At 60.8% G+C, this 137287-nt stretch overlaps 4 protein-coding genes across 8 annotated transcripts; 1 reads left to right on the top strand and 3 right to left on the bottom strand.

Annotated features, from left to right (window-relative positions):
• Nucleotides 1–18577: 18577 nt before the first annotated feature.
• PICK1 (protein interacting with PRKCA 1) lies at nt 18578–34232 on the top strand. Of its 3 annotated transcripts, none has more exons than XM_062202857.1 (13): nt 18578–18839; nt 19117–19196; nt 20318–20429; nt 25299–25427; nt 27151–27217; nt 28004–28093; nt 30541–30594; nt 30729–30791; nt 31372–31505; nt 31676–31768; nt 32326–32376; nt 33076–33220; nt 33549–34232. In XM_062202857.1, exons 2-13 carry the CDS (start codon nt 19156–19158, stop codon nt 33821–33823), a joined length of 1254 nt encoding a protein of 417 aa, XP_062058841.1. In that variant the 5' UTR covers nt 18578–18839; nt 19117–19155; the 3' UTR covers nt 33824–34232. The 3 variants fall into 3 exon arrangements, with proteins under 3 accessions (XP_062058841.1, XP_062058840.1, XP_062058842.1); XM_062202856.1 differs by having other exon boundaries at nt 18578–18892; XM_062202858.1 differs by lacking the exon at nt 18578–18839 and adding an exon at nt 18887–18969.
• A 1298-nt stretch (nt 34233–35530) lies between these two features.
• Nucleotides 35531–39070, bottom strand: SLC16A8 (solute carrier family 16 member 8). Its single transcript, XM_062201881.1, has 4 exons — nt 38857–39070; nt 38453–38596; nt 37545–38327; nt 35531–35862 (listed from the first exon to the last, which is right to left on the bottom strand). Exons 1-4 carry the CDS (start codon nt 39068–39070, stop codon nt 35531–35533), a joined length of 1473 nt encoding a protein of 490 aa, XP_062057865.1.
• A 2059-nt stretch (nt 39071–41129) lies between these two features.
• On the bottom strand, nt 41130–69540 carry BAIAP2L2 (BAR/IMD domain containing adaptor protein 2 like 2). Its single transcript, XM_062202855.1, has 14 exons — nt 69457–69540; nt 68389–68464; nt 67490–67576; nt 67017–67078; nt 50178–50249; nt 49973–50089; nt 49290–49436; nt 44500–44652; nt 44082–44223; nt 43813–43975; nt 42125–42247; nt 41696–41891; nt 41407–41450; nt 41130–41299 (listed from the first exon to the last, which is right to left on the bottom strand). Exons 1-14 carry the CDS (start codon nt 69505–69507, stop codon nt 41224–41226), a joined length of 1509 nt encoding a protein of 502 aa, XP_062058839.1. The 5' UTR covers nt 69508–69540; the 3' UTR covers nt 41130–41223.
• A 675-nt stretch (nt 69541–70215) lies between these two features.
• On the bottom strand, nt 70216–124477 carry PLA2G6 (phospholipase A2 group VI). Of its 3 annotated transcripts, XM_062202852.1 has the most exons (17): nt 124410–124477; nt 114744–114996; nt 106711–106926; nt 105619–105802; nt 101856–102043; nt 97007–97103; nt 95822–96004; nt 92888–92996; nt 91752–91916; nt 89913–89991; nt 88181–88344; nt 86647–86797; nt 75681–75817; nt 75252–75406; nt 71541–71708; nt 71103–71176; nt 70216–71015 (listed from the first exon to the last, which is right to left on the bottom strand). In XM_062202852.1, the coding sequence occupies exons 2-17, from the start codon at nt 114950–114952 to the stop codon at nt 70871–70873; spliced, it is 2424 nt and encodes an 807-aa protein (XP_062058836.1). In that variant the 5' UTR covers nt 114953–114996; nt 124410–124477; the 3' UTR covers nt 70216–70870. The 3 variants fall into 3 exon arrangements, with proteins under 3 accessions (XP_062058836.1, XP_062058837.1, XP_062058838.1); XM_062202853.1 differs by lacking the exon at nt 91752–91916; XM_062202854.1 differs by lacking the exons at nt 101856–102043; nt 124410–124477 and having other exon boundaries at nt 114744–114830.
• Between the last annotated feature and the right edge of the window lie 12810 nt (nt 124478–137287).

Below are 137287 nucleotides of genomic sequence, written 5' to 3'. Positions count from 1 at the left end.
CCCAGCTGGGGTGAGGGGGTGGTGCTGGGAAGGTCCGGGGAGCCCGGGCTACGGTCCCTTGGGGATAAGAACAGGCCCACCCCAACCCTGCCCTAGCTCATTCGAGTGACACATCTGTCCCGTCATGGGGCTGTCACCAGAGTGGGCAGGCAGGGTCTGTGAAGGGGCTGGGGGCAGAGTGAGCCACAGGCGAGGCCCGGGCGAGAGGCCAGAGCAAGAGGCGGGGTGGGGGGCAGCTACAGGCCAGCTCCTCAAACCCTGTGGCCGACACAAGGGCAGGTCTCTGGCCTCGGCCCCTCGTGGCCTCACACCGCCCCGTCCCCTGCCCCGTCCCCAGCACTCGGAAAACTCCCAGCACCCATCAGGGCTCAGTTCCAGCTCACCTCTTCCAAGAAGCAGGGGCAGGGCCTGAGCGAGGCCTGGGCAGTCGGTGTGACCTTCCCTGACCTCAGCTGCAGGAGGGGACGGGGCTAAGCCAGGCCAGGGACATGGCAGGGCCTGCCTCTGATGGTAGCTACACCACCTCTCCCCGCGGCCCACCTGGACCCTCGGAGTCCCCGCCATGCTTGGGGCACCCCTGAGAGCAGGCGTCGACTTGGCCATGGCTGTCCCCCGTGGCTCCAGCCCAGCACCTGGCACAAGCCTCACCCCGTGAGTCCCTGCCAGGCCCCCTTGCCGCAGGCCCCTGGCCTCAGAGCGGCCAAGAGGCTGCTCGTCCCCTGGCCCCCACCTCCTCATGTGGGATCCGGGTGACCTCCGGGGTCGCTTCCAGTCTGAGACGCTGTGTGAGTCCATGTCCCAGACCCACGTCACCGGCCTGCCCCCAAGCCAGCCTGTCCCATCAACAGCCCCACTGTTCTCCAGTGACCCAGGCGAGAAACTCCAGAGTCATTTTTGACTCATCTGTCCCCCCCCACCCCCGCCCCGGGGGTTTCCCTACAGCACGCGGTCCTTGCCCGTTGGCCCCTCCCCCCCTGGCATTCTGTGTGCCCCCCTCCCCTAGCCCCCATCTCAGCCTCTCTCTCTCAGTTGAAGTCTGGACGCTCCCATCTGCTAAGTGGCCAGGGTCCCTTCGCCTCCCCGGGGCCACCTCCCCAGCAGGGCTCCCGACCCCACATTGGTGGCATGCATGACACCGCAGTGGGCTCGCATTTGCTCCCGGCGGCTCCTGTGGCGGGAGCTGAGCGGGCGCAGGAGAGACGGCGCAGGCAGCAGTGTGCACTTGTCCCTCTCGCTGCTGTCTGTCTGTCGCACGGGGCAGCGGAGCCGGCTTTGCCCACGGAACAGACAGCTGGGGCAGGCCTGGAGGGTGACGAGGCGTCGGGAAGCAGCTGGGCAAGGAGTTGGAGGCGCGGGAGGGGGCGTAGCAGGGCTGAGAGGGGTTGGGGAGGGGCTCTTGGCCAGAAATGAGCAGCCTCAGGGCCCCCCTTTAGTTTGTATACCCCAGATGCTGGGAGGGGGGCAGCTCCTGTCTGTAAGCCTGGCAGTGGCCCTCTGTGGGGCTGCACGCCCCAGTGCTCGGCTCTCCCTGCAGCCGTGGGCCGTGGGCCGTGTGCGGTGGGCTGTGGGCTGTGTGCTGTGGGCCATGTGCGGTGTGCCATGGGCCGTGTGCGGTGGGCCGTGGGCTGTGTGCGGTGGGCTGTGGGCCGTGTGCGGTGGGCCGTGGGCTGTGTGCGGTGGGCTGTGGGCTGTGTGCGGTGGGTCGTGGGCCGTGTGCGGTGGGCCGTGGGCCGTGTGCGGTGTGCCATGGGCTGTGTGCGGTGGGCCGTGTGCAGTGGGCCGTGGGCCGTGTGCGGTGGGCCGTGTGCGGTGGGCTGTGGGCTGTGTGCTGTGGGCCGTGTGCGGTGTGCCGTGGGCCGTGTGCGGTGGGCCGTGGGCTGTGTGCGGTGGGCTGTGGGCTGTGTGCGGTGGGCCGTGGGCTGTGGGCCGTGTGCGGTGGGTCGTGGGCCGTGTGCGGTGGGCCGTGGGCCGTGTGCAGTGTGCCATGGGCTGTGTGCGGTGTGCCGTGTGCAGTGGGCCGTGGGCTGTGTGCGGTGTGCCGTGTGCGGTGTGCCGTGTGCAGTGGGCCGTGTGCGGTGTGCCGTGGGCCGTGTGCGGTGGGCTGTGTGCGGTGTGCCATGGGCCTTGTGCAGTGGGCTGTGGGCTGTGTGCGGTGGGCCGTGTGCGGTGTGCGGTGGGCCGTGTGCGGTGTGCCGTGTGCAGTGGGCTGTGTGCAGTGTGCAGTGGGCTGTGTGCGGTGTGCCGTGTGCGGTGTGCCGTGTGCAGTGGGCTGTGTGCGGTGTGCCGTGTGCAGTGTGCCATGGGCCGTGTGCAGTGGGCCGTGGGCCGTGTGCGGTGGGCCGTGGGCCATGTGCAGTGTGCCATGGGCTGTGTGCGGTGGGCCGTGTGCGGTGGGCCGTGTGCGGTGGGCCGTGTGCGGTGGGACGGGCAGAGCTCAGCGTTCCCACATACAGATGGGGAAGCTGAGAGCCAACAGGGACAGGACTCGCCCAGGGTGGCCCCGTCAGTGTCAGGGAAGCCAGGGAGGGATTTTCCTCGGCCCTGGATACCGGAGACTGGAGGTCACCGGGGTTGAGGGTGGGCAAGGGGCTCAAGCCTGGTGCTCCAGGATCCTCGGGGGAGGGGCTGGTTCTGCCCACTCCCGGGGCCCTTGCCAGGGCGAGCCACGTTCCTCCAGCGGGTCTGTCTCCACTTGATTTCCTTCCTTGTTTTCCAAAGGCTGGGGAGGGATCCCGAGGGGTGGGGCGGAGGCGGGGACGCCACCGGAAGGCGCCACAGCCCCAGCAGCCGGCCCTCATGTGACTCCACCGACTGGCGGACTGGCGGCAGTGCCGCCCGCGTGGACAGCCTCGAGGCTTCCGTCCTGGGCTGCCAGGCGTGCAGGTGACGTGGGCCAGGGCGCCACGCCCGCACAGGCACTGCTCACGTGACGGCGCTGTCTCTAACTGCACCGCCCTCGTGGGGCCCCAGCCCCTTGGCTTCTGTGAGATGAGAGAGGCCGCGGCCCCCGTACTCAGCACCACGTGGGGCAGGTACCTGGGGCCCTGGGCAGGGCAGGGCTGCCCTGAAACCTGGGCTGGTGTTGCCCCGTTCCTGCTGGCTCCCCTTCTTCCCGCGCCCTTTCTGGGGCCGCAGTTCAGGTCTGGCCGTCTTGGCACCGGCCCCATCTCCCCATTTCCCGGGCCCTTCCACGCGGGGCTCCTGCCGTGCCCAGCTGCCGCCCGTTCTGGCCCCTTCCCTCCCTCTCCCCTGCATCCGTAGGCCTCAGAGGAGTGGGCTCAGCCGCCTCCTGGCTGGGGGGCAGCAGGCGAGGCCCAGCCCTCTGTGGGCTTCGGCTTCCTCCTCTGAGAAGTGGGAGGTGGCGATGGAAGCAGCCACCTTCCAGCGCACACCCAAGGGGACAGAGGTGCCTGGCGTGAGGAGGCAGGGACGAACTGCGAGGAGCCAGGCCTCTGTGGGGGCCAGGGTCTCCGACTGCGTCTCTCTGGGCCCCGGTCACCCCCCCATAACCTGGGGGTAATCATCATCCCCTCCCTTAGGATGGGGTGAACCGTCCCCAGGGCAGACTCTCCGTGGCGGTTCCCAAGGGGGTCGGGCCTGCCCTTGAGCCAGCAGCCGCCAGCAAAGACACACGAGGCTCCGGGTGGGGCAGCTGGAGCAGAGGGGAGAGACCGGGGGGGGGGGGCTAGGAGGGGTGTGGGGCGCTAGGTGAGGACGTCCCACGCACACCCTGCTCCTCACCCCTCTCCTTCCTCCGTCCTGTGCGGCCAGGCTGGGGGCAAAGGAGCCGTTAGCCACTGGGCGCTCCTGCGGCTGGCGTGGGGGAACGTGTAGGGGCCCGTTTCCTTGTTTGGCTGGGAATCGTGTGTTCTTGTCCCCCAGGCCACGCAGCCTCGCTCTCCTGCCCACGGGCCTTGCTGCTGTCCCTGGGTCCCCGGCACTCACTACTTCCCACGGGTGCTGCCTGGTGCCCAGTGGGTACTTGGTGGTCTCTGCGGCTGACGTCCAGGGCTGAGCCGGCCTCAGGGCTCACAGGGAGGCAGTGCTGCCTTGCCCAGCCTGGGACGTGAGCCGTGAGCTGTAACCTCACCTCTCCGACCTCCCCTTCTGCCCCTGAAGGGCAAGCTGTTTCCTTGGAGGCACCCACAAATCTGCCAGCTGCCTGTGGCTTTCCGGAAGGGGTTCTCGAGGCTCTGGGAAGCGGGCTCTGGCCCTGCCTTTCGGGCCATTGCTGGCATCCCAGCACGGCGGGGCTCGGGAGTGGGGTGGGGGCCTCAGGGCCTTTGTGAAGCTCTCAAAACCGTGACAAGGACCCTCGGGCTCCCACGGGGGCCTGGCACCCCCTTTACCAGTGACGCCCCATGGACAGCTCTGCCTGTAGGCAGGAACCTGTCCTAAGGGAACAGGGCCGGTTTCCAGCCATGGTGGGTGCTCAGATCCGGGAGGGCAAACTGCGCAGCCCTGGGCTGCAGCCTGGAGGGAGGGGACGTCGGTAGACACCTGTTCTCTAGCTTTCACCCTTGACCTCTGCAGAGCTGGGAGAGCTCAGACCACACTGGCCCCTGCTCCAAGCCCACAAGTGCCCCTCACACCTAGCTTCCCCCGGCCTTTCTCCCATCTCCCCTCTCTCACGCAGCTCCAGTCACGCTGGCCTCTGGCTGTTGCTAGGCCCTCCCAGCACCTGTGCACCTGCTGCTCCTACTTTCTAACACTCTTTCCCCTGATTCTCTTTCTCCAAATTAAAAAATATATATATTTATTTGAAAGGTAGAGTGACAGGCAGACTGGTGGGGAGAGCAGAAACAGACAGAGATCTTCCATCTGCTGGTTCACTCCCCAAATGGCTGCAATGGTCAGGGCTGGGTCAGACCAAAGCCAGGAGCTTCATCCAGGCCTCCCACATGGGTGGCAGGGACCTACGCACTCGGGCCGTCTGCTGCTGCTTTCCCAAGCACATCAGCAGGAAGCTGGATTGGAAGCAGAGCAGCCAGGGTTTAAACTGGTGCCCAGCGTCACAAGCAGCAGCTTAACCCACCACGCCACGACGCTGGCCCTCATCCAATGTCACAGCCTTGCGGGGCCTTCCCTGGCCACCACGCATGGCCACGCACACCTGTCCACCCTGCTGTGACTCACGGTGGAGCCTGTGCCGCCTGGCATCAGCTTGCAGGCTGGCTCGCTGCTCCTCTGTCCCCTGGAGGAGGAGACACCTCCACGCGGGCAGGGCCTGCTACAGCCCCAGGGCTGGAACAGGGCTTGATCAGTGTGGGAGGGAGGAAGGAAGAAGGGAGGGAGGTGGTGGTGGCGGGGACAGAGGGAGGGGGCATGCATTCTAGCGAGAAGAAGAACCGCACCACCTTTTGCTCACAGCCTGTGCGTGCTTTTCGACCAAGCAGCGTCAGGCACGCACCTGGCCCTCAGTGGCACTGGTCATTAGGACGGCTTAGGTGCCCTGGCCACCCTGGAGCCCCGGCTGGTGGGCAGACAGGGAGGGAGCGGCGGAAGCCAGGCCAAGGGTGGAAGCACTTTCATTAACTATTAAGAGAATGTAACAGGCAGAACTGAAGGAATGTGTGCGGGAGAGAAGCGGCCCCTCGGCTTCAGGGGGAACCCGCGGCCGGCCACCGGGGCGCCCCGTGCCCGGGGTGCTGGGATCAGAGGTCCCCTCCTTGCGGGGGGCGGCCAGGCCCTTTCGTCCCAAGGGGGTCTTAGGGCTGCCCAGGCTCCGGCAGGTGCAGGGAGCCCATGGCTCCAGGCCCCCAGCCAGAGCCGGCCAGGCCTCGGCCAGGCGGCCATGTCGGGGCTCCATGGTGGGCGCCACAGACTGGGCCCGGAGACGGGAAATGGCGCCGCAGCCCCCCGAGCGTGCCCGCGCCCGCGCCCATGGGGTTAACTCTCTCCCCGTCTCGCTCTGCTCCAAGTTGTTTTCCGAGCGAGGCAGAGAATGGTTCTCTTGTTACCAACATGGCTTCTGGGCATTGGGTAATGCTCCCTCTTCTCCCCCACTCCACAAAGGGACCCTTTGTTCCCCTCCCGGCCCCCCACCCACCCCAGCTCCCGCCTGCCCACGCCTCCCGCCCCACTCGGCACCCCTGGGCTGCGAGGAGTGACCGCGGCCGGGCCGTGGCGCCTTCCCTCCCCCGGGCCCCGGGGCGGCCATCTCGAGGGCCCTTGGTGCCGGCGGCCCGGCCTGTGTGAGGCTCCAGGCTTGGAAGGGCCTCGCTGCGGGTGTCCGAGGCCACCTGACCCGCCGTACCCCACCCTGTCCTCCGGGAGGGTCCCTCTCTGCCAGCAGCCCCGTCCCCAGGCCCCGAGATGAGCGGCCTCCCCGGCCACCGGGAACCTGGGGGAGCTGGGCGGAGGCCCGAGTGTGTCCGTCCCCACCTGGGCCAGGGGCTTCTCCCTCGCGAAGCTGCACAGGGTGGGTGGGAAACACCCTGGCTGGGGCCGGGCCTCCAGCGGGAGCTGGAATTCTTTGCAAAAAATGAAGCATTAGTTGTCTGGCGATGCGACCGAGAGTCTACGATCTGAGAACGGCTTCTGCCACCCCCACCCCCACTCCCTCAGGCAGCCCAGCAGGTGCAGGGGTGGGCTCCGGACCCCATTTTCCAGATGGGGAAACCGAGGCATGGAGCGGCCACACAGCCAGCCCTGGGAGCTCTGCTACTTGACTCCGGCTCTGGTCATGTCTTTCCAGGGCCGCTGCCCGCCTGGTGCTTGGGCAGGTGGAAGCCACTGGGAGGGGCAGCAGGAAGCAGCGAGACCGTGGAGGCCCTGGCCTGAGAGCCCTGTTGTCCCAGCAGTGCCCCCTGGGCTGTCACAGCGGTCATGGGGGTGGGTTGTCCTGAGCGGAGTTAGTTCCCAGGCCGGCCCTCAAGGTGGAGCAGACCAGTGGCTGCCAGACAGAGAGCTCCTGGGACTGCTGGGGTTCCTGCCCCTGCCCAGGAGTTGGGGGAGGAAGCTTCCTGGAGGCCGGGGTGGGGAGTGGTGTGGCCGTTGTGAGAGATGAGTGGGACGAGAGGCCGGGAACGGTGGAGCTGGTGGTGGGGGCAGGAGGAAGAGCCGAACGTGCGTGGTGGGCCACAGAGGGGCTTTTATTTTTATTTTTTAGAAAAATGTATTTCGGAGGCCTGCGCTGTGGTGTGGCAGGTTAAGCCGCTGGCTGCAGCGCCGGCATCCCATATGGGCACTGGTTGTTGTTCCGGCTGCTCCACTTCCGATCCACCTCCCTTCTATGACCTGGGAAAGCAACGGAAGATGGCCCAAGTCCTTGGGCCCCTGCACCCACACGGGAGACCAGGAAGGAGCTCCTGGCTCCCGCGTTGGCCCAGCTCTGGGACTTGCAGCCATTTGGGAGGTGGCCTAGCAGGTGGAAGACCTCCCTCCCCTCTCCCCAGCGTGATTGCCTTTCAATTGTTTGTTTATTCTGATTGATTTGTTTATTTTGCAAGAGTTATGTAGTGAGGGAGCCACACAGATTTTCCATGTGCTGGTTCACTCCTCACAGGGCCACAGTGGCCAGCACTGGGCCAGGCTGAAGGCAGGAGCCAGGAGCAGGGCCCAAGTTTGTTGGGATGAGAGAATATCTAGTGACAAATATCTAGGACTAACTGCTACTAAGTATCAGTTGCTTCTTTGCTTCCGTGCTGTGCTGCTCGCTCCATGGCTTAGCAATTGTGCTTCCAAGAGGCTTCATGTTGGGCTAGAAAGGGCAGGCCCGAGGGTGCGGGCAATTTCTCAGAACTAAACTTGGTGAACAGTTCCTGGAATTTAGATTCCTCCGCGTTTGCCCGTGTGACGCCTAGTCCTGAGTTGTTCAAATGCACCAATAAAACACATAGATTTAGGTAACTGCCACGTAGGGAGTAAGGAACTTGCACGTAGTGAGGTATGTGCGTGTTTACTCGCGTGTATAGAAATACCGAAAGGAAAGAGACGGGGCTCCGCACCTGAGCACTGCCGGTAGGCGCCCCAGCTAGCTGGAAATGAAAATCCTCTTGCCTTTTTGCATCTGTGACTGTCGTTTGTGAGTTATTTGGGAAAAGTCTCGACGTCCGGAACCCCAACAGTCTGCTGCTTTCCCAGGCGCATTAGCAGGAAGTGGGATCAGAAGTGGAGCAGCTGGGACTTGAACCGGTGCCCATCTGTCAGCATCACGGGCAGTGGCTTTACCCATTGTGCCGCAGTGCTGGCCCCCAGAGGGGCCTCCTGACAGGTACAGCGGCTGCATCCTGAGGGCCGTGGGGTTGTCATTAAAGGGGTGAGTTGTTTTTTAATAAAAATTTTATTTATTTATTTATTTATTTGAGAGGCAGAGACAGAGAGAGAGGTCTTCTATCTGCTGGTTCACTCCCCAAATGGCCCCAATGACTGGAGCTGGGCCAATACAAAGCCAGAAGCCAGGAGCCTCTTCTGGGTCTCCCATGCAGGTGCAGGGGCCCAAGGACTTGGTCCATCTTCCCCTGCTTTCCCAGGTGCATTAGCAGGAAACTGGATGGGAAGTGGAGTGGCCGGGGCACAAACCAGAGCCCGTATGGGACACTGGCACCACAGGCAGAGGCTTAACTGCTATGCCATAGCGCTGGTTCTGGGGTCAGATATTTAAAAAAATGTTTATTTGTTTGAAAGGCATCAGAGAGTTACAGAGAGGGAGAGACGGGCAGAATCTTCCATCTCTGGGTTCACGCCCTAAATGGCTGTAGAGCTCAGATGGAAAAGGGGAGCCTGGAACTCCAACCGGGTCGCGGGCGCAGGGCCCAGCACTGGGCCGTCCTCTGCTGCTTCCAGGCCACAGCAGGGAGCTGGATCGGAAGTGGAGCAGCCGGGGCTCAAACGAAGGCCCATGTGGGTGCTGGCATCGCAGGCGGCGGCTTTACCCAGTGCACCACGGTCCCAGCCCCAGAAAGAACATCACCAAGAGGGCTGAGTTCATTACTGTCTTCCCGGCACCTAGCTCAGTGCCTGCACACAGTAGGTGCCCAATAAGTGCCTTTGAGTCAATCTGCAGGTGCTGCCATGAGATCTTAGGCTCGGTTTCCTTGCGCTAAGCCGATGGTGCCAACCGCTGCCCGGGGGGAGTGTTGTGCTGGTTAAAGGCACGTGGCCGGGCCCGGCTCCTGGTTCCTCTAGGAGCACCTGCAGGAAGTGCCGGGGGCAGCCGGGCGCCTGGTCAGGAGCCGCCGGAGAGAGCATGGTGAGGCCTTCGACCTCCGTCCAGGGCTGAAGCCAGCGCCCGTTTGGTTCACGCCACGCTCAGGACTGGCCCGTGAGGAGATGCCATTCTGTGTCCGTTCTGTCGTCCAGGACACAGGCCCCGAGGTCAGTGATGGGCGGGAGTGCAGGTGTCAGCACTGGCGGGGCGGAAGCTGGGAGCGGGGGGTGGGGGGCAGGCACGGGGATCATGGAGGCTGACTGGCTCTGTGCCCGGGCGCCCAGGCGGAGGCCATTCCATCTCCCGAGCCAGGGCTGTGGCAGTGGGACAGAGGCCAGGGCAGGGTGGGGCCCGGAGAGAGGCCGGGAGGTGGCGGGGGTGGGGGAGGGGATGAGGCTGGGTGGGGATGAGTGGAGAGGCTGGGGGGTAGGGGCGGTTGGGGGGGCCTGGGCTGGGCATCAGAGGGGAGGGGAGGGGAGAAGCTGTGGCCCTCCCCCCATACTCCTGGAGGGGCTGTGAGAAGAAGCCTCATGGTCACAGAGGTCGGGGCGGCCAGCAGAGTGCCGGGGGGACCAGGGGGCAGGTGGGCCGGGGGCAGGCGGGCCAGGGGGCTAGAGGGCCGGGGGTGGGCTGGGAGTGGGCAGTGGGCTTCCGAGAGTGGTCGGGTGTGCACCGTCACTGGGGCAGCCATGGCATGTTCTGGAGAGGAGACGGGTGGGCAGGCAGTGTAGACAGCAGAGCAGGGAGTGCGGGCCCTGGGCCCACCCTGGACTCAGTGACGCGGGCCTGTCCTCGACGGGCGTCTCTGCAGCCCTGCACAGGGCCCCCCGCCTGATCCCAGCTGCCCATCCCCTCACCCAGTGTGGACGAGGACTGATGGGGGGCCTCCAGCCGCCAGCCTGCCCTCGCGGGGATCTGCTCGCAGCCCCGTCTACCCTGCATCCCACAGGGCTCTGCCTGTGAGCTCTTGGTTTGTTTCAAACTGCCAGTGGGGCCCCATGCCTCCGCCACGCCGGCACACGCATGGCTGCCACGGGGGCAGAGCAGGTGCACGGATCTCTGCGGCTCCGTGCCCTGTGCTGACCCACAGCGGGGGGCAGGGGGCACTGTCACCTGCACCCCATTCGGGGTGCGCCCCACGGGTCCCCTCAGAGCCCCCTCTGCCCGGGGACACACTCGTGGTTCCTGTGCTGCTGTGGTTTCTAACCTGGAGCAGAAAGGGAGAGGGACGAGAGGCCGGGAGGAGGGCACGGCTGCTGAGCTGATCCGTGGCTGACACGTGCATCTTCCTGCCCAGGGAAACCACAGAGCTGCCACCGGAGGCAGACAGCAGGGGAGGCAGGGGCCTCGCTGGAGTGACTTGTTCCCCGCGTGGGAAATGAGGTCAGAAAGATGGGTGCCCAGCCAGCGCTGTGTGGGGCAGCAGAGCGGCACCGGCCCCACGTGCTGCAGGAGGGTGGTGCAGGCTGGGAGCGCGGCCGCCTGCTGGGTTGTGCGAGGCGGCCGCTCAAAGGCGTGCTGGTGCGGGCCGGCACTGGGCACAGCGGGATGCACTGCCTGCAGCCCCCGGCAGCCCGCATGGGCACCGGTCCAGGTCCCAGCTGCTCCACCTCCGATCCAGCTCCCTGCTGATGCGCCTGGGAAAGCGGCAGAGGGTGGCCAAGTGCTTGGGCCCCTGCTCCTGGCTCCTGGCTTCAGCCTGGCCCAGCCCTGGCTGTTGCGGCCACTTGGAGAGTGAGCCAACAGATGGAAGATCTCTAACTCCCAACTTCCAAAGAAATAAGTAAATCTTAAAAAAAAAAAAAAAAAAAAAAAGCACATTTGTGAAGAATTTTAGTGTCCTGGGAAAATGCCTGTGGTGGAACCCTAGGTGAAGGGCTGGGGTATAAATGACAGATTCATCTAAATGATGTAAAATGGAAAAAAGAGAAACAAACACCCGTGCATTCAGCATCATTTAGAAACGTGCGGGAGGGGCCGGTGCTGCGGTCAGCCGGTTGGGCGCCCCATCATGGGGAGCTGGTTGGAGTCCCGGCTGCTCTGCTCCCTGCTAATGCCCCTGGCCCAAGTGCTTGGGCTCTGCCACCCATGCGCGAGACCTGGATGGAGTTCAAGGCTCCTAGCCTTGGCCCGGCCCAGCCCCAGCCATTGCGGTGTTTTGGGGAGTGAAGCAGCAAGTGGAAGATAGCTCTCTCTTTATATCTGTCTCTTCCTCTCTCTCTGTGACTCTGCCTTTCAAATAAATAAATATTACAAATATGGGGGCCGGCGCCGTGGCTCACTTGGTTAATCCTCCGCCTGTGGTGCTGGCATCCCATATGGGCGCCGGGTTCTGTCCCAGCTGCCCCTCTTCCAGTCCAGCTCTCTGCTGTGGCCCGGGAAGGCAGTGGAGGATGGCCCAAGTGCTTGGACCCTGCACCCGCATGGGAGACCAGGAGAAGCACCTGGCTCCTGGCTTCGGATCGGTGCAGCGCCAGTCATAGCAGCCATTTGGGGGGTAAACCAACAGAAGGAAGACTTTTCTCTCTGTCTCTCTCTCTCTCATTGTCTGTAACTCTACCTGTCAAATTAAAAAAAAAAAATATGTGGAAGAAAACTAAAAGACAACACATGAAAGCGCTAATTGAGTTATTTCTGGTAAGTGGATTTTGAGTGATTTTTTAAAAATTTCAGTGCTTTTTACCTTCTGTATTTCCAAGTTTCTGTTTCAAATTTTAAAGTAATTTGGAAATGCAGATAAGGAATGGGTTCCATTTTGTTGTTTTAAGGTTTATTTATTTATTTGGAAGTCAGAGTTAGAGAGAGGGCAAGGCAGAGAGAGATCTTCCATCCGCTGGTTCACTCCCCAAATGTCCGCAACGGCCAGGGCTGGGCCAGACAAAAGCCAGGAACTTCTTTGAGGTCTCCCACGTGGGTGCAGGGGTCCAAGCACTTGGCCCATCCTCCACTGCTTTCCCAGGCGCATTGGCAGGGAGCTGGATCAGAAGTGGAGCAGCTGGGACACAAACCTGTGCCCACATGGGATGCGGGTGCTGCAGGCGGTGGCTTTCTCCACTGTGCCACAGCACTGGCCCCTTGTGTCTCATATTAAGACTGTGGATGGGCCGACGCTGTGGCTCACTAGGTAATCCTCTGCCTGCAGTGCCGGAACCCCAGGTTCTAGTCCCGGTTGGGGCACCGGTTCTGTTCCGGTTGCTCCTCTTCCAGTCCCGCTCTCTGCTGTGGCCCGGGAGTGCAGTGGAGGATGGCCCAAGTGCTTGGGCCCTGCACCCCATGGGAGACCAGGAGAAGCACCTGGCTCCTGGCTTCGGATCAGCACAGTGCGCTGGCCATTGTAACCATCTGGGGTGTGTGTGTGTGTGTGTGTACCAACAGAAGGAAGATCTTTCTTTCTGTCTCACTCTCACTGTCCAGTCTGCCTGTCAAAAAAAAAAAAAAAAAAAAGACTGTGGATGTTTGAGACCTGGGAGTTTGAGGTGAGGCACTGACTCAGGTTAGTGACCACAGGTAACAAATCCACCTGATGCAGGTTTCCCTTCTACTCCCTTTTACCAGGAAGCCCCCGCCAGGGCCGACGCCGCTCAGGGCCGCTGTCGTGGGCCAGCTCCCTGCCGCCTCTCACTGGACCCCCTCTCTTGGGGGCTGCAGCCCGCCGGCCCCGTCAGTGTCCTGGGACCGAGAACAGCACCATGCGCCGGTCCTGGCCGAGCCTCCTCACTCAAGGAGCTCAGGCGAGCGGGTCTGAACCTCCCCAGCCGCAGCCTCCGGGACAGGGCTCTAGGAAGTGACCTGGCCCAGGTGAGCCGATGACAGCGTGGCTGGCCCAGCCTGGCTGTGCACTGCGGACGCCCTCAGTGGCACAGAAGCTGCCTGGGCCCCGGCTCTTACCACTGCTCATTTTACTCTGTGCCTTCGCTCACGCTGTTCCTCTGCCTAGAATGCCTTTCCCTGCTGCCCTGGCCACGGTGGTCCAACTCCCACTCGCCCCTCGAAGCTCCAGCTGAATGCTTCCCTGCCCTCCTGGCTGGGCTGGGGCTCCAGTTCTGCACCCCACGGGACACGGAGGCACCACCCCCAGCTGGGAGCCCCTCGAGGGAGGGTGTGCATCCAGCCCACCTCAGCAGCAAGTCCCAGGACCCGGCTGGAGGGCTGGGCATTCCCTGATGAGTTCTGAGGGCCCAGCTGGGTCAGAGGCCAGGTGGGACAAGGGGCACCGGCCCCTGCCACTCCTTGTGCCCCCAGGTGGTAGGAAACTGGCTGGGTGTGGAGCAGGGGAGGCTGCACCCTGGGGGCCCCAGCCCGCGGACCCCCAGACAGGCCGCCCTCCATGGTCATCCAAGACCAGCAGAGACCAGGCCCCCATCGGTGGTGTGGGGGGAAGGGGAGCTCCCGGCCCTCTGCTGATGCAAGCCTGCCATCCGTCAGCCCCAGCACAATGGCGTCATTAACCCCTGACCTCAGCCCCCTTTTAGCCACTTCCTCTGGAGGGCTGGGTGTGGGGGCTGACAGGGAGGGGCGGGAGGGGAGGATTGCTGCTCCGCGGCCCTTTTCATTGGGGGCCAGGGCCGGGGGAAGTCCAGCGTCTCCAGCCTTCGCCCCCGGGACTGCCACAGGGGCCTGGCAAAGCTTCCCACCCTCTGCCTCCCTCGGGGGCACCCCTCGGCACTGGTGCCCGGCAGAGCGGCATGTGTGGGAGGGGCAGAGCCTGTGAGGCACCTGGGACCCCAGGATGACTGGGCCAGCCCCAGGGCCGGGGCCGGGGGTGGGGGAAGCAGGCTCAACTGTTCGTGGAAAAGGGTGTGTCCTCGCCCCCGAGACCACGCCAGGCCAGGAAGCGCACGCTGGGAAATGGCTTGGTGGCATTCACCGTGTGGAAAATCGTGCGCTCAGCTTGGTGCTGGGAACGGGTTTCGGCATCAACTTAGGATAAAAATGGTTGTGGTTGTGCAAGCTTGGGATAGGAACGCAAAATCAAAACAGAACAGAGTGTAAGGACCAAACAGGAAGAAGCAAAGTGGCCTCATGTGCAGGGGGTTTCACTGTCCACGCAGCAAACCCACGTAATCTGGGGCCAGGTGTGACGCCAGCATCCCATGTGGGCGCCGGTTCCAGTCCCGGGTGCTCCATTTCTGATCCAGCTCTGCTGTGGCCTGGGAGAGCAGTAGAAGGTGGCCCAAGTCCTTGGGCCCCTGCACCCACATGGGAGACCCGGAAGAAGCTCCTGGCTCCTGGCTTCGGCCTGGCACAGCCCTGGTCATTGCAGCCATTTGGGGCATGAACCAGCAGATGGAAGATCTCTCTCTTTTTCTGTAACTTTGCCTTCAAATAACTAAGTCCTTTTAAAAACAAATAATCCCCAGGGAAATTATTAGAACTAGGAAAGAAACTCAGCAGAGCGAGGCTATCCCTCATCAATCAGGATCCAAAGTTAACTGGACCTTGGAGGAAAATGAAAGAAGCGACACAAAAGGCCACAGGTAAGGGACTCGGGTGATGTGAGTCGTCCACCGAGACAGGAAGTCGACTGGTGTTGCCTGGGCCGGGGAGGGGCGAGGTGATGCTGAGAAGGCTCTGGGGTTAGTGGCGACGCACAACCGTGTGAAAGTACTCGAAAGTGGCTGAACTGGACGCCCGAGAATGACATGCTTCTGTGGCCTGTAAATTATGTCTCAGTAAAAGCAACTGCGTTGATGAACATCAGGGCCCACAAGATACAGTTTCTCACACACACACACACACACACCCAGCCACGGCAACAGTGGGATCACCTAACAGTCACCCAGGTAGCTGTGAAACACTCCGGAGGCGCAGCCACCCTGGGAGCACCCGGGAAAGCGGCCCACGTGCCTGGGCCCCTGCACCTGCGTGGAGACCCAGAACAAGCTCCTGGCTCCTGGCTTCGGATGGGCCCAGCCCTGGGTGCTGCGGCCATCTGGGGAGTGAGCCGCGGCCGGAGGGTTTCTACTCTGCCTCTCCTCTGGCTCCCGACTCCAGCTTCCTGCTAATGTCCGTGCTAGGATGCAGCAGGCGTCAGCTCCAGTACTCGGGTTCCTGCCTCTCACACGGGGGACCCGGACGGAGTTGCTGGCTCTGCTCTTGGGCTCCCAGTCCGGCCCAGGGCTGCGGAGGGCAGATGGGCAGCCCCTGTCTCTGCCTCTCAAATAAAAATCGTTTTCACAGAGCGTCGGTATCTGCTTCTAATTCTGCGCATTTTAAAATGTCCTTAAGAAAAAAAGAAAAAGACGTAAATCAGTGCAGGGGGAAAGAGGAGCCCGGAAGGCATCTTCCACACACTAATGTCTGTTCCCCCGAATTCAGGTCTGGTTTCAGTGTGGTCCCCGTCGGCCCCCAAGCTCGTTCTAGAATCAGGGAGGGAACCGAGAGACGGCCATGAAGCAGGGGGCGCGTGCCCGCAGAGGGGGCCATGGAGAGCAGGGGCACGTGCCCGCAGAGGGGGCCACGGAGAAGCAGGGGCGCGTGCCCGCAGAGGGGGCCACGGAGAAGCAGGGGCGCGTGCCCGCAGAGGGGGCCACGGAGAAGCAGGGGCGCGTGCCCGCAGAGGGGGCCACGGAGAAGCAGGGGCGCGTGCCAGCAGAGGGGGCCACGGAGAAGCAGGGGCGCGTGCCAGCAGAGGGGGCCACGGAGAAGCAGGGGCGTGTGCCCACAGAGGGGGCCGCTCAGGCGCAGAGGCGGGGGGGGGGTGCGTCCCCTCAGCACCTGTCCGCCCCCTCCACACAGCCTCCCCGTGCACCCGGCACCCCGGGACCCCACTTCACGCTCTGGTCTCTGAGCTTCCCAGGCTCCGTCCCCAGTGTGAGCCACCGGCTGATGCCGCTTCAGGGTCCTGGGGGCTGGGGGAGGTGGTGGTCTGGTGTCTGCCTGGGTGTTAACTTCCCGCTTGACCCAGACAGACAGGGTGGGGGTGGATACAGGGAGAGAGAGGAGAGAGAGCCAAGAGCCGGTCCCTCTGTGCTGCAGGGGCAAGAACAATCGGGCACTGTCCCTGTCCCCCTGCCCCGAGGCTTCCTCCGGCTTTCATCACTGACCTAACCCAGGGGGTGGACGGGAGGTCAGGGGCCAGCAGAGCCAGGAATAGAGCCGCTTGGGGGGCGGCTGGGGGAGCTCAGATCCCAGCACGCCCAGAGGAGAGAGGGTTGTCCCGCCCCCGGGGGAGGTGAGGCCCAGGGCCCCATCAAAGCTGGGAGAGGCTTCCAGAGGGTGCCCGCTGCACGCCCTCCCCAGCCTCCCCTGCAGATCCCGGCCTCCCTGAAGTGCGGCCCCTCCCTGCCGCTTTGCCTGCTGCCAACAGTGTCAGCTCCGCCAGGGCCCTTCCTGGGGTCCTGATGCTGACCCCGAGGCCTCCACTATCTCCAGCGACGTCAGCCCCCCGACTCTCCACGACACACTGATTCCTTCATTTATCAGCTTTGCACGGACGCCAGCCCACGCCGGCCCAGTGCCAGCACTGGGGATGGAGGGCTGAGTCCAACGGGCAGGTTCCCGCCCCCGAGGACGGCCGAGAAGCAAACACAGACCTGGCGGGCACACACTCGGCCCCAGGTGATCCCGCTGCCTCTCCTCTCGTCCTGCCCCATCCCCACCCCCACCCCCCTTTGTAAGCCAGGATCCTCGGAGACCCCTCTAGAAGCGCCCACCACTGGCCCCTCTGCCTGCCCCCGCCAGTCTCCTCCCCAAGGCCTGGACGTAGCAGGTGTTTAGTGAGCATGCTCCGAGGGATGAGGGCGTCAGACCCACCTCTACGGGATGCTGGGAGGCCTGCGTGCCCAACTGCCCAGCACAGGGCCCAGCGTCTGCCAGCATCATTACTGAGCTGAAAACCCCAGCTCCAAGTCTGCCAACGGCCAACTGAACCCAATCCCACCGATTCACCCCTCGGTTCTCGGCCTTCACAGGGGCCGTCGACGGTGGATGGCGGCTCAAATAGCGAGGATCGTGCTGGTACAGTCGCAGCTGAGGGCTGAGCGGGGAGGTGCAGCCCAGCCTGGCCGACCAGGGCTCCCCAGCCAGCCGCGGGCGTGGGGAGGTTGAGGTGCCCCAGGAGTTATTTCTCGCAACAGCCACCAGGTGGCAGCACGCCCCCAGGAATGTGGGAGAGGGCCCGCTTGGCATTCTTGAGGCTAGCGTCTGAGGCTGGAGCCCCAGGATGGCCACCTGGGAGGGACCCAGGCTCAGGGAGGGGTTGGGATTTTCCCAGGGTCACACAGGTCCCAGTGTTCACAGCGGGGCTGGGTGCGGGGTCACCCACCTGCAGGATGGGCTTGGGGGCAGCGGCAGGGGTGAGGCGAGCGGGAGAGGGTCTGTGCACCTGCTGGGCTCAGCCCCGGGAAGTGGGTGGGTGTCTCAACCGAGTTCCATCACCGTGGACAAGTAAATTTACGGTGGCAACCTGGCCCCTCGGGGGCTTCGTACAGGCTCCCACTGACTGCCTCCGCTAAAAAGATGCAGGGGGTCTCGGTTTCCACACTAACAGGTGCACACCCCGGACCGGCGGATTCCCGTCTGGGTGTCCCGGGATGTCCGCTGGGGCGGACGGCGGCTGTGCAGAAGGGAGGCAGGAGAAGCACTTTGCCGTTTGCCAAGATCTGACCCGCAGGCCCTGTGATGGAGGGGGAAGACCACCGGGGCCGGGAGCCGCAGCCCGGGGGCGACGGTAACCCCTCGCCAGGGGGCAGAGCCGGGAAGAGGGGGAGGTGGGGCACAGGCAGAGAGGGGCCTGGGTGGGGTGGGGTCTGGAGCCCCCAGCGGCATCTGGGCCGCGCTCACCCCTGCCGAGAGCCCCATCCACGGGGAGGCTGGGTGTGGCGGGCGCAGGGCAGCTCTGGTGGGTTCTGCACATCTGCGGGACTCAGGCTCCCCCGGGGGGGGGGCGGGGTCCCACGAGGCCCTGGACTTCGTGGTCAGCCGGGCTGCTCCATTTCTTCCTCCTCTGTGGCCCAGCCCGGCTGCCGAAGGGCGCTGCACAGGCTCGGCCCCATGCCGCCTGCCTCCGCCGGGGAGCCTGCCTCAGCCATGGTGGGGAAACTGAGGCACAGCAGAGGTACACGGCCACTTCATACACCTCCCGCGGCTCCCGGGCCAGTGTGCAGAGTCCTCAGAGCCCTGGGTGAGGCGGCGGGGACGTCGGGGCCAGGGGCTGAGTCTTCTGTCAACCGCGCGCGGCGCTTCCCCCGTCTGCCTGGGGCTGGGGTCCCCGAGGGCCCTCCCGGCCCCGACGCTGGCCAGCGACAGGCTTTGCTCGGACCGGCCGGTGCGGCTGTGGAACGGAAGGGCCCGGGGTTTGTGGTCCGCCGGACTCCACTGGAGGTAACCCCCGCCCGAGGATGCTTCCGTTGCCACGGCAACCGCCGGGCCGGCGTGGTCCCCTGCGCGCCGCGGAGCCCGCCGGGAAGGCCCTTGCCCTTCCCAAGATGGCGGCGGCGGCGGCCGGCGCGCGGGCGGGGTTAGGCGCCGTCGGCTCGTCCGGAGCGACCTCCGTTCCCGCTTTTTCGTGCTAACGGCGAGCTTCCGCCCACGCTGGTTCTCCGTCCCCGTTCCGAGAGTCCTGGGGGCCGAGCAGGGAAGGTTTGTCTGCAGAGACTGGGGCCGATACCCAGGGAAGCCAGGCGGGACTTCCGTGTCCCGCCGGAAGTGACGCGACAGTCGCAGCCGCCGCCAGGTGGAACGGCAGGTGGGTGCAGGTGCCAGCCTGGCCGGGACCCGGCTGAGCGACCGACTCTTCCGGTGAGCGACAGAGGCAGCTCGCAAGGGCCTGGGGGCCCCCGGGGCGGGCTCTGGCCTGGACTCCCCCTCTGTATCTGGTGAGACCCGCCGCGCCCCACCGCGCGCCGAGACGCCCCCACCCCAGGCCGGAGGCGGGGAGGGGGCCGCGCCCCGGGAAGGGGCTGGGGGCGGCTGGCCGCGGCGCTTCGCGTCCCTGAAGGCGGCCTCGTCTCTCCCGGGCCCAGCTCCTCGGCGGTCGGCCAGCCGCCCGCGCTCTCGGGACCATGTTTGCAGACTTGGACTATGAGCTCGAGGAGGATAAACTGTGAGTACCGTGTTCCTCCACGCCCCGGGGGCGCAGGGGCCGCCGGCCTCTGGCTCTGCAAACGCTCGCGTGCGGCCGAGGGCCGGGCGCGCTGGAGCATCTGGGCGCTGAGGACGGGTCAGGGCCCTGCGCGCGCCAGGAGCAGCCGGAGCAGGGCCTCTGCTGGGCGGCCGGGGCACAGGCAGGAGGGTGGCCAAGGGCCAGGTTTCCTGAGGTCAGACCGTGTGGCCCCGTCAGAGCATCTAGTGCCACTTGTTAAGGAAGATTCCTTTTGTTTGAAAGGCAAAGTGCCAGGGAGAGACAGAGAATCTTGCATCTGCTGGTTCACTCCCCAAGTGGCTGCAGTGGCCAGTATGGGCCAGACGGAAGCCAGGAGCCCGGAGCCTCTTCCAAGCTCCGGCGTGGGTGCTGGAGCCCAAGGACTTGGGTCCTCTGCTGCTTTCCCAGGTGCATCAGCCGGGCGCTGGATTGGAAGCCGAGCAAGCCGGGTCTCAACCCGGTGCCCATATGAGTGCCAGCATCGTAGGCGGAGGCTTAACCCCACAGCACCGGCCCCTCCAGCCGGTGCTCTGATACGGGTGCCGGTGTGGCAGGCGGTGGCCCCGGTCTAGTGCCGTGTTGTGTCCTCGGCACCGAGGTCAGGTTGTCAGCCTTTTCCGAGTGAGCGAGGATGTTTACGGTAGAACTCTGGTTAGTGCTCACCTGCCGTGGGAGCCGAGAGGTGGCTGGACAGCGACTGAGGCCGGGGGGCGGGCTTATGGGGGCTTTCGGAAGGAGGGAGCCGTGATGTTCCCTGTGCCCGAGAAGGTGCCAGCAACTGACCCGTGAGGGGAGGAAGTGGGGGGCGTGTTTCCGTGGCGGCCGCCTGGGCCTGTTGGTGTGGACGCTGACAGGGGAGCCTTTCTCCCGACGCGCCCATGAGGAACTGAGATGCAGGGTAGGGGGCGGCCTGAGTGCCACGCTGCTGGGAGGCCGGGCTGGGGGCCTCGATCCCCATCTGCGCCACTCGGAGGGCTGCGTGTGCCCAGCGCGAGGTGCTGGCCCTCGGGCCACGCCAGGAAGCGAGGCGGCGGGCAGCGGCGGGCCTCCCCGGGGAGACTGAGGCCTGCTTCTCATTCCAGCGGCATCCCCACTGTGCCGGGGAAGGTGACCCTGCAGAAGGACGCCCAGAACCTGATTGGCATCAGCATCGGGGGCGGCGCCCAGTACTGTCCCTGCCTCTACATCGTGCAGGTACTGGCACTCGGAGGCGGGGCAGCGTCCTGGCCGGCTGAGCCACCTCCTGCTCTGGCGTGGCAGGAGCGGGCCAGGCCTTCCCACGCCCGCGGCCCCAAGCGGGCCTGCCCCTGTGTCTCACCACTGCTGCCGTCTGCCCTTGTGCGCCGGGCATGTGCTGCGGTCTGGCACTTGGACGTTTGCAGAGTGCACCTGCTGAACACACAGGGCTGCGGCTGTGGGTGCTCGCCCGAGTGGGGGTGGGGGGCGGCTGTGGGTGCTCGCCCGAGTGGGGGTGGGGAGGCTGAGGCTGGGGCCTGAGTGCAAACGCAGACTTCGCTGGGGGAGCAGGGGCGAGCGGTGGGCTGAGTCAGCTGAACTCAGGAGCTTATGGGGTCTCCACAGGGGTGCAGGGGCCGCAGCTGGAAAGTGATTTAACGTGGGTGGCCGTAGGTTCTCGGGAGAAGCGAGCGCAATGACGGCCCGGTGCGTACAAGCAGAGAGCGCCTGCGCTCCCTGGCAGCGGGCGCTTCTCCAGCCGCTTCGCGTCTGTGCGCCGCCGCAGGAAGCCGCCCTGGTGACGCCCGGTCGGCTGGGACAGCGGTGCGGGAGTGGGGTCAGGCCTGGTGCGAGGCTGGCGTGCAGCCGTGGTCTTTCCGGGAAGGACCTGGCCTGTTGCCTGTTGGGCAGGCCAGTACCGTCACTGAGCAGAGCCCGTGGGGCAGGGCAGGCTCCGAGGGTCTGCAGGGAGTCCCTTCCGGCCCTGGGGAGGGAACCCTAGGGTGCGGCCCCGCCTTCCTGAGCACTGGCCACCCCCTCCCCGCCTGTGGCGGGGGCAGGACAGCTTCACGCACGTGAACGCTTACACCTCAGGAGTATTGGCGCTTTCACCGAAAACCATTTATCTGTTTATTCACTTGGAAGGCAGAGTGATTGACAGAGAGCCTGGAGCTCCATCCAGGTCTCCCACGGGAGCGGCAGGGGCCCACGCACTGGGCCATCTCCGCTGCTTTCCCAGCTTCCTGTTCAAGGAGCTGGATCGGAAGCAGAGCAGCTCGGAGGGGCTGCCAGTGTCTCGGGTGGCCCTGGAAGTGGACTTGTAGAGTTCAGTTGTCTGTGTGAACGTGCGGAGTGGCTCGCAGCTAGTGGAGAGCGCACGGCCCCGGGGCAGTGAGGTCCCGTTCCAGATGATAGGGGTGCCTCACCGTCCGCTGCGCTCTGCACCGCTCCCCCTCAGCTGTTCCCCGTGGGATGCGCACCCTGGGGTTGCCTCCCTGGTCCAGGAGCCGGGATGTCTGTGCCCTCCAGAGCCGCGGCTTCCTCTCAGGCCGCTTTCCCGACAGTCGCTCTGCCTTTGGCCGAATGAGTCTCGTGCAGCCGATGTCTGGTTCGGGACGTTTTCCTGAGCTCCCGGCCAGGCCCTGCTGTGGCCTGGGGTAAGGAAGGGAAGGTGGGGGCCGTGCTGTGGTTCAGTGGGCAAAGCTGCTGCCTCCATCGCCGGCTTCCCATATGGGCACCAGTTTGAGTCCCAGCCACTCCACTTCTGATCCAGCTCCCTGCTAGTGCACCTGGGAAGGCAGCAGAGGATGGCCCGGGTGGAAGGTGGCCCTGCCACCCGCGTGGGAGACCTGGAGGGAGCTCCTGGCTGCTGGCTTCGCAGTGGCCCAGCTCAGCCGTTGAAGCCATCTGGTGAGTGAACCAGCAGATGGAAGACATGTCTCTCTGTAAACTCTGCCTTTCAAATGAATGGAAAATAAATCTTAAAAAAAAAAAAGCCGGGGTCCAGTCAGGATTGCGCCCACCCCGGCCTCCTGGGCCAGCTCTTGTCCTGGGGCCTCCCCAGAAGCCACTGTCGTCAGGATACACAGAGGCTCAGATCAGGAGTGGAGGTGGGACTTGGTCCCAGGCCCAGTGTGGGAAGCAGGTGTCCTGTGGCGTCCTCGCCACCGTGCCCCATCTTTGATGCGTTTTCTGTGAACTTTATTTGTTTTCAGTGGAAGGTAGAGGGGCAGGAAGACAGATGTTCCGTCTGCTGGTTCACTCCCCAAGCTGCCACAGTGGTCGGGGCTGGGCTGAAGCCAGGAGCCGGGAGCCCCGTCCAGCTCCGCCTCCTGTGCCGCTTCCCCCGGCGCACTAGCAGGGAGCTGGGTTGGACGTGGCGCGCCCGCGTCGGGGGCCGGCGCTGTAGGCAGTGGGTTGACCTGCGCAGCGCTGCCGCCGTGCCTCAGCGGTTGTATTAGTGAGGTCCGTTCTCTTGCACTCCCCCGTCTGTTGGGGGGACTTTGCTTTCCTCGCTGCTGCTGAGCCCAGGTGCAGAGTGATCGCTTGCTCTGGGCTCCCCCCCCCCCCCCCCGGTCTGGGTCTCTGTCTTGATAAAGCGGCAGTGTCGGAAGTTTTGAGTGTCTCACAGCCTTGTCCCTCTGTTCCAAGAGTGTTTCCTCTACTCAGGGTTCCTTGAATTCCATATGAACTTTAGGGTTGGTTTTTCTATTTTTTTATAATTTTTTTCCTCTTAACAGATGAAGGCTTTTCTATTTCTATAAAAAAAATGCCATGGGGATCTGATAGGCGCTGGATTGAGTCTGAGGTTGCTTTGAGTAGCGTCTTCTAATCCATGAACATGGGATGTATTCCGTTTACTTATGCTTTTTTAAATTTCTTGCAGCCATATTTTTTTTAAAAAAGATTTATTTTTATTTTTTTGAAAGGGTTACAGAGAGAGAGAGAATCTTCCACCCGCTGGTTCACTCCCCAGATGACCACACTGGCCAGAGCTGAGCTGATCTGAAGCCAAGAGCCAGGAGCTGCTTCTGGGTCTCCCACGTGGATGCAGGGGCCCAATGACTTGGGCCATCCTCCACTGCTTTCCCAGGCCATAGCAGAGAGCTGGATCAGAAGTGGAGCAGCTGGGACTTGAACTGGCCCCTATATGGGATGCCAGCACTGCAGGCTGGGGTTTAAATCCACTGTGCCACAGCGCCAGCCCCCAGCCATGTTTTGAAGTTTTCATTGTACAGATCTTTAGCCACTGCTGTGGTGTTTTTAGTGGAAAGTAGAAGAGGGAAATCTTCATCTTAATTATTTTATTGCTTTATTATATATATATTTTTTTGTTATATATAACGAACATTATGAAGAATTTCTTTTTAAAGATTTATTTATTTATTTTTTTGACAGGCAGAGTGGACAGTGAGAGAGAGAGACAGAGAGAAAGGTCTTCCTTTTTGCCGTTGGTTCACCCCCCCAATGGCCGCTGTGGCCGGCACACTGCGCTGATCCGAAGCCAGGAGCCAGGTGCTTCTCCTGGTCTCCCATGTGGGTGCAGGGCCCAAGCACTTGGGCCATCCTCCACTGCCTTCCCGGGCCATAGCAGAGAGCTGGACTGGAAGAGGGGCAACCGGGACAGAATCTGGTGCCCTGACTGGGATTAGAACCTGGGGTACTGGTGCCACAGGCGGAGGATTAGCCTAGTGAGCCGCGGCGCCGGCCTGTTTTTTATTTTTTTTAACGATTTATTTTATTTATTTGAAAGGCAGCATTAGCGAGAGATTTAGGTTGATCTTCCATTCGCTGGTTCACTCCCTAAATGGCTGCAGTGGTCAAGCCAGGAGCTTCTTCCAGGTCTCCCATGTGGGTGCAGGAACCCAAGGACTCGGGCCATCTTCTACTGCTTTCCCAGGCCACAGCAGAGAACTGGATCAGAATAGAGCAGCCGGGATTGAACCGGAGCCCACGTGGGATGCCAGCACCGCAAGCGGTGGTTTTACCTGCTACACTACAGTGCCGCCCCCCCCCCCCACCAAAGACTTATAAAATTTATTTATTTTGGAAGGCAGAGTTACAGAGAGAGGAGGAGACACTGAAAGGAAGATTGTGATCTTGCATCCGCTGGTTCACTCCCCAAGTGGGCACAGTGTCTGGGGCTGGGCAAAGCGGGAACCAGGAGCTGGGAGCTTCTCCCAGGTCTCTCGCGTGGTGGCAGGGGCCCAAGGACCTGGGCTGTCTCATCGCCTTCCCTGGCACGTAAGCAGGGAGCTGCATTGGAAGCAGAGCAGCCGAGACTAGAGCCAGTGCCCGTATGTGCTGCTGGCACTGCGGGTGGCGGCCCGACCCACTGACGGCGCTGGCCCCTGAAGTGTTCTTTTGACGTGCTTTTTGTATAAAACTCAGAACGTAAAGACAGTGTAGAAGGGATGTAATAGCAGGTGCATTCTCAGTAATTGTGTTCTCTCTCAGTGGTTTCTGTTTATAAGGCAGAATGATAGAGAAAGGGACACACACACACAGAAAAGAGAGACAGAGAGGGAGAGAGATCTTCCATCCCTTGGTTTACTCCCCAAATGGCCACCACAGTCAGGGCTGGTCCAGGCTGAAGTCCAGAGCCAAGAACTCCATCTGGGTCTCCCACGCGGGTAGCAGGGACCAAGTCCTTGGGCCGTTAAGTCCTGCCTCCCAGGAGCTTCAGCAGGAAGCTGCATTGGAAGCAGGCAGCAGGGACCAGACGGGCGCTCCGTGTGGGTGCAGGCGTCGCGAGCCCGTTGAGCCCCGCGCCCGGTGCCTGCCCAGGGGTTCCCTCCCTGGGTGATTTGTGTTCATGTGGCTTTTCCTTTGTCTCACTCATCTGATCCTGGACAGCCACACCCAGCTGGGGCAGCCAGTGAGGGCGGACCCTGTTGAAGGGGTCGCCTGGGGAAGGGGACTCACGGGCCTTTGCTCAGGCAGCCCGGGCCGCGCTCTGGGAGTCAGCCATGCTGGGAGCCGTTGGAGCGAGCTCTCGGATGGGGTGTCGGGCGTCCTGTCCCCAGAGTGCACTCGGGGTGGGTGAGCGCAGAGCTGGCCTGCCCGAGGTCTCACCTCCGTCCCCCACCCCGCGGCTGTGTCCCGCAGGTGTTCGACAACACCCCGGCCGCCGTGGATGGCACAGTGGCAGCTGGTGACGAGATCACCGGCGTCAACGGGCGGTCGATCAAAGGGAAGACCAAGGTGGAGGTGGCGAAGATGATTCAGGAGGTGAAGGTAGGCTGCTGCCGGAGCGGGGCCGGGGCACCACCTGCCTTCGCCGGCGGATCCTCGTCGAGCTCTGGCCAGAGAGTGGGCAGCGTGACCTTGCAGGGGCTGGCACACTGGGCCCCTTGCGTCCCTGGCCAGGGCCGGAGTGGCAGCCGTTCCAGGGTGAACTTGGTGGGTCAGCAGGCGCCCACGGCCTTGCAGGACCTCGGAGGGGCAGGAGGAGCACCCTTGGGAATCCAGACTCCTAGAGGCGACGCCGGGCTCTGGGGCAGCTCCCAGTCCAACTGGGCTTTGGGCCACCCACCCCCACCCAGGCCCTTGCCCAGGCCGAGCCTGTGCCTGCAGCCCCCGATCCTGCAGGCTTCCTAGGCTGGGCCCCTCGGTGAGGCTCACCTGGCCAGGTGCTTCATCTCCCCTCCCCCAGCCCACTCCCACCCTGCGCAGCTCCAGGACCTGTCCCCCACCCACACTGGTGGCTTCTGGGAGGGACCCCACCCTGCCATGGCTCTGCTGGAGCCCCTGTGGCCACAGGACAGACTGGGTGGGGCTTGGAGCGTTGTCACACACTAGGGAGCCCGCAGGCCTGATGGGAGGGGTGGGGGGTGGGGGGGAGGGGCGCTGTGGGAGGCGCCCCTCCTCCTGCAGCCCTGGCCCCAGGGCTCCTCCCTCTGCCGGAACAGGGACTCTGCAGGTCCCCCGCCCCTGTGTGTGTGGGCGGGGTGGGGTGACCGGCCCACTTTCCTGGGGTCCCCGGGGAAGTGACCTGCTGTGGTTGTGCCGCTGACACCCTGGGCTGCAGGGTGGCCCCGGCAAGCACTGGGTGTTGCCCTGGGAGAGGGTTCACCTCCCGCCCTGGCTGGTGGCGTTGGTGCATTTTGGTTTCCTTCAGGAACGATTTTTTTTTTTTTAAAGATTTATTTTATTTATTTGAAAGAGTTACAGAGAGAGGGAGAGACAGAGAGTGGTCTTCCATCCGCTGGCTCACAACGGCCGCACGGCTGGAGCTGCACGGATCAGGAGTCAGGTGCTTCTCCTGGTCTCCCATGCGGGTGGGGCCCAAGGACTTGGGCCATCCTCCACTGTTATTCCAGGCCATAGCAGAGAGCGGGATCGGAAGTGAAGCAGCCGGGACTAGAACCGGCGCCCATATGGGATGCTGGTGCTTCAGGCCAGAGCGATAACTCACTGCGCCACAGAACGGGCCCCAGGAACAGTTTTAAAGTTCTGTGTTTGGACGGATTTGGTCTGAGGTTCACGGGCCTTTGGGTCATAGGATGAGTGACGGTGGCCCCCCAGGACGGGGACCCCACTCAGAAGCTCTGTCCCGAGCAGTCGTCGGACTCCCGTGTGCCCCTCCCTGCTTCTCACCAGCGCCCTGCCGCCTATGGCTGCCCTGCCCTTCCGCTTGGTGTCTGGCTGACTGTGTGTGGGGACCCTGAGGATGGGGGACCCTTAGGAGGGGAAGGGACGTCACACAGGTTTGCAGTGGGGTGTGGCGTTGGAGGGAAGGGGCGCAGAGAGGCAGGGCGTGTGCCGTGTGGTGACAGGAGCTGTGTCCCGCTGTGGTCTGCAGGAAGGGAGGGCCTGGGAGCAGACCGGGTCGCACACAGGACTGTGTCAGGCCGCAGCCGGGCCCCTCGTGGGCGCAGGACTGTCTCGTGAACCAGCTGCCGGGGCGGGGGCTGGAATCCAGGGGAGTCCGTGACAGTGGCCTGGGCCGCTCTTGCAGGGGGAGGTGACCATCCACTACAACAAGCTGCAGGCAGACCCCAAGCAGGGCATGTCCCTGGACATCGGTGAGTGGCGTCCAGTGCCCCGCAGGCCCCTTGGTGGCTGCATCTGTGGCTGCGGGGTCTGACCGAGGCCACGAGTGGCCCGGGAGGGCTCAGTGGGCTGTCCCTCTGCTGTTCCCACACCCTGGCCCTGGGTTCTCACCGCCCTGTGTCCCCCTCCAGCTCCCCTGCCCGCCCCCTCTGGGTCCTGTTTGTCCTCCTAGGCCAGCTCCTGGGCTCACTGGCCCACACAGCCCGCTCTCGCAGGCTCTGGCTCAGAACTGCACCCTCACGTAGGGCAGAGGGCCCAAGCCAGTCCTGCTGCCCGTGGCGTGGCCGAGGGCAAGTGGCCTCCTGCGGGAGGGGCTGGGCCTCGGATCTGTAGAAACAAATCCAGGAGCTGCAGGCGGGAGCCTGAGGCCCAGAAAGGGCTCCACGCCCCTGCAGACTGAGGCGTCCGGTCTCCCTCCAGGCCCTCTCGTTCCAACCCCGGCCCCTTCCAACGGCGGCAGTGCGTGCGTCTGGGGCTGGCCTGCTGGTCACCGATGAGGCCTGCTACTCTGGCGTGGCGGGGACTGACCCTTTGTACGGGTCCCCCACGGCCCTGATGGAGAAGGGGGAGGGGAAGCAGCTCTCCCTGGGCCAGGCCATCGCTCCCGTCAGCTGCGCGGAGCCCTCTCCCCAGGACACAGCCACCACGGCCACCCCAGCACCCAGCCACAGGGCAGCCCCTCTGCCCCCTGCTGGCCGTGGCCAGCGAGCTGTGGTGACGCTGGTGGCCCTGCTGCTGCCTTTTCTCACCCGGCCCAGTGTTGAAGAAGGTCAAGCACCGGCTGGTGGAGAACATGAGCTCGGGGACGGCCGACGCCCTGGGCCTGAGCCGGGCCATCCTCTGCAATGGTGAGTCCCCGCCCGCCCTTCCCGGAGGGCCGCGCAGTCACCGTCCCTGAACCCCCAGAGTGCCCACAGCTCTCCACGGGGCCTTCCGGAGCTGCTGTCCGTCATAGGTTGCGAGTCCAACTGCTAATGGGGCCGGGCCTCCTCAGCCCTGGGCCTGCACTGCCTGCCTTTCTCCAGCGGGTGGCACTGCTGCCCGTTTCCCCTGTCCTGCCCAGGGCTCTGGAGGGGCTACCCAGGCAGGGCACAGGCCGCACCTTCTGGCCCCAGGTGGCCAGTAAAGCTCTGGGTCCCGCCCACAGCGCCCGGCCCGGTTATAAATAGCACACCCCGAAGCGTCTTGGGCAGGCTGAGTATAAATAGCTCCAGGCGGCTCCAGACGCTGGCGAGTGGGGGGTGCTATTCTCGCCTGGGCCGTGCACCCTGCTCCGCACTTACCGCGGCTGAGATGAAATTAGAGCGGGCTCTTGTGTTTTTCCCCCAAACCTTGCAATTTCCCAGCCGTAAATAGAGTTTCTAAAAGCGAAGCTGTCACGATGCTGTGACCCAGCTGAGAACAGCCGTGTGGGCTGCGCCCGGCCCCTCCTGCTGGCTGGCCGCGTGCCGGGCCTCCCGAGGACCTCCGCGCTGCCCCTTGCTCCCCAGGGCCGCTGCCCCGGCCCGACACTCCGCCCCTCCTGCTCAGAGACCTTGCCCGGGTCCCGCGGGAGAGGGGCCGCGGAGAGCACTGGCCTGGAGCGTCCCTGCGCCGACACTGGGCGAGGCGCCGTGCCTGCCCGCGGTTCTCCCCGGCAGCTGTGGGCCGTGCCCCAGCCTTCAGCGGGCCCCGCTCTGGGTGTTAGGCCTCAGGAAGTTGCCCCGGAAGCCAGGCCCTGCCCTGGGAGCGGCTGGGGGGGGGGGCCTGTCCTCCCGGCTGCTCCTGGCAGGGACATGTGTGCACCTCCTCTTCATCGGGGTGCAGGGGAGCCCGGAGGAGGGCTGCTGCCTATGGAGGGAGCCCCTAAGTGTCGCCTAGGCAGTGGGCTGCCTCGCATGCCGAGCCCCAGAGGAGACAGCTGCCCTAGCACTGTCCCGCCATCCCCCACGGCCGTCACGCTGCCCCCACGTCCCATGGCCCTGTCACTGCCCCCCACGTCCCGTGGCCTCACTGTCACTGCCTCCCACATCCCATGGCCTCACTGTCACTGCCCCCCACGTCCCGTGGCCCTCACTGTCACTGCCTCCCATGTCCCGTGGCCCTCACTGTCACTGCCTCCCATGTCCCGTGGCCCTCACTGTCACTGCCCCCACGTCCCGTGGCCCTCACTGTCACTGCCCCCCACGTCCCATGGCCCTCACTGTCACTGCCCCCCACGTCCCGTGGCCTCACTGTCACTGCCTCCCACGTCCCATGGCCTCACTGTCACTGCCTCCCACATCCCATGGCCTCACTGTCACTGCCCCCCACGTCCCGTGGCCTCACTGTCACTGCCCCCCACGTCCCGTGGCCTCACTGTCATTGCCCCCCACGTCCCGTGGCCCTCACTGTCACTGCCTCCCACGTCCCGTGGCCTGTCATTGCCCCCCACGTCCCGTGGCCTCACTGTCACTGCCTCCCATGTCCCGTGGCCCTCACTGTCACTGCTTCCCACGTCCCGTGGCCTCACTGTCACTGCCCCCCACGTCCCGTGGCCCTCACTGTCACTGCCCCCCACGTCCCGTGGCCCTCACTGTCACTGCCCTCCACGTCCCGTGGCCTCACTGTCACTGCCCCCCACGTCCCGTGGCCCTGTCACTGCCCCCCACGTCCCATGGCCTCACTGTCACACTGCTCCCACGTCCCGTGGCCCTCACTGTCACTGCCCCCACGTCCCGTGGCCTGCCTGTCACTGCCCCCCACGTCCCGTGGCCTCACTGGCACACTGCCCCCCATGTCCCGTGGCTGTCACACTTCTGCCAGTCCACTGCCTGGCTCCCCTGCTAGACTTCGAGTCCAAGGACAAGGGCAGGACCCGCACTTGTCCCCGTGGGCCTCGCCGGGCCTCCCCAAGGCGGGCACAGCAGGGGTTGCAGGGTCCCTGCGGGCCAGTGCGAGCCTCAGTGTAGCACTTCCTGGGCTCTGTCCCCTCCCGTCACAGCCCCGCCTGGGCTGGCCCCGGCCTTGCTGGGATGGGCAGCCGCAGGGCTCCCTCGTGCCGGCCAGCCGGGGGAGCTGCTGACCGCCGTCCGGTCCTGCCTTCGGGAAGTGCCCACGTCGTCATCAGCTGCTGCCCCTTAGGTCCGGCCCCCTGGGGCGGGGGCTCCTCTCCGACGCCTCTCAGGGTGCCGGGCTGTTTACAGACACCTCTGAGCCCAGCTCAGCCGGGTGCCCTCGCCCCTCCCCGGGCCCTTGTTCCTGGGGTCCCTTCTCTCCCCACGCGCTGGGCCTTTCCCCGGCTGTGGCGGCCTCACTTCTCCCTGGGTCCCCGCAGATGGGCTTGTCAAGAGGCTGGAGGAGCTGGAGCGGACCGCCGAGCTGTACAGAGGTGGGTGGCGCCCGGCCAGGCGCTCTGAAGGGCATGTCGGGGACACAGGCGTCAGGACAGGCTGGGGGCCCCCAGGGTGAGCGGGGCCGCAGCCGTACCCTGGGCCCACCCTGCGTCTCGGCTCTCTCCCCCAGGGATGACGGAGCACACCAAGAACCTGCTGCGGGCCTTCTATGAGCTGTCGCAGACCCACCGGGGTAACGGCGCCCCCCACACCCGCCGGCCCCGCTGGGCTGTGACCCCTGTACACTGAGGCCATGGCTGAGCTCCCCCGGGGCCTCCTACAGCGGGGCCTGGCCCTAGGTGCTGGGGTGTGGCTGTGCTGGGCTGCGGGGCGCGTCTGGACAGCGCTGCAGGGCGAGGCCTCCCCTGCTGTGGTCCCGTAGCCAGGTAGGACAGCTGAGCTACCCCAGCTCACCCTTGGGAAAGTGGAGCCAGGCAGGGGGAGCGGCCGCAGCGCCGGGAGGCCACGCTGGCATTAGGACCCCGCATCGGAGCTCCAGGCCAGTGCCGTGCCCTCGCATCTCCACCTAGCCTCCTCCCAGGGGGCTGGTCCCCGGGGCTGGGGGTGAGGGCCCGCTCCCCGGGGGCAGACCTGGGCCGGTGCCAGGGAACCCGGAGCAGCGGAGGCCCCTCCCAGCTGCGCAGAGGAGCCTTGGGTGGGCGGAGCTCTGTAGCCCCCTCCCAGGGTAGAGTGCGACCCACTGCACCCCAGTGAACCCTGGCTTCCCCGTGGCGGGCCAAGGGGCCGGCCTTCAGGGCAGCCTTGTCCCGCAGCCTTCGGGGACGTGTTCTCCGTGATCGGGGTGCGGGAGCCCCAGCCGGCCGCGAGTGAGGCCTTTGTGAAGTTCGCCGACGCACACCGCAGCATCGAGAAGTTCGGCATCCGGCTCCTGAAGACCGTGAAGCCGGTAGGGCCCCTGGGGCGCCGCTGCCCCACCCTGGGCGCCACGTCACGGCGGCCCTCGCCCGGCCTGGCTCCTGATCCTTGGTGTGGACAAGGCCGCCAGTGAGCACGTGGGCTGTGCGTGGAGGGCAGCAGGCGCCCGGCCGACCCCGCTCCCACTTCCCGCTCCCCCAGATGCTGACGGACCTGAACACGTACCTCAACAAGGCCATCCCCGACACGCGCCTCACCATCAAGAAGTACCTGGACGTGAAGTTCGAGTACCTGGTGAGCGGGGGTGTGCGGTCCCGGGAACGCTGCCTAGACCGGGGCTGTGGGCTCGAGTGGAGGCGGAGGAAGACGTTTGCGGAGCACGGCCGCTCCCTCCGCCCTTGCTGGGCCCGTGTCCAGCACGAGTGCCCCGGAGCCCGACCTGTCCCTGCCGCCAGGGGGAGCCCGCAGGACCCGGGAGGCGGGGCTGGGGCCGCGAGAGGGGGCGGCGGAGGCCGCAGCGCCCCTGACCGTGGTCCCCCCCAGTCCTACTGCTGGGCTTGTGTCCAGCACGAGTGCCCCGGAGCCCGACCTGTCCCTGCCGCCAGTGGGGAGCCCGCAGGACCCGGGAGGCGGGGCTGGGGCCGCGAGAGGGGGCGGCGGAGGCCGTAGTGCCCTTGACCGTGGTCCCCCCCAGTCCTACTGCTGGGCTTGTGTCCAGCACGAGTGCCCCGGAGCCCGACCTGTCCCTGCCGCCAGTGGGGAGCCCGCAGGACCCGGGAGGCGGGGCTGGGGCTGCGAGAGGGGGCGGCGGAGGCCGCAGCGCCCCTGACCGTGGCCTCCCCCCCCCCCAGTCCTACTGCTTGAAGGTGAAGGAGATGGACGACGAGGAGTACAGCTGCATCGTGAGTGCCGCGCTGCGGGGGGGGGGCACCTGGGGCACGGCCCACCCCACTCCTTGGCGCACCGAGGCTGGCCAGCCTGTCGAGGGCCGGCCCCGTGCCTGTCCCTGCCCTCTTGCCGGGGAAAATGGAGTTTTCTCTCCAAAGTGGTGTGTTTAAGTTTTCAAGCCTTTTTTTGGTTTTTTTTTTTTTTTTTCGGATTTATTTTTTTGGGAAGCAGAGTTACAGAGAGGGTGGGAGAGAGAGGTCTTCCATGTGCTGGTTCACTCCCCAAATGGCCACAACAGCTGGAGTGAGCTGATCTGAAGCCAGGAGCCTCCTCCAGGTCTCCCACATGGGTGCAGGGGCCCAAGCACTTGGGCCATCTTCCACTGCTTTCCCAGCCCATAGCAGAGAGCTGGATCGGAAGTGGAGCAGCCGGGACTTGAACTGGCGCCCATGTGGGATGCCGGCACTGCATGCAGTGGCTCAGCCTACTACATCACAGCGCTGGCCCCAAGTTTTCATTCTTTGCCCGTCAGGAGCCGTCACTTAGTGAGGGCTTGGGTTTGAGTTTCTTTCCGTCCAGAACGCCCAGTAACCACAGGGGGCCGGAACCGCACTGGGCTGGCTTTGGGGGGTGCAGCAGGGCAGCGAGCGGCTGGGTCAGCCTGCGGCCGCTGGCCCCAGACTCCAGGGTCGCTGACAGGCTGCCCCTGCCAGGCCCTGGGGGAGCCCCTGTACCGCGTGAGCACGGGCAACTACGAGTACCGGCTGATCCTGCGCTGCCGCCAGGAGGCCCGTGCCCGCTTCTCACAGATGCGCAAGGACGTGCTGGAGAAGATGGAGCTGCTGGATCAGAAGCATGGTGAGGCCACCGCGGTGGGCCCTGCACTGGGGCAGGCGGGTGGGTGGCCCTGCCAGGGGAGCGGGCGGCCCTGCCCTGCCACTGTGCCCCTGCCGGGGGAGCAGGCGGGCCCTCCCCTCCCGCCGGGCGGCCCTGCCACTGTGCCCCTGCCGGGGGAGCGGGCGGCCCTGCCACTGTGCCCTGTGGGGGGAGCGGGCGGCCCTGCCACTGTGCCCCTGCCGGGGGAGCGGGCGGCCCTGCCACTGTGCCCTGCCGGGGGAGCGGGCGGGGCGGGCCCTCCCCTCCCGCCGGGCGGCCCTGCCACTGTGCCCCTGCCGGCCCGCCCCAGTCCAGGACATCGTGTTCCAGCTGCAGCGCCTCGTGTCCACCATGTCCAAGTACTACAACGACTGCTACGCCGTGCTGCGGGACGCCGACGTCTTCCCCATCGAGGTGGACCTGGCGCACACCACGCTGGCCTACGGCCCCGGCCAGGGCGAGTTCACCGACGGGGAGGAGGACGAGGAGGAGGAGGATGAGGACACGGCGGCCGGGGAGCCGGCCGGGGACACGCGCGGGGCTGCCGCGCCCGTGGACAAGGGGGGAAGCTGGAGGGACTCCTGAGTCCCGGGGGCAGGTGCACGGGAGCAGGGTGGGGCCGCTGGGCGACCGGGCGGCGCATAAAGAAAGGCCTGCTGGCTGGGGCGCCCGCCTCCCTGCTCCTCTGTCCACGGCAGCCCCGACCCGGCTTGGGAAAGGCCCCGGGGCCTCAGCCTTCCCTCCCCCTCCCAGCCAGAGGGGCGCCCGTCTCTGGAGCAGCCTTAGGAGGGGCGCTGGAGGCAGCAGCCAGCCCGGGGCCTGGTCCTGCGGGCGCCTTGGCAGCCCCTCGTAGCCTGCCCGGAGTAGGGCCGAGGTGGGCAGCCGGCGGGGCCGGCGTCTCCTGGGCCACATGTGCACTGGGCGGCCGCTGCTGTGAGGGCCGGGCGCTGGGCCTGTACTGAATAAACCGGCCCGGATGGAGCCAGGCACTCGGCAGTGGCCTCAGCCTTCCTCTGACGCCCGGCTGGGGGCAGGCAGGAGCCCATGTGCGCCGCCCTCCCGGGACAGCTGGGGACGAAGGCCATGTCTGGAGGGGGGGGGAGAGGGCCCTGGACTCGCATCTGCGGGGCCTGAGGCTGGCCGGGCCACCTGCCCACAAAGCTGGCAGCTCTGCGGGGCCCTCCCGGGCCTGGGGGCTTCTGGATGGGGGTGGGGGGGCAGGACAGCGGGCAGGGCGACCTGGGGCCCAGGGCGGGGAGCTGGGCTGCTGAGGCGCCTGTTGGTCTGGGCCTGGGGAGGCACGGGCTGTCCGCTAGTGAGAGGGGAGCCGTGGGTCCGCACCCTCACATGTCCTTGTTAGGACAGTGGATGAGGTCGCCGTGGGAGGAGGGGGGGGGCACAGGCCCAAATGGAGAAGCAGGACTGCCCGCGGCCCTGGCAGAAACTAGACCCTCGGCTGGAGGGGAGGCTGTCCACACCTCCTCCCTGCAGGGGGAGCGCGGAGCTCGCAGCCCCCGGACCTGGGCTGGCGCCAGACTCCTGTGCCCGCCGCCCTAGGTTGTCGGGGCCCTGGCAGGACCTGGTGCAGAGCAGCGATGACAGCGGGCTGTGGGCCAGGCACCGCAGGGCTCCCTGTCCTGGGCCCAGGGGACCGGGGGGGGGGGGGGGGGAAGGCCATGGGGCCTGGCTACCACACTCAGGTCCCAGCAGAGGTACAGACGGGCGCGCAGTTCACGAGCAGAGTGAGGCCGGGAGGAGGTGGGCCCAAGACCAGCTCCACCAGGGTCAAAGCGCACGCAGCCCGAGGTCAGGGTGCCAGAGCGGTCGCGGGCAGTGACCAGAGCAGACGCCGTGGGCCCCGCCCCTGGGGAGGGGGCGCGCGCACCGTGCGGAAGGCGGCAAGGCAGGCGACCACCGCGTCTCCCCCCGCAGGCCTCGTCCACGGTTCAGCCCTGACCCCGACCAGGGGGCTTGTGTGCAGCCCGCAGCCACAGGGGCTGCCACCGCTGCTCCCCCCGGGAAGGCAGGGGCGGGCAGGTGAGGCCCACCACCCCGTGTGCTCACGCAGGAACCGGCCCGGCCCCTCCATCTCTGAGCCCTCGGGCGCCTTCCTCCCCCTCCCCCAGCTCAGGGCGGAGGCGCAGGACTAGGACTTGTGGCTCTGGGGCGCTTTTATCACAGCAAATCCGGGAGGAGTTCCCCCGACTCGCAGGGCTCGAGGGAGCCTGGCCCGGTGTGGGAGGGGCCTGGCCCGCAGTGGGAGGGGCCACGCTCTCAGGCCCCGCCCCCGCGCTACACAGTCCCGGCCTCCAGCCCCGGCTCTGCCTCCTCCGCCTCGGGCTCCGTGGACCCGGCGCTGGGGCTCGGCGCCGCCAGGGCCTCGAGGCTGCGGGTTTTCTCGGGGGCGTTGGGCAGGGGCTCCGGGTCGGCCTCGGCCTCGGCCTCCTCGGTGTCGCTGGCTCCGCCCTCGGAGCCCGGGCCCGCGGAGGCGTCCAGCGAGCCGCGGCGGCGGCGCCGGAGGCAGCACTTGGTGGCTATGGCCATGAAGATGCCGGCCAGGGCCACCTCGGAGCCGGCCAGGTAGAAGATGATCTCGTAGTTCTTGAGCGCGTCCACCAGGCGGCCTGCGGGCGGGATGGGCGGTCAGGGCCCTCACAGGGCCAATCCCACGTGGGCGCCGCTGCCTGGGGCCCTCAAAGTGCCACATCCCCTCGGGCCGCATTGTGACCGTGGGCGAGCCTGCCACCTGCGATACCGGCATCCCATATGAGCACCGGGTTCCAACTCCTCCCTAATGGCCTCGGAAAGCAGCGGAGGGTGGCCCAAGTGCTTGGGCCCCTGCACCTGCGTGGGAGACCCACAGGGAGGAGCTTCCGCCTTGCCCAGCCCTGCCCTGGCCAGGGGGGACATTTGGGGAGTGAACCAGCGGATGGACGATCTAGATCTCTCCTGTCACTCTGCCTTTCAAATCATTTTTTTTTAAAGTCACATCCCCAGCCTGGGCGCTATGGGGCGCTGGTGAGGCGGCTGTGTCTGGCTCCGGGCAGCCCTCCACCCTGACCTGCTTCCAGCCCCCCGGGGCCATTTCGGGGGCACTGAGATGCCTCCCCTCCTGGGGAACCCCCAGCTCTTGCTGTCCCCAGGTCCCCGACCCTCCACACTCCTCAGTCTCCAGGGGCGGGGCTCAGCCCCCACAGCACCCTGGGGCCCTGGCTGTCCCTGGGAGGCAGGGCTCATGGCCAGGAAGCTGCCTTCTCTGGTCCCCAAGCTGTGTCACCCACACGGCCCTGGCACACTCAGGACAATCGCACTGCAATATTTCCCCCTGAAGTGCAGCTCCGGTGTGGGCGCCGCCTTCTCTGGGGCATTCTTGTGGCTGTGGCCTCGGGCAAGTCCCCCAAGTCCCCCAGGGGTTCCCTGCCCCGGCCCCTCTGCTCAGTACTCCTTGGCCCTTCCCAGCCAGCTGCTCTTGTCCCTGCCCTCCCCAATGTTTCCCCCCAATGTCCCCCCACACACACACTGCCACCCTCTGCCCACTGGATCTGCCCCAGGCCCACACAAGAAGCAAGTGGGTCCCTGAGCCCCTGGGTGGGCTGGTTTGTGGCTCTTGGGGTGGGTTTCGGGGTGCTGAGCCCACCTCAGGTGCAGCCTTGCGGTCATTGCCCCCTGGCACCCTGCCCATCTCGGTTCCTGCCTCACTCGCGTGGGGCCACCGTCACCCAAGCCATGTCCGCAGCCACTGCTGCCTGGAGACTCCCTGAGCCAGAGGGAGCGAGCACACGGGGCCCAGCGGGAGTCTTCAGTGGGCGCTCGGCCGCCCCTCCTCCCCCTGCCCCACTGAGCACCTGCGCAGCTGCTGGTTCACTCCCCAAATGTCCCCACTGGCCAGGGCAGGGCTGGGCCAGGCGGAAGCTCCCCACTGAGCACCTGCCAGGGCCGGTCCTTCAGCCACTGTCCCTCTCCTGGTCACCAGGTGCAGAGTCCTGCCCACTCCGCACGTTTGGTGTGGGCACTGCGCCCCCTGCTAAGCCACACTGCCTCAGCTTTCCCACCGACACGCTTCCCCAGGCCTGCCCAGCCACAGCGCACCGGCCCCGGCTTTCCCGGGCCCACTTAGAGGGGGCGGCTCCAGCCTTGGAGTGGGGCTGATTGGGCCCGAACGGGAGCCCCCCCACCCACCCCAGGCGGGATGTGCAGATGGGGGCCCTTCCCCTCCTCCCTGGAAGTGCCCCGTGGGACAGGGAGGGGGCTTCGCTCCGCTAAGGGGCCAGGGACCCCGCCAGCCCGCTCCCCCGCGCGGGCGCACCGGCAGAGGGCGGTCCGATGAGCACGGCCACGGCCTCCACAAGCAGCACCAGGCCCAGCGCGCTGGGGAAGCGGGGCGCGCCCACCGTCGCCATGAGCACCTCGAACTGCAGCGCGCCCACCATGCCGTAGGAGAGGCCGAAGGCCACGCAGAAGGCGACGAGGGTGCCGTAGGAGCGCGCCCGCGCGCTGCTCAGATCCGTGAGCCCGTTGGCCAGCAGGGCCAGGCTGAAGAGGTAGGGGACGCGCGGGCGCAGGCGTGGCAGCCCCGCCAGCGCGCCGCACGCCGGCCGCGCCACGATGTCCACGAAGCCCACGATGGACAGCAGGAAGGCGGCCTCGGCGTCAGGCACGCCCGCGTCCTTGGCGTAGTTCACCAGCAGGATGGCGGGCACGAAGAGGCCGAGCGCCATCAGGAACTTGGTGACCACGTACACCACGAAGGTGCGGTCGGCGCACACGGCCACGTCCAGCAGGCGCCGGCGCGGGTGCGCCTCGGCCCCCGCCTCCCCGGGGCCGTCGTGCGCGCGGGCCTCGGCGCGGGCCCCGGGCGGCGGCCGCATGACGGCGCCGCACGCGCAGCAGTGCAGCAGGAGGCCGCCGAGCAGCAGGAAGCCGCCGCGCCAGCCGAAGCGCTCGAGCAACAGCTGGCCGAGCGGCGACAGCGCCGACAGGAACACGGGGCTGCCGGCTGCCGCCAGCCCATTGGCCAGCGGCCGCCGCCGCTCGAAGTACAGCCCCAGCATGATGAGCGACGGCTGGAAGTTGAGGGCCAGGCCCAGGCCTGCGGGGCGAGGCCATGCGTGCGTGCGGGGCTCCCCGGGACGCCCCTCCCCCAGCCCCACGGCGCGGGCGCACCCCGGGTCTCGCCGAGGACAGGCCGCCCGCCCCCTCCCCCGCGGCCCTCACCTGTGAGCACGCCCGCCGACAGGTACAGCTCCAGGAGGCGCGTGGAGAAGGAAGCCAGGATCATGCCCGCCGAGGCCAGCAGCCCGCCCACCAGCATCACCGGGCGGCAGCCGAAGCGGGTCACGAGGATGCTGGACACAGGGCCTGAGGGCAGGGCAGGGTCACGGCCGGCGCTGGGAGCCGGCCTCCGGGGGGAAAGGTCACCTTCGGCTCAGGGGCCCTGACAGGGCAGACAGCTCCGCTGGGCCCGGCCGAGGAGACAGCAGAGCGCCAGGGCGACCCACCCGTCCCCGGAGCCCCGCCGCCTCCCGCCCCCCGAGACAGCAGGACCCCAGCCCATCCCGACACACACAGGGGGCCAGGGCCGCGGGGTGCCCGCCCCAGGCACCGGGAGGGGCGCTGACCCGTGCCGTAGAGCATGGCCAGCATGATGGAGGACACCCAGGCCGTGTCGCTGTAGCCGGCGCCGAAGTCGCGCATGAGCGCGCGGAAGAAGACGCTCACGGCCTTGGGGAAGCCGTAGGCGAAGCCCGTGACCACGAAGCAGGCGCCCAGCACCACCCAGCCCCAGCCGCCGTCCGGGGGACCCGCGCCCCGCCGGGGGCCGCCGGCGCCCATCGCTGCTGCCTCTGCTGGGGGGAGGGTGACAAGAGGAGCTGGGTTGGGTGGGTGCAGGCCCTCATGGGGACGTGGGGCCGCCCCCGCAGCCCCCGCTCAGGTCGTGGAGCAAGGAGGGGACGCCTAGGAGCCTCACCCCAAGTATTTGCCCCGGCCCCCACCCGAGCACGCGGGAGGACGCTGGCGCTGCCCACCTGGACTGCAGGGAGCTCCCTCTGGGGGGCACTTCTTGGGGCCAGAACCTAGTGACGGAAGGAGGGAGGCTGCCGTGAGTGCCAGAGCCTTGCAGCCACCGTGTGCCCGAAGGTGTGCGGGCTGAGTCCACCGGCCAGCTACCCAGGGGCCGTGTGCATGGTACCCATTTCCCCCTGGGCCTGGCCCCAAGCCCCTGGCTCTCCTCAGTGGCCGGGGATGGCTGCCATCATGAGGCAAGGCCGCGCTCCAGCGGAAGCCCAGGGAGCCGAGTTCTGGTCTTCCCAGCTCAGCAGGGATTTGCTTTGACTTGGGCAGTGCCCCTCCCCTCACTGAACCTGTCTCCCACCTGTGAGACCAGTGACTCGTCACCCCCAGGCCAGCTGCCACTCTCCGGGCGAGAGGCTTGGGGCTCCGGCTGCCAGTGGGCAGGTGGGGACCCCGAGGGGCCCTGCACGCCCCTCACAGCCCCCCGACTCCTCCAGAGACGGACGCTGGTAGGAAGGCCAGGCTCGCCCCTCGGTGAGGAGGGTGGGCCTCAGAGGCCGGAGCAGCAGCCCCAGCCGGGCAGGCACCCCGCGTTCCCAGCACAGCGTCCTCACCTCCTGCGACCCCTGGGCACCCCCTGCCTGCTCCCCTCCCATCACAGAGGACAGGAAGCGGGCAGGTGTCCCTGGCCGACCTCGCCCCACTCACCTGGGCCCGCCTGTGGTCTGGGCAGGTGTCCCTGGCCGACCTCGCCCCCACTCACCTGGGCCCGCCTGTGGTCTGGGCAGGTGTCCCGGGCCGACCTCGCCCCCACTCACCTGGGCCTGCCTGTGGTCTGGGCAGGTGTCCCGGGCCGACCTCGCCCCCACTCACCTGGGCCTGCCTGTGGTCTGGGCAGGTGTCCCTGGCCGACCTCGCCCCCACTCACCTGGGCCCGCCTGTGGTCCGGGGTGCAGCCTCACATCGCCTGAGGCCTGCAGGGAGAAGCTGGTGCCAGTGTCTGGGGCTCAGGCGGGCAGGACTCTGGCCTGCTACCCCTCCCCCGGGCGGTGGGCAGGCGCGGTTCCCCCCCTCCACACTAAGCAGCTTTTGCCCAGGAAAGGGAAGGGCCCGGCTGGGCCCCCACGATGGGGCTCCCTGTCCTGGGCCTGTCCCACGAGGGCTAGGAGACCCCTTGACCTCTGGGAGCCCAGCCTGGGACAGGTGGGGTCCTGCCTGGGTGGGGGAGTCCTAGCATGGTGCTGGGGGCCCAGCCCTGTGCAGGGGAAACCCCACCAGGTCTCTGATCACCTCAAAGCCCCCACCCCGGCCGCATTCCAGGAGGGGCTCCGTGGCTTTCCCGGGATCAGGCTAATCCAGGCCTGAGAGCCTGGGCACGTGGGGGTGGAGGCGTGAACAAAGGGTGCTGTGTCCCGGCTTCCCGAGGGCACCCGCTGGGGGTCCTGGGCCTCAGCCCCCACCCCACCCGGGAGTGGCTCCACCTCCTGGGTCGTGGGGGTGGACGGGGGGGCTGCAGCCTGAGGGGGCTCCTAGGGAACGGCCGTGGCCTTCAGGACCGGCAGGTCCATTCTGTTGGGGGGGGTCTCCAGCCCCAGCCCCCTGGCCCTGTCTCCCAAATCAGACGCCACCATTCCTGCCGCCACGTCCACTCCCTTTATTCCTCGCCGTTTACAAAAGTTAACTGGGGACACGTGTGGGCTGGGGGTGGGACACGAGGGCTCCTCCCCCTGGGGCGGAGAGAGGGGGAGCAGCTGGGGGGGGCGCCGGGCTGCTTCTTAGGCACAGTCCCACCTGCCGCCCATCCCCCCACTTCACTCTGAAAGCCCCAGGCCAGCGCCCGTGGGCAAGGACGGCCACTCCGCGTGGGCCCGGCCTCCAGGATCTGCTGCCGCCAGCCGTGCCACTGCCAGCTGGGAAGCGTCCGGGGCGGGCGCAGGGCATGGCCTTGGCCCCCTCCCCGTGCAGGAAGCGCCTCAGCGGATGAGCGGTGCCGAGCGGTCGTTGGTGACCGTGGGACGCAGCTTTACGGTAGCAAAGGGGTTCGTGCCCCTGTGGGAGAGAGGCGGAGTGAGAGGGACGCAGGCGGCAGCCGGGCCAGTGCCCCAGTGCCCGCCGCCACCCCTCCCCAGGGGGCTCGCCCCTGCGTGTGCTCTCACCGCGGGAAGAGCTCCGGGGGGTGCTGCTCCCAGGACATCAGCTTCTGCGGGGGGTTGGGGGTCCGGGTTAGGGGGGCAGGGAGCGGGCGCCCCCGGCTCTTCGTGCCCTGCCGGCCTCGTAGGCTCAGTGTCTGTGGTTTCAGATCTGAGCCGCCCTGGGCCACAGGCCGCCTCCCAGGACCAAGCGACCCCATGGGAGGAGTCTTATGGCCACAGCCCACCCCGCCCTGCACACAGGGTGCTGGGCGGAGCAGTGACCTGGGCTCAGCCAGGCTGCACTGGGGCTCACCTTGACGTCGCCGGCCGCCCCCACGCTGCCCATGCTGCTCCGGCGGCTGCCAGGCAGAGGGGTGGGTGCAGGGCTCGGGACCCGGCTCGGGGTCCGGGAGTGGGGCTGGCCGTCCCAGTGCTCCAAGGACGCCGTGGGGTTGCCCGGCCGGTCTAGGAGGTCGTCCATGCTGTGGCTGCCGCGGAGCGGGTAGGACCTGAGTCCAGAGACAGGAGAGGGCAGGGGGCTGGGCAGGCCCCACGGCACCCACCCTCCGCGACACCCCCTGCCCCACACCCAGGGCAGGGAGGCCGAGTCTGAGAGAGCACCCAAGACGGGGCAGAGGGATGGACACGGTGACCACAGCGTACAGGGTTGGGGACACCGAAGGCGGCCAGGCCCATGCGTCTGCACCCCACGGGTGCCTCCCCACCCCGCCTGCCCAGGTACCTGGAGGGGAGCTCATTTGCCGGGGTCACGGGGTTCATGGAGGTCATGGGGCTCAAGGGCTTCATGGGGTTCAAGGGCGCGTCCTCCAGAGGCTTCACATAGGCCTCGGGGAACCAGCCGCTCCTGGGGGCGGGAGCACGGGGCGCGTCAGGCAGAGCGAGGGTCGGGGGTCAGAGGAACACGCGGAAGAGCACACGGTACTGGGCTGCCTGGCCCAGGCCTTGCCGGGGGGCGGGGCTGAAAGAGGCCTCACCCCAACCCGCCTCTCCAACCTCAAGGCCCTCCTGGGCTGGGCCCCTGAGAGAGGAGGAACTGGGGACACGCAGTGTGCGGGGAGTGCAGCCCCCAGGCTCGGGTGCCCCTCGGAAGCCCGCGGCCCCTGTCCGAGTGCCAGCCCTGCTACCGCTCCCAACTTCCTGCTGATGCGCCCGGGAGGCAGCAGAGGGCGCTCAAGTCCTTGGGTCCCCGCCACCCACGTGGGAGACAGGGATGGAGTTCCTGGCTCCGGCTTCTGTCTGGCCCAGCCCTGGTTGCAGGTATTTGGGGAGCGAACTAACAACTGACTGAGAGCTCTGTCTCTTGGAGAAAAATCAGATGACGACGAGACAGCGAGCTGAGGGTGGCCGTGGGGGGCACGGGTGGGGGCGGGAGGGAGCCCAGAGGAATGGGGTCATTGGGCTCCGCCCAGCCTGTGGTCCTACGTGACCCAGAGGCTCACCGCACAGCTGGGGCCAGGGAGGGAGAGGCTCTGACCCGCCAGCATCCTCACCCACGGGGAGCCGCGCCCGGTGTCTCCTCTCGCAGGCGCCCACTGCCCACAAACTCAGCCCACATGTCCCTAGCCTGAGTCACAGACTGACAGCGCTCCGGCAGCTGAGGTGGGAACCAAGCAGCTCCGTGCCCACGCCCCCACCCCGGTCCCTGTAGTCACCTGCCCAGCCATGCACTTGATGATGGACCCAGCCACACCACTCCTGCCGCCATTCGCCCCTATGTCCTCCACCTGGGTGACCGCCCAGGGGCCACCAGCCTTGTGCACCACCAACTCACCCGTCACCCACCAGCCCTCTCACACACCTCCCCAGTCCCTGCGAATCCTGGAGCATGGAGGGGAGGCTCTGCCCTCCCGTTTTAGACACCAAGCCTGCTCTCCTTGGGCTCCCTGGTGCCTGCCGTGTCCCCATCTTCCCCTCCACTCCGGGCGCCACACCCAGCCCGGCAAGGAGGGGAGCAGAGTTGAGCCACCTCCCTCCCAGCCCCTCTGCCACAGGCCACGGCCACCTGGCTCCGGGCAGAGGGGACACAGACCACAGCAGGCACCCAAGTGATAGGGGCTCTGTGACGTCCCCTGTCCCAGGCCACCTGGCAAAGGCCACCACCCTGAACTGGAAACAGGCTCTTGCTGGCCCAGCTCTGTGGTGCACTTCCCAACCGGCTCCCTGCTGACCGGAGAGCGGGGAGGCGGCCCCAGTGCGGGGGGGCCCTGCACCGACCAACGTGGGCGATGTGAGCAGAGCTCTAGCCTGGCGCAGCCCGAGTGGCCTTATGGGGGATGAACCAGCAGACGGAAAACTCTCTGCCTTTCAAATACTCATTTTTTAAGGGGGGGCGGGGGAAGAGGCTCTTGCTACCCGCGGCGAGCAGACAGGAACCCGAGGTCGGGGAGCGAGCCCCGGGGCCCCACTCACGCGGACGAGCCCTGCAGCTTGCCGTAGAGCCAGCCGTTCTGCGCCTCGGGCACCAGCACCTCCACCACGTCCCCCGCCGAGAAGCGCAGCAGCGTGTGGTTGGCGCCCTCGGAGTGGGAGACCAGGGCGCGCACCCTCCGGGTGCCGCCGCCGTAGAGCGAGGCTGCGGGGCGGCGCGGGGCGCGTGGGCGGCCAGCTCGGCCGGGACTCCCCCCTGGCCGCCCCGCGGGCTCCCCAGGCCGGCCCGGCGGCCCGGCGCGGGCACTCACCGGTCGACGGCGTCCGGGGCAGGGGCCGGCGCTCTGGCTCCAGCTGCGACGCGGACCTCGCCTCGGCGGCCGGCTCGGGACCATAGGAGCCGGAGCCGTGCCGGCTGCGGGGGGCGCCGAAGTCGCCCAGAGGCCGCTGGGGCTGGGGGGGAGAGGGCGGGGAGGTGGGGCGGGGAGGGGCCGCGCGCTAGTCCAGCCCCCAACCCCAGTCCCAGGCGGCGGCGTAGGGGCTGCGGGGTCGCCTGCCCGGCCACCAGGGCGGCGTGGAGGCCGCGCCGGGGCGCCAGGGCGGGCCGAGGGGCGCAGCGGAGAGCGGGAGGCCGGGGACAGGGAGGCTCCAGGCGGGGGCCGTGAGGCCCCAGGGCCCCGCGAAGGGTGCCGGGGGCGCGAACGGCGGCGGGGGCGCCCAGGGCCTCACCATGTCCAGGCGGGTGGGCGTCAGGCGGCCCGAGGGGTAGGGCGGCCCCAGCACGGGGCCCAGCAGGCCCGGGGAGTGGGCGCGCGACGGGCCGCGGCTGGCCTCCGACTGCTCTTTCCACAGCAGCACGCGGTTCTGCAGCGTCCCCCGGGCCTGGGGGAGGGGGCACCAGGGTCAGCGAGGTCTCAGCGGCCCCGGAGTCCTGGGGCCCCTAGAGCAGTGTCCGGGGCCTGGCAAGTGGAGGGGTCGTGCAGGCTGGGGCGAGTGCCTGCCCCTGCTCGCCGCCCACCCACTTTTCTCAGAGCTCTGTTTTCCTAGGGAGCTTCCCCAGACCCCCCCCACACACACACAGCAGGGTGCCTCGGGCGGGGCTGTCCTCCCTGCCCAGCTTCGAGAGGAGGGGCGGCGTCCCGGCCACGGATCGCGGCCTCGGCGGCCTCCTGGCTGCAGGGGTGGGCTGAGGAGTGATGTGCACAGCCCAGGACTTTGTGGAACAATCTGGAAGAAACCGATTCTTGGGCCTCGCGGTGTTTGCTAAACAGTAGAGTGAGGCCAACACAAGAAGCCAGAGCTAAGCAGGACAGCGGCAGGGCTCTGACCGCATCTGTTGGCTCCAGCTACACCTGAAGCCCTTCGACCTGCCGTTAGCTGAAGCAGGAACAGCTCAAGGTCAAGTCCACGTGCCTGGCTCTCCAGAGGAGCCTCTGCACAGCCACTTCCAGGCCAGGCTCGCAGCCTGCACGAGCCCCGCCCCGCTCCCTGCGGCGGCCTCGGGGTCAGACCCCAGCAGCGGACGGCGACGGAGCTGTGTATTAATCACACCATTTGTCTTCACACCATTTATCTCCTTGATGCTTCCTCGTCCTGTGGCTTTGCAGAGCCTGGAGCTCGTGCCCCCCCGGGATGGGACAGCTTGCTGGGGGCCTGTCTTTGCTGTGTACAGCCCCTGCCCCACGCCTGCTCTCCTGCTCTGGGACACCAGCAGCCCCCCGCTGAGCCACCCCAGGCCAGGGACTGGACGGCCAGAGACGCAGCGGCCCTGAACCGATTGAGTGTCCACTTCCCACCTTGCTCGGCTCGCCCACCCTGCCCTGCCCAGTCCCGCGCAAACCACGGCAGCGGACTGGGCTCTGCTCTCTTCTTCTTTCAAAGATTTATTTCATTTACTTGAAAGGCAGAGTGATAGGGAGGGAGGGAGGGAGGGACAGAGAGAGAGAGAGAGAGAGAGAGAGAAAGAGAGAGAGAGAGGGTTCCCATTGGCTGGTTCACTCCCAGATGGCTGCAGCAGCCAGGGCTGGGCCAGGCCGAAGCCGGGAGCTCCAGCCAGGTCTCCCACGTGGGTGCAGGGCCCAAGCACTCGGGCCACCATCCACTGCCTTCCAGGCCATCAGCAGGGAGCTGGATGGGGCTCCGACAGGCATTTTGATATGGGAGGTCCCCCGTACTCCCACCCCCTTTTTGCCTCTTGCCAGACCCTGGGGGGGCATGGTGCGCTCCCCTCTCTTGGGCGTTGTAAGTAATAAAACTCCACTGGCACTGGGCTCTGTGCTGTCACTCAGTCACCTCCATACATTAAATCCCACAGACAACCAAAACACTGCTCCCCAGCCACAAAGACCTCTCCGTTTCTATGCCAACGTCCCTTCCCCCGAGGCCCAGCTCAGGGCAGCCACCTAAGGAACAAGAAAAAGCTTCCCTTTGTTGAGCCTTTACTGTGCCAGGCCTTGTGTTAAATGCCCTCCTGTATACCTGGCTCCGTTACGCAGTGCACAACCTGCACAACCTCCCCCAGAAGCCCTGTCAGCAGCAGCTTTCCACATGGGGAGGTCACGCTGTCCCCTGCTCCAGGACTGCCCCAGGGCTGAGGCTGCCCACGGGGGTGGAGATGGCCCCCTCTGCTCCTCCCCCGTGTCCTGCACCACTGCCAGAGGCTTGGTGCTCACTCAGCCTGGAGCCAGGACACGAGAGGCACCGGAGAGCGGCCGGGGGTCAGGGAGCAGAGCCCAGCACAGCGCCCTGGGTGGCTGGGGGAGGTGCCCCTGAACGTGAACTTGGGAAGCGCATGCTGCCCGACAAGCAACTCTGCAGCCAGACAGGGCGTGGTTTCACGTTTTAGACGCAAGCACACTAAGAGGACAGACCTGCTGAGTGGAGTCGGCAGTGCGGAGCCGGGATGAATGAGGGGGAGTGGTGGGGAGGTTACACGGTGCAGGCCCGCAGGATACGAGCTCCAGCGAGGGACAGGAAGGGAAAAATAACGCTCCTGCCCCAAAGAAACGCTGGGGCCCGCAGCCTGGCGCCCTGACCTGGCCGTTCACAGAGGGATGGGCGAGTGCCGGGCCCAGGGGTCCAGGGCAGGTCTCCAGGGGCCACCTTGCATCTGCAGCACAGGGCAGGAGTCGGGGGCCGAGAGAGAAGGCCACAGCGCTGCTCGTGCAGGGGAGGCCACACTCAGGCACACGAGGGTTCAGAGAGCGGATCTTCAGAAATGTGCACAGAGGCTCTCCAACCCATCAGCAGCCAGCACAGAGGCAGTGGGGGATGGCACGGTGGGGGGAGGGCAGGTGATGGGCAGTGGGGGATGGCACGGTGTGGGGGGAGGGCAGGTGTCGGGCACCGGGCAGTGGGAGATGGTACGGTGGGGGGGAGGGCAGGTGTTGGGGCACTGGGCAGTGGGGGATGACACGGTGAGGGGGAGGGCAGGTGTTGGGGCACTGGGCAGTGGGGGATGGCATGGTGGGGGGGGTAGGGCAGGTGTCAGGCACCAGGCAGTGGGGGATGGCACGGTGGGGGGGAGGGCAGGTGATGGGCATCGGGCAGTGGGGGATGGCACGGTGGGGGGAGGGCAGGTGTCGGGGCACCAGGCAGTGGGGGATGGCACAGTGAGGGGGGAGGGCAGGTGTCGGGGCACCAGGCAGTAGGAGATGACACAGTGAGGGGGGCGGGCAGGTGTTGGGGCACCATGCAGTGGGAGATGACACGGTGGGGGGCAGGCAGGTGTCGGGCACTGGGCAGTGGGAGATGACACGGTGGGGGCGGGCAGGTGTCGGGGCACCAGGCAGTGGGGGATGGCACGGTGGGGGGAGGGCAGGTGTCGGGCACTGGGCAGTGGGAGATGACACGGTGGGGGCGGGCAGGTGACGGGCACCAGGCAGTAGGAGATGACACAGTAGGGGGGCGGGCAGGTGTTGGGGCACCATGCAGTGGGGGATGACACAGTGAGGGGGGCGGCCAGGTGTTGGGGCACCATGCAGTGGGGGATGACACACTGAGGGGGGCGGGCAGGTGTTGGGGCACCATGCAGTGGGAGATGACACGGTGGGGGACGGGCAGGTGTCGGGCACTGGGCAGTGGGGGATGGCACGGTGGGGGGCGGGCAGGTGTCGGGCACTGGGCAGTGGGGGATGGCACAGTGGGGGGCGGGCAGGTGACAGGCACCAGGCAGTGGCACTGTAGGCAAGCTAAGTAAGGATCCTGAAACTCAGGGTCCGACTGCAGTGAGGGGACCAGCGGGGACCTGGAAGCAAAACCCAGCAGCGAGTCAGAGGGGAAGAGAAAGGAAGACAGAAATCCTTGCCAAGGCCTCGCCCGGGGCCGGCAGGAAGAACAGGCGGGTGCTTCTCCAGGTCACGTCTTAGGGGCTGGGGGAGGATTGTGTGTGTGGGGTGGACATATGTATCTTTACATAGGTATGTGAAGGTGGACATGTGTGTTGTGACCATTAGAGTCACAAAGTGAGGTCACCCTCTACACAGGGACATAGGTATGTGAAGGTGGACATGTGTGTTGTGACCATTAGAGTCACAAAGTGAGGTCACCCTCTACACAGGGACGGCAGTGGCTGTGCTAAGTGGGAACGGATGTCAGTTCGGTCAGAACCCGGAACTCAGCTGTGTACCACAGACTTACAGAGGGAAGTGAAAGGAGGAGGCGGGAACACTGATTCCGATCATCAGACTGGATTAAGAGGGACGTTCAGCACACAATAGCAACATTTATGGAACCAGGACAATCACAGACTCCAAAGCACCAAATAACCTGGTAGCTAAATACACAAAGCAAAGCTCATTAGAAAGCCAATGAGAGGGGCCGGCGCTGTGGTGAGAAGACTAAGCCTCTGCCTGCAGCACTGGCATTGCATGTGGGTGCCTGTTTGAATCCCGGCTGCTCCACTTCCGATCCAGCTCCCTGCTGTGGCCTGGGAAAGCAGTGGAAGATGGCCCAAGTGCTTGGGCCCCTGCACCTGCATGCGAGACCTGGAAGAAGCTCCTGGCTCCTGGCTTCAGACTGGCCCAGCTCCACCATTGCAGCCTTTCGGGGAGTGAACCAGAGGATGGAAGACCTCTCTGTCTCTCCTGATGTAACTCTACCTCTCAAATCAATAAATAAAAATCTAACAAAAAAAGAAAGCCAGTGAGAAATGATAGAATCTGGTCTAACAGAGAGAACAGAGCAAGAACATAAAAGATTTCTGAAACATGATAAAATTAACAGACAATAACTGAATAAACTTAGCAATTAATGAATTTGTGAATGGTGACCATAGGTGTACAGGAACAAGAAAACTAAAGGACTCAACCATGAATAAACGTGAAGTAGTGAATGCACATAAAATTATGAATGAATTAATGAATGAGCATATGCTGATACAAAGAAACAGAAATGGATATGTAAAGAATGGGTGGAGAGTGAAAAAGAACGCATTTCTACGCTGGGAGGGGGGGCAGGAAGGAAGGGAGGGGGACTCCTGGGCTCAGGGCGGCTCCACGGCCTGCCCGGCCCCCGCTCACCCGGCCGAAGAACTGCAGGAAGGTGTTGGAAAGCAGCAGGTGCCTCTCAGCCAGGAAGCGATAGCGCCGCTTCTCCTCCAGCTCAGCTGCTCGCTGGCTCTCGGACACGAAGGCCTGCATCTGGGCGTGCAGCCGGTTCACGCTCTCCTGGGGGACAGGGAGTTCTGGCTGGGGGCAGTGGCTGAGTGTCCCGTCCCACCCCCCACAGGTACCGGTCCGAAGCCTCCTGCCCTTCCTGCGGCGCCTCCTCCTGGAGGCCCCCCCTCCCCGCCACCCTGAGGCTGCTCCTTCATGGGCATCCTCACCCCCGTGAGTCTGGGCCCAGCGTGCCCTTGGCCTGGGCACTCTTCTCAGCAGAGGCCCAAACACAGAGGTGGGGCCAGGGAGGTTGGTTTAATGACAGTATGGCTGAGTAGAAGGGCCAGCCCTGAGCCAGGAGGAGACTCCGCTCACATGGGCCTCTGGGCTGGGGGCGGGGACTGGGCTGGTGGACAACACCTCCACTGCCACGTTCAGGAGTGGCGGCGGGGGGGGGGGGGGATTCAATCTTCCCAGTGCAGGAGGGGGAGGAGGTGCTGGGACTGTGGGCGGAGCCTGGGGCAAGGAGCGGTGCTGCCCAGCCCACCAGAGGCTGGCAGGGGAGCTCAGGGGTGCCCGCCGGGCCCCGCCCCCAGCCCCGGCACCTTCATCTCCCGCGCATTCTTGTCCCGCGTGCGCTCCATGCGCCACAGCTCGGACATGCACTTCTCCAGGTTGGCCGCGCGGTGGCGGTACTCCATCTCGTAGTGCTGGCGGCTGTCCTGGGGGAGGGCGGGGAGGCAGGGGCCAGCCTGGAGCACGCGTGCTGTGGGCCGGGGAGGGGCGGCCCCCTCCGCAGGCCGGACTCACTTTGATAAACTGCATGTCCAGCTTGGTGTTCTTCTCCATGTGCTGCAGCAGGTCCCCGTGGAGTGTCTGCACCTGTGCGGGGCGCAGGGGTGGTCGGGGCGGCCCCGGCATCCCCTCACTTCCACACAACCCACCACTCACTGCACTAACTCGCCAGGCACCTGTCCATTTGTCGGACAGGCAGGGGTGGGAAGAGCCCATGCTGGAGGGAGGGGTAAATGGCTGAACACCGAGAAACCGTCGGCACCGGACCCGGCCCAAAACATGGCCTTGAAAGACGAGCTGACACTTTTCTGATTCATTTTCCATCTTATTCTTGCTCTGTGTTGTGCTGATGCCATTCCCTCTCCTGGAGTCTCCTACCCATCTTCAAATGCCAGCTGCCTTGCCCCTCTGCTTTAAGCCCTCCTGCCCTCCCCAGGCAGACCCAGGGCCCCTGCAGTGCGCACACTTGTTCGTTCTTTGCTCATGCCACTGCTATGTGACAGAACTCACTGCTGGGCCCCCTTCGTGGTCCCTTTGAGCTGCTGTGGGCCTGAACCAAGCCTGGCTCGATTCTGAGTCCCCAGCACCGTGGGCAGGGCCTGGGCGGCAGGTTCCTGTGACTGGCGAGAAGCAGGTGTCTGGCCACCAGAGGGAGCCTGCTGGGCCCAGGCTGGGAAGAGCTGCCTCCCAGCTCTCCGCCAATGGGCTTTGTGACGTTGGACAAGTGGCTGCCCCTCTCTGGGCCCCAGTTTCTCCATCTGTACGAGGAAATCTTTGGCCAGGTGCTCCCTGTGAACCCGAGGAGCTTGGATGCTGAGAGCCTGGGCGGTCACCTGTGCCCGCCATTGTCTTTCTAGCCTCGGGGCAGCAGACCAGAGTCCTCCCAGCGGCACTGTTTGCGCGGGGTGTGGAGTGGGGAGGCTTGTTCAGAAGCAAAGAGGCTCCTCCCCTTTCTTGGACACACCCACCTCCGAGGCCCTGCTCTCCTTGCAGCCTCCCAACAGGCAGCCCTTCCTCCCACCCAGGGGCCCATGCCATGCGGCAGGAGCTCGGTGCCACCCGGCTAGTGCATTGCTCAGAACAGGAATGCTGGTAAGTCCCTCTGGGTGCACAGGAAAGACAGCCCACTTAGCCGTGGTTAGGATGCCAGCATCCCAGACCCCAGGACCTGGGCTGTGTTCCAGGCTGCGGCTCCTGCTGGTGCAGAGCCCGGGGGCAGAGGTGGCGACTCCCGTGGTTGGGTCCCAGCCACCCGGAGGACACCTGGCTTCAGCCTGGCCCAGGCCTGACTCTACTGCAGGCAGTGGGGAGCCATCTGGCAGACGAGAGCGCCCCCTTCCTTCCACCATGTCTCAAATGAGTACATTTAAAAATTGTTTCAACTTCTAAAGTTTAAGTTTTCCTTCTGCCAATATTTCTGAAAATCTGGTACCTGCTGGTCTGCAAGGCAGCCCGAGCTACCAGCGTGTGGGGGGCCAGGGGTACTGGGGTAAGGAGAGGGCACCATCCAGGTGTGCGTAGAACAGAACACATCTGACGACAGAAACATCGTCTGGAGGCCTCTCTGCCAGACCTGGGGAAGGAACTGTCCCTGCACCAGTGCCGACCTCCTGAGGTGTTATGTCCTCACTTGTCCCCCCACCTCCCCGCCCTGCCTCTCACCACTTCCTGTACAATCACCCAGTATAAACCACACACTTACAGGAGAAGTGGGATGGGGCAGACAGCCTCAGAACCCAGGCAGCACTGTAAGCAGAGCGCCGATACAAGCCGAGGGGGCCGTAGGAGCTGGCCACAGAGACCGGGCAGGGGAGGCAGAGCGGAGCCATCAGGGCTGTCCCTGGTGGGCGTGGCGAGCGGCTCCACCTGCCCTGAGAGCCCAGGTGGTGGGAGGGCCCTGCCCCCTGGGCCTGGGTGCAGGAGCTCTTAAAGCGTCCTTAAGGGGCCAGCACTGTGGTGCAGTGGGTTAAGCTGCTGTCTGCAGTGCCAGCATCTCATATGGGCGCCGGTTTGAGTCCCAGCTGCTTCACTCCTGACCCAGTTCTCTGCTGATGGCCTGTGAAGGCAGCAGATGGCCCAAGTGTTTGGGTCCCTGCACCTACATGGGAGACCAGGAAGAAGCTCCTGGCTCCTGGCTCCTGGCTCCCGACTGGCCCAGCTCTGGCTGTTGTGGCCATTTGGGGAGTGAACCAGCAGATGGAAGATTCTCTCTCACTCTCTCTCTAACTCTGCCTCAAAAAACAAAAACAAAAACAAAACTAAACTAAAACCACGACCACGTGTGAAATGCAATCCTTGGCACTTTCACAATGACTCTTAAAAAAATGCAGCTGGCCAGCGCCACGGCTCACTAGGCTAATCCTCCACGTGCGGCGCCAGCACACCGGGTTCTAGTCCCGGTTGGGGCGCCGGATTCTGTCCCGGTTGCCCCTCTTCCAGGTCAGCTCTCTGGTACGGCCCAGGAGTGCAGTGGAGGATGGCCCAGGTTCTTGGGCCCTGCACCCCATGGGAGACCAGGATAAGCACCTGGCTCCTGGCTTCGGATCAGCGCAGTGTGCCGGCCGCAGCACACCAGCAGCAGTGGCCATTGGAGAGTGAACCAACGGTAAAGGAAGACCTTTCTCTCTGTCTCTCTCTCTCTCACTGTCCACTCTGCCTGTCAAAAAAAAAAAAAAGAAAGAAAAGAAAAAAAAGCCCGCAGCTGCCAGCACTTGCTGCCGGCGCCTGCCTCTCCCGTGTGCTCACTTTACCCGACTCCTCCTGCCTAGGGGCCAGTGCACCATCCAGGTGCCATCCTTCACAGGTCACGTGACACGGTTCTGCGTGCGTCCAGCTGTGCACAAACCGAGGCACCCCGTGGAAGTGCACGTTAGACGAGACAGCCGTGGCCATGAGTTCCCCCCACTGGGGTGTGGCTGTGAGTGCCAACAGCCAAAGAACATGGGCCCCGCGTGCCTCCTGCGGGCATCACTGGTGGATGAAAGCTGTCTCGCTCCTGAGGAAATGGGTCTGGCCAGAGACCGACACGGGGACAGGCGCTGGGTGCAGCAGGTTGAGCCATCGCCTGCAACACTAACAGCCCACATCAGAGCGCCAGTTAGCGTCTGGGCTGCTCTGCCTCCAGTCCAGCTCCCTGCTGATGTATCCGGGAAGGCAGCAGAAGATGGCGCAAGCGCTTGGGCCCCTGCCACCCATGTGGAGACCTGGGTGGAGCTCCTGGCTCCTGGCTTTGGCTTGGCCCTGCCCTGACTGTTGTGGCCACTGGGGGAGTGAACCAGCAGATGGAAGACCTCTCTCTGCCTATCAAATAGGTAGATAGACAGACAGATAGATAGATAGATCTTAAAAAAAAAAAAAAAAAGAGGTTGACACTGAGGCTACTTTGTGCACCTGCCACAGGGAAACCAGGGGACTGTCTGTAAGCAGCAGGTGGCTCCTAGGTCTACCTATGAGGAATTCTCAGTGGGTCAGACACAGCCAGCCAGCCCCGCCCACCCGCTCCTTGGGCCGACACTTTGTTAGAGGGGCCTGTGAGCCCTCAGCACACAAACACAGGAAGCAGGGAGCCAGCCCCTCTTTGAAACCGTGGGCTGTGAGCTCCAGGACCCCGTCTGCCCTCCCCAACTTCCTGTCTCTGCAGGCTGTCGCTGTGGCCCGCACTCCTGTCCTGGTGCCATCTGAGACGAGGCCCTCACTAGAAGGGGAACAGATGGGGCCACTGGGGCTTGGGCTTTCAGACTCCAAAGCTGGGAGCTAAGTAAGCGCCTTTCCTTTATAAAGTACCCAGCCTTTCCCCCCACCCCCCACCCCCGCCGCCCTAAGCACGGTCTACTCCTCCCTTTTTCTCTCTCTCTCTTTTTTTTTAAGATTTACTTTTATTTATTTGAAAGAATTAAAGAGAGAGGTAGAGACAGAGAGAGAGAGAGAGAGAGAGAGAGAGAGAGAGAGGTCTTCCATCCGCTGGTTCACTCCCCAGATGGCCGCAACGGCCAGAGCTGCGCCGATCTGAAGCCAGGAGCCAGGAGCCTCTTCCAGGTCTCCCACGTGGGTGCAGGAGCCCAAGGACTTGGGCCATCTTCTACTGCTATCCCAGGCCACAGCAGAGAGCTGGATCGGAAGAAGAGCAGCCGGGACTAGAACCGGTGCCCAAGTGGGATGCTGGCACTTCAGGCCAGGGCTTTAACCTGCTGTGCCACAGCGCCGGCCCCTCCCACTTCCTCTTGAGCCCCTTCCTGCTGGGCTGCTGCTCTGCCTGGGCCACAAGGCTGAAATCACAGTAACGCACGTTCCCAAATCCTGTGGTCAATCCTTGGGACCAGGGACTCGTCCTGCCATAGTCACGTCATTGGACAAGGCTGACCACTCCTCCTCCTTGCCACGCCTCCCTCCCCCAGAGGGCAGCCCCGCACCCTCTCCTGGTCTGCTGCCTCCCTGACTGCTCCTTCCCTGTCCTTGGCTGAGGCCCTTTGGGCCCCGATCCCTTAATGCTGGGTTGCCCCCGGGGTGCAGGCTTTGGGCCTCTTTCCTTCCTGGTCTACACCCGAGGCACGCTCCTCCCGCCCATATGTCCACACCAGGGACACGCTCCTCTTGCCCATATGTCTACACCCGAGGCACGCTCCTCCCGCCCATATGTCTACACCCGAGGCACGCTCCTCCTGTCCATATGTCTATGCCCGGGGCATGCTCCTCCCACCCATATGTCTACACCCGGGGCACGCTCCTCCCACCCATATGTCTACACCCTAAGCATGTTCCTTCCACCCATATGTCTACACCTGAGGCACGCTCCTCCCGTCCATATGTCCACACCAGGGACACGCTCCTCTTGCCCATATGTCTACACCCGAGGCACGCTCCTCCTGTCCATATGTCTATGCCCGGGGCATGCTCCTCCCACCCATATGTCTACACCCAGGGCACACTCCTCCCACCCATATGTCTACACCAGGGGCACGTTCCTCCTGTCCATTTGTCTACACCCGGGGCACACTCCTCCCGTCCATATGTCTACACCCGAGGCACGCTCCTCCCACCCATATGTCTACACCCGGGGCACACTCCTCCTGTCCATATGTCTACACCAGGGGCACACTCCTCCCGTCCATATGTCTACACCAGGGGCACGCTCCTCCCGTCCATATGTCCACACCCGGGGCACACTCCTCCCACCCATATGTCTACACCAGGGCACGCTCCTCCCACCCATATGTCTACACCCGGGGCACACTCCTCCCACCCATATGTCTACACCAGGGCACGCTCCTCCCACCCATATGTCTACACCCGGGGCACGCTCCTCCCACCCATATGTCTACACCCGGGGCACGCTCCTCCCACCCATATGTCTACACCAGGGGCACGTTCCTCCACCCATATGTCTACACCAGGGCACGCTCCTCCCACCCATATGTCTACACCAGGGCACGCTCCTCCCACCCATATGTCTACACCCGGGGCACACTCCTCCACCCATATGTCTACACCTGAGGCACGCTCCTCCCGCCCATATGTCTACACCCGGGGCACGTTCCTCCACCCATATGTCTACACCAGGGCACACTCCTCCCGTCCATATGTCTACACCCGGGGCACGCTCCTCCCGTCCATATGTCTATACCCGGGGCACGCTCCTCCCACCCATATGTCCACACCCGGGGCATGTTCCTCCCGCCCATATGTCTACACCTGAGGCACGCTCCTCCCGCCCATATGTCTACACCCGGGGCACGTTCCTCCACCCATATGTCTACACCCGGGGCACGTTCCTCCACCCATATGTCTACACCAGGGCACGCTCCTCCCGCCCATATGTCTACACCCAAGGCATGCTCTTTTCACCCATACGCCTGTGACTCAGACCCCGGACCTCACCCTGAGCCCTGGTCTCGTCTGTGCGATGGTGTCTTCCGAACCTCTGAATGGCCTTCTACAAAGCATTCAGCTAACGGCAGCTCCGCCTTTCCCGCGGGCCTGGCTACCCTTGACTTTTCTTTCACACCTGACGTCCCGTCTTTCAGAAAACCCATCTCTCCTCGATGCCACCCAGCACTGCCGCTGCCCGATGCCGGCCACGCCCACGCCTAAGTCATGGCCTTGGTCTCCTAACTGGCCTTCCTCCTGCCCTCGTTCTGACATTCACACTCAGCACACTAGCCAGAGTCATCCTACTGAAGCAAAGCAATGAACAGCTGAGAAATGCAGTTAACAATGCTTTTACAATGACTTCCAAAACATCAGATCGGAGCTGGAGTTCGGCCTAGTGGAAGGCACCAGGTGAGAACCGGTGTCCCACGCTGGAGTCCCCGCGATACTGTGGTAAAGGCACCAGGTGAGAACCGGTGTCCCACGCAGGAGTCCCTAGTCCTGACTCCAGCTTCCTGCCAATGCAGACCCTGGGAGGCAGTGGTGATGGTTCACGCGGTTGGGTTCCTGCCACGTGAGAGCCCTGAGTTGAGTTCCCTGCTCACAGCTTTGGCCTTGGTCCACCCTGGCTTTTCCAGGCACTTGGGGAGTAAACAAGCAGATAGGAACACCCTTTCTCTTTCTCTCTGTTTTTCTGCCTCTCAAATAACCAAATAAAAAATTAAAACAAAAAAAATCAGATATTTAGGAATAAATAATTCAAAAGATGTACAAGACAGGGCCGGTGTTGTGGCGTAATGGGTAAAGCCGCTGCCTGCAACACTGGCATCCCACATGAGCACTGGTTCAAGTCCTGGCTGTTCCACTTCCAATCCAGCTCCCTGTTAATGTGCCTGGGAAAAGCAGCAGAAGATGGTCCAAGTGTTTGGACCCTTAAGACCCATCTGGGAGACCCTGATAAAGCTCCTGGCTCCTGGCTTCAGCCTGGGCTCAGCGCTGGCTGTTGAAGATACTTGGGGAATGAACCAGTGATGAAAGACCTCTCTGTCTCTCCTTCTCTCTGTGACTTTGACTTTAAAATAAATAAATCCTTTAAAAAAAGATGTGTAAGACAACCATGCTGAAAATGACAAAACTGAGACAAATGAGTGAAAAGGTATACCACGTTCATGGACCTGAAGACATGATATCCTTAAGACAACCACTGATTTATAGATTAATGGAATTCCTACAAAATTCCTACAGATTTTTTTTTAAAGAGACTGACAAACTGTTTTTACAATTGATATGGAAATTCAAAGACCTTGAATAGGTAAAGCAATTTTGAAAAAGTGCACCGGCCATAGCAGCCATCTGGGGGGTGAACCAACGGAAGGAAGACCTTTCTCTCTGTCTTTCTCTCTCTCTCACTGTCTAACTCTGCCTGTCCAAAAAAAAAAAAAAAAAAAAAAAGGAACTCAGTCTTAGACTACTGGATTTCAGTACTTACTATAAAGCTACAGTAATTAACACAGTGTGATATTAGTATAGAGGCAGACAAATATATCAATAGAATGGAGTCTGGAAATAGACCCACATTCATATGAGAAACCAGTTCTCTTCACCAAGACTCCAAGTCGATTCAATGTGTAAAGGAAAGAATTGTTTTTATTTATTTATTTATTTATTTATTGACAGGCAGAGTGGACAGTGAGAGAGAGAGAGAGACAGAAAGAAAGGTCTTCCTTTTGCCATTGGTTCACCCTCCAATGGCCGCCACGGCCAGCGCATCGCGCTGATCCGAAGCCAGGAGCCAGGTGCTTCTCCTGGTCTCCCTTGCGGGTGCAGGGCCCAAGCACTTGGGCCATTCTCCACTGCCTTCCCGGGCCACAGCAGAGAGCTGGCCTGGAAGAGGGGCAACCGGGACAGAATCCGGTGCCCTGACCGGGACTAGAACCTGGTGTGCTGGCGCCACAAGGCAGAGGATTAGCCTATTGAGCCACGGCGCCGGCCAGAATTTTTATTTTTTTAAGATTTATTTATTTGAAAGGCAGAGTTACAGAGAGAGAGAGAGGTCTTCCATCTGCTGATTCATTCCCCAAATGGCCGCAATGGCTGGAGCTAGGCTTATCTGAAGCCAGGAGCTTCTTCTGGGTTTCCCACACGTGGGTGCAGGGGCCCAAGGACTTGGGCCATCTTCTACTGCTTTCCCAGGCCATAGCAGAGAGCTGGATCAGAAGTGGAGCAGCTAGGACTCGAATCAGTACCCATATGGGATGCCAGGACTGCAGGCAGTGGCTTTACCTGCTGTACCACAGCGCCCGCCCCAAAGCTTCACTTTCAATTCAGCTCCATGCTAATGCGTACCCTGGGAGGCAGCAGATGGTGGATCGAGTGCTTGGACCCCTGCTATCTGCATGGAGGCCGGATGGACTTCTGGGCTCCTGGCTTTGGTCTGACCCAGCCCTGGATTTCAGGGCATTTAAGGAATGAACCAGCAGGTGGAATATTCTGTCATTCTGCCTTTCAAGTGGATGAAAATAAATACATACACATTTATTTAGTGCAGTAGGAACAACTACATCTCCACGCAGGGTTACAAGAGCCCTGCCTACATGCCATCTCACACAAACGTAAGCTGAGATGGCTCAGAAGAATGGAAAGCCCAGAATACAGGTTTTACAGAAGGAGATTTAGAAGAATATCCTCGCCATAGGGTAGGACACAGCACAAACCATTTACAGAAATTGCTAAATCAGACTTTATAAAAATTAAGAATTTCTGGGGGCCAGCACTGTGGCACAGCACTGCTGGCATCCCATATGGGCACCAATTCAAGTCTCAGCTGCTCCACTTCCAATCCAGCTCTCCGCTAAGGTGCCTGGGAAACAAGGGAGGTCAGTCCCTGAACCCATGGAGGAAACCGGGACGAAGCTCCTGGCTCTGGCCTGGCCCAGCCCTGGCTGTTACAGCCATTTGGGAAGTGACCCAGAGGATGGAAGATCGATCTATCGATCTCTCTCTCTCTCTAACTCCGCCTTTCAAATAAATAAATCTTTAAAAATAAAAGTTATTTTAAAAATTTAAAATTTTTGTCATCTAAGGCAGACGCTATTAAGAAAATGAACAGACAGCTACAGAATAGGGAACAGCAGTCACCATAAGTATGTCACACCTTGACTGTATAGAGAAATCCTGTAGATCAATAGTAAGTACAGCACAATAAAAATGGGCAAAAGAGGGGCTGGCATCATGACACAGCAGGTGGAGACATGGCTTGTGACACACACATCACTAGAGGAGTGCCTTGAGTCCTGGCTGCTCTGCTTCTGATCCAGCTCCCTGCTAATGTGCCTGGGAAAGCAGAAGATGGCTCACACACCTATGCAGGAAACCTGGAGGAGTTCCTGGCTCCTGACTTCAGCCTGGCCCAGCCCAGGCCATTGTGGTCATCTGGGGAGTGAATGAGCAGACGGAAGATCAATCTCTCTCTCTCTTTCTCTCTCTCTGTCATTCTGCCTTTCAAATAAATAAATAGTATTTTTTAAAAATGGGCGAAGACTAAAATGCCTCCTGGAAAAAGAAGCACAAATGTCCAAACACTGACAGTCACCAGTTGTCCGGCCCAAGCCAGAAGAAAGCCATCCCACGCCCACCGGAAGAGTATAAAAGGCTGGAAGACTGAATGGTGGCCGAGACGTGCGGCGGCAGCGGCTCTCATTCACTGCTGGTAGGCATGAGAACAGCACAAGAAGTCCAGAGAAGTCGTTAGCAGCTTACTATAAAGCTAAACATACGGCAACCTTAAGTCCCACTGCTTGGTGTTTACCCGGCAGAAATGAGAACATTTGCCCACAAGAGGGCTCGTACAAGAAACCTCACCACAGCCCTCATCAGAGCAGCTCCACCTGAGCCTCTGACTGGGGGTGACCGCGTGAGCATCCGTGCAAGTGTGGGTGGACGAACTGCGTTGTAGTCACACACTGGAGGATTAAGCAACAAGACAGAACCCGCTATTGGCACGGGCCATCCCAGGAGCTGACCTCACAGCCGTGCGAGGAGCGCAATGTGCTGGGCGGAGAGAGCACACGGCGCACAACCTCTGATACGAAACTTGACCTCTGCAGCCGGAAGCTGGAAAGAGGCTGCCCGGGTCGGGGTCGGGTGGGCAGGGCAGGTGAAGTTGAGGCAAGGGGACTTCCTGGCTGATGACTGTATTCTAGATCTCGTTTAGCAGGGTGGTTACGCAACGTACTCAACTGTCAAAGCTCATCAAACTCAACCCTTAAGAACCAGGCGTTTTATCCTACATGCATTTTACCTCCATAGAAGCAAAAAGCAAGTCAGATCCTGGGACCGTGGTGAGCCCGAAGCGCAGCTGTAAAATCTTGGATCCCCTCGGCACAGCTGATGGAGAAACCAGGGAGCCAAACAAAAAAGCCGAGCCTGCTTACAGCAAAGCCGGTGACAACTCAGTGCCTCTCAAGCCTCAGTTTTGCCTGTGGCGGTTTTGCTGACCTTCGGTCAAACACAGTTATGAAATAAGTTTCATCAGTTTTATGTGACCTTTGCTACAGCATATTGCTGTACCTGCTCGATCTTATTATTAGCTATTGTTATTCTCTTACTGTCACAGGTATGTATGCGTAAGAAAAACAGAGGGTTTGCCCAGTGTGAGATTGCCTGCGGATTAGGGGCTGCCTGCCAATGCATGCGACCCCCAGACACAATCACTGCCAGCTGTGGGGTCCGTGGAGGAGCAGCATCTGTGCAAAGCTGAGCACCGAAGCTCCCCACCCCCCACAAGCCGGCGGAGCCTGAGACCAGCAGCTGGGACCCTGAGGAGCGGGTACGAGGCTCCCTGGGGGTGTCTGCGGGGTCTGCAGGGGCTGGAGAAGCTGAGCACCCAGGAGCTCTTGAGAGTGACCGGTCAGGCCCAGGTCAGGGCTCCCATGGAGCAAAAAATGTCGCAAGTGAGATCCAAACCCAGAACAGGGCCAAGATGCGCAGGGCAGAACTGCCCAGGAAACTGCAGACAGGGAGGCCTGTAGTTTTGGAGAACTACACGAGAACATCAGGGAGAGACCCCGAGAAGCCAGCACAGCCGCTGCTCTGGCGTGATGACAGCACCCCACGTGGGCGCCAGTTCGAGTCCTGGCTGCTCCACTCCGATCGCCCTCCCTGCTGATGCGCCTGGGAAAAGCAGCAGATGGTCAAGTGCTTGGGCCCTGCCGCCCCTGCGGGAGACCTGGATGGAGCTCCCGGCTCTTGGCTTTGGCGTGGCTCAGCCCTGGCTGTTGCAGCAATCTGGAGTGTGAACCAGAGGATTGAAGATCTCTTTCTCTCTCTCTCTCTCTCTCTCTCTCTCTCTCTCTCTCTCTCTCTCTCTTTCTCTCTCTCTCTCTCTCTTTCTCTCTGTAACTTTTTCAAAATAATAATCTTTAAAAAAATTCTCTTGACTATGCCTCCTTATAAAATTTCAGGAAAAAATTATTTTAAACACAAGCAATAGAAAATCTTTGATATAAAATCCAACAGGAGGCCGGTGCTGCGGCTCACTAGGCTAATCCTCCACCTTGCGGCGCCGGCACGCCGGGTTCTAGTCCTGGTTGGGGCGCCAGATTCTGTCCCGGTTGCCCCTCTTCCAGGCCAGCTCTCTGCTGTGGCCAGGGAGTGCAGTGGAGGATGGCCCAAGTGCTTGGGCCCTGCACCCCATGGGAGACCAGGAGAAGCACCTGGCTCCTGCCATCGGATCAGCGCGGTGCGCCGGCCGCAGCGCACCTACCGCGGCGGCCACTGGAGGGTGAACCAACGGCAAAAGGAAGACCTTTCTCTCTCTCTCTTTCTCACTGTCCACTCTGCCTGTCAAAAAAAAAAAAAAAAAAAAAATCCAACAGGAAGTTATGTGAGAAGAGGCATGGGACGGGGTGAGGTTCCCGCGGCCAGCGGCAGCACAGAGAAAACCGTCACGTGCATCACATGTGGCTGAAACGGGAACCAGAGGCCTCTGAGAGGATGACACAGGACAGGAAAGCAGCCACGTGGGCGGGCGCTAGACCAAGGCAGAAGCCAAGTGGCAGAGCCCCGAGGAGCGTGAGAAGTTTCACAAGAGCAGGGGTGCAGTGATAAAGGCTAAACCTTGGGGAATGCAAGAGTGGACAAACACAATAAAAAATGCCTTACGGGCAACAGACAGGGGCCCGAGGACCACGTGTTAAACAAAAATGAAATGAAGATGGGAGTGTCCAGGGTTGCTGGGATTCTCTGGGGGCAGGGTAATGAAGATGGTGTGAAGCTGGACAGTGGGGGTGTCTGGTTGCAGCTCTGTGATCACACTAACGGCCTCCAACTAGGCTCGGCTCTTCTCTCTCTTTCATTCTTTTTAAAAAGATTTTATTTATTTGACAGGCAGAGTTACAGACAGTGAGAGGAAGAGGCAGAGAGAGGTTCACTCCCCAAATGGCCGCAACGGTCGGAGCTGCGCCGATCCAAAGCCAGGAGCCAGGAGCTTCTTCCTGGTCTCCCACATGGATGCAGGGGCCCAAGGACTTGGGCCATCTTCTACTGCTTTCCCAGGCCACAGCAGAGAGCTGGATGGGAAGAGGAGCAGCCAGGACTAGAACAGGCGCCCATATGGGATGCCGACGACACAGGCAAGGAATTAACCTATTGCACCATGGTGCCGGCCCTGGCGCTTTTCAAAGAGGTGCATTTTCTGGTAGGTGGGTTGTATCTCAGCAAAGCTGAGTCATTCATTTACAGATGCAATGTGTTTGCCCTCCAGGGTGGGGCTCCTGGTGTGGGCCTCCAGCCCATCTTGCATCGTTATACCTGGCAGTGGGGAAATAGAGAGAAAAGAAGAAAAGAGGAAAATACCCAGGAGGAAGAAACAAGCCCTGAAGGCAGGCTGTGAGGGCCTAACGCCCACACGCTAGGCCACTCCAATAGCAAGATGCAAAGAGCGAGAACCAAACCATTCTAACAAGTACAGTTGTGACACAACGTTCCTGAAATTTAAAAATGAGTTAAGGCCGGCACTGTGGCTCACTAGGCTAATCCTCCACCTACGGCTCCAGCACCCTGGGTTCTAGTCCCGGTTGGGGTGCCGGATTCTGTCCCGGTTGCTCCTCTTCCAGTTCAGCTCTCTGTTGTGGCCCGGGAGTGCAGTGGAGGATGGCCCAAGTCCTTGGGCCCTGTACCTGTGTGGAGACCAGGAGGAAGTACCTGGCTCCTGGCTTCAGATCGGCACAGTGCGCTGGCCGTAGCAGCCATTTGGGGGGTGAACCAACGGAAGGAAGACCTTTCTCTCTGTCTCTCTCTCTCACTATCTAACTCTGCCTGTCAAAAAACAAAAACAAAAACAAAAACAAAAAAAACAGAACAAAACCAAAACAAAACAAAAACGAGTTAAAACCACACAGCAAAAACACATTACAGGGCCAGTGTTGTGGCACAGTGGGTAAAGTCGCAGCCTGTGACACTGGCATCCCATATGGGCTCCAGTTCCTGTCCCAGCTGCTCCATTTTCTAATCCAGCTCCTTGCTAATGGCCTGGGAAAAGCAGCAGAGGATGGCCCAAGTGCTTGGGCCTCTGTCACCCATGTGGGAGGCCCCGAAGGAGCTCCTGGCTTAGGCCTGGCCCAGCCCTGGCTGTTGTGGTCATTTGGGGTGTGAATCAGAGGATGGAAGACCCTTCTCTCTCTCTGTCTCTCCCTCTTTCTCTGTAACTCTGCCTTTCAAATAAAATAAATAAATCTTAAAAGAAAAAGCAGCAGAAGTGATTTTCACATCCAAAGAGGACTGGCAAACTTCCCCACTGGCAGCAATTCAGAGTGCGTTGCTCCCAGGAGCCTTCCCTGTGGGAACTATCGCAGAAGAAGCTGCAGGGAGGCAAGGCGATGAGAGACACTGCCGCAGACTGGCAGTCCTGAGTGCTTGTAGGACAGAGGCCAAAGGGAGAGAGCACTGTGGATAGAGCCCTGTGCTCTGACAGTGGAGACCAAGCAGCACTGGTGTTGACACACACAGGGAGAACGGGCCAAGCAGGTGCAAAGCGATCCACACCTGCTTTCAGAAATCATGAGGTGGGGCCAGTGCTATGGCTTAGTGGGTAAAGCCCCAGCCTGCAGTGTCAGCAGCCCACATGGGTTCGAGTCCCGGCTGCTCCACTTCCCATCCAGCTCTCTGCTGTGGCCTGGGAAAGCAGTAGAAGATGGCCCAAGTGCTTGGGGCCCTGCACCCACATGGGAGACTGGGAAGAAGCTCCTGGCTCCTGGCGTCAGATCAGCTCAGTCCCGGTTGTTGCAGCCATCTGGGGAGTGAACCACCAGATGGAAGGCCTCTCTCTCTCTGCTGCTGCCACTCTGTAACTCTGCCTTTCGAATAAACAAATCAGTATTCAAAAAGAAAAGCGATCACGAGGCAGCTGCAGCGTCAGTCCTGCCGTTCTGAGATGGCTGTGTGTGCGACGAGAGCTAAAGCGCGCAGGGAACCACGGTTAGTCTGGTCCTTCCATTCATTCTCCGTATCCTGAGAGAAGCAGGCAGGGTCTCGATGTGGGACGCAGGAGTCACTAGCAAGACACAGGGGGGTGAAGGAATGACCCTGTTGTGTGTGCCGAAGCCACACTGGGAGTGTGTGGTGCTGTGCACTCTGTGTGCATAGGCACGGCCATATGGACACAGTGCAAAGTGTCAGCCCCACGGATGCCCAGATGCTGGGCTTGCAGTGCCCCTGGCACTGAACATAAACACCAGGGCTGTGTGGAGAAACACCTGATCCCAGGTCCCAAGGAGCAGAAGGAGATGAGGCTGAAACACGGTCACACCGGACAGCAAGGGAGCTGTGCAAGCAAGCGGGCTGTGTCAAAGGGCTCAGGAGGCCGAAGATGGGCCATTTCCAACGTCATTAAAAGGAGTAATGGCAAAGGACTGAATTGTGCTCCCTCAGCTTAAATCTGTGTCTGGTGATAGTAAAAAACCCTCCTGTGCCAGTGGCTAACCCGGGCAGGTTGGGGAGAGGGTCTTTATGGAGCCTTGCAGACAAGCTTCCGAAGAGAGCCGCGTGGATGACCTGACCGAAGAACTCGACCCCTCTGGTCCTGCCAGGGCACGGGCTCGGCGTCTGTCCAGGCCTCTGGCTGCAGAGGACACAGGCACAAGGGGGCAGCTCCCAGGCTGCAGGGAAGCCAGGTGGAACAGCCCCTGGGCAAGGAAGGCGCAGGTGGAGGAGGAGCCCCTGGGCAAGGAAGGCACAGGTGGAGGAGGAGCCCGCAGCTTGGAGACTCGAAGGCCTATTTCTTTTAAAAGAGCAAAGCCAAATCCTGGTGTCTAGGACGTGTGTGTGGCTGACGAACCACGGAGGCACACATTTAGTGTCAGCCCAGGCCAGGGGCCACTTCTGGCGGGAGGGGGTGGCTGGGATTTGGAGGGGGGCCCACAGAGGGGGTTCCGGGGAGGTGACAAAGTTCTTGACCTGGGTGGCACTTCTAAAGCCGGCCTGCCGTACAAGGTGCCATTCAGCTCTGATTTGTCCTGTGGCGTTTTCTCTGTGTTTCCATTTACAATAAAAAGGTAAACCAATTAACAGCAAATCTAAGTTCAGATCTTGTTCTCTCTTTGCTTAAAACTCTGCCATGGGGCCCTTTCCCTAAAAGAAACGGCCAGAGCCCAAGAGGGTTCCCATGACCGGGCCCTGGGCTGCCCGGCCACCTCCTGTCACTCACGGTCCTGCACCCAGCCATGTGCCCTGCCAGGTGTCTCCTGGTAACTCGCGCCCCTCCCTCCCAGGCCCTGGGCTGCCCGGCCACCTCCTGTTACTCACAGTCCTGCACCCCACCATGTGCCCTGCCAGGTGTCTCCTGGTAACTCCCGCCCCTCCCTCCCTTAGGCATCTGCCGCCTGCTTGTCTCCTTGCACACTGTGCATCTCCCCTGTGACAGCCTCGCTCACAGGGATTTCTGTCTGCTGGGTCCTCAGCGCCCCCCACAATGCCCAGCACATGACAGTCAACAGTCCCCAAACAAAGGAGTCCAAGGCGGATGTGGCCTCTGGCACCGCTCTGCCTGGTACACTCCTGGCCGGGGGCCCTGCCCAGTTGTCACAGCCAAGACCACGGTGCCTGGAGAGGGCAGCTCTCCTTACAGAGCCAGCCTGGGTGATACTTGTCCCTGCACAACCCAGGTGTGCCACAGTGACATGCAAGGACACTGAACCCCGGGACAAGAAGCCAAAGTCTCCATAACCTAGGCCCACCTCACCCTCCTGAGGCTCTTACAAGGCAGTTTCCTTGAGTGTCTTAATCTTTCAGATGGCTCACCTGAGGGACAGAGCCCAGCGCAGGCACACAGGGCCAGTGACTGGTGGCAGTGGGCTGGGAACCCAGGAGCTCTGGCTGCAGAATTCACTTCCCTAACCACACGTGCTAAGAACAGACAGAAGCATCCACTGGCGCCCAGAGCAGGGAGTGGCTGACCCTGTGTGCGGCAAGGGGAGCCCTCGGGAGGAAGGGGCACTGCTGGGGAGGGGCCAGCTGCTCAGGGAGGCTGGGCTCCAGCTGGGGGTGCTGGGGAGGGGCTGCGGTCCCGCACTGAGGAGCCTAGGTTAAGTTCCGTGGACGGCAGGCAGTGGAAGGGTTCTGCTGGTGCAGCGACACGGCCAGATCGTGGGCTGCTCCCTGGAAGACTGGGCGTACACTCTGGGAAGCAGGGATGGAGGCACCTGACTGGTACCTCCACCCGCTCTGGACTCTGAGGAGATGACTGGGTCTCTGGGACTGAGTTTTCTGCTCTGTAAAATGGGACAGTAAGTGGCATCAGCCTCCTAGGCCACTACGGCCTGGAACAGGCTGCGCAGGGGGACGTGCCCAGCAGAGCTGTCAAGGCAGCGGGGTCACCAAGGGCAGAGGGGCAGGAGGGCCTCCCTGAGGAGGGTGTGCAGGCTGGGCCCTGGCTCTCCCTGGCACGCAGCCGGCTTCCATGAGCAGGCCTGCAGGCCCGGGGCTGGTACTCACCACCACCTCCAGGTCAGAGTTCAAGTGCCGCTGGGTGTCGGACATCTGCACCAAGATCTCACCTGGGGGCAGGAGGGAGCTGGGCTTCAAAGGCTGCCCCGCCCCCACCCCCTCTGCCCACAGCAGCCAACAGGAGAGGGCCTGTCTGAGGCTGGACTTCAGGACCAAAGTCCGGGAATTTCCCATGCAGTTCTCCGGGACTCAGCCCTGCGGGGAGGGGTGCGGAGGGCTCGGGCTCCACAGCCAGAGTCTCAGCCCCAGGCCTGTGCTGGGGGCGGGGGGAGGGGACAGGGGGACTTCCTGGGAGAGCACCTGTGCAAAGGAACACTCCGGAAGCCCAGGATGGTGGGCAGAGGCGGGCTCCGGGCCTGTGTGGGGCGCGGGAACTCGCGCGGAGAGAGCCCAGACAGCAGGAAGAGTCCTGGGGGGCAGCGGGGGCTGGGAGGACAGTCGATGGCACAGTGGGGGCTCACCCAGGATCTGTGAGGTGGAGCTCTGCAGGGCCTGCTCCCCGATCTTCTGGATGGCGCTGAAGTAAACCTCGGCTGCCTCGGACAGAGCTGCGGGCAGGAGGGCACCGTCCAGCCCCCGTGCGCACCCCGCCCCCCACCCGTCCCTCGGGGACTCCTGCTTTCTGCAGGAGACTGTGTGCAGCACGGGGGGGGGGGGGTCCCCTGGGTGGTGTGCGCAGAGGGGGCACTGGCCAGAGGCCAGCAGGGACGTGTGGGCCTGGGCTCTCCCCAGGGGCTAGCTGCACCCAGCCCCGGCCTTGTGCTAGGATGGCCTCAGTGTGTGTCTCTTGTGGGTGGGTGTGAGCATCTGTGTGTGCCCATGAGGGTGTGGGCAGGTGTGTTGTGAAGCCCAGGTACAGGGTGAGGGGTGGGGCTGCGTCATGGGCAGGCTCTGATTCAGAGGCCCTAAGAGGCAGGGAGCGAGTGGCCCTGAGCCTGGACTGGTGCTGGGAGAGGGGTGATGTGGGGACATACTGGCAGCCACAGGGGGGAGGCAGCCATGCACACAGGGACAAAGCAAGTGGCCTGTCTGGGAAGGCAAAGCAGCGCGAGAGGCTGAGGTTGCAGAGGTGGGGGCTGGGCTCTGCAGGCGGCATCGAGGGGAGAAGTGTGTCTCTGGGGTTGTGTGGGATCCAGTGGGCCCAGTGCTAGATCTGCAGGAAGGGTGGGTGTGTGGTCTGGGATGCAGGTAGGAGATGGGTGAGGGGTGCATAGGGCGCCTCTGGTCACATGGCTGAGGATGAGTATCTGGGGTGGGCTGTGAAAATATGGGCTGGGGCACCGCTGGTGGCCTGGAGGGGCCCGGAAGGGCGGGGGAGGTGGAGGCTGAGGGACGGGCACCCCCAGGCACGGGCACTCACCGTGGAAGGCCCGCAGGTAGTTGTTCCCTAGGTATACCAGGTTCTCCAGGGCGGGGTTGAACTGCTCCATGATGCTCTGGACCCAGAAGCAGGGGCGTAGAGATGGGAGAGGAAGAAGGAACAATGGGCAGAGGCACCTCCAGTCCCAGTGAGGAGCCTCCAGACTCTGGGGGGATCCCCTAGAAACCTGGGGGCACCAGGATCCCGGCTGTCAGCTGCAGGAGCCTCGGGGACCAGCGTCCCCTTGCTGCCAGCTTCCACTCACACACTGCCCAGATGAGGCCGCTCACCTCGAAGGTCTGCTTCTACTAGGCTGCAGCCTGTGCCTCTGCTGTGGCCGCCCCTGGACACGGCTCGGCCATGCCCTGAGCCCAGGCCTCGCTGGGCCAGACATATGGGGTTGCCAATAGTCACCTCAGGGTCAAGGGCAGATGTCGCCCTCCTCAACGACGAGCTCTCCTGGGAGCCAGGTGGTGGCTGGGTCACTGTGGGCCACATGGAGCCATGGGCAGGTGAAGTGAACCTTGGCTGGTGGACAGCCCTGAACTCGGGCTTGATGGGTCTTGATTCCAATCCCAGCAGCACCTCTTCCACTCTGCATGACCTTGGACAAGCTGTTTAACCTCTGTGGTCTCAGTTTTCTCATCTCTCAAAGGTGGTGATTATTTGTGCTTTACAAGTAGGAAAATGTGAGCCTCCCATGTGAAAGGGCCCTGCATTCAGGAGGTGCTCAATAGATGCCTATGGCGACTGCAGCAACCCCTCTGAGTGCTGGCATGGAAGAGAGCGAGAGCAAGCCCACAGCAGGGTGTCAGCTCCCTCCTACCTGGGCTCCTGCCTATAGACTCAGCTAGAGGAACCCTGCTCCCAGCTACGGCCACCCTGGCTACTGGGCCCCGACCTGCCTCACCCTGGGAGTGGGAGTTGGGGGTCCTGCTGGCTGCTCGCTGGGACCACACCGCATGCCCAGACAGCCAGGCTTGTCCCGGGCCTCCGTCCCCAGAACACCTGCAGCCTGGGCTGGCCCTTGCCGTGCAGAGGCCTCCGCGCCCCGGGGGAGGTGCTCACCTTGTAGATGGCCATGGTGGACCTGTAGAACTGGTCCATCTCGGGGGCCATGGGGCGGCTGCACCAGCGCTGAGCAAGAGGTGGGCGGTGATGGAGGGGCTGCGAGAGCGAGGTCAGTTCTTGCGATGTCCAGGGCTTGGCGGGCAGCGCGGAGGCTGCAGAGCCGAGCCTGGAGCTTAATTATTCACCAGCTGGGGATGTCAGAACGCGATCTGGGGCGTAACCGGAGCCAGCGGGGAAGGCAGCCTGTGACGCGCCGAGGGTTCGTGTGACCTGCCCTTCAATTATTTACCCCTCTGCGCCGGGGGCTGGTGGGCACATGTGGATGGTCACTCCCCCAGGACATCGCCTGTCCTCCCACCCTACTGGACAGAGCTGCCCCTCCTCGAGGACCCTCCCTGCCAGGCCCTGGGGCAGACACCTCAGTGCCCGGGAGCCTCGGCCCCTCAGACCCGCTCAGCCCCCCCACAAGCCAGAGGAGGGGCAGCAGAGGCCCCACAGCCCCCAGCCCTGCCTCCTCGCAGCCCCCAGCCCTGCCTCCTCGCTGCCTGGCCCAAGTTCCCTGCTGTTCCGGATCTCTCCTGAGGATCAAAGAGCCCCGGCGGCTTGTCTGGGGCGGCTGGGCCAGGAGGCTGCCTCGGAACACCCTAGGAGCCTGTTTGGGGGAGGCCTGGAGTGACAGTAGGGTGTCCCCTTCTCCAGGCAGCTGAGGGGAGCTGGGGTGGCAGTCGGGGCACTCACACCACAGTCATCCTTGAACCCAAACCGTTTATTTCTGTTTTGAAAGCAGCCCACCTCCCTCCACCAGCCCGCTCTCCTTGGGCAGGGGATGGGTTAACTCAGAGCGACCTTTGAGAGCCGAGGAGGGGCCTCTGGGTGGGGTGGGTGGGGCAGCTCTGAAGGTGGGGTGGCTGGGCTTTGGAGGGGCAAAGTCGAATGGGGCACCCCGCTCCCAGAGCCTGGGTTCCCTTGCTGACGGGGTGGGGGACGCCCTGTTTCTCTAGAACCCACTCCCAGGGCAGAGGGTAGAGGGCAGGGCAGGTAGGCTGCTCCAGCAAGGCAACCTGGGAGCCGGAGGCTCAGGATGGAGCAGAGGCAGCCCTTGCCGGCCCTCTGGGAAGCCAGCGTTGGGCAGGGATCGGGGCGCTGGGCAGCCGTAGTGTTGAGCTGAGAGGGCGCAGGGGCCCGGGTCAGTTGTCCTTCATGGTCGGGGAAAAGGGCCAAGGGGGGGTCTCATGGCTTTCTATGCCTGGAGTGGCAAGGTGCCAGAAGTGGGGAGGGGTCAGGGATCAAGACCCGCCTCAGGCAGGAAGCTCAGTGCCTCCCCCCCAGCCCCCAGACTCCACGCTGCCTGGGCAGCTGTCCAGCTTGTGTGCCGTGGGGGTGCAGGGGAGGGCGCTGGGGTCTGGCGGCCTCAGGGTGAGAGCAGCAGCTGGATGAGCTTCTGGAACTGCTCTCGGTGCTCGTAGATGTAGACCTCGGTCTCCCAGAGGGCGTTGACCAGCACGGCGTCGCTGACCTCGTCCAGCATGATGTCTGCGCCCAGCTGGGGGTTCAGCCTGTCCGGTCACAAGCAGGGGTCACCTTAGGGTGCTTGGCCCGGGGGCTGGGGGGGGGACTTGGGACACCGAAGGGGAGGGCCCCACCTGAAGTACTGGATGCCGACCATCTCGCACCAGGCCCGAGCGCGGTCCACGGCCCGTCCGTCGGGATCCGTGCACTGTGGAGAGGCGGCCTCTGTAGCCCAGCTCCCCCGCGGTAGGCACTGCTCGTGTTCCAGAGTCCCCCCGGGGATCCCCAGTCCCAGCTGCCCAGCAGCAGAGTGACTGTAGGCAAGTCCCCCTCCTCGGGCTGCTGTGGTAGCACAGGTTGGCGGTGAGCGGGGGGCAGTGGCGGAGGGGCCACCTATGTGTCCCGCTCCCTGCGGCTTCGGTCCGTCTCAGGCCCTCAGCTGTGGAAAGGATCCGCATCTGAGAGCCCCTGTGGGAGGCGGCTGAGGCCCCGCCCAGCACTGAGACTGAATCAGGAAGCTCTCTGCAGCAGGGGCCCAGCGGGGAGACCCCCAAACAGGGGCCCAGACTCACACAGTCCACCACCATCTTGCCTAGTTCCTTGGCCCCAAAAACAGTCTTGGCCAGCTCCCAGGGGTTGCTGGGGCGGAAGACGTCCACGCAGGTCACGGGCACCTGTGGGGACCTCCCTGTCCCCAGAGAGACAACGATGGAGAGTTTCTTCACCCGTTCGCTCTGACCCTGTTGGGAACAGGGCAGAGACAGTCAGAGATCTTCCCATGGGTAGGGGCACCCAGGGAAAAGTCAGGAAGAGGATCCTGGGGCTGGAGCACACCTGGGCGCTAACCTCGGCCCAGTCCCTGGGAGACGGGGTCCTGACTGTGGCCTCTGTGCCATAGCCCCCTCCCTCTGGAAGCACTGGGGTGGGTGTCATGTGGGGTCTATCGGGAAAATCCCTGTGTACCAACAAATAGCCACACACCCCTGCTGTGATACACACACGCTCATATATACTCATACGCTCACACACAAATACACATATGCACTCGCACATACTCAAATACACATACACTCACACTCACTCACACACATGTACACTCACACACTCACGTACCTATGCTCCCCATACTCACACAAATACATGCTCTCACACATATACTCAGTCACACACTCGTACACTCTCATTCATATACCCTCACACACTTACACATACTCATACACACACATACACACTCACACACTCAAATACATGCTTACACACATACTCAGCTACACATACACTCATACACTCCCACTCCTATGCCCTCACACACACACATACACACACATACATACACACTCACACAAATACACGCTCTCACACATATACTCAGTCACACACTCATACATTCTCACTCATATACCCTCACACACTCACACATACTCATACACACACACTCACACAAATATACACTCTCACACATACTCAGCCACACATACACTCTCACTCATATACCCTCACACACACATACTCATACACTCACACATATACACAGATACACACACAAATACATGCTCTCACACACACTCAGCCACACACACACTCATATGCTCTCACTCATATACCCTCACACACTCACACATACTCATACACACACATACACACTCACACACACTCACACAAATACATGCTCTCACACACATACTCAACCACACATACACTTGTACACTCTCACTCATATACCCTCACACACTCACACATACTCATACACACACATACACACACATACATACTCACACAAATACATGCTCTCACACACATACTCAGCCACACACACACTCGTATGCTCTCACTCATATACCCTCACACACACATACTCATACACTCACACATACACACACACACACACTCACACAAATACATGCTCTCACACACATACTCAGCCACACACACACTCGTACGCTCTCACTCATATACCCTCACACACACATACACAAATACACGCTCTCACACACATACTCAGCCACACACACACTCGTACGCTCTCACTCATATACCCTCACACACACATACACACACAAATACATGCTCTCACACACATACTCAGCCACACACACACTTGTACACTCCCACTCATTTACCCTCACACACACATACTTACTCACATACATACACACTCACACAAATACACATATTCTCTCACTCTCACACACACACACATAGATGCTCCTCCACACTAACTCACACACTCGCTCACACACACACTCTCACACACACATTCATACACAGACTTACACACATACTCACATATACACACACTCGTACACACACACTCACACTCACACATATACTCACATACATACACACTCAATGGTAGGTAGGAAGCCAGGAATCAGCCTGCGTGTGTGAGAAGGGCCTAAGGAAACTGACATCTACAGCGTCCAGCATCTGCACTCAAAGTTCTGCCCAGGTGGTCCCAGCCCTTCCCCCAAGGAAAGCTCCCAGGAGAACCCTCTCCTCAGGACCAAATGGGCTACCTGACCTGAGAACACGGGCAATAAAACCTTCACAGACGCCCTAAGGGAAGCCCCTCTGCTCTGCCCAGTGCCAGCAAATCTGGGGAGGAATTTGCTAATTTTCACCCAATAAACCCTTTCACTAGGGCTCCCCATCCTTTGTCCTGGAGGGCGGGGAGGTGGGTAGACAGACTCCCTTAAAAACTGGGAGTCTAAACAAAGACTGCACACTAGGCCCTCTGCTCGCTGCTGAGCCGCCCGCCTGGCCTGCCCAGGTGTATTCTCTCCATTCAACCATGGAACCTCGCTCTCCCCGAGCCCCAGTGACTGGGCGCTCGCTCTCTGTCCCTTCCATCTGACGGATGCCCTATCCCCAGTAAAGCCGTATCACTTCGCTGTCTCACGCCTGAATTCTTCCTTGTGCGGACAAGAACCCCATGGCTTCCACGGCTCTTTTCTCTGGTAACACACACATAGACATATACTCTCACATATACACACTCACACTCACACATGTACTCACATACACACTCACTCTCTCACACACACTTTCTCTCTCTCTCTCTCTCTCTCTCTCACACACACACACACACACACACACCAGTCCGCAGGGCAGGGCAGGGCAGGGAGGCAGGTCCCTGGTGGCTCTTATCTGCTCTTTGCATCATTATCTCATCTAGGACCCCAGCCAGAGGGAGGAGAAGTCATTGGCCACTTCACAGGTGGCGAGAGCCTTGGCCACGTGACTGGAAGCAGGGACTGAGGCTTGAACCTGCGGCCCTGGAGGCTGCTCCTCTCCTTTGCTCTAGAACCAGCTCCTGCTGCCCATTTGCTGGGTGACCTAGGGCCAGTCCTTCCCACTTGGTCCCACGATCCTCTTTTTTTTTTTTTTTTTTACAGGCAGAGTGGACAGTGAGAGAGAGACAGAGAGAAGGGTCTTCCTTGTCCGTTGGTTCACCCCCCAATGGCCACTGCAGCCGGTGTGCTGTGGCTGACGCACTGCGCTGATCTGAAGCCAGGAGCCAGGTGCCTCTCCTGGTCTCCCATGGGGTGCAAGGCCCAAGTACTTGGGCCATCCTCCACTGCACTCTTGGGCCAAAGCAGAAAGCTGGCCTGGAAGAGGGTCAACCGGGACAGAACCGGCGCCCCAACCAGGACTAGAACCCGGTGTGCTGGCGCCGCAAGGCAGAGGATTAGCCTATTGAGCCACGGCGCCGGCCTGGATCCTCATTCCTAATAGGACACGACTGAGACTGGACCAGGTCTCAGGACCTGTGTGTCTGTTTTCTTCAGGACGCCCACCCTGCCCAGTCTAGCCCCAAGAGGGCGCTCCCTTCTCTGGCTCCGAGGGCTCCTCCAAGGAGCCCCCCCCCCCCCCCCCCCAGTCCCCAGTCTGCAAGTGAAGCACTCATCCTCCTGGGCCCTGAGCAGTGTCCTCTCTAGACGTGAGCTGGGCAAGGGCAAGGGCGCGTCCCCGGGCTGGGCACCGGGCGGCAGGTGCACAGTGTGCCCGCCGTCCTCCCCACTGGCACCAGATGCTCATTGATCTTAACAACTTCCGTCACTCGGTGCGGACTGGCCTCGGAACACCTCTCGCACAGTGCCTCAGGCAGACGCTGCCCATCAAACAGGCCCCAGTGTGAGAAAAAACTGGTCGTGAGCACAGGTGAACGCATGCATGACAACGGCCCTTGCTCTCCAGGCAGCTGATCCTCGGAGGGTTTGCTGGAGCGGGGCTGGCTGCAGGCACTGGTCCTGTCCGCCCCTCCAGCCCGAGACACGTCTCACCTTGCGGATCAGGTCTTGGTTGTACTCGTGGATCTCGGTCATGGCATCCAGCGTTGGGTTGTTGGCCAGCAGCCCACCGTCCAGGAAGCGCCCGTTGGGCCGGAAGTAGGTGGGGGCCGCCCCACTGCTCCGGGCTGCCCGCCACACCAGCTGGTCTGGGGTAGAAGTCTGGTGTAAAACTCATGCACTTCCTGCCTCCAGGTCTGCACATGCATGTGTGGCATGGGAAGAGGGAGGCGGGACTCTTCAGAAGCAGGACCCACGGGGCCACCTGTCACCCTCGGGCTGCCAGCAAGGCCTGTCCACAGCCAACAGAGCCCAGGGCAGTGGGCGGCAGGGGAGGGGTCGCGGGTGCCTGATGTCCAGCCTGCGCCTCCCTCCCAGGACCTGGCAGCGGCCTCCCACACATGCAGCGACTGTGGCTGTCACCTGAGGGCTGAGTCAGGGGCTTCAGGTTGATGTTCGGGCTGAAGCGAGGCTCCCGGACGGACTCTGGAGCGTCGTAATTGCGGAAGAGGTGGAGCTCGGCCGGCTGCCGGTCAGACAGCGTCCCCGTCAGCATCACCCTGGAGCGCAACAGGAGACAGCTGGCCACCACCTCTTCCTGCTGTCCTGTCCCTGTCCTTCTCCCCGGATGGCCTCTCCACAGTGCCCAGTGAGGGGACCCGGCGACGCTGGCCCACGCTGCCGATGGGCTTCCCTACCCCAGCTATCCTGGGAGCTCAACCTGAGAGGCCGTCACTCCACGCTGCTAATGACAATGTGGGTTGTTAGAGCAAACGCCAGGAAACAACTCAAGCGTCCACTGCAGGACAGTCTGCCGCGGCACGGCTCACCCACCCACGGGCTCTGTGTCTCTGCAGGAGGCCTGAGGGAGCGCGTTCCATACTGACGGGGCACAGTTGCCAAGAATGATAGTTATTTGCAAAAAAAAAAAGCAAGGTTCAGAGCTGTGTGCTTGGTGCACCATCATTTAAGACAAAACTACGTACCTACCGTCTGCTTGGGTAGGAGGTGCCTCTGCGAGGACCCCGGGAGGCACCTGGCGGCTGTGAGCCGACTTTGGGAAGGGAACTGCTTGGCGGCTGCAGCGCCAGACCGGGGAGGGGGGGGACTTCTCACTGTGTGACCTCCGATGCCTTTCCACGTTCTGCCAGGGAAGTGGGTGGTCCATTAAGGAAGACCCCCGCGTATCCCGAGACATACACACCTCCAACAGTGCACCGCAGCCCCTAGAGAACTCGCATGAAGGTCCTTTCAGAGGCCCTGGGAATTTGATCTGAGAAGCACGTCCTGGGAAATCCTTCTTAAAGGAGCAAGCTCAACTACACGAGAGCGCCTGCGCAGGCTCCTCACTGCGCCGCTTCGCAGAGTGGCAAATCTAACTAGGAGAGCAGGGGGGGACCAGGAGACAGTGAAACGGTTACCCACAGGGAGTCCTGCGTAACACAGAAGTACATTTGTTATATTGTACAGAAAAACTCACACGGAAAGGAACAAAAAACTACTTGGGAAAAGAAAAGTTTTCCATTTCTCCGACCACTGTGGGAAAATCGTCTGAAGAACTCTCCCACTGGACAAAATTGAAATGCTGGAAGAAAGATCTTTAAAAATCTTCTTCTTAAAAGTGTAGAAGATCTGACAAGATGGAAAGCAAATACCACAGTAACCTCGGGACAAGCAGGAACTCGGGCAGGTCCATGGAACGCAGACCCAGCTTCTGGCCTCTGAGGGCAGACAGCAGCCTCTGTCAGTCTGAACTTCCCCGGCCAAGGGCAGCAGAGCGGAGCCCAGGACCCACCCAGCAAGGAGCAGCCTTGCACCTGGGGAGGCCCAAAGCTCCACGCCAAGAATTTAAAGTGGCCCTAGACGGCAGCGTCCCCAGGTACCAGAAAGAGACAGCATAAACACTCCTGATGAAGGCTCTCGTTTTAGACTCCGAAGAATCTGCACATAGTATTTTTCAACAGCAAAGCACAGCATACAGAAGGGGGAAGAAATGGAGATGGGGGTTACAATGAAATAAAACACCACGAATGAGAACCAGTATGAACCAGTATAAATAGTAAAATATATCAAAATAGATTGAGGGTATTTGAATCCTCAAAGATGATAAATCAGCCGCACTCACAGTGTTTAAGGACATTGAAGACAAACTTGATTTTATCTTCAGGGTATAGAAAACTCTAAGTATTGGCCTAGAATATTTAAAGAAGAATGAAAAAGGAGTTCTAGAAATTAATATATATATATATAATAGAATAATAAACTGATTATATGAAAATGAGATAAAGCCAAAGAGAAAAATAGTGAATCGGAAAATAGATAAATTATTCTGAATATAGCACAGAGATAAATGATAGGAAAATACAAGAGGACTTAAAAGACATAGCAGAGAGGAAAGGCTTAACATGGTTATCTGGATTTGCAGAAGGAAAGCAGAAAATTAAGAAGAGATAACAGGGAAGGATATAATAGCTCTTTGAGAAATGAAAAAAGACTAATGTAAGGGTTCAAAACGGCCACCAAATCCCATACAGTGTAAAGTAGATGAAATCCACACCCAGATATATAACAGAGCAACTATAAAAGACCAGTTACTTTCAAAGGAGCAACACACACTCTCCAGATGGTCATGTTAGGTAGGAAGTCAGAAATGAGCTCATGTGTGTGACAAAGGCCTAAGGAGTTGACATCTACAGCGGTCCAGCATCCGCATCTCAAAGTCATCCCGGTAACCTTCCAGGTGCAGCCCAGTATCTGCACTTCAAACGTCTGCCCAATCCTGATGACCTTCCAGGGGGTCCTGCCCCTTCTACCTGATAAACACCCTTCCTCTAAGGTGGGGCGATGCCAGCCAGGTTCCCCTGTCTGGTAACTTCAATGGGAAAAACTCAGAAAGGAATTTTTTTGTATTTACATCCAGCAAGTCCTTTGTTCCCAGAGGAGGAGGAGGAGAAGGGGAGAGAAGGCCAGACCCATCCCCTTAAAAACCCCGGCCTAAATGTGAACTACACACTCTCTCCCAGGTCCTGTCTGCAGAGGTGCCCACCCATTCTTACGTATGTCCCTTCCCTAATAAACCTTGCTATGTTGCTTTCCCTGTTCTCTGTCTCACGCCTGAATTCTTTCTTGCATGAAGACAAGGACCCTTTGCTTCTCCAGTAACAGTCACAATGGCCAGCACAAAGCCAGGAGCTTCTCCCAGGCCTCCCACAAGGGTAGCAGCGGCCCAAGCACTTGGGCTGTTCTTTGCTGCTTTTCCCAGGTGCATTAGCAGGGAGCCGGATGGGAAGTGGAGCAGCTGGGCCTTGGACTGGTGCCCGTGTGGGATGCCAGCACCGCAGGCAGCGTCTTCATCCACTATGCCCCCGTGCAGGCACCAGAGCTTCAGTGCTACAGGGCGACAAAGCTCTGGAAATTGGCTGTGCCACTGTGTGAGTTACCTCCCACCACTGAACCTGAAGAGGGCTACGACGGAAACTCCCGGGCTACGTCACCACCATGAAAACATTTTAAATAAGAAAATACGTTTTACTTCTCAACACCAGCAATGGTTAGAAAACGAAATGTCTGAAAGTGGATAATCTGCCACAGCACGAGGCACGGAGCGTGCCTGAGGGCAACATCCACAAACTCCGGCAACCTATCCTGCAACTCTGTACTCACCCTGACGGGGAGGCTCTGCGTCTCCAGACGTCCACCCCAAGTGCAGGCTCAGGGCACCCTCAACCCTCAAGCCACGACAGGACTGTGATATGGGGTGCGGGGGCCCCCTCCCCCACAGCAGCTTCACCTGCCGCTCCCCACACACCCTCACCAGCTGGGCAACCGTTCTAGGAGCCAGACAGTTGTGTTCCTGGCTGTCATTCAGGGATCCCACCAGGATCTGACCTCCTGCCGAAGCCAACACTGTGACGGCTGCTCGCACGAGGGTGTAAATGGCTCACAGCCACATAGCAGTCCTGTGTGCCAGGGCCTTCAAAGTGGGCTAGGGAACACTGACCTTTGACCCCTCTGGAAGTCCTGGGAGGGGGGGTCGTGCTTATCATCCCTTCTCTACCCCACCTCCTCGAACAGCCGCCGTACAAAGAGGGACGAGTGGGGACTTGCTGACACCAGGACTTCTTAGATGCTCCTGTCATCAAGGCTCTGCGGCCCCAGTGCAGGGAACCGGGCACAAGCCTGGAGCGCCCTCCGCACGGCTGAAGAAACACTGCCCGAGAGTCGGGAGGGTAAATGTCTTCAGAGAAAGAAAATCAAGTAACCACAGGGAGGACATTCAGTTGTATCTGCTTCACCCTGACACAAAAGCCACTCCAGACCGAGAGAAGACCACAACATGAAAGGCAGACTTAAGGGTGAGCGTTTGGCCTAGCAGTTCAATCCCCATTAATGCACCCCCATGCCACACTGGAGCGCCTGAGGGCGGTACCCAGCTCTGGTTCCTGGTTCCAGCTTCCTGTTATGCAGGCTCTGGGAGGGAGCAGTGATGGCCCAGGTAACTGTGCTCCTGCCAGCCTGGGAGGCCTGGATTACAGCAGAGCCTCCGGCACAGTGCCTGGCTCGGGGCGGTGGCTAAGTCCATGACCACTCCAATCACCAGAAGACAAAAGGGATCAATGTCAGGGTCAGAGGCTGGCAGCAGTGAAAACCAGCGGAAGGACAGGCCGAGGGTGCAGTGGCCGGCTGCCCAGCTCTGCCCCGGCCCTGCCGCGGGGTGACTGGAGACCACCTTCTCTGTAGAGAGCCTCCATCTTGACACAGGCGAGGCTGTGCTCCCTCAGGCTAGGAAAGGGATTCTCAGGTGAGGCTCTGAAAACAAACCACGGGCGAGGTGCCTGGGGAGGGGTGCATGGGGAGGGTGCCTGGGGAGGGGTGCATGGGGAGGGTGCCTGGGGAGCGGTGCCTGGGGAGCAGCCTGGGGAGCGGCCTGGGGAGCGGTGCCTGGGGAGCGGCCTGGGGAGCGGTGCCTGGGGAGCGGTGCATGGGGAGGGTGCCTGGGGAGCGGTGCATGGGGAGGGTGCCTGGGGAGGGGTGCATGGGGAGGGCCTGGGGAGCGGTGCGCGGGGAGCAGCAGGCGAAGCTGCTCACAGCCCTGACGTGAGTCCTGGCAACTCTGCTTCCACTCCAGCTTCCTGCTCATGCCCAGCCTGGGAGGCAGCAGGTGATGGCCCAAGTGCTTGTGCCTCTGCCACCCACATGGGAGACCAGGATGGAGTTCCTGGCTCCTGTCTTCAGCCTGGCCAAGCCCTGGCCATTGTGGGCATTTGGGGGAAGTGAACCAGCAGATATGAGATCTCTGTCTGCCTTTCAAATAAAAAATAAAAAATAAATAAAAATTTCTATTTATTTTTTTTAAAAGATTTTATTTATTTATTTGAGAGGCAGAGTTACAGACAGTGAGAGGGAAAGACAGAGAGAAAGGTCTTCCTTCCGTTGGTTCACTCCCCAAATGGCCGCAATTGCTGGAGCTGCACTGATCCAAAGCCAGGAGCCAGGTGCTTCTTCCTGGTCTCCCGCATGGGTGCAGGGGCCCAAGAACTTGGGCCATCTTCCACTGCTTCCCAGGCCATAGCAGAGAGCTGGATTGGAAGAGGAGCAGCCGGGACTAGAACTGGCGCCCATGTGGGATGCCGGACCCACAGGCAGAGGATTAACCTACCGCGCCATGGTGCCAGCCCCAATAAATATTTAAAAAACCCAAACTAGGGGCCAGCATTGTGGCACAGTGGGTTAAAGCCCTGGCCTGCAGCACCGGCATCCCATATGGGTGCCAGTTCAAGTCCTGGCTGCTCCACTTCCAACCCAGCTCTGCTATGGCCTGGGAAAGCAGTAGAAGATGGCGTAAGTCCTTGGGCCCCTGTACCCGTGTGGGAGCCCCAGAGGCTCCTGGCTCCTGGCTTCAGATTGACACATCTCTGGCCATTGTAGCCACCTGGGGAGTGAACCAGCAGATGGAAGATCTCTCTCTCTCTCTCTCTCTCTCTGCCTCTGCCTTTCAGATAAATAAATAAATTTTAAGAAAAAACACCCAAACTATAAAAAAGGAGACTATAAAATTGCTACATTAAGAATGTCTATGTGTCAAAAAACATCATAGAAAAAGCGAGAAGACAAGCCACAGGGTGGGAGAAAAGATTTCAATCCTGTCAAAGGACACCCTTGGGAAATATACACAGATCACTAAGAAGCCACAGCACTCAAAAACCATTCAACCGGGGGCTGGTGCTGTGGCAAAGCAGGTTAAGCTACCGACTGTGACATCAGCCTCCCTTACTGGAGCACTGGTTCTAGTCCCGGCAGCTCCACTTCCCATCCAGCTCCCTGCTAATGCACCTGGGAAAGCAGCAGAGGATGGCCCAAGTGCTTGGGCCCTGCCACCCATGTGGGAGGCCTGGATGGAACTCCTGGCTCCTGACTTCTGCCCAGCCCACCCCTGGCCATTGCGGCTTTTTGGGGAGCGAATCAGCAGATCAAAGATCTCTCTCATTCTCTCTGGCACTCTGCCTTTCAAATACATCTTAAAAAAAAAAAAAAAATCCACACGATCCAATTTTGCAAAAAAAAAAACTAGGCAAGACTTCAGAATGGGAACTTTACAAAAGGGGAAATGCAAGCGGCCGCACCACACAGAAGGCATTCAGCGTCGCTAGGAACCAGGAAGATGAAAATTCAAACCACAGCGAGACAGCACGTTACACCCCCAGACTGCCAAGATGGAAAGGTGACAGTGACCAAAGGTGAGCAACAGGGCAGGCGACAGAGCTTCCAAGCCCTGGGACCCCACCAGGGGACTGAAGACAAAAACCAATGCCGACGACAGGAGGCACAGTGCCCCCGAGCTGAGGCTGTGCACCCTTGGGGTGCGACAGCCCCACTCCTAGACACACACACCAGAGAAGGGCATGCCCAAATGTTCACGGCAGGAATCTGGGCAGGAGCCGGGGACGAGAACAGCCTCCGTGACCGCCACAGGCCACAGGCCATGGGTCCGCGGAGCGGCCAGCGGCGGGGCTGGCCACAGGTCCGCAGAACGGCCAGCGGCGGGGCTGTCCACGGGCCCGCGGAGCGGCCAGCGGCGGGGCTGTCCACAGGCCAGACCCGCCACAGAGAACAGAACAGGTAAGGCAGCAGGAGGTGCTGACACACGCAAGGTGGAGTGAAGCCAGGGGGAACCTGCAGCAAGACCCACCCCTTGAGCTCTGGCGATGCCGTCACAGGCGGGACACAGCACACGCACCAGGAACCCAGTCTCACACCAGTAGGAGGCAGGAGCGGGGGTGGGGGTGGGGGGCTGTGGTGGCCGACAGTTAGGTGGGTGTTTTCTGACGACTCATTAGCCCGTTTATGGACTTGTTAAAATGCACATTGTGTTTCACCATGAAAAAGAAAAAAAAAGTCTAGAACGAAATAAAAGTGTTTTAAAAACATCATCTTTTGACAAATTTACTTTGCATCTCTTCTAAATTTCCTTAAAAGACTATATATTATTCTTTTTTTTTCTTTTTTCTTTTTTTTTTTTTTTTTAATTTTTGACAGGCAGAGTGGACAGTGAGAGAGAGAGAGAGACAGAGAGAAAGGTCTTCCTTTGCCGTTGGTTCACCCTCTAATGGCCGCCGCGGTAGCGCGCTGCGGCCGGCGCACCGCGCTGTTCCGATGGCAGGAGCCAGGTGCTTATCCTGGTCTCCCATGGGGTGCAGAGCCCAAACACTTGGGCCATCCTCCACTGCACTCCCTGGCCACAGCAGAGAGCTGGCCTGGAAGAGGGGCAACCGGGACAGGATCGGTGCCCCGACCGGGACTAGAACCCGGTGTGCCGGCGCCGCAAGGCGGAGGATTAGCCTGTTGAGCCACGGCGCCGGCCTATCTTTTTTTTAATTTTACAAATTTTTTAAAATTTATTTGACAAGCAGAGTTACATACAGTGAGAAAGAGAGAGAGAAAGGTCTTCCTTCCATTGTTTCACTCCCCAAATGGCCGCAACGGCCAGAGCTGCACCCATCTGAAGCCAGGAGCCAGGTGCTTCTTCCTGGTCTCCCACATGGGTGCAGGGGCCCAAGCACTTGGGCCATCCTCCACTGCTTTCCCAGGCCACAGCAGAGAGCTGGCCTGGAAGAGGAGCAACCGGGACCAGAACTGGTGCACGTATGGGATGCTGGCACCGCAGGTGGAGGATTAACCTAGTGCACCACGGTGCCAGCCCCAAGACTATGTATTATTCTTAAAATGGAACAAGAAAGGTTTCTTATGAAAAGGAATTCCCCCTAATCCACTTTGCTTCCTCCAGGAAGCCCTCTCACCAGCCAGCCAGTCAGCTGATGGACACTGCTAAATGACCTGCTCTGTTGCAGGCACTGTGCTAGGTGCCAGACAGCCGTGTTTCTGGCTGTCACTCAGGGCAGGGCCTATGGAGCGGCGGTTCTGGGGCCTCCCCTGGAATCTCCTCAGCACCCACTGTCCTGCCTGGCTGCCACACACTGGCTTATTCGTCTCCCAAGCAGATGGCCAGTAGGCTCCGGCCTGCTCACCTGCTGTGTTCAGCAGAGGGCTCCCATGTGGTGGGTAAGGACAGTGGACCCCGGGCTGGGACCCTTGGACCCTTGGACCCCGGGCTGGGCTGGTAACAGGAGACGAGTGCCAGCCACCAGGAGGTGGTGACGGTTGCCTTTGCTGGTGTGGCCTCAGACGTGCAGCCGCAGGAGGAGGAAGTGACAGCTGACCCCCGGCTGCGGGACACTGGCTGAGCCGGCTGAGCCTCGGGCAGACACAAAGTGCTGAGTGCAGCGTCTGGGGCCCACGGGGATGCCCCGCCCTGCCATCTCCCCAGGGAGGAAATGAAGCCACAGGTGAGCCCCCACGGTGTGCTGTCTCCCTCCTCTGGCCCACAGGCTCTGAGCTCAGGTAAGGAGGCTGCCCTAGCATGGCACCCAACTCCCTGAGCTTTCTGCACTGCCTTCCCCATGTCCACAAGAAGGGAAGCCCCACCGGCTTTCCACACCCCACTGCTGCTGTGATTAGACATGAGCACGAACGAGCTCGCCAGGGGACCCCAGGAGACCATCGCCAGGGGACCACAGGAGACCATCGCCCAGGGACTGAGCCAGGGGACCACAGGAGACCATCGCCCGGGGACTGAGCCAGGGGACCACAGGAGACCATCGCCAGGGGACCACACAAGGCCATCGCCAAGGGACCACAGGAGATCCTCACATGGGGATTGAGCCAGGGGACCACAGGAGACCATTGCCAGGGGACCACACGAGACCATCGCCACGGGACCACACGAGACCATCGCCACGGGACCACATGAGACCATTGCCAGGGGACCACAGGAGACCATCGTCACGGGACCACACGAGACCATTGCCAGGGGACCACATGAGACCATCGCCATGGGACCATAGGAGACCATCGCCACAGGACTGAGCCAGGGGGCACCTTGCTCTCCACATGAGACCATCGTGAGGGAACCACAGGAGGCCATCACCACGGGACCATAGGAGACCATCGCCACGGGACCACATGAGACCATTGCCCAGGGACTGAGCCAGGGGACCACAGGAGACCATCACCAGGGGACCACAGGCGACCATCGCCAGGGGACCACAGGAGACCATCACCACGGGACCATAGGAGACCATCACCAGGGGACCACAGGAGACCATCGCCATGGGACCACACGAGACCATCGCCCAGGGACTGAGCCAGGGGACCACAGGAGACCATTACCATGGGACCACAGGAGACCATCGCCAGGGGACCACACAAGACCATTGCCCGGGAACTGACCCAGGGGACCATAGGAGACCATCGCCACGGGACCACACGAGACCATCACCAGGGGACCACACGAGACCATCGCCACGGGACCACAGGAGACCATCGCCACGGGACCACACAAGACATCACCAGGGGACCACACGAGACCATCGCCAGGGGACCACACGAGACCATCGCCCGGGAACTGACCCAGGGGACCATAGGAGACCATCGCCACGGGACCACACGAGACCATCACCAGGGGACCACACGAGACCATCACCATGGGACCACAGGAGACCATCGCCAGGGGACCACATGAGACCATCACCCGGGAACTGATCCAGGGGACCACACGAGACCATCACCAGGGGACCACAGGAGACCATCACCATGGGACCACAGGAGACCATCGCCAGGGGACCACATGAGACCATCGCCTGGGAACTGAGCCAGGGGACCACAGGAGACCATCGCCACGGGACCATACGAGACCATCACCAGGGGACCACACGAGACCATCACCATGGGACCACAGGAGACCATCGCCAGGGGACCACATGAGACCATCACCCGGGAACTGATCCAGGGGACCACACGAGACCATCACCAGGGGACCACAGGAGACCATCACCATGGGACCACAGGAGACCATCGCCAGGGGACCACATGAGACCATCGCCCGGGAACTGACCCAGGGGACCACAGGAGACCATCGCCAGGGGACCACAGGAGACCATCGCCTGGGGATTGAGCCAGGGGACCACACGAGACCATCGTCAGGGGACCACATGAGACCATCGCCACGGGACCACAGGAGACCATTGCCACGGGACCATAGGAGACCATCGCCAGGGGACCACAGGAGACCATCGCCACGGGACCATAGGAGACCATCGCCATGGGACCGAGCCAGGGGGCACCTTGCTCTCCACAGGCCACTCTTCATGTTGGGGATATCGTTTTCCCTGGCGGGAGTCGACGTCTGGGGCATGGTTGCAGGCCCTCAGCTGGGGGCCCTGACGAGTTCTAGCCCAGCCTTTGTGTGGAGCCCAGTGCAGTCTCAGAAAGGGTGGAGGCCCAGGACCGAACTCTCCTGGGTCCCTCCTGCCCAGCCACGAGCTCTCCACCTCCACAAAGCCTGCCCATCATCCTTGGCACGTAGGAGAGCTGCCCTTACCCTTCCTCCGCTTCTTGGCCTAGTCACTGGAGGAGGTGATGGAGCCTCCACTTTGTCTACACAGTGCAGCAGCAGGGTGGGGAGAGGCTTAGCGTGTCCTTGCCCTAGAGGGCTTCCAGGGCACTCCACAGGGGCAGGCCCCTCTCCGTCCCCACCAGGAACAGCTAACCACCCGGGGAACACACCCTCTGCCCGGTCCTGGGCTGACCCCCCTGGAGCTGCATCTCGGAAACAGGATTTGCTCCTTCAGTCTCTGCTCCGACTCAGAGGGGCTCACAGCTGTAGGTTTAAATGTAAGGCAGAAAGGAGGCTGCCCGGCCCGAGTGGGTGGGGAGAACTGCTCCCCCCCCAACCCCCCCCCCCACCGTTACCAAAGAGCAGGACTGGGGCCCTCTGCCCCCGGGGAGGAGCTGACAGTTGCGCAGTGGCGGCAGTGGGGATGGGGGTGCTTACTTGGGTTTCTTGACGTCTGTCATCTTGGTGTGCTCCCCAAACTCCCGCTTCAGGAACTCCTCCAGGGGCCCCGACTCGTAGGGCCGCGAGCCCCGGAACACCTCATCCTTCATGCGGAAGTACACGCCACGCATGTAGGCCATGGACTTACCTAGGAACAAGGGTGGGAGGTGAGAGACGCCAGGGCCACACGCGCCTGCCAAGGGGTGAGACCACTGATGGGGCCGGCAATGCTGGGGAGGCAGGAGGGGGGACATTCGCCAAGGAACGCGTCAGCCTAAGCTTCCAGCCCTTCCTCTGTGACTTCACACAGGGGCAGGTGTCCACCCCAACGGGCCCACGGCTCTGCCCCTCGTTCCGTACTATTTTCCTTAAAGAAGGGCCCCCTTCTGCCCATGGGAGAAACTCAACCAGCAACTCCTCAAGCCCCTTCCATAGCTCCCAGAAGTCTGAGGAGCCCAGATCGGGAGAAGGGCCCCCAGAGGGAAGCAGGCCCTCTGGAGAAGAGACCAGGGCCTGCGCCCCCTCTGGCCACACGACCTTCCTGGAGGTTCTGGGCTTCTGAGACGCCTCTTCCCTCCCGGAGGGTAGAGGTGGAGACCAGAGAGGGACGTGGGCCTCTGAGGCTGGGGGAGAGCCGTGCTGGCTCTGCCCAGCTCACAGGTGCTTGTCTCCCCATCTGCTCACCCCACAGGGCCGTGGTGGCAATCATTGAAACAAAACGAAATCCTCGTCAGTACACACGGGCGTGAGCACTGCCTGAGCCCCATGGGGCACTGCTCTGTGCAGCCTCAGGGCTGGCTGCACTTGGCTGCCTGCCGTGGCCTTCTCACGTGGCCCAGTCAATGTCCAGAAGCCTGCACCCACCACGTGAGGCGAGTGTGGGCCTGACTCGGCCCTGGTGCCCAGCACAGGCACCTCCAGGGCTTCAGATCACAGGATGCGAACTCGCAGGGTGTTCAGAGAGAATGGAACCTGACCAGTTGGTGTTGAGGACAACACTGGGCACCCCTGTCTCCCCAGTCAGCATCACACAGACCAAAAAGCTCCCTGGAGGAGACACCACTGGAGTCACGGCGTTGGCCTAGCCAGAAGCCAGAAGCCACAGTGAAGGGAGGCCATGGCAGTGGCCTGGGACATACTGTGTCTGGGGGAGTGCACTCTGGCCTGAGCAATCACAAGGAGGAGCCATGAGACTTTTGCCACCACTCCCCACCCAGGGCCTTAGTTTCCTGTGGGTCAGTGGTGTGTTCAGACCAGGGGTGGTTTTCTTTGTCTGGAGACAGGAGCTGCGCACTGTGGGAACGAGTGGCATAGGCAACCAATCTAGAGATTCTTCCTACACTGGAAGTGAGCACCAGCTCTGCCCTGGTAGCCAGGCCAACAGACAAGGCCAACTGCAGCCCCTACAAAGGGCTTCCAGGCCACCCCTGCCCCACAGCCCTCTCTTCCCCAAAGCTCAGATAAAGGACTCAGCCCCCCTGAGGGCCGGTCTCATGCCCTCCCCACCTGGCCTCCCCGGCAGTGGGCTCACTGTGTAGGATGGCCAGGGCCAGGATGCCACCAGTGCTGGTCCCGGCCACCCAGTCGAAGAGGTCCTTGGTGGCCACGCCTGAGGCCTTCTCGATGGCGATGAGCAGCTGGATGATGACGAGGCCCTTCACGCCCCCGCCGTCCAGGCAGAGCAGGTGGTCATGGCTGCAGTGGGCACGGCATGGAGGCGGGGGTCCTGTCACCACCTGGCATGGATGCCTCACGCTTTCTCGGCATGCGTGGTGGTTGCAGGAGCAGACAAGACCTGCCCTCGTGGCAGTGGGGGAGGCAGGGAGGTGTGGTGTTTGGCGAGGAGAAGGGCTCCAGTATGAGAGCAGGGCAGCAGGGGCGGGGACGCCTCACAGAGCAGGTGCCATCCCCCCAGACACTGCCTGGAGGGGGGATTTGCTAAGGGCCGACGACCAGGCCTGACACAAAGCAGGCACCTGATAAAAAGTCTATTTGGATTAATCAGGCTAGGAAGGAAGAGCTGGGGTGGTGTGTGTGTGGGGGGGGGGGTCAGGGCCCTCTGTTCAGCCTGGGAGATGCAGGGTGGGAGGGGTAGGAGGAAGGACGTGGACATGCCAGGGCCTCACCTCACTGTCCCGAACCCTTCTGAGGTGACACCTCCTGCTACCCCCATGCATATTTTTGGATAAGGAAGAGGCAACAGTCACACAGCTGACTTGAGACCACCATAACCCCAGGGGCCTCCCGACTCTCACTCAGCCCGCCCTGGTCCTGCTACACACTCTGCATCTCCTCCTCTGGCCAGGAAATGCCAGTCCTCCCTCGGGCACAGCTGCCCGTGTGTGCACGTGTGTGTGCACAAGCAGGTGTGTGTTAGGTGCACACGAAGAGGGAAGGATGCTGCTGGGACAGGTGTATCTCCAGGGCACACCACAGGGATGCTGGCACCTACAGGCAAGAGGCATCAAGGCCAGGGCACATGGCTGCCTGGGAGGAGGGGCTGCCATCCGATTCCAAAAGTAGAGCTTCCCCTGCAGGTCAAGCAGCAAGGCCATGGGGTTGGAGACCAGGGCAGGGGCCGTGGCCCTGACATTCAGTCCCTGCAGCCTGAACAGCCGTGGGCCTCCTAGGGACTCAGTTCTGTGTCTGCATGGCACAAGTGCTAATCTCCTCCCGCCCCGTGCAGAGCAGGGCGCAGGAACACGAGGAAGTAATAAAAACAAATAAACAACCTGTGCTCAGAGGGACGGAGTAGAGCACACAGCTGGTTGGAAACACATTTGTTCCGGTAACTTCTGTGGCAGCTGTCACCGATTCTGGACACCAGGTTCTGTGCCTCAAGGGCAGGGCTTGGGCCTCTTCTTGTTGTGGCCTCTGGAAGGGCCTGGGTACACAGCAGGTGCTTGGGAAAGCACTTGCCCACTACTCTGGGCAGGGAGCTGGGTAAGGGATCAGGCAGGGTAGGAGGAAGACTGCTGAGCTCTCTCTGCAGGAAGGATCTGGGCGACACCCGCCTCCCCAGACCAGGCTGATGTCCAGGAGGGAAGCCAGAGGGCCATCCTGGGCCCGCCTCCTCCCAGCTGCATGGCCTGCACCGTCTGTCATGGATGAACCAGCCGAGAGTGCTAGACTCAGTCTGCTGTGAACTGCGGGACCGGGAGAATCCTCACGGGCCATGGTGGGGATATTGACAAAAGCCCCAAGAGCACTGGGGGCACCAGCAAAGGCTGTGCCCATGGGCCCCTGGCTCTCGCCCCACTTACGTCCGCTTCTCGTCCCTCAGAGAGCTCAGGATGAATGCCGGCTTCCGGGCCCGGGAGATGTGCACGACATCCTGCAGTTCTGCAAGGCACAGGGCAGGTGTGGGGCCAGGCTCACACCCTGCAGTACCCCGACCTGGGACTACGCCCCACACGTGCTGTGCTGTACTCTCCCCCAGGGCTGAGCTCCCACCCCCACCCCCAATCCCATCATCTGCAAGGCACAGGGCAGGTGTGGGACCAGGTTCACACCCTCCGGTACCCCGACCTGGGGCTACGCCCCACACGTGCTGTGCTGTACTCTCCCCCAGGGCTGAGCTCCCACCCCCACCCCTAATCCCATCACCTGCGTTGGCCAAGGCCCCAGGCCTGCCGGGAGTGGGAAAGGCCTGCCAGGGCGGCATGGAGCCTGCTGCTCTGGGAAGGGCTCTTCACCCACCCAGCCAATTTCCAGATCCTGCTCCAAGTCCTCCTCCTGGCACCCTGATACGGGGCACCCCTGCTGTGTCCTGAGGCCTGCCGGTCACAGAGCTGCTTTGTGAGCCAGAGCCCAGGCTGCTGACATCCACCCTTGGGCCTAAGAATTGTCATCCCCAGTCACAGACTCGGAGACACCGTGACTTCCCAAAGTCACTTGGACCAAAGCGCTGAGTCTACGTGTCCTTTGCGAGTCGCCTCCCTGGACGACGGGAGGTTAGCAACCGATCTTCAGATGGCCCTGTCTTGATCCCACAGGTTGGGAAGCACCCTCAGCGGCCTCAGGTGCACCCACCCACCCCACCCACGTCTTCCCTGGTGCCCTAGGCCCACCCCACACCCACCCTCCTGGCAGGCAGCAGAGCAGCCAGGGGCCCCGCCCACCAGTGCCTCCCGGCACTGCGCAGGAAGGCTGGAAGCAGCAGGGCAGCAGGGCAGCAGGCGGTACGTCCCCCTCACCAGGGCGAGCAGCACAGGGGGCAAGGGAAGCATGGGCGCGGCCAGCGGCCAGGCAGAGGGGGCAGTGTGTGGTGTGCGACTGAGGAGGAGGAAGAGGGAACGAGACTACAGCTAACATGGGCGCGGCTGGGCTCTGCCGCCTCGCGAGGCCCAGGCTTTACCCACGTGCCGCAGCGCCCCAGGCCCGCCATCCAGCCTGGCTCGGGTGACCGCCTGCCTGTAAAACGGAGAGACAGAGATGGGGCGGGGCCAGCAGGCGTAACTGTGGCTGCTGCTCTGCCTCCGGCGGCGGGGCTGGCGTCTGCCTCCTGCTCAAAGCAAAGCCTCTCTTGCCAACGATTAGTTCCCAGCTGCCCTCTGTTCAGGGGGTCCTACGCCCAGACAATCAGGCGAGAACCCACAGCAGGGCCCCACATCCTCTGGGGCTGTCTCCATGGACACCAGGGATGCGTGTGGCAGAGGCCAGGTGCTTGCTTAGCTGGAGGTCACTAGAGAGGCCAGCAGGGGGCACACGGGCCTCAGGCTCAACAGATCCAAACCGTGGAGGGAGCTGAAGCCAGAGGCCAGAGACTTGGGGCCCCTAACAGCACTCCTCACTGCCCACCCTGAGCTGCTGGGGGACAAGGAGAGGCGATTAGAGCGCCTGCCTCATGGGTGCCGTGGGAAACGCCTGACCTAAGACCCGGGTCCAGGACATCCTCTCGGGCAAAGAACCGTGCAGCCTCAGCCAGGGCCCCGGGCCTCGGCGTCACCAGCTGCCCACAGAGGCTACTATTCTGCCTTTTCCTCTCAGGCTCCCTTCAACCACGTCCACCCCAGGACCCTGCTTCTCTCCAATCAGGACTGCCTCTGATCCAAGGCCCTGGGCACCTGCTGGGGGGAGGGCACGTGGGGCGAGTAGCCTACCTAGGTTGTTTAAGCTGATCGGCGGGGGCTGAGCTCTCTCCAGGGAGAAGAAGGGGTGATGTGATGTCGCGGAGCCCTGCTCCGCGGGGACCCCTTGGAGGAGCGGGAAGCGGTGGTCGGCCCCCACAGTTCTCAGCAGAGTCAAGAGCGCCTTCCTGGTGACAACTTGTCATGGTTGGGGGAAGGGAGATTGCACAGATAGAAATGGTGTCAACATGCAAGTGAGAGGCCCCCCCTTTCCACACACGGTTCCCTGCCCATCTTCCAGGAACCTGGGTGTGAGGGGAGCCACCCTGGCAGGGCTGCCTCTGCTCCGTTCCACCCGGAGCGGCCTCCCAGGCCCAGGGAAGGTGCTGGGAGCTGACCATGGGAGTGGCAGGAGGGGGTGAGTCACTTGCCCAATTATTTTCGGAATCCTGTCTTTCCTTCTATTCCAGCCTAAAGCAAGGGCTTCCCACCTCCACAGTCAGCAGCTCTCACAAATGCTGTGTGGACAGTTCCTTTCAGAGGTCAAAAGGGATGAGCCAGCCAGCCAGGGTGCTCACCCCCAGTTAACAGCTGTGAGGACTGACAAGGGTGCCACAGGAGGCAGTGTGGACACACACACACACACACACACAGGGACGCACACAGGGGCACACACGTGGACACAGGCACACACACTCAATGGTAGTCCCCACGGCTCCCTGAAACCCTGCAGAGGGGCCCAGGCTTCTGCAGCCAGGCTCCCTGGGTGAGCGTGCCATGCATGCACAGTGTCTCGTGTGCACAGGGTGTGCATGGGGCTGGCGCAGCACAGTGCATGCTCTGACCCTGTGGCTGTTCTTGCGAGTGGTTCCATCAGTGCACTCGCCAACAGTAAAGAGGAGGCTGCAGCTGCCTACCCCACCCTACCCCTGCTGGGAGTCGGAATCCCTGAGATGGGGCAGGAAGCATCTTGAAAGACAGTCCTGGCTTGGCAAGCCCTGAGTGGGCCTGCATCTGCTGCGTGGGGCCCTCTCTGAGTGGCCTGGCCTTTGTCAACATCCAGGGAGCATCTGGGGCCATCGGCACAGAAAACCCTGGCACCGATGCCCGGGGCTCCCTTCTTCCAACCCCTACACCTTGACTCTGGTCCCGGAGAGCAGAGCACATACGTTTGCTGATCTTGGAGGCTAGGAAGGCAGGAGTCTCCCCGAAATCATTGGGTGTGTCCACCTCTGCCCCAAACACGATGAGGGCCTTGACCATCTCCACGTTGTCTTTCTGTTGGGGAGGGAGGGGGGACACAACAGCTCAGGGAGATGAAGACAGAAAGGAGCCGGGGCCCTCCCTGGCCCCCACACCCGGGGGATTTGCTCTCCCAAGGTCTGCATGTTGAAGGTGGGGGCCTGATAGATGGGCGTAAAAGTATCCCCAGGGGAGCGTGTAGGCCCCCAGCAAACACTGGAGGCCACTTAGGCCAGCTCCTCCTCACGAGCAGCAATGTGTCTGTGGCCCTGTCCTGAGAGCCTGGGGTACCCTGAAGAGTGAGCTCTGGAAGCTTTAGGGAGGGGCGGGAAGTGAGTGAGGGAGGGCAGGTAACTGCCTTGCTCACCCAGCCCAGGCCACCATGTCTGAAAGGTAACTTGGCGGCACTCTTCAAAAGGAGCTTATGGGGGCAGGCACTGTGGTGCAGCGGGTAAAGCCACCAGTAGTGCCGGCATTCCACATGGGCGCCTGTTCAAGACCCAGCTGTTCCACTTCCCATCCAGTTCTCTGCTATGGCCTGGGAAAGCAGTGGAGGATGGCCCAAGTCCTTGGGCCCCTGCACCCGCGTAGGAGACCTGGAAGAAGCTCCTGGCTCCTGGCTTCGGATCAGCCCAGCTCTGGCCATTGCAGCCATTTGGGAAGTAAACCAGAGGATGGAAGACCTCTCTCTCTCTCTACCTCTCCTCTCTGTGTAACTCTTTCAAGTAAATAAATTAATTTTTTTAAAAAAAGGGAGCTTCCGTCCACAGAGTACTGTGCAGTTAAACCTCCAGGGGTGGCCAGGGGACAGAGCACGGCATGGTCGTCCAGGGCAAACAGATGGGCCACCTGGCAATCTGAGCTGCGGTCTTGTCACCTCCCTCTCCTTGGGGCCTGACTTCTCCACCTGGAGAACAAAGTGATGTGTCCAGAGTGGGGTTCTCCAGTGGTTTCTTGCCACCCCATGGGCACGGGCAAATGTGAACAGGATCATTCGCTGGGCGCCTCTCGGAGGCTACGCTAGTTTCCTATGTACAGCAGTGGTCTGACACGTCCTTTCAATCTAAGTAAGTTTCAAAACATAAGCTGGGGCCAGCGCTGTGGCGTAGTGGGTTAAGCCTCTCTCTGTGTCTCTCCCTATCTCTCTCTGTAACTCAAGCTGTTAGCAGGGAGCTGGATCAAAAGTGGAGCAGCCAGGACACAAACCAACACCCTTATAGGATACCAGCATTGCAGGGATCCTCAGTCAATGCTGATAATAACTGTACACAAGGACCAGAGAGAAGCAAAGGTTTGAGGGCTGATAGAACATTCTAAGGGCCCCATTCAAGGCTAAAATGTCTCAGGTCTTATTGATCGGTTTAGCCTCTCGGGCAATTCTCCTCTGTAGTCATGACCTTTGGTACAAAACAGGACGTCCTGAGTCTGTCCTGGGTCAGGTATTCGGCCTGGTAGTTAAGAGGCTTGATCCCACTAACAGAGTGCCTGGGTTCAGTGTTGGCTCTGTCTCTGGTTCCTGACTCCAGCTTCCTGCCAGTGCAGGAGGTGATGGCTCAAGTACATCAGTGCCTGCCGCCCACATGGGAGGCCCCAATGGAGTCTGGAGCGCATGGCCTCAGCCTGGCCTGGTCCAGGCCATTGCAGGCATTTGGGAGTGAACCAGCGAATGGGAGCTCTGTCTGGCTGACTCCGTGTGTGTCTGTGTCTGCCTCACAAATAAATACATTTTTAAAACGTAACAAATCTGTCTTGACTACTTCCTTTAGGGTCACAGGGTTGTCTCCTGTCCTCTCACTCTGATACTTGCCAACAGATGTGTGTCCACGTGGCACTGCGACAGGGTATGCACATCCCCCGTGTGTCTACATCACAGCAACACACTTCCTTGGGTTTACTGCATCCACACCACAGCTGCCTAAGCACCTGCTGGCCTTCCAGGGCAGGAATCTTGTTCCAGAATAAACCAACACAGTGACCAACACCTGCCCTGGCTCCTCAGCCATGTCAGCAAACTCTGCCTCCTAGGTGCGTCCAGTCCACCCGGCCGTGTGAGAGTGACAGGTGGCTGACCGCCTTCCCCAGTCACTGGTATCTGCTGGAGGCCCTCTCCAGGCTGGGCACCGCACACATGGTGTAGACGCCTTGTGGCACCAAGTGTCCACTGCTGATCCCACAGCACCACGCCCAGTGAGTGCACACACTGCCATTTTCCAGACGAGAACATCAAGGCCGACAGGGAGGACGCGACTTGTCCAAGGCCACGGCTGGCAGCCAGAGCTGTCCCTCTCCCCCTTTACACCACACAGGTGTCAAAAGTAGGGCCAGGCCGGCACTGTGGTGCAGTGGGTTAACGCCCTGGCCTGAAGTGCCAGCATCCTATACGGGAGCTGGTTCGAGTCTTGGCTGCTCCACTTCCCATCCAGCTCTCTGCTATGGCCTGGGAAGCAGTAGAAGATGGCCCAAATCCTTGGGCCCCTGCACCCACATAGGAGACCTGGAAGAAGCTCCTGGCTCCTGGCTTCTGAGCGGATGGAAGACCTCTCTCTCTCTCTCTCTCTGCCTCTTCTCTCTTTATAACTCTTTCAAATAAATAAATAAATCTTAAAAAAAAAAAAAAAAAAGTAGGGCCCAGGAGGAAACAGTACTGGAGCACAGAGGGAGAAGCCATCTTTGCACTGAGGGGATACACGGAAGGCTTCCTGAGGGAGGAGGCAGGGTCTGAACCGAGCCTTGGAAGGCAGGATGATTGTTGGAGGAAAGGAGGGGAGCGACAGGGAGGTGAGTGCGGGCCCCTGCGTCCCTGTCGCCTGGGCAGCCAGCATGGGCCTGGCACGGGGAGGACACGTGGACTGCGGACTCACCGACATGGCCAGGTGCAGCGGCGTGTTGCCATGCTCGCCGCGGGCATCGGCGTTGGCCCCGTAGGTCAGCAGCACCATGACGCACTCAAATCGGTTGCGCATCACTGCCACGTGCAAGGCTGTGTACCCCGAGGAGCTGGTGCTGTTCACGTCACAGCCTCGCTTCAGCAGCATGCGAGCCATCTGTGGGGACAGGTCAGGTCTGAATCAGCACCCAGGGCACTGCCGTACCTGCGGTACCAGGGCATGCCTCTTCCTCCCTAACACGCTTCGGATACTGGGCCCTGGGAGCAGGCTCCTGTTCCAGGTAGAGTGGCCCTAGACCCTGGCTCCCATACCTTCAACACCCCAGGAGCCAGGGTCAAAAGCCAAACATGCACCAACCAACAGGCCCCCAGTCCCCCCTGATGGGCCCTGTCCACACACATCCCGCCCCCTGCAGCTGTCCTGGGCCTGGAAGCCTGGGAGAGCCTGGGATCACGGGGTAGCGTCTGGGCTTTGGAGCCAGAGAGACCTAGGCCATGTGAGCTTGGAGGGGCAACCTTGGCCCTCTGCACCTCAGCTTCCTCTTCTGTGGAAACAGGAACCAAGTCCCTGCCTCGCCCAGCGCGGCACCCCTGAGTGACAAAACACACAGGGTGCTGGACCTGGGCCCAGCTCTGGACACACAGAGATGCCTCCCTCCCTCGGCTCATCGCACTGATGGGCAGCCAGCATCTCTGGGGCACCTTCAGCCAAGTCAGGCTTCCTGGCGATGAGACCAGCGGCCTCCTTCCTCCCAGAGGACACAGCCTGGTTTAGGGAAAGACCTCAGAGTGGACGTCCAGCTGAGCTCATCCTCATCGTCGTCAGCCCCTCAGCCTCACCCCTCACCCCCTCCCCGTCATCCTCATCCCTGCTGCCCCCCCCGCCGCCCCCCTCCCCCCCCCCGTGAGCACTTTCAGTGTGTGAGCTCACCTCAGGCACCGCCTCACTGATTCCACAGCACTGCCGAAGGCTGGCTCTAAGACCCTGGATTCAGGCAGAGGGGCCAGCACCACCCAGCCAGGGAGCAGCGGAGCAATGCCAGGACCTCAGCTCTCCGTGGGCTTATGTGCCTGTGGGCCACTATGAGCCCAGCCCAGAGTCCCTGCAGGAGCCTCCTCCCCAGGCACAGCCCCCTGCCCCACCCCCGAGCCTGCCCACCTCTGCATTCTTGGCCCAGTGCAGGGGGCTGGCTCCATAGCGAGGGTCTTTGCTGTGGATCTGGTTGCTGTCCATGCTGATGATCATCTCGGCACACCTGGGGACAGAGGAGTCGGGCGGAGAGGAGAGGCTGGGATGGACCTGGACCTGGATCAGCTTCCCTATGGATTGAGCAGGCAGGGTCTGACCTGCAAGCAAAGTTGCAACAACACCAACCGGCCTTGGCAACGATTTCTTACATGTTACAGCTCAGGCTGCAAAGGTGAAATAAAGAAACAGGCTACACCACACTAAGAGGCTTCTGTATAGCAAAGGAAACAGCAAAACGCAAAGGCAGCCTCACGGGCTGGACATCGGGTCAGGGCTGACACTCAAGCCCTGCAGCGAGAGCACATACTTGCACAACTCCGTTACAATGGGCAAGAGGACGTGAGCAGACATCCAGAGAGGACACAGAAACAGCCAACAGGGACACGGAAAGGTGCTCGCCCACTAAGCACGGGAGAAGCGCACCCAAGCCACAGTGAGCTCAGAGCTCACTCCCGCTAGGACGGCTGTTCTCAACAGGACACACAGCATCTGAAAAGGGAACCACGTACACTGTCTACGGGAACGTGGGCTCGTGCAGCTACTAGGGAAATCACTATGGTGGCTCCTAAAGAAATTACAAATGGAACTACCATCCCACCCAGCCGCCCCTCCTCTGGGCATGTAGCCAAGCTGACGAAATCCCCACCCCAGAAAGCCGCCTGCACTCTCACGGGCGCCGCAGCACCCATCCCAGCAGCCGGCCTGCAGGAACGACCCAGGTGCCCACCCATGGACAGTGCAAAGAGAACCTGTGGCACACACAAGCACGCACACGCAGACATACCTACATGGCATGTGTACCTGCACACACACCCGTGCGTGCACGATGCGTACATATGTGCACGTACAGAGATGCACGGGCGCACACACACAGAGGGAGCGTCATAAAGTTCAGGAGAAAACTGGATGGAAAGATGACAAGACTCCAGCGGCCTGTCTGAAGCCCATCCAGACAGCCGTGCACACGATGGAGTGCAGTTGACTGCTAGGAGAGGAGACCCGGCCGCTTGCCACGACGTGGACGGCAAAGTGGGGTGAGTCAGGTGCAGAAAGAAGAATCAGGTCCAAAATACAGAGACAGGGAATGAGACAGTGGTCATGACCATCTGAGGAGAGGGGCAGAGGAACCGGAAATGGCCTGAAGACACAAGGCAGCTACGGCGCATGAACAAGACCGAACTCACAGCACGCGGCTACGGTTCAAACCCTGTGTGCACCCAGGAGTTTCCTTCCAAGAGGAGGCACAGCAACAGTAACCACGTGAGGTGTTACCTTGTTTCACCACAGTCATGAGTTATCACAGCCAGTACCCCAGCATCAACATCACCTCCTACCCTCTAGGCATACATAGCACAGTTCATCAATAAAAAAGAAAAACTTTAAAAAAATAAAGTAAGCCAGCCAGCCTGTGCTGGATTCACATAGGCAAAAGGCAAAACAGCCAACGTGCTTATCACAGAACGAACGCACAAGTACAGTGTGGGATACGAGTATGCGCACAGCCGACTACGATTCAGCCTTGAAAGGGAAGGCGATTCTGACGTGTGCTGCGACACGGAGCAGCTGAGGACACCGCGCTCAGTGAGATAAATCAAGCACAAAAGGCAATGGCTGTGTGATCCCTCTTATGTGAGGTACCTATGCCAGCTGAGTTCATAGAAACAGATAGCAGGGCCAGCGCTGTGGCTCAACAGGCTAATCCTCCACCTTGCGGTGCCAGCACACCGGGTTCTAGTCCCGGTTGGGGCGCCGGATTCTGTCCCGGTTGCCCCTCTTCCAGGCCAGCTCTCTGTTATGGCCCGGGAGGGCAGTGGAGGATGGCCCAAGTGCTTGGGCCCTGCACCCGCATGGGAGACCAGGATAAGCGCCTGGCTCCTGCCTTGGGATCAGCACGGTGCGCCGGCCGCGGCAGCCATTGGGGGTGAACCAACGGCAAAGGAAGACCTTTCTCTCTGTCTCTCTCTCTCTCTCACTGTCCACTCTGCCTGAAAAAAAAAGAAAGAAAGAAAGAAACAGACAGCAGACTAGAGGTGACCGGGCTGGGGGAAGCAGAGGTGGGAAATTACCAGTGGTTACAGATTCTGCTTGGGTTGATTAAAAAAAAAAAAAGGTTTTAGAAATAGATGCTGATGACTGCACAACATTGTGAATGGAATTAATGTCACTGATTTGTACACTTAAAATGGTGAAAATATCAAATTTTATGTTATAATATATATTTCACCATAATTTAAAAAGTTGACAAAAGGCCATTGGTTTCTTCACTTTAAATAGGTGAACTGTATGTGAATTACACTGCCAAAATGCCATTTAAATAGATAAAAGTGAGGGGCCAGTGCTGTGGCATAGTGGGTTAAAGCCACTGCCTGCAGCCCCAGCACCCCATACGGGCACTGGTTCGAGCTATGGCTGTTCCATTTCCAATCCAGCTCTCTACTGGTGCATCTGGGAAAGCAGCTGAAGAAGGTCCAAGTCCTTGGGCCCCTGTATCCGTGCAGGAGACCCGGAAGAAGCTCCTGGCTCCTGGCTTTGGACCTGTCCAGCTCCAGCCATTTCAGCCATTTGGGGAGTAAACCAGCAGATGGAAGATCTCTCTCTCTCTCTCTCTCTCAAACTCTTTCTTTTTTAAATATTTTATTTATTTATTTATTTGGAAGAGTTACACAGACAGAGAAGGAAAGACGGGGGGGGGGGGGGTCTTCCATCAGTGGGTTCATTCCCCAATTGGCTGCAACGGCCAGAGCTGCGCCGATCAGAAGCCAGAAGCCAGGAGCTTCTTCCGGGTCTCCTGCATGGGTGCAGGGGCCTAAGAACTCGGGCCATATTCTACTCAAACCAGCACCTGTACGTGATGCCGGCACTGCAGGCAGCAGCTTTATCCGCTATGCCACAGCAATGGCCCCAAGTTCTGCCTTTCAACGAAATACACAACTCTAAAAAACACAAGATGAAAGTGAGCAGTTGGCAGGGACATTCTACCTGGGTTTACCTCCTAGCTCTGACACTGGCTGCCGGCCTGACCCTAAGCAAGCTACTTATTCTTGAGGATAACACACAACTGCTCACTGTGCTCAGCAAAGGCTGAGCCCAGCGACTGGAGCAGCACCGGCTTTCAACAGGTGTGGCTTACCTGCCGCTGCCATGATGCGGGGTGTGGGCCCAAACCCAGAGAGGTACAGGACCTGCAGTCTCATCTCCCTACAGCCCAACCCCAAGGCCAGCCTCAGCACCAGGCATGCAGAGCTGAGCCCTGAACTCAAAGCAGCAAAGGGGCTGCTGGTCTGAGCTGTGCCGGTACCACGTGCTCATAACACTGAACCCATGGGACTCGACAGTGGTGCCGCAGCTTCCACCAGGCAGAGTGAGCTCCCTGCAGGGCCCACCCCGGGGAGGAGATGCTCCCGTGTCCTCTAGGCCCTCTCAGGTGGTCTGATGCCAGACCCACACAGGACAGGAAGGCCTGGGTGGGCAGAGGGTTCATGGCTGAGAGGCTGGAGGGAGAGCTCAGTGGGCAGGGGCCAGGCCACTGCACAGAGAAGCCTGGGGTGGCTGGAACCCAGCAAGAGCAGTGCCGTGTCCTCCATACAGAGACGAATGGACACTTGGTGTCCGTTCAGATCACGACCTGCAACTACTGCTTGGGTCTACTGGGGGTGTCAGTGCTCACACTCTGCCTGTCTGGTCAAGTGTTTTTAAAAAGTTTTGGTTCATTTGGGCTGTGCAAGGGAGAATGGAGGAAAGGAGGGTTTGTCCAAGCTGGGACCAGACCTCAGAGGGAGAGCAGTGACCATGAGGGCCAGCAAGCTGGGTGTGGACCCCAGGGGATGGAAAGCCTGGCAGAGGGCCAGTGGGCCTGCCTCCCCTGCCGTGCGCCAGCACCGTGTAGGCTGTGCTCGCTGCCCATCCTGCATCTGCTCTGACCTGTGTCCCCTGTCCTGGAGCTGCCTGGCTTGGGCTCATCCCCTATCACTCATGTGGCCGGCGCACAGCACAGTGCCCGGTGTGGAGGGACCAATGGGCCCAGCCGTGTGGTCCTTCAGTCAGCCCATCTAGATTCCGGTCCAGCTAGAGAGCACTTCGAGACTTTTCACCTTTCACCCCACTTCCCTCCTTCCTACACTCAGCCCATATGGAGGAGAACATCCCGAGACAGGCTTTCCTTGGTCTCGGGAGAGGGGAAGCAATGAGGACACAGAGCCCTCGGGAGCAGGGCCTGGCACCTGCCCCCAGCAGTGCACCTGCCAGGAAGGAAGGGCCCATGGGGGTACCCAGGCCCTGAGCCACCTGGGGAAGCATTCTGGCTTCAGGCCGGACACAGGAGCCGCTGGGTACCGCAGCTGTGAAGGGGCTGCTCAGCCCAGGCTGCAGGGACCCAGTGGAGAAGCCAGGCCATGGGCCCTTCCCAGCCCTGGACTCACGCAGCCTCTCAAACTGGAGCACTGCTGGGAGAGCTGGAAAGGGGACCTCACGGAGGGCAAGACTGAGGGCTTCCTCCGTGTGATGGCGGGAAGGGGGTGCGCCTGGTCAGAAATCACGGTGCGCCACAGAGCAGGTGGAAACGTTCTGCTGCTTGCACGGCACGCTGTGGACGGACACTCGCGCTCATGACGCGATCAACAAACGCGTCCTCACACCAGGCCAGCCCCTGGGCCAGTATCTGCCCTGCAGCCAGTGAGGCTGAGGACCCAGGACGCCCCCTCCGAGGCTGGGGCGCTGCTCCCCGAGGGCTGAGGACGGGCCTGCAGGAGGTGGTGCTTACCCCTTCTGGGAGTGCTTCATGGCCGTGTGGATGGGGTAGCCGCCGGGCCCCAGGATGTTACAGCGGGCGTTGCACAGCAGCAGCACGCGGACCATCTCCTGCTTGCCCATCTGGCAGGCCAGGTGCAGCGGGGTCAGCCCCTGGTTGTTCACCTGGTTCAGACCCGTCGACGCGTTCTTTCCTAGGAGCTGACAGCAGGACACCAGGGGTGGGCAGAGCCCAGCACAGAGAAGCCCCCTGCGTGTTCTCCTTCCTGACACCCGGGGGTGGGGAGGCCACCTCTCTCTCAGGACCAAAAGGAAGGAGGTTTGATACCATAGGAGCTCATGAAACTTTTAAAGAGGAGCAAGAGGGTAACAAGTCGGTGTGGACTGGCTGGTGGGGCGTGTTGCTCAGCATGGCCACGGCTCATGTGAAAAATTTCTGAATCAAGAAACTTAGGGGGCTGATGGTGTGGCATAACGGGTAAAGCTGCCGCCTGCAGGGCCAGCATCCCATATGGGAGACCCAGAAGAAGCTCCTGGCTCCTGGCTTTGGATCGGCACAGCTCTGGCTGTTGTGGCCAACTGGGGAGTGAGTGAACCAATGGATGGAAGACCTCTCTCTCTCTGCCTCTCCTCTCTCTGTGTGTAACTCTGACTTGCAAATAAATAAATAAATCTTCAGAAAAAAAAGAAAGAAACTTAGAAGGTGGTGGTAACCAGGGACGGGCACTGGGGGTCCAGGTGGGAGCAAGCTTTGTCCTGCTTCAATTCTGGTTGTTTTTTTTTGTTTGTTTGTTTTTTTAGATTTTTTTTTGACAGGCAGAGTGGACAATGAGAGAGACAGACAGAGAGAAAGTTCTTCCTTTTCTGTTGGTTCAAAACCCAATGGCCACTGCGGCCGGCGCATTGCGCTGATCCGAAGCCAGGTGCTTCTGGTCTCCCATGCAGGTGCAGAGCCCAATAACCTGGGCCATCCTCCACTGCACTCCCGGGCCACAACAGAGAGCTGGACTGGAAGAGGAGCAACTGGGACAGAATCCGGCACCCTGACCGGGACTAGAACCCGAGGTGCCAGTGCCGCAGGCAGAGGATGAACCTAGTGAGCCATGGCGCCGGCCGAATTCTGGTTTTCTATGTGCAGGTATCATGTTCTCAATGAAGTACTCCAAAGAGAGCTGGAGGGTTTCACCTTCTCTCTCTGAGGTTAATCACAACCACTGTACATCTGTGTGACAGTAAGGTCACCTCATGGCAGTCCCACTTGGTTTGTGGGCAGGCAGGGGACATAGCAGTGAGGTTAAGGGGCTGGCATGGAGGCTGGAGGCCAGGGCCAATCCCATCCTCACAGTTTGTGGCCTTTTATTTAGACAGAGTTTCCATCTGTTGGTTCACTTCCTAAATGCCTGCAACAACCAGGAATGGACCAGGCTGAAGCTGAGAACTCACCCATGTGGTCACTTAAGCCTGCCACGGCCTGCGTGAGCAGGAAGCTGCAGTCGGGAGCCAGAGCTGGGGCCCAAACCCAGGCACTCTGATATGGGATGTGGGTATTTTAAGCAACAGCTTAACTTCTAGGCCAAAAGCCCACCCCAGCATAGACACAGTTATTTTATTTTATTTTTTTTAAAGATTTATTTATTGCCGGCGCCGTGGCTCAATAGGCTAATCCTCTGCCTTGTGGCGCCAGCACACCAGGTTCTAGTCCCGGTCGGGGCGCCGGATTCTATCCCGGTTGCCCCTCTTCCTGTCCAGCTCTCTGCTGTGGCCCGGGAGTGCAGTGGAGGATGGCCCAGGTCCTTGGGCCCTGCACCCCATGGGAGGCCAGGATAAGCACCTGGCTCCTGCCATCGGATCAGTGCAGTGCACCGGCTGCAGCGCGCCGGCCGCGGTGGCCATTGGAGGGTGAACCAACGGCTAAAGGAAGACCTTTCTCTCTGTCTCTCTCTCTCTCACTGTCCACTCTACCTGTCAAAAATTAAAAGAAAAAAAAAGATTTATTTATTTGAAAGAGTTACACAGAGAGAGGAGAGGCAGAGAGAGAGAGGTCTTCCATCTGATGGTTCACTCCCCAGTTGGCCGCAATGAGTGGAACTGCGCCGATCCAAAGCCAGAAGCCAGGAGCTTCCTCCAGGTCCCCCATGTGGGTGCAGGGGCCCAAGGACTTGGGCCATCTTCCACTGCTTTCCCAGGCCACAGCAGAGAGCTGGATCGAAAGTGGAGCAGCCGGGTCTTGAACCAGCGCCCATGTGGGATGCCGGCACTGCAGGTGGTGGCTTTACCCATTACGCCAAAGCGCCGGTCCCCGGCTGCTCTACTTCTAATCTTCTCCCTGCTAATGTGCCTGGGAAAGCAGTGGAATAAGGCCTGAGTGCTTAGGTCCCTGGAACCCATTTGGGAGACCTGGAAGAATTTCCGGACTTCTGGCTTCTGCCTGGCACATCCCTGGTCATTGCGACCATTTGGGGAGTGAACCAGCAGACAGAAGACCTCTTTCTCTCTACCTATCTCTCTGTCTCTCTCTATAACTTTGCTCTTAAAATAAATAAAAACAAAAAAAATTTTTTTTTGACAGGCAGAGTGGATAGTGAGAGAGAGAGACAGAGAGAAAGGTCTTCCTTTTTGCCGTTGGTTCACCCTCCAATGGCCGCTGCGTCCGGCGCATCTCGCTGATCTGAAGCCAGGAGCCAGGTGCTTCTCCTGGTCTCCCATGTGGGTGCAGGGCCCAAGGACTTGGGCCATCCTCCACTGCCTTCCCGGGCCATAGCAGAGAGCTGGCCTGGAAGAGGGGCAACCGGGACAGAATCCGGCGCCCCAACCGGGACTAGAACTCGGTGTGCTGGCGCCGCAAGGCAGAGGATTAGCCTGTTAAGCCATGGCGCTGGCCAAAACAAATATTTTTTTAAAAACCTGCCCAATTTAGACCATAAAATACAATCCAATGGTCTGCCTTTCCCTTCTGAGCAAATATATAAAGTAGCATTTTCATGTCATCATTCAATCTACTTGCCCACAATTTATTTCTAAATTTTCTTCCCAGGTAATCAGAAAAGTGAATAGAAGGGCTGGCGCTGTGGTATAACAGGTAAAGCCACCCCCTGCAGTGCCGGCATCCCATATGGGCACCAGTTCAAGTCCCAGCCACTCCACTTCCAATCCAGCTCTCTGCTATGGCCTGGGAAAGCAGTAGAAGATGGCCCAAATCCTTGGACCCCTGCACCTGCGTGGGAGACCGGGAAGAAGCTCCTGGCTCCAGATCGGCCCAGCCCTGGCTGTTGTGGTCATTTGGGGAGTGAAGCAGCAGACGGAAGACCTCTCTCTTTTTCTCTCTCTGCCTTTGCCTGCCTCTCTGTAACTCTGCCTTTCAAATAAATAAATAAATCTTAAAAAAAAAAAAAAAAACCACTATGATCACTTAAAAGAAAATGTGAATAGAAGTGCCTCGGGACAAACGCGGCAGGCACCAGAGGGAGCTGCTGTTTTTGTTTGAGTCCCTGTAAAGGTGACGGGTTCCACGGGACCGTGAGATCCTCTAGGAAGGGGATGAACCCATCTCCCCCAGCACAGGGGTCCGGCTGCTCAGGAAAAGCTGAACTAAACTGCATGGAGCTGGGCCTAGAATTTAGCTCGCTGGAGGGATGCGCAACCTCCACAGAGGAGCTCAGGCCCCGAGGACAAGAGAGCGTGGTGAGGCCTGGAGTGACCCCGAGCTCAGGCCCGAGAGAACGAGGGGCGCGGGGGGTGTGGTGGGTGCTGGCCGCCCTGCTCCTCCCGCGGCTCACCTGCAGCACCTGGGAGTTGTCACCCTGCACGGCGTAGTGGAAGGCGGTTTCCCCCTTGTTGTCGGTGACGTCCATCTGGGCGTGGCAGTACTGCACCAGCTCCAGAAGAATCTCCCCGTCTCCCTTGCGGCAGGCCAGGTGCAGGGGAGTGCAGCCCTCCTCATTCTCCGTGCTGTTGGCACAGCTGCAGGAGGGGACCGGGGAGGAGAGAGGGCACAGAGGGCTGGGTGCTGGGGACCCCGAGTGCGGAAGCAGGGAAGCGGGCTCGGGAATGTGGACGTTTCCGCTTGTGTGAGTTCACTGCTCCAGCCAGCGGTTCGAGGGCAGGGCTGTCACGGTCTATCTTCATCTGATAGGATTTGCTTTAGTTCACCTGGCCCAACTGCAGGGGGTGCCCCGGGACCACAGCAGCACAAGGGGGGCAGCGGGGTGGCATGGAAAAGGACTCCACGCGGCAGGAGTCTCCCTGAGCTCAGGCAATTCCCTTGGCCTCCTGGGCCTCAGTTTCCTTAGCTACTGCACCTGCCACGCCTGCCCTAGGAGAGGGACACAGCTCTTGTGAGATGGGATGCGTGCCTGTGGACTGTGAGAGCACAGGGCCTGCGAGCAGGACTGAGAGTCCGCAGTGGGAAACCAGAGGGGCAGGGGCTGCTCCCGGGCAGGGGAGGGGCAGTGGCTGCTCCCGGGCAGGGGGGCTGCTGGCATCCTGAGCAGGGATGGCATCGTGTCCTCGGCGGGGGCGTCTGCTGACGCATCTGTTGGCTGAACGGACGGACGCAAGTGGGCATTCCAGCTTCCAGGAGGGCAGCCAGGCGTTTGGAGGGAGACACACAGCCTCCGAGCCCCTCTCCAGCCCTCTGCAGCTGAGAGACCCCCGCGTGGGGCCCACGACCTCTCTCTGGGGTAAGGACACATCAGCGCCCCAGAGTCTGGCACGGTGAACACTCCGGAATGTGCCATTTCTCCTTCCTCAAGCTCCTCTGCCCTGATGCAGGAGCAACGCTGCTCCTTCTTCTGTCAAGACTGCCGAAGGGCGCTCAGGGAGACCTCAGAGATTTCCCAAGCCACCCCCCACGGCCCTGCCCCGCTCACCTGATGATGCGACTGTGGTGGAAGCATTCGCGGATCCCCAGCTCCACGGCCAGGTGCGCCACCGACCAGCTGGGGTGGCTGCGGGTGAGGTCGGACAGGTGCTGCAGGACCTCGACGTGCAGGACCTGGGCGGAGCTCTCGTAGAAGGGCGGCAGCTGGGAGGCATACTGCTGGAAGTTCACCAGGGCGTCGGCCTCCAGCTCCAGCTGGAAGAGCCTGCGCAGCCAGGATGGGGGAAGAGAACACAGGGGGGAGTGGGGCGGGGCCCTCAGCCCACATCCCTGCTGGGCGCCCCAAACCACCTGTCCGGGCTGCAGCCTGACCTGTGCCAGCTGGACTCCCCTCCCCTAGCAAACACACACACACAGACACACACACCCCAAAAGGGAGTGTAGTTGGGCTTCTTTATTTAAAAAAAAATATATATATATATATACATATACATATATATATACATATACATATATATATTCATTTAAATTGCAGAGTGACAGAGAGGGAGAGACAGAGTTAGAGAGAGAGATCTTCCATTTATTGGTTCACTCCCCAAATGGCCACAATAGCCAGGGCTGGATCAGGATGAAGCCAGGAGCCTGGAGCTCCATCTGGGTCTCCCACATGGGTGGCAGGGGCCCAGATTCTTGGATCACCTTCTGTTGTCTTCCAAGCTATGTTAGCAGGGAGCTGGATCTGAAGCAGAGTGGCTTGGACTTAAACCAGGCTCCAACAGGGGATGCTGTTGTCACGAGTGGCAGCTTAACCCACTGCACAGCCCCTGGACTTTTTTTTTCTTTTAAAGATTTATTTTATTTATTTGAAAGGCAGAGCTACAGAGAAGCAGAGGCAGAGAGAGAGAGAGGTCTTCCATCTGCTGGTTCACTCTGCAGATGGCCACAACGGCTAGAGCTGGCCTGATCCAGAGCCAGGAACCCCCTCGGGGTCTCCCACGCAGGTGCAAGGGCCCAAGGACCCAGGTCACCCTTCACTGCCCTCCCAGGCCACAGCAGAGAGCTGGATCAGAGGTGAAGAAGCTGGGACCCGAACTGGCATCCACATGGGATGCCGGCACAGCAGGTGGCCCCACCCGCCACACCACAGCACCGGCCCCTGGACTTCTTTTTATTTGAAAAGATTTCCTTCCCTTCCCTCCTTGCTTTCAGTACATCATGTAATGCTTTTAAATTTTCTTTGACCAAAGGCTCGTCATGTCCGCTTTCTAACTTGATTTTCACACCCAAGGGCCCTCCTTGCACCCAGCAGAAACTAAGTAAGAGGGGCCAGTGCTGTGGTGCAGCAGCAGGGTAAGGCGACGTCTGTGATGTCCATATCCTGTATTGCCCACCTGGGAGACCTGGCTCAGAGCCCCTGGCTCCTGGCATCAGCCTGGCCCAGCCCCAGCCGTTGTGGCTATTAGGGTAGTGGACCAGTATAAGATCTTGCTATATCTCCTTTGCACTATGTCATTCTACCTTTCAAATAAATAAAATAAATCTTAAAAAGGAAAAAGAAACTAAGTTTTGTGTAGCATAAATGTCCAGCAAGAGGATACATATAAATGTGGCACAGCTACGCGATGGAACATTTTGCAGCCACTGAAATGAACTATTAAAAGAACAGGGGATGTTCATTTTGTAATGTTAAATTTAGGGATAGGCATTTGGCTCAGCAGTTAAGTCACCACTCAGGACACCCACATGCTATATCAGAGTGCTTCCGATCCACTTCCTGCCGATGCACACCCCGGGAGGCCCCAGCTGACGGCTCAAGCCCTTGGGTCCCTGTCACTCACACAGAACTCCAGACTGAATTCCTCTGCCTTGCAGATAAGATGAAAGTGAAAATATAAAAATAAATAAAGCAAGCGCCTTTCTAATTACAAGAAGCAGGATACAAATTGCATACAATGTGATCTCAATTGTAAAAGAAAAGGACTAGAAGGGACACGTCCAGTTGTGTATGGTAGCATAATAAATAAAGTTCTTTTTTATCCATTTCTATAGCTTCTGCATTTTCTATATTGAACATATATATATATTTTGACAGAGAGACAGAAAGGTCTTCCTTTTTCTGTTGGTTCACCCCCTAAGTGGCCGCTCCGGCCGGCACATTGCGGCTGGCACTGCACCGATCCGAAGCCAGGAGCCAGGTGCTTCCTCCTGGTCTCCCATGTGGGTGCAGGGCCCAAGAACCTGGGCCATCTTCCACTGCACTCCTGGGCCACAGCAGAGAGCTGGACTGGAAGAGGAGCAGCCGGGACAGAACCGGCGCCCCAACCGTGACTAGAACCTGGGGGTGCCGGCGCCGCAGGCGGATGATTAGCCTAGTGAGCCGCGGCGCCGGCCAAGACTTTTTCTGTTCATAAAATTAATATAATAATAATTAATATTAATACATTAATATATAACATAAAATTAATATATGCCCCTCTTCCAGTCCAGCTCTCTGCTGTGGCCCAGGAGTGCAGTGGAGGATGGCCCAGGTCCTTGGGCCCTGCACCCGCATGGGAGACCAGGAGGAGCACCTGGCTCCTGCCTTCGGATCAGCACAGTGCGCCGGCTGCAGCAGCCATTGGAGGGTGAACCAACGGTAAAGGAAGACCTTTCTCTCTGTCTCTCTCTCTCTCACTGTCCACTCTGCTTGTCAAAAAAAATTTAAAAAAAAAAAAAAGTCTTATTCATTTTAGCGTTAGATTTGGGTGCGCCCTCTGCTACTAAGTTGCTTTCTGTCCTGGGGAAACACAGTCCCTCTCTGAGCCCCATCTGAAACAGGAAGCAACGGCACCTGTCCCACCTACCTCAAGGGGTGCTGCACCGTGGGCGGGTGGGCGGGGACGCAACGCAGGGCACTTAAAAGTTATGAAGCCATGTGTTCACGTCGGTGACAGTGACCTGCAGTCCTGACCAGGCCTCCAAAGGCACGAGCCACCAGCAGGGGCCTGGGGGAGTGCACTCCCGGGCAGCAAGGCCAGCACGTCCTCCCCGAGTGCCATGCTGAACAAGCATCTGGGAGTGTGTGAGCTGCGTCCCACAGGGCTCTAAAGGGAGGGGCAGTGAGGGAGCACTGTGCAGCAAGTGCCCCGCCCTCCGGAGCCACAAAACGAGCAGGCTGAGAAACAACGTGAAGAGGGCATTAACCAGGCCTCAGGCTCTGTGAGCCTCTTGAAGTTGTGGGTCCCGTGTGCGATGTGCGTGTCGGGGAAGAGAGGGCACACGGGGCCCTCCGGAGCCCGGCACACCCTGTCCTGGCCACAGGCTCTCCGGAGCGCTGCTGCTCTGCTCTGCCCTACCCTGCCCTTGCCTGCGATGCCCCTCTCCCTGAGGGGCCCTCTCTCTCACGCCTTCCCCTGGCAACGGACTCTGGGCCTTTGAAGGTCCACCTGCACCCCCACCACCCCAGTGAGGCCTCCTCCAATCCCTCCTGTCAGACGCACTCAACTTTCAGTTACCACAGAACGCACTCATCCAGTCAACAAATATTTGCCGTGCACCTGTTGTGTGCCTGGCACCACACCAGCACCGGGGACACAGAAGGGACTCAGCTGGGCCCTGCCCCTCAACAGGAAAGAGGATGTGTACAGAGACACCTGTGACCTCAGACACCTAGCCAAACTGAGGGAGCAAGGGGGAGTGAGGACAGGCTCACGGGGCAGGGAGCCACGAGTACGGGAAGATATTCTTGGTGGAGGGAAAGGCAAAGGCAAAGAAATTATGTACAGGGGTGAAGCGGTTCAGGGAACTGAGGGTCTCACGGGGCCCGCTGTAGTATTTCTCACTGGGCACAGGCAGACAGCCCCTCTGCTGGCCGCCGACTGAGTCCCTTGACGGCAGAGCCAGGCCATCTCAGCTCTGCTCAGTGCCCGTGGGCTGTGGGCTAATAAAGGGACCGACCAGTGGACTTGAGGTGCGTGGCTAGGACACCAGCCAGCAGCTCTATGGGACAGGCGCCGGCCAGAGGCCCCCAGGTCCTCCCGCCTAGGGAGGCGAAGGTCAGCACTCTGCTCACCCCGTGCAGATCCCCAGGAAGCACAGCCCTGTTTTCTGCTGAGATACCAGCGAGAGGCTGGCCGGGCGCATCAGGGAGCACCTGTCACGGTAAATGTCGGCAGCAAATGATTAATTTGTTCCAGGAACCGAAGCATGGGTGCTGCCGTAACAGCAATGTGACAACCGACTCCCAGAAGCGCACAGCACAAGAGGCAGGGTTTGGACCATACGTCAGGCTGGGCGCCCAGCTGGCCAACCTAAAAAGTGGCCCTGGGGTACAATGAGGAAGAGGACAGGCTCTGGAGCCCGCAGCGGGGCTTGAACAGCTCTGCTGCTGACCCGTTGTGTGGCCTTGGGCAAGGGACTGGAATTCTGCAAGGCTGTGTCATCCGACCTCCTGGGACTGCCGTGAGCACAGAAGCTGCTGCTGAGCTGGTGTGCAGATGCACAGGATGCACTAGGAACTGCAGGTTCTGTGGGTGCTGCCCCGTCCCAGCCAGGGTTCCCCTTCCACGGCCTAGGCAGGAAGCCTGAGACCGCAGTAGATCCTGACAACGTGCCTGACATGGCTAGCACACAAGAACCATGGCGGCCGGCGCCGTGGCTTAACAGGCTAATCCTCCACCTTGCAGTGCTGGCACACCGGGTTCTAGTCCTGGTTGGGGTGCCGGATTCTATCCCGGTTGCCCCTCTTCCAAGCCAGCTCTCTGCTATGGCCCAGGAAGACAGTGGAGGATGGCCCAAGTCCTTAGGCCCTGCACCCGCATGGGAGACCAGGAGAAGCACCTGGCTCCTGGCTTCAGATCAGCGAGATGCGCCGTCCGCAGCAGCCATTGGAGGGTGAACCAACGGCAAAAAGGAAGACCTTTCTCTCTGTCTCTCTCTCACTATCCACTCTGCCTGTCAAAAAAAAAAAAAAAAAAAAAAAAAAGAACCACGGCAATACCTCCACCAGGCACCCAGGCACCACGGCCAACACAGCACCCTGACATGGACTCAAACACTCTAAATACTTAAGGGACGGCCCTAAGGCTCGCCAGGGAAGCGCAGGAGGAGGAGGAACAGGAGCACAAGGAGAAGGGGCATTGCAAAGGGAGCGCCTGACCCCTGAGGAGGACGTCTGGCAGACTAAGCCTCCTCCCCGCTAATGGCAAGGGCTGGGCTGTGCCACACAGCCAGAACAAGCACCCCAGGGCTCTGGCGCAGTGCCCAGCACCTACTTGGCAACCTTGTCCCTGCCCCGTGGTGGCCCTCACTCCAAATAAAATGAAAATAATTTTAAAAATTCTTTCAGTGAGGCAGGCGACGAAAGGGGACGTTTTCTAGGCCAAGATGAGTGCTCAGGCAAAGGCACGAGGCAGCCAGAGCTGGGACCAGAGAGGCCGTGGCTTGGTCACACGCACGGCGCCCTTTCCAGCTAGGTTAAGCACCTGATGTCAAGGAAACAGGAAGCCCTAGAAGCATTAAGCAGGGGAATGACGTCACTCGCCCTCAGGAAAGATCCCTGTGACGGCAGCATGATGGGGGAGAGGCAGGCAGGCTGCAAGGCCAGGCGGCAGGAACCCGTGCACACAATGACTGTGGCCTGGGAAGACGGCTGGCGGCGAGACGGGAAGCAACAGAACTCCGGTGCGGAATGGCATGTGGCTGGCTGGACACAGGCCACCCTTCCCAGCCGCCCTTCCAGTGAGCTGTGACCGGGAGACTACGTTCTGGCCAGTGAGAGGCACGTGGAAGGCATGTGTGCAACTTCTGAGAACTGTCTCTAAAGAGAGGGAGAATGTCTTGCTGCCCGCCTGCTGGCTGGAAATGTGGATAAAAACGCTGGGTCTGGCACAGCCACCTCAGACCTGCTGGTCTAGAGAATGGAGGCCACGTACAACAAGACAGAAGGAGCTTGGGTCCCCGAGGCCTGTTAGGAGCAGAGCTGCCACCCCAGCCCTCAAATGCCATGGCTGCCGCTAGGGGAAAACAGAACATTTATCCCTGAAGCTGGGTCCCAGTGTCGTCCCTGGAGGAGAGCAGCAGACTCCAGAGGCCGGGGAGAACACATCGCCTGGCCCTGGGGTGCGGTGGGGTGGCGGGAGGGACAGAGGAGCCACCGGACAGACACACTGTTTGCGGGGTGGACACGTGAGGGCGGGAGCCGGGTAGAGAGATGAAGAGGAGCTCAAGCCAGCTCAGGGACACCAGCGATTCCTGAGGGATCCCGAGCTTGGTCTGAGACCCAGTGCTCCGCCTTCTTTCTCAACACACGGAATCCCCCCAGTGGCACAGGGGAGCAATGGATTGGGAACCGGAAGACACAAGCTCCACCTCTCCACTGCTTCCTGGGCAACCTACAACCCATCACTTACCATCCCAGGCCTCTGTTTTCCCATTCAGATGGGAGATGGCACACATCCATCAGAGGGCCCGAGGACGGGTGCTAACGTAACATCTTGTGAACTAAAAGATACTGCCCAATTCAAAGGAGAACAGTCACGTGTGGCCAACAAACTGCTGGCCTGTGATCTGAGGCCCCGGGACAGAGGTCTGCCCACAAGGGGCCCAGGCCTATGGGGACAAGTCTGGAACCCTGGCAAGAAACATTCCAGCTCACAAGACTGGGCAGCTACTTGCACTGGCAGGAGGTAGAATCTGCACAGGGAAGGACATATCAATAGTATCGCAGAATGGCCCCCTGGACCCACTGTCCTGGGCCACTATGTCTCCCCACTGCCCTCAGCTGCAGGCACAAGACTACCCTGGCCAGGGCCAGCGCAGGCCGAGGCAAGGGGAGGGCAGTGGGCTGAGGCCATCTGCACTCAGGTTTGGTCGGACCCCGCTGTGATGTGACTGGCACCTGGACTGGCCTCTGGTGCCCAAGGTGGGCACCTCCGTCTCAACTTCCTTGTGGAGCCAGGCTCTGAATTCTCACCTGCTGTTCCTCTCCCGTGGCTGGCCTCTGACCTTCTGTTTGTACTTGCTCAGACACCTGCTGCCACACCTCCCCAGCCAGAATGACACCCAGCCGTCCCCTCCCTCTCCTGCAGGCTCACTCGACACGGCTCTGCGTGTCTGGGCTGATCTCAGCCACTCTGCTCTGCTGGACAGATGCCCCCCCCCCCAATTCTTTCAGACGCACTTGGCCAATCCCCCAGGAAGTGTCCCCACTGTTCCCTGGGCTCTGCCTCCTCCCAGGGTGTTCCAATGCCTGCTTGCATGGGGCCTCCCCGACAAGCTCCTTAAAGACACAGACCACATCTGCCATTTCGGAGAGCCACAGGCCTGCAGAGTGGAGGCGCTCGGGCACGACAGGACAGCCGGACGATGAACGGACGGGAAAGTGGACAGGACAGCCGGACGATGAACGGACGGGAAAGTGGACAGGACAGCCGGACGATGAACGGACGGGAAAGTGGACAGGACAGCCAGACGATGAACGGATGGGAAAGTGGAGATGAGCACAAGCCCTGCATGACGTGAAACCCACCAGATCCTGCCTGCAGCCCCTGGGCTACTCCGCCCTCCACCCCTGCATGTGGCCCTGGGCTACTCCTCCGCCCTCCACCCCTGCCTTCGGCCCTTGGGCTACGCCTCCACCCTCCACCCCAGGAGCTTATTGCAGGCCCACTTCCCTTGGCTCTGTCCTGGCTCCTTGCCTTTCCCTTCTAGCTCACAGGAGCCCCGGCAAACCCCAAGAAGCAACAGCTCAGTCCAGCCCTGAACAAACCCTGGATAGTCGTGCTTTGAAAGCCAGGGCTGAAGGCTACCCTTGTGGGCCTCACCTGATGGAGCCCTTGTCAGCCCCGCCTCCAGGCAGCAAACAACCCAGGCTTCCACTCCCATGCCCCTGTTGCTGGCACCCTGATGGGCCAGCAGGTATGAGGACTAGGAAGCCAAGCCCCTCCCTCCACTCTGCAGATCAGTCTCCCCTCCCTCCTGGCCCTCCCCAGACTCCTCAGGTGGAGACCTCAAAAGCTGCCTCTTCTTCTCCAAGGCACCTCTGGCCCGAGGCCTAGGGGGAGTGAAGGGAGAGCAGTGCGGTGGCAGCTGCCCGTCACCCACCGGAATGCACTCTGTGAGTTCCTGGGGTTGACCAGGACGCAGTCCCAGGTGCGGTTGGGAGAGTTCCGGAACAGAATCAGCTGCCCTTCTTCCCGGACACGCTCGCTCGCGGCGTAGTCGGCCACAGCCACCTCCTTCACCCGGAACGGGTTAGAGAACAAGTTGGAGACGCTGCTGAGGGTGTTGACCAGACGGCCGAAGAACTGCATCGTCTGCGGGGCGGGAGGGGCGGCCCCACTGCCTTCCCCTCGGTCTGAAAGAAAACGGGGTCTCTGGTCAGCTGGGCTCCGTCGCCCATGCCCACCTCACCAACCGCAGCGGTTTCCCGCACAGGCACCCAAGTCAGTGCCCACCAGTGCCGGCGCCCGACTCTGGGCCTGCAGGGACCTGGGAAGGAGAGAGAGAGAGAGTGCTGAGTAGGGGGCATGGCCCTCAGCCAGGCAGGACAGAGGAGGCGGCCACTGTCACAGGTGGCCTGCCCCAGGGTCCCCAGCCCTGTGTCAGGGAGATGTACTGATGGAAGCAGACAGCAGGGGTGAGGGTCGTTAGGGACAGTAACGCCCTGGGGAAATGGGCGCTCTCACCGCGGAAGTTACAGAGAGAACTTTTGGGCACTCTGAGAGCCCCGTGTGAGTCATTTCAAGTCCACGAGCAAGTCAGTGGCCCCTCTCCAGGTGTGAGACAGCAAAAAGGGAACAGGATCATGAGATACTCTGGGTGGGGGTGGGGAGTAAGGGTCAGTAAGCATTTGTCTAAACCCTATGCTTCCTGCTACCGCTAGTTTCCCAGAGCTCAGGGAGAGACAGGGAGAGAGACCCCAAACCTGCTCCCCAGCAAGGAAGGTCAATGGCAGGACTTGGCAACACGAGCACGTGCTGGCAGTAATGCTACGTTTCAGGCACAGAGCTTCCTTCTGTTATGAAAATGTACTCTGGAGGGGCCGGCACCGTGGCTCACTTGGTTAATCCTCCGCCTGCAGCGCCAGCATCCCATATGGGCACCGGGTTCTAGTCCCAGTTGCTCCTCTTCAAGTCCAGCTCTCTGCTGTGGCCCGGAAGGGCAGTGGAGGATGGCCCAAGTGCTTGGGCGCCTGCACCCGCGTGGGAGACCAGGAGAAGCACCTGGCTCCTGGCTTCAAATCGGCATAGCTCCAGCCATAGCAGCCATTTGGGGAGGTGAACCAAGGGGAGGAAGACCTTTCTCTCTGTCTCTCTCCCTCACTGTCTAACTCTATCTGTCAAATAAAAAAAAAAAAAAAAAAAAAAGAAAGAAAAGAAAATGGACTCTAGTGTGGATGACAAAATTAGATATCTTATTTCCTAGGCTCCCAGGAAACACAATGCCTTCCACAGGCACAGCCACCAAAGCCAGGTGACAGTCACAGGCCACCCTATGAAGCCATGACAGGAAATCATCTGCTAAACAGGCACAACAAGGGGGTGGGCACTGTGGCTAAGCTACTGCCTACAGCGCTGGCATCCCAAGCGGGCACCAGCTTGAGCTCCAGCTGCTCCACTTCTGATTCAGCTCCCTCCTAATGTGACTGGGGAAGCAGCAGAAGATGGCCTAGGACCTACGACACCCATGTGGGAGACCTGGAAGAAGCTCCTGGCTCCTGGCTTTGGTCTGGCCCAGCCCTGGCCATTGTGACGGACTAGGGAGTGAACCAGCGGATGGATGATCTCTCTCTAAATCTGCTTTTCAAATAAATAAATAAATCTTTAAAAAGAAAGAAAGAAGCAAACCAAAACCAGGGGTTTATAGAGTCCTCTGAAAGGGAATAAGGGGGCCAGTGCTGTGGCGTAGCGGGTAAAGCCAGCACCTGCAGTGCCAGCATCCCACATGGGCACTGGTTCGAGACCTGGCTGCTCCACTTTCGATCCAGCTCTCTGCTGTGGCCTGGGAAAGCAGCGTTGCAGGGCCCAAGTCCTTGGGCCCCTGCACCTGTGTGGAAGACCCAGAGGAAGCTCCTGGCTCCTGGCTTTGGATCAGCGCAGCTCCGGCCATTGTGGCCAATTGGGGGAGTAAGAATCAGTTATAATATAGGGGGCCAGTGTTGTGGCATAGCAGGTAAAGCCACTGCCTGCAGTGCTGGCATCCCATATGGTTGTCAGTTCGAGTCCTGGCTGCTCCAATTCCGATCCAGCTCTCTGCTGTGGCCTGGGAAAGCAGCAGTAGATGGCCCAAGTGCTTGGGCCTCTGCACCTGTATGGGAGACCTAGAAGCAGTTCCTGGTTCCTGGCTTCAGATTGGCCCAGTTCTGGTCGTTGCAGCCATTTGGGGGGGTATACCAATGGACAGAAGACACCTCTCTCTCTCTGCCTCTCTGTAACTTTGCCTTTCAAATAAAAAAAAAAAAAAAAGTTATATATGGAGATCAGCACTTCCTGATCCTGAGCACTGCTGTCCCGCAGATCTTGAGCTCATCACGTTATAGGACTGTCTTCTGACTCTCGAAAAGCCATGTGAGGCAGGTGCACCAAGATCATATGCAGTGTGGCTCTGGAGCTGGACTGTGCTCAGACCCGAGCCCCACCCCTTGCCAGCTGTGTGGCCTCGGCCTGTGTCTGTTTCCTCCGCTGTAACCGGGCAACTGCTGACAGTGGCAAGCAGTGGCTCCCAGCAGGTGGTGCCTGCTCCCTGTCTGGGGTCACTCCCTCACAGATCGGGACACGGGGCTCACAGAACCACGGCCATGTGTCCTGAAGCTGTGCACGGTCCTTTCCTGAGCATTCCTAAGACGCGACGTGAGCAGGCTGAGCCTGTTTCCACCTTTAAGTGGGGACAGCACTCCCCTCTCACGTGCGGGGAGGACGCTCAGGCCTGTGTCCCAGGTTCCTGCCTTCTCCCCACCAACATACGGGGGATGGGGAGGGGCCCCAGAAAAAGAGCCCCCTTCCCCCAGAGACGGAGGGCAGGGCTCGCACCTCAACATGCACTGTGGCAGTCTCTGTCACAGTGCAGAAGCCGACGCGTCTCATCTCCCATGGGGCAGGTCATCGCACGTGTGGTCACCCAACAGCTGCCGGGTCACCTGACGTATGCCGCCCTTCTCACTACTGTACCCCCATGGCTGGAACTGCTCCCTGTGCCAGCTGGCACGCTCCATGACAAGGACCACCCCGAACACGCTCGCGCCCTGAACACCGCCCTGAGGGCCTTGACGAGCTCACGCGTTAGTCCACACGACTGCCCTGGGAAACGGCCCTCGTTCCACACATGAGAAAGCCACAGCACAGAGACATTAGGTGCCACACCCAAGGTCGCACAGCGGTGCAGGCTGAGGAGCACGGCTCGCAGCCCCTGAGTGGACTTGAGAGCCTGAGCCTGTTCCGCTCTGCACCCTAACCCCCATCTAGAAGCTTGGCTCACGGGAAGCTTCATCCTTCAGCATGGACAGAGGAAATGTTACACACAGAGGGCTACACACAAGGGACAGGCCGTGTGTGAAATGGTTATGGCTTCCAAAGAGAGCAGGAGTACACACTGAGCCCTGGCGTCTGCAGGCAGGAAGATGGGGGCCCCAGGCTCGGGCCTGGCTTGGAACGGTGGCACGGAGGTTTCCCACAGGTATCTGGGGTGAGGCGTGGAGGGGGGGAATCGAGAGAACCCAGGACCCACGAGCCTGCTCAGGCTAAGGGAGGAGGAAGGTCAGGGGCTGGCACTGTGTAGGCTGAGCCTCCAACTGCAATACCAGCATCCTTTTGGGTACAGGTTCGAGTCCCCACTGCTCCACTTCCAATCCAGCTCTCTGCTATGGCCTGGGAAAGCAGTAGAAAATGGTCCAAGTGCTTGGGCCCCTGCACCCACGTGGGAGACCCAGAGGAAGCTCCTGGCTCCTGGCTTTCTGAAGAGCCCAGCTCCAGCCACTGCAGCCATATGGGGAGTGAACCAGCGAATGGAAGACGTCTCTGTCTCTCCTTCTGTCTGTAACTCTGCCTCTCAAATTACTAAAGCTAAATCTTAAAAAAAAAAAAAAAAAAAAAAAAAGGTGGTGGTGGGAAGGGAGGTCACCATGGGGGTCCCACTGTGTCAGGGCCTGGCCCAGAGCAGGGCCCCTCCGAGTGCCCCAGCCTCCGCCCCCAGCACGTGGGGCTGGCAGAGGTGCCTCCCACACACTTACAGCAGCGTGGCCGTGGGAAGGACAGCCTGGCTGTAGGCCAAACTTCCAGGGCTGGCGTGAGGACGAAACGACACCACAGAGGGAGGGTGGCCAGGGTGTTGGCCCATGTGGGCGCACCAACAGTGGCTACTGGGTGGAAGGACGGACACGTGCACGCTGGGCCACATCCTGGAACAACCACAGCGCTGCCAACCGGGAGGGGGCGAGTGGGGCGACAGCTCAGGCTCCTGCTTCCCTCTCCTCACCGTCCTCTTCCTCCCAGCCCCCAGCCCCCCCCCCCCCCCCCCCCGAGCCCAGAGCCCGGGGTTTCCCGCACAGCTGCAGGGGGGCGGCCACGGCACTGAGGAAGCAGGCACCCCGCAGGGCCTCTGGGGCCCCTTCCAATCCCTCCGTGTCTCCTCTAGCTCCCCCAGCCGCCTTCACTCGGACCTGCCCACGTATAAACACCTGCTCTTAGAGCTCTCCCGTCCTGCTCCTCACCCGGCCTTGCGAGGGGCCCACCTGTGACACCAGGTCGTCTGAACAGACCAGCACTCCCGGGCACGCTGGCCAGGTAGCAGAAAGACTCAAACGCAAGCAAGGCTTTCTATGGCGAAGGTGACTAGGACAACCTCACAGTTTCCAGGCACCAGGTGAGGCCAGGTATTTCTGATCTTTCTCCCTAACCCTGCTCCCCTGTGCCCTGCCAAAGGCCAGGTTTGCTTCCTTCAAGGGGATGTGCAGAGCGTCTGCTGGGTAGGGGGTTCTGGAGGGGCGATCAGGCAGGGAGAATGGAGACCGCTGCCCCCACTGCAGAGATAAAGAAACCGAGGCCAGAGAGGACAGCGCTCGTGGGTGTTCAAAGAGCAAACCCAAGTGGGACGTGCTGGGGCAGACGTCCGGCATGAAGACTCTGAGGACTTCACTCGGGACGCCCACATCCCACCCCGGAGGGTCTGGGGTTGAGTCCTGGCTCTGCTCCCAATTCCCACTTCCTGCTGAGGAGCACCCTGGGGAGCAGCGAGGGCTCAAGTGGGTCCCGCCACCCACGTGGCTCTGACTTCTGCCTGGCCGGCCCTAGTTGTTGTAGGCATCTGGGGAGTGAACAGGGGATGGAAGCTCTCCTCTCCCTCTCATAAATGGAACGTAACTTGTTAAAACTAGACGAAGTGGGGCCTGCTGTCCACCAAAATAAAAACCAGCCCCCTGACTGAAATCACGGACTGCAACAGGCAGGCCAGGGCTCTGCGGAGCTCCCTGGAAGAGGCCGCCTGGGTTCAGAAAAGGAGCCGTCACGGCAGGGAGCCAAGCCCAGCGGCTGTGCCTGTCCCCTTGGGGAAGCACTGCTGGGGGAGAAGACGCCTGAGCTGAGCTCTGGAGAACAGGGTCTGCCAAGGGGGGGAGAGGGAGGCCTTCCCAGGGATGGGAACGCCGTGGCGGAGGCAGGACTGCGAACACTCGCAGCTGGGACAGCAGCGGAGAGGGGACGGTGCTGATCCAGGAGGGGCCGCGGATACCGCTGTGGTCAGGACGAGCGCCCGAGCCCTGTGCCCTGCAGCTGCTGCATCGGCCAGGCCCACGGCCGCCAAGCATCAGCGTCTCTGCCTCCATCTTACAGACAGCCATGCAGCGAGGGACGGGACGGCGAGGGAGCGCTCTGTCCCAAAGATCTGGCTCCTCCTGGGCGGGTCTCCAGTGAGAGGGGCTGTCTCTGCCCTGTGCCAAGGCCACCGGCCAGGCCGTCCCCTCTCCCCTGCTTTGGACGGTTCGGCACGAAAGCCGTGCTTCTGTGCCCATGTGACCCGGAGAGCCTCTGCTGGTCTTCCAAGGCCCGTCAGAAACTAGACCCGTCCTCCAGGGATCCTCCCTGCACCAGAAGGGTGGGTCCTCGCCCTGCCTATCCTTACAGCCCCACCTGTGTGACTGCCACAGGTCCCAGGTCGGCACCTCCCTGCTGACCCTGGCCAGGAGAGCATCCCCACTCACCCCTGCAGCCACAGTGCACCACCGATGCCTCCTAGCCGGGCCAGGCCGGAGCCCCACCAGCCCTCGCTGCACCTGGGCCCCAACCATACTCCCTGCCTTCTTAACCCATTCCTCCGGGTGTGCTCGCCATAAAGCGGGTTTGGACAAATGAACAAACCCTTTCTTATCTGTCAAGACAGTTCAGGGGCCCCCCTCCCAAATTTACCCCGGCCCCCAGCCTTGGTGTGTGGACTCATCTCCACAGTGCCCCGTACCACCACGCACACCCCATGGGATAACGAGGCTGCATCCAGGGCTCAGGGCTCCCACCCCACCCCCTTCCATTTGTTTCTGCCAGCACCTGGCATCTCTTCCCCACCCAAACATCAATAAATCTTTGGTAATTAAATGAAGGAAAATGAAAGAACCAACTGCAAGGACACGGGCCTGCCACCTCTGAGGCGGCCCCCACCTCCACACAGACCCATTCATTCTGACTGGTGGTAATGGAGACCAGGGAGCCCCACGGTGGGCTGCCAGGCACCCCGCCTCCACTGCAGCCAATGGCTGCCGCGAGCTCACTCCTGGGCCCGCATGCTTTCTCCAGCATCTGCTGGGCTCTCCGAGTGTGGTCCCTGGTCCTGGGACCAACCCTCCCCCCAGACTCCAGTCTGGAAAGTTCCACCTAATGTGCTGTCACGGCACTTACGGCCGAGCTCACTTCCACTCCAACTCCCTGTGCTGCCTTCTCGACTGGGCCGAGGCCAGGGGAGCAGGACAGCTGCTGGGGGCGGGGTGGGTGTGTGTGTATGGCCGAGCCCCACAGGCCACGGGCCAGGAAGTAGACCTCACAGGACCGGCCACGTGGGGGGCTCTCGGAGCACCTGCAGAACCGCCTGAGGTGGAAATCGGGCCTCACGAGCCATGGGCGCTTACAACAGGACGTCTGTGACTGGAACAATCGCTGGGCACTCCCGACGGCAGGACAGCGACACTGCCCTGAGCGTGGGATGTGCCTGCCACACCATCCTGCGTGACAGAGCAGGCTGCGAAGGCAGGGTCTGATCAGAGCACCCAGCCTGCTGTCACCCCCACCTTCCTGCCTGCGGTGGCCCTGTCCACACCACCAGCACGTGACCATGTCACTCATGCTGGCCAACACCCTCTCCCAGCCACCTCCCTTATGGCCAGCGATGGGTTCTAGGTCAGAAGCCTCTGAGCTCATAAAGAAATGGGAAAGGGGTGATCATTATCCTTGTTTGGCACACGGGGAAACTGAGGCCCAGACAAAGGAAATGCCGGGGGCAGGAGCTGGACTCACACATTCCTCATGTAACTCCTAAACAGCGCGACACAAAGGGCCTGCACACGGTGTGTGGTTAACTAGTGGCAAGGAAGGACCACGGAGGGTGGAAGTCAAGTCAGACATCGCGCATCGGAGCCTCTGGGCCACAAGGCCGCCTCCCTGCAGACTGGCCTTCCAAAGTTCCTCCGACCCAGCTCCTGCCACACTCTGCCTGGAGCGGATGGGGAATGGGACGGTTTGCGCCCATCACCTGACACCTCTACACCCCGACAGGCTGTCCCCAACACCCACTGAGGGCCAGCTGCCTTCACAAGTGTTTATGGCAGGTTTCATTTAACCCTCAAAACAGCCACAAGCAAAGGTATCATTCTCTCCCCATCACACACTAGAAGCTCCGTGTTACACACAAGGGGGTCACCTAACTCGCCAGGGAACCAGAACACCGGCTCTCAGCTCCCCGACGGAGCTCAGGGCAAAGTCTGAACGCCAAGTGGCTGGGCCAGACCTGCGGTCTCTGTACACCAGAGTCAAGGCCCGCTCCTGGAAACGCACTGCTGTCCCTGGTGTCCCCGCCACCAGCTCTGAGAGGCCAGACCATGGCTGGAGGCGAACTGCAGCTGCAGCTCCAGGGACACGAACCGTGGGTGACCTCCAAAGACCTCTGGGCATGGTGGCCCATTTCTGATCCGGTCCATGATGTTAACCAAGGACCTGAAGCAGCAGGCATTGTCCTAGGCCAAGGATACAACAGTGAACGAAACAGACAAAATCCCTGCGCCCGGGAACCTGCATTTCAGAGCTACAAATAACAAAGATAAACGGAGTGGGCACTGTGGCACAGCAGTTCAGTCACTGCTTGGGATACCATATCCGAGCAGCAGGTTCAAGTCCCGGCTCCTCCACTTCTGAGCCAGCTTCCCACTAACGCACACCCTGGGAGGCGGCGGATGACGGCCCAAGAACTCGGGTCTCTGCTGCCACCCTCCGCGGGAGATCTGGGTGGAGCTCCAGGCTCTCAATTCTGTCCTGGCCCAGCTCTGGCTGTTGTGCAGGTCTGGAGAATGAACCAGTGGACTGATCGGTCTTTCTCTCTGTTGTCCTATCTTCAAATAAATAAAAAGAGGCTTTTTTTTTAAGTGCATGGTGGATGGAATTTAAAGTGATGAGTTAAAAAAGAGAAACAGGCGAAATATGTATATGGACTTTGGATCTTTTAGTGGGTACTTAGTCTTTTTTTAAAAGATTTTATATATTTATTTGAGAGGTAGAGTTACAGTGAGAGGGAGAGACAGAGAGAGAGGTCTTCCATCCACTGGTTCACTCCCCAATTGGCCACAACGGCCAGAGCTGCACCAATCCAAAGCCAGGAGCCAGGAGCTTCTTCCCGGTCTCCCACGTGGGTGCAGGGGTCCAGGCATTGCCGTAGCACCCCGCTGGCTACAACGCTTAGCCCTGTGCATTTTCTCACTTAAACTCTGAACCCTGAGAGTAGGGCCTACCACCCCCGTCCCTGGTGAGGGACAGAAAACAGCCCCAAACTCCGGAACAGTCTAAGGTGGCCAGTAACAAAAACACCAGGCTCGGCCCCATCAGCGCTGCCAAGCCAAACGCGCCAGACATCCTGCTGGGCGGGGAACAGGCCAGGTGAGGACAGGCCATTTGTTCGGGGTCATGTGGGCAGCCCATTAAAAACAACAATAAAAGGGCGGGCCCCACAGCCTCCCTGTCCCACACTCAGGGGCCTCCCCCCACCCCGCCCGGTCACGGGGGTCACACGCACCAGCTTCCCGGCCATCCGAGGGGCAGGAGGTGGACACGGGTGGACACGGCTTGGGGCAACGGGGGCGGGTCCGGTGAGACCCCCAGACCCTGGAGAGGGGACAGGCAGGGCGCGGCGGGAGGGCCGCAGGGGAGACTGGGGGACCAGGGAGTAGAGCTGAGGGGGACCTGGGTACAGCAGAGAAGCTGGAGGCGACCGTGGGCCCAGCCGGGGGCACGGAGCGGGGGAGGGGGCGGTTCAGGAAGTTGGGGAGCCACCGGCGGGGACGGGGGTGCCTGGGGGAACACAGTTCGCCTCGAAACGCCGGCGGTCACGGGACGGGAGTTGGGGTCGCCGGGGGAGCCAAGAACGGAAGCTGGAGCGACTCTGGGGGCCACACAGGGGTCAACGGAGGCCTCGCCTCAGACACGCGGGCGGCTCCGCCGAGGGTCCCGCCGAGGCGTCCCAGACGGAGGCGCTGAGGAGGTTTGGGATGGGCCCCCCAGGCCCCGCCCCCGCAGCGCCGTCACTCACCTCGGCTTACTCAGCACTTCTACTTCCTCCTACTTCCGCAAACAAACGCGCCCCGGGCCACGTGACGGCCCGGCCGCTGCTTGTCGCCAATCAGCGAGGCCCGTGTCCCTGGCCTCCGCTGCGGCCCCGCCCCCCGCCGCGGGCCCTGCGCGCGCGGACGGCCGGGGGGCGGGGCTCCGCTGCTGCTATAACTGCCCAATAGAAGGGGCTCTCGGCGCCGATAGGGGCCGGGCTTTCGGCTGGAGCCAATCCTCAGCGGCGCTGAGCGGCCATGTTTGTAAGGGGCGGAAGGTCTACGTGACGGCTCGTTGGCGGACATGTTAATGAAGGGCAAGGAATTTCACCTGTGTTCGCCCCGCCCCTCCTATGATGGTCGTGGGCGTAGAGTCCGAACCTATGTTAATAACGGCTCGTAAAGATAAAAATAAAATCCAAGAAGGCATAGGGTATAACAGGGAGGAGTCTACTTTGATTTTGCCTGAGACCTCCAAGCTAGGGTTGCCGCATTTAGCCAATGAAAATACAGGTCGCGTAGGGGTCGTCAAATTCAGTTTGAATTTCAGCTAACCAACCAATAAATGTTTAGTGTTAAGATAAACTAGTAGGCTGGCGCTGTGACGTAGTGGAAACCCTCTGCCCGTGGTTCTGGGATCCCATATCTGCGCTGGTTCAAGTCCTGGCTGCTCCACTTCCAATCCAGCTCTCTGCTATGGCCTGGGAAAGCAGAAGATGGCCCAAGTCCTTGGGCCCCTGCCATTCACGTGGGAGACCCGAAAAAGGCTGCTGGCTTCTGGCTTCTGATGGCCCAGCTCCAGCCATTGTGGCCTTTTAGAGAGTGAACCAGCAGATGGAAATGTCTCTCTCTCTCTCTCTCTCTCTACCTTTGCCTCTCTGTAACTCTGCCTTTCACATAAATAAATAAATCTTAAAAAAAAAAAAAAAGGCAAAAGGAGGCTGGATCAACTGTTAGATACACTCAAAGATCAGCAGAAGAAATTAATAAAATAGAATCTCAGCCTCTGATGAAGTTAAGTATTCTTTTTCTTTTTTAAAAAATTTATTTATGTATATGAAAGAGTTACACAGAGAAGGAGAGGCAGAGAGAGAGAGAGAAAGGTCTTCCATCTGCTGGTTCACTCTCCAGTTGGCCACAATGACCAGAGCTGTGCCGATCCGAAGCCAGGAGCCAGGAGCTTCTTTCGGGTCTCCCACACGGGTGCAGGGGCCCAAGGACTTGGACCATCTTCTACTGCTTTCCCAGGCCACAGCAGAGAGCTGGGTTGGAAGTGGAGCAGTTGTTACCCATATGGGATGCCAGCACTGCAGGTGGTGGCTTTATCTGCTTTGCTTTAGGTATTTCTAGTGGAAACTGTTAAATGAGTGGATAAAGCAAGAGATGGGGGCATAGAGGTCCCCCCCTTATCCATTGTGATACATTCCAAGAACCCCCCCCTCCAGGGCATGCCTGAAACTGTAACTGGCACTGAGCACTCTCTATATGATGGTTTTCTCTAAACATGTGAATCTATGGTAAAGCTTAGTATATACATTAGCCACAGTAAGAGGTTAACAACTACTAATAAACTAGAACAAACATAACAATATACTATATACTATATAATAAAACCCATTTATGGAGCCGGCATTGTGATACAATGGGTTAAGCCACTGCCTGCAGTGCCAGCATGCCATATGGGTGCTGATTTGGGTCCTGGCTGCTCTGCTTCCGATTCGGCTCCCTGATAATGAGCCTGAGAAAGCAGCAGAAGATGGCCCTTGTGCTTGGACCCCTATACTCACGTGGGAGACCCAGAAGAAGCTCCTGGCTCCGGATCGGCCCAGCCCCAGTTGGTGTGGCCGTTGGAGGAGTGAACCAACAGATAGAAGGTCTCTCTCTCTCTCTCTCTCTCTCTCTCTGTAACTCTGCCTTTCAAATAAATAAATAAATCCTTAAAAAAAAAAAAAAAAAAGGAAGCTGGATCAGATGTGAGATGCGAGTGTGTCATGCCTGCCGCTTCTATTTCTCTGAACTGTGGTTGACTGCAGGTCCCCGGGATGGCAGAAGGCAAACACACAGGTGAGGGGCCCGGAGCTGATGAAGAGGGGGTTGCCAGGCAGCAGGATGAGGAAGGGGCCGGTAAGCATGTTGTTTGCCTGCTGGGCTGGGCCTGGGGGACGCTGGCGGTTCTGGAGGAAGGCCTGCTTCTAAGACGCTGTCTTAGCCCCGCACCTGCAGACCTCCTGGAGCAGGGTGTCTGTTCCCACAGTCAGACTAGACCAAGTCTCCTCCCTTGGAGCAAGTGGAAATTCCACGCGCACACGCTCCACAGCCAGCGTGCACCTGCTGCCTTTGGGGTGCTCGCCGCCACTCTACTATACATTGTCCCCACTCTGTAGGCGAAGACCCTGCCAATCCAGGAAGGGACGCGATCCCCAGCACTGCAAGTCAGTGAGAGGGAGAAGGGGACGCGGGACCTGCCTCCTCCATCCCCCAGGCTGCAGGAGTGCCCGCTGCTGGCGTTCCAGTCGGGGAAGACAGTAACCGAGACAGAGCAGTCGGACGCGTGGGGACTGCTGAAGTCCTGCAGGACGCGGCCGTGTCCTGGCTTCGGGGTCTGGCGTCCTGAAGACCAGAAATGTGCGAGCCGGGCTGTTCGTGGGCTGGGGGAGAAAAGTAGGCAGGAGGAGGGCTGGGGCGGGGTCATGTAGTTTTAAGTGGAGCCGCCGTAGGGACGTCCTCCCTGGGAAGGGCAATGCATGGAGAACCGGGAGTGCGTCCCGTGGTGCCCGGCTGGTTTCAGGACAAGCGAGGAGTGTCCGAGTGGGAGCGTGGTAGGCAGTGAAGTCAAACGGATATTGGGGGGGTCAGAGTGGGAGGACTTTAGAGACCAGGTTAAGACTTTCGCTTTCAGGGAACTCGGGAGCCATGAGAGGCTTCTGAGCAGTGGAGTGACCCAAGGGGACATTTTTTTTGACAGGCAGAGTGGACAGTGAGAGAGAGAGACAGAGAGAAAGGTCTTCCTTTTGCCGTTGGTTCACCCCCCAATAGCCACTGTGGCCGGCGCGCTGCGGCCGGCACACCGCACTGATCCAAAGCCAGGAGCCAGGCGCTTCCTCCTGGTCTCCCATGCGGGTGCAGGGCCCAAGCACTTGGGCCATCCTCCACTGCATCCCAAGGGGACATTTTACAGATCATGGCTATTGTTTGAGAACAGACTGTGGAGGCAAGGCAGGGGCCAGGAGCCCAGGGAGGAGGCTGCCACAGGAATCCAGGTGGCCATCCTCCTGTGTAACCATCGCAGCGACGGAATTATTACAATCTGGGTTTGCATTCTGATAAAATGGATAAGCTAGCCTAGGGGTTGAGAGCTCCTGTCCTGTAATACAGCACCTGGGGTCCGTAGCTCGCTCCAGCCGCTGACTCCTGTTTCTTGCTACCGCAGGCCCGGGAGGCAGTGGTGATGGCTCAGGTAATTGGGTTCCTGCCACTCCCGTGGGGGAATGGGACTGATCCCCAGCTCCTGGGTTTCACCTGGCTTAGCCTTGTGTCTGTTGCGGGCATCTCGGAGAGTGAACCAGAAGTTGAGAGCTCTCTGTCTCTCTGTGCCTTTTATTTATTTGAAAAGCAGAGAGGGAGAGCGAGAGCGATCTTCCACCTGGATTCGGTCCCCCAAATGACCACGATAGCCAGGATTGCGCCAGGCTGATATGGGGAGCCTGGAGCTCCACCCAGGTCTCCCACGTGGGTGGCAGGGACCCAAGCACTTGGCTCATCATCCGCTGCCTTCCAGGGTGTGCACCAGCAAGAAGCCGGAACAGAATCAGAGGAGCCAGGACTCAAACCAGGCCCTCCAGTATGGAAGTGGGCGTCCCAACCGGTAACTGAACCATTGAGCCAATGTCGCACCCAAGAAATAAATAAATGAAGTTGGTGGGCGTGGGAGTCACTGCTGGAGGCTTTGTGAGCTGACGCCACCAGTGGACAAACTGCCCTACTTGCCGCCTGTCTCTGGCAGGGAAATGGAACCGGAAGACAGGCACACACTTTGTTCACCTATGTCTGTGTTTTTCCGCACTGAGTGATTGAGCCAGAAACCATATGGCCCGCCAAGCCTGGAATATTTCTATCTGACCTTTACTGCCGGAGATTTTACCAGCGCCTGTTCTGGTGCTGGGTTTCCAAGGTTGAGTAGGAGTTTGCTGGCTGGATCGGGAAAGAGAGGACATTTCAGTGAGGAAGGACCCGTGTGGGGGATGGCACAGATCGGGGACCTGCAGGGGGTTGAGGGCTGCTGGAGCTGCTGTGGGGGCAGGTGGGCAGGCCCCTGCGGATGGTGTCCTGTGGGCGGGAGGAGCCCCGGAAGGCTTCTGAGCAGGGAAGCCACGCGGTAAGATCCTGCTGCCGCTGCGGGAGGGGTAAGTGGAGAGCGGTCGCTCCGCTCCGGAAGGGAGGAAGCGAGTGCAGGTGACCCAGAGCTGGGAGGCGACTCCCTGGCCAGGAAAGACAGGACCTCCCCGGTCTGCGGGCCCAGGCCCAGCTCCAGGGCTCATGGGGGCCAGCCCACGGCCTGAGCAGAGCTGGTGCTCAGGGCCAGGGCCAGGCCAGAGCAGGATGGAAGCACTGGGGAGGCTGAGCACAGGGAGTCTCGGGCGCCCATGCACGCTCATGCCCCAGGCCGCTCTCACGATGCGCGTCCCCGCGGAGCTCTTGGGTGCCATGGTGTGCCAGGCCCTCGTCCCTTGCCTTCTCCTCTGGGGCTTTTTCTCCTTATTTCCGTTCCATCAGCCATTAGTGACAGGGTCCTGCTACGTGCACGGCCTCACTCGCGATGGGGTGGGATACTACAGAGCCTCCATTCCTGTTCTCAGATTTTTGATGTGCTGCTGTGCCAAGGCACTGGGATATAAAGAAGGCGAGCTGTTTTCTCCAGCATCCCGTTGGCCGTGGTTCGACTGTGCGTGTCTCCCGGAAATTCCCATGCAGGAAGCCGAGCAGAGGAGCGATGGGGTGGGGGCGGGGCCGCGGGAGGTGAGGGGTCTGAGGGTCCCACCCTCCTGAGTGGGACCACTGCCCTGAGGCCTGTCCGCCTCACCAGCCATGCGACGATGCAGCCTTTGAGGCAGAGAGCAGCCCTGCCAGACTCCAACCTGCCGGCTCCCTGGGCTCCCCAGCCCCCAGCAAGTGCACGGTGCACATTGGTTACGAATCACTCACCCTGGGACTGGCGGCGTGGTGCAGGAGGCGATGCCGCCACCTGCGATGCCCGCATCCCACATGGGCGCAAGTTCAAGTCCTGGCTGCTTCACTTCCCATCCAGCTCCCTGCTAATGCACTTGGGAGAGCAGTGGGAGATGGCCCAAGTGCTTGGGCCCCTGCACCCACATGGGAGACCCAGATGGAGTTCCTGGCTTCTGGCTTTGGCCTGTCCCAACCCTGGCTGATGTGTCCACTGGGGGAGTGAACCAGAGGATGGAAGAAACTTCTGTCTCTGTCATTCTGCCTTACAAATAAATAGTTAACAAAGCAAAACAAAACAAAAAGCAGATTACGCACTCTAAGGCTTTTTGCTTGTTGTGAGCAGCCCGAGCGCACACGGCACGGGTAAAGCCAGCGTCAGGTGCGTCATATTCTGGGTGCTGTCTGGCGGAACAGGTGCAGGAAGGCGGCCGTCTCCCGGCCTCGGCACAGTGAAGCCTCTGTGTCCATCCAGTGTGGTGTTGGGGGGCAGCGAGGGGGTGTCTCTGCTTCCCTTTTGTTTTTTACTGCTGAATTCTACCAAACTTTTTTACTCTTTATTTAGGTAACCAATGCCATATATACAGATTTAAGAGCATAACAACAGTTCCCCACCCCACCCCACCCTGACTTCCTCCCGCATCTCTGCTTTCCATGGCCACTGGGACACCAGGGTGGGGGACACCCTCTGGACGTGGCAGACTTCCTGGCTCTAAAGCCACCACCCAGGAGTGAAAGATGACTCCTCCCCTTACATCTCATTGGCTGCCACAGGTCACATGGCCACCCTGACTTCCAGGGGAGTGGGAGGCCCTGTGTGGCCCAGGGAGAGGCCCCCCAACGGTTCTACTTCGCTCGCGATGACAGAAACTTCCAGGTTTAACCAGCCACAACCCACAGTCTCAGGATTTAACTGGGCCGTATTTCTGGGGGCTCCTGACCGAGGGAAGAGTGGCAGGTGTCTGTGGAATCAAGAGGCCCAGAATGAGCCAGAATGTTCTCGATGGTACGTGGCAGAATCCTGCAGCAAACAGAGACAGAGAAAGCGGCCATGCGAGTGGCAAACAGCCCGCCCGGCTCCCAGATCCAAGGGAGAGGCCAGGAGCCAGCCAGCAGTGGCCCAGGGGGTCCCGGACAGGCCCTTCATGGCCTCTGTCCCTCGGCGCATCCATGCCTTTTTCTTCTCCGGCTTCTTCCGCCCAGGAACGGGAGCCCAGCCCCTCCCCACCCAAGCCATCTGTCTCACCATCAGAGACAAACCCACCTCTGCCTGCAGGTCCTGGAAAGAACCAGAACAGGCCAGCTTGGGCTGGATGACCACGCTGGGCCGGTCAGCTCTGTCCAGCCCCGGGGAGCTGCAGCTGACCACGGCTGACCCAGCTCAGGACCACAGCTCTGCCAACTCCGGGTATCTCGGGGCATAGGCAGAGACACCAGGACAAGGGAGGGTGCTGGGCCTGGCGGGGTACACCAGGGTCCCCTACTCTGTGGCTCATCTCTCTTCCTGGCTTCCAAGACCCTAAAGATGCCCGTTTAGTCCCCCAAGGAGGTGACAAAGGACAAGGAAGACGCCAGTGGCCTCAAGGGCTGATGGGGGGCAGGTGGGCAGCATAGTGAGAGGCAGGTTGTTTGGAGGGGGAGAGGAGGGCTGTACATCAGGGCCCCACCCAAACCACCACGTCCTGTGCTATCCATAGGGCCCTGACATTGCCACCATCCACACGTTCCCCAGCAGGCCCCATGGGCTCGGCCCTGGGACAATGACAATGATAGAGGGGCAGGGCCCTGAGAACAGTGCTCCATCTCTCGCCACTGATGGCTCGAAACGAAAATGCAATCAGTGGCATAAACATGCCACCACTGTCGAGGACCCAAGGACCCTAGAGGAAATTAGCAACACCCTCTCCCTTCGTCTCCCCCGTGCCACAGCCCAGAGCGCTGAGGACAACGCATCCGTTCACGTTCACGTAACAAACACTTATTATGCTCCAACTGCATGCCAGGCCCTGGGCTAGGCTCCCGGGGCGGGGAGAGTTTCCTCCTGCAAGCAATGGAGAGCCCTGGAAGGGTTCGGAGCAGGGCAGGTTCCCCGGGCAGGTTTAGGTTGTAGGGTGCGCTCTCTGTCTTCTGAGCGCAGGTTGGAGCTGGGAGGCCAGGCAGAGGCTCCCGCCACGGTCCTGGGGAGAGAGAGCAGGGGACAAGGAGGGAAGTTCAGGAGGCGACATCCCGGAGACGTGGGACAGGTGTGCAGCAGGACAGAGGGACCGGGCCGAGGGGAGCAGAACGGCCTGGCTGTCTCCAGGGCGACTGGGAGAAGGTGGTGTCATCAGCCTGTTACCGCAGGGGCCAGGGCGGTGGCCCCCATGCCAAGGTGACAGGGTTGACCTGGGTAAACGAGGAAGGCAGGGGGAACCCACACCAGCAGCGCCTTGCTTAAGACACCCGGCCCCCGAGGGACAGCTGTGAGCCCCAGGGGGAGACGTGGGAGTCAGCCCTGTCTGACGGCACCTGGGGCCTCCGGGGGTGGGGTCAGGTTCCCCAGGGAGAAGAGAAGAAGGCAGAGCCAAGGTTAGGAGCCCCGCCAGTAGTTAAGAGGTCAAGAGGACCAGGACGGAGGCTGGAGAAACGCGTGGGGAACCAAGGGAGAAAGGGCTTTGCAAAAAGGAGGGGAAGCAGCAGTGAGGCCCCTGTCCCCGATGTGGGAGACCCAGATGGGGGTCCCGGCTCCTGGCTTCTGCCTGGCCCAGGCTGGGCTGCTACAGGCATTTGGGGAGTGAACCAGCAGATGGAAGCGTGCGCTCTCTCTCTCTCCCTCTTTCTCCTCTTTCTATTGCTCCTACCTTTCAAATAGGTAAAATTAAGTCGATGCAACTGTTGTTGAAAAAGGAAGAGAATGGGAGGAGCCATATGCGGTCAAAGAAGGAGGAAGGTTGGGGTGGAGCTGGCTCCGCTGGGACCTCGCCCTGCGTCCTGCAGGGGACACAGAGGGGCTGGGAAGGCGGCAGGAGCCAGAGGGCTGCGGGGCCCAGTGGGCGGGGCCGTGTTCGGAAGGAGCAGGGGTGGGGCTCGGGTGGGTGGGCCCGAGGGTCCAGGGAGCCAGAGCAGGGGGCGGGGCAGCCTCGGAGCTGGGGGCGGGGTGAGGCTGGGCCGTGGGCACGAGGGTCCAGGGAGCAGGACACGGGACAGGGACGGAGCCCTGGGCCTGAAGGAGCCCGGCCCCGGCTGGGGCTGCTGTGACCGCTGTGGGGTGACAGTGGATTCCGCCAGAGCTCAGGGCCAGGGCGCTGGATTGGAGCGGGCGAGAGGGCGGTGCCCCAGGTTTTGGTGTGCCGGGCTCAGGCAGAAGGGACTCAAACCAAAGATGGCAAATTTCCAAGTATGCTGAAGCTGTCAGGGAGGGTGGGGCGGAGCTTCGTTTCGCTTTAATCATTTATTTGAGAAAGAGGGAGGGTGGGAGGGAGGAAGAGAGAAAGAGAGAGAAAGAGAGGTCCTCCATCGTCTGGTTCTCTCTCCAATTGGCTGCAAGGGCCAGAGCTGAGCTGATCTGAAGCCGGGAACCAGGAGCCTCCTCCGGGTCTCCCACGTGGGTGCAGGGGCCCAAGGACTTGGGTCATATCCTACCGCTTTCCCAGGCCACAGCAGAGAGCTGGATCAGAAGTGGAGCAGCCAGGACTTGAACCGATGCCCATATGGGATGCTGGTATTGCAGGCTGGGACTATGCCATAGTGTCATCCCTGAGGGACGTGGGCACCTTAACCACTTAAACCAAGCACCTGTCCCGCGGAAAAAGTTTTTCCAGGGCAGCAGCGATGGAGAAGTGGGAGACCACTGGGAACGTGCGCAGTCCTAAGTTCCAGGTTCCTGGGATACCAGTCTGCAAGCAGTGAAACGCATCATCCAAAACAGACGAAGAGCGCAGACAAAAGCAGTGGGAGCCCGGCTGGGTCACAGGCCTGTGGCCCGGAGGTGAGCTCCTTCCTGCTCAGAGAAGCGCAGCTGCAAACGCGATGGCGCCAGCCACCCAGGAGTGAGCAGAGCTTAGGAAAGGAGAACCCAGCGGCTGGCGAGGCGGCAGGGAGGCGCGGCGGGCCCCACGTGGGTGGCTCCCCGCTCAGGCCTCGGCGTCCTCTCCTGTGAAGTGGAGACAGAGACCTTGCGGAATTCTGACAACGTTCGGGAGCCAAGGTAAGGGCAGTGTTGGGGCACAGGGGTTACGCTGGCCCTCGGGACAGCTGCGTCCCACACGGGAAGGGCCTGGGTTCGAGTCCCAGACCAGCTGCCTGCTGACGGACGCCTGGGAGGCAGCAGGCGGCGGCTCCCCTGACTCTCACAGGGGAGATCTGGATGCAGTTCCAGGCTTCTGGCTTCAGCCAGGCGCAGCCTTGGCTGCTGTGGGCATCTGGGGGATAAACCAGCGGATGGAAGATCTCTGTCTCTCTCCCCTCCCTCTCTCTCCCCCTTTCTCTCTGTCTCTCTCCTCCCCTCTCTCTCTCTCTCTCTCTCTCTCTCTCTCTGGTGCTCTGGCTTTCAAATAAAAACAAACAAATATCATTTTAGAAAGAAGCCCACATGCTGTCCTGGCCCAGTGCCGGTCAGGGTGTGCCTGTGCGCGCACCTGCAACCACACAGGGCCCTGTCCACTGCCCTGCTGGCCTTGGGATTTTCAGAGTAGGAAGGGAAAGAAGGGGAGCGGGAGGGGAAGGAGGGCACGGGATTACTTCTGGCAGCGGCAGTGGGAGTGGGAGAGAGCACACCCCAGCGAGTTCAAGTCCGCCTCTCCATCTGAATTGCAATACGGCCTTTACAACGCCCAGCTGCTGCGGTGGGGCGTGACCGGCCCGCAGGGGCACACACCCTGCCATCGGTGACCCTCAGCCTGCTGATCATCCGCGCCCGGCCCCCCTCTCGGCTGTGAGAAGGCAACCCGAGCTTCTGAGCTCTGGGCTGCGATTCATGCACAGGTCCTCGGTTTGGGATGGGAGGACGGGGCGGGGGGAAACAGATACTACGCAAACAGGTCTGGCCGCGCTGCCTGTCTGACACACGCCAGTGTCCCACACACCGTGGTAATGATATTGGACGAATTAGCATTAATTACCAGTGACCTCGGCAGAGCCCTGTGGCGGGTGGGAGTGCTCTGACGGCGCGCAGGTGCCTGGGGACACTGGAAGGGGGCCTCGGGCTGCCCAGGGGGCCCAGGACAGGAGCTCCTGGGGACCTGGAAATAGAATCGCACCCAAGCAGGTCCCATGGCTGGCCCCGCCCACCGCCAAGGCAGCTCCACTCCCGGATGTTCTACAGCAAGGGCTGGCGCCCGCCATGGGCCAGGGGCCCAAGGGGCTAGGGCCGGGCGCTGGTCTGCCTTTTGGCAGGTGAACAGGGCACCAGCCGGGCCACTAGGAGTTCTGCTGGATGGTGCTGGCAGAGGGCGGGTCCCTCTCCAGAAACTGGCAGCCGCGCCCCTCCCTGTTGGGGACAGGTGAGATCATCCCTGAGTGTGTCACTCACAGGGGAGGAGCAGGTTCCTCAGCGGGCACGCCCAGGGGACTCCCTCTCACTCTCACCCGGGAGGCAGGCACTATGAGCGAGCCCGGTTTACGGAGCAGAGTGAGGACATCCGGGGAGGGCTACATCTGGGACTGGAGCCCCAGGTCTCCACTGCTAAGAGTTTGCTTCCATTATGATGTCGTTTAAAGCAAAGCAGATGGCCGGCGCCACGGCTCACTAGGCTAATCCTCCTCCCATGACGCCGGCACCCCAGGTTCTGGTCCCGGTTGGGACGCCGGTTCTGTCCCAGTTGCTCCTCTTCCAGTCCAGCTCTCTGCTGTGGCCCAGGAAGGCAAAGGAGGATGGCCCAAGTGTTTGGGCCCTGCACCTGCATGGGAGACCAGGAGGAAGCGTCTGGCTCCTGGCTTCGGATCAGTACAGCGCGCCAGCCGCGGCGGCCATTTGGAGGGTGAACCAACAGAAGGAAGACCTTTCTCTCTGTCTCTCTCACTGTCTAACTCTGCCTGTCAAATAAAATAAAAAAATAAAGCCAAGCAGCAGGAACATTGGAGAATTTCCCATGCTCTTCTCCACGATTCCCCAGATGTGAACGTTTGATCGAATGTGCTTGACATCTCTGCCCTCCCCCATCTGTCCACGCTGGTCGGCTCAGGCTGCCACAGGAAACAGCACAGCTGGGGTTCATGGACGGACGGACGGACAGACAGACGGACAGAGCTGTCTGCCCTCACGGCCTGCAGGCCGGAGTCTGCGATCCCCGGCCTGGTTTCCCCTGGCCCCGCTGCTGCCCCCGTGCCCTGCGGGAGCTGCGCTCTCCTGAGTCTTTCCCCGGGCCTGTGCCCCGCCGTTGTTCCTAGGCGTCCAGGTGTCCTCCTCTCCTGCCAAGGGCATCGGTCAGGTTGAATCAGGGCCCGCTCTGGTTCACAGGCCTGGGAACCAAATGGCTGCAAGGGATGGAGCTGGGCCAGGGCAAAGCAAGGAGCCAGGAGCTCCTTTTTAATTAACTCACCTCTATTAAAACCTTATTTCCAAATACAGACACAGTTTGGGGTATTAGGGGTTAGGACCTTAACATACAGGAAAACAATTCAATCCTTAATACTAGTCTACATTTGGGGCCGGCGCTGTGGCTCAGCGGGTTAATGCCCTGGCCTGAAGCCCCGGCATCCCGTATGGGCACCGGTTCTAGTCCCGGCTGCTCCTCTTTCGATCCAGCTCTCTGCTGTGGCCTGGGAAAGCAGTAGATGATGGCCCAAGTCCTTGGGCCCCTGCACCCACATGGGAGACCTGGAAGAAGCTCCTGGCTCCTGGCTTCGGATCGGTGCAGCTTCAGCCATTGCAGCCAATTGGGGAATGAACCATCGGATGGAAGACCTCTCTCTCTGCCTCTCCTCTCTCTGTGTAACTCTGACTTTCAAATAAATAAATATTTAAAAAACACTAGTCTACATTTAACACTAGTCTACTTTTTAAAATTTTTATTTTATTTGACAGGCAGAGTTAGACAGTGAGAGAGAGAGACAGAGAGAAAGGTCTTCCTTCCTTTGGTTCACCCCACAAATGGCCGCTACGGCCAGTGCACTGTGCTGATCCAAAGCCAGGAGCCAGGTGCTTCCTCCTGGTCTCCCATGCGGGTGCAGGGCCCAAGCACTTGGGCCATCCTCCACTGCACTCCCGGGCCACAGCAGAGAGCTGGCCTGGAAGAGGAGCAACCGGGACTAGAACCTGGTGCCCATATGGGATGCCAGTGCCGCAGGCGGAGGATTAACCAAGTGAGCCACAGCACCGGCCCAGCACTAGTCTACATTTAACACTATCTACATTTAACACTATCTACATTTAACACTAGTCTACATTTAACACTAGCTACATTTAACACTAGTCTGCTTTTACTTCTTTCTGAACCATTTCAGAGTAAACTGCAGTCATGAGGTCCCTTGATCTAGAAACACTCTGGTGTGTGTCTCCTGGGATCAAGGACAGCTCCTGCATCACCGCGGGACGGTCACCTACATCAGGAAACTAACACAGGTGCTGTTATGTCACCTACAGCCCCCAGGTCGCTTTGTCCCATCCCTGGCGGTTTTGACTTTGACCGTTTCATGAAGGTCAGGGCTGCCAGATTCCCCACTG

The sequence above is a fragment of the Lepus europaeus genome, chromosome 10 (genome assembly GCF_033115175.1).
Source record: "Lepus europaeus isolate LE1 chromosome 10, mLepTim1.pri, whole genome shotgun sequence".
NCBI lineage: Eukaryota > Metazoa > Chordata > Mammalia > Lagomorpha > Leporidae > Lepus > Lepus europaeus.
The sequence above is the reverse complement of the archived record's forward strand: the minus strand, read 5'-3'. Positions and strand labels throughout refer to the sequence as shown.

What these genes read in the sequence shown, in the direction of transcription:
- PICK1 (XM_062202857.1), top strand. Translation starts at nt 19,156, where the DNA reads ATGTTTGCAGACTTGGACTATGAGCTCGAGGAGGATAAACT. An exon ending in AGATGATTCAGGAGGTGAAG is followed by an intron (nt 25,428 to 27,150) that starts GTAGGCTGCTGC and finishes CCGCTCTTGCAG; the next exon opens with GGGGAGGTGACCATCCACTA. An exon ending in CCGGGCCATCCTCTGCAATG is followed by an intron (nt 28,094 to 30,540) that starts GTGAGTCCCCGC and finishes GGGTCCCCGCAG; the next exon opens with ATGGGCTTGTCAAGAGGCTG.
- SLC16A8 (XM_062201881.1), bottom strand. Translation starts at nt 39,070, where the DNA reads ATGGGCGCCGGCGGCCCCCGGCGGGGCGCGGGTCCCCCGGACGGCGGC. An exon ending in GGCCATGCTCTACGGCACGG is followed by an intron (nt 38,597 to 38,856) that starts GTCAGCGCCCCT and finishes CCCTGCCCTCAG; the next exon opens with GCCCTGTGTCCAGCATCCTC. An exon ending in CATCGGACCGCCCTCTGCCG is followed by an intron (nt 35,863 to 37,544) that starts GTGCGCCCGCGC and finishes TCCCGCCCGCAG; the next exon opens with GCCGCCTGGTGGACGCGCTC.
- PLA2G6 (XM_062202852.1), bottom strand. Translation starts at nt 114,952, where the DNA reads ATGCAGTTCTTCGGCCGTCTGGTCAACACCCTCAGCAGCGTCTCCAAC. An exon ending in CGCTGCACCTGGCCATGTCG is followed by an intron (nt 92,997 to 95,821) that starts GTGAGTCCGCAG and finishes CCTCCCCAACAG; the next exon opens with AAAGACAACGTGGAGATGGT. An exon ending in GCCCCTGACTCAGCCCTCAG is followed by an intron (nt 75,407 to 75,680) that starts GTGACAGCCACA and finishes CTTCTACCCCAG; the next exon opens with ACCAGCTGGTGTGGCGGGCA.
- BAIAP2L2 (XM_062202855.1), bottom strand. Translation starts at nt 69,507, where the DNA reads ATGGCCCCCGAGATGGACCAGTTCTACAGGTCCACCATGGCCATCTAC. An exon ending in CTACCTGCGGGCCTTCCACG is followed by an intron (nt 67,577 to 68,388) that starts GTGAGTGCCCGT and finishes TCCTGCCCGCAG; the next exon opens with CTCTGTCCGAGGCAGCCGAG. An exon ending in AAGCTGCAGGGCTCGTCCGC is followed by an intron (nt 42,248 to 43,812) that starts GTGAGTGGGGCC and finishes TCCCGCCCCCAG; the next exon opens with GAGCGGCTGGTTCCCCGAGG.